We start from the raw sequence: 144179 nt of genomic DNA on the forward strand, positions 1-144179 counted from the left end.
ATTCATATTTGGGCTCCTAAACATTTCACTTGAAAGATATATACAGTAAGCACATTGTGCATTTGAAACATATGCTTCGACACAATAAAATGAATAAAATAAACTGCGTACGTAATAGAAATTCATTTTCTTATAATATTCACCAAATGGGCAGAAAGAATATGGATTGTATTGGAAATTGGGGGTTTCTGATGAACCGGTGTTATTTAATAGAAATGCAGAAGAGATCAGCAGTATCCTTTATCAGCCATTATTCCACTGCGAGATAAATAAAAAGAAACGTATGAGAAACTGCTTCAATAAGCAGCAACATTTTACAGCAGAATGTTTCGACCGCTTTACTTTTTTCCGGATCTCCCCGTGTTGAGAGAAACATACACAACTGAGTTTCATCCAACAGATCATGTTGTCCAACGAGACAATGGGCCGGATTAAATCAAAACTTTGACCCATCCGCTTATAGCAAACTATAAACTTGTACATCATAACGGTTACATTTCTGATTAGAAGAAAGTGTCTTCTTACTAAAAATGAAGCCGCAACTGAGTACAGTTCTGTAGTTTCTATTAGCAGGTGGGTCAAAGTTTTGATTTAATCCGGCCCAATCTTGAATATGACCACACGTGCCTATTCCACTTTTCATTAAACACATAGATGCACATCTACACATTTTTTTAATTCATTTTATTCATTAATCACACAGACAAATAATCTTGACAATAGGTATGACAAACAAGGTACTATGCTGGTTATTTTGTAGGATGGTTATTAGGTATTTGAATAAACACCACAATCTTGTCAACTGCCTAGTATTTCATTAGAAGAAAGTCTAGATTTGCAACTGGAATATTTAGACTGAAAAAGATGACTGCTGACAAAATCACAGGATCTGCAAATGCTGTGCAATTAATGTAAATAGTTGGGAACAAAAGGATGCGTTATTCTATCTTCAGGCTACCAAATGCGATGCTGCAAGCACAAATTGACATATAAATATTAATTAATTGCACGTGTACTACTTAAAAAACTGGTTTCGAGGAAAGAATACATAAAGAGATTAAAACTAAAATTAAAGTACAGCTCTCTTACAAATTATTACCTCAGTCATGTTTTGTAAATACTATTCTCACAATAAAATGACTCCAAATATATCCCAGCCCAATTGGTGTATTTTATTCCAGTTGATCAAAACTCAACCATTATCTGTAGGGAGTTAACTTTTAGACTTGCTGTTTACTGGCTGAAAGGGAATGGTATGCATCTGAAGCCACACAGGGAAGATAATGTATCCCAGGCCACAAAAGCAGACGAATCACTGTGCATTAAGACTAACCGAACAAAAGGCAACAATAGCTTGCATAAACACTATTTAAAACTATTCACATGGCATTGAAGAGAGGGGCGTTGACTCAGTATTGCAGCAAAGCCAACACATTGTGTCGAGGTGAAAGGAGGTCTAATGAACAGGAAGCCTTATTTGAGCGGGCTGACAGTAACCATACAACGGCGGCATTGTGGGACTGCCATCAACTCTGTGGGTCTCTACATTAAGAAAAATGATGAGAAACTAACCTCCAAAGATGTACTGGCTCTTTTGGGGGGATTTCAAACCGGCCTCGATAATAAACAGGACATAAACTCTCTGTACCTTTACTCATTACTCCACTTTTACATGCAGAGTACAGAGCACATTCCCAAATGCTGCCATTCTCATGGAAATGCTCGAGTTCTCCCCGAACTTTGAAGTAACGCTTTTGAGTTGTTGTGGGGTGTTTTTTACATTTCGAAAATTAGTTCCTCGGCGTGCTAAATTAAGGATTGATATTGGAAGTCAAATATGTTAATCATCTCACTGATTCTGTATGCAAAAACATCCTGAAAATAAACCAGACATGGATTCAAATATCTTGATTCAGTAAATCTTCTCTTCCACTCCGGCCTTGCAATATTTAGCTTTTGACACTTGTAGCATTATAATATTTCTGGAATTTCACTGATTTAGCCTGTAGTTCTTAGTTTTTCCAACTACAAATAACCGAATTAACAGTGCACATTTTAAAAGTAAATATTGCATGCAAAAAACAACACAAAAAAACGAAAACAAAAAAAGCTTATCTTATTTAAATCTGTTATTAACACAATCCCTAATGGACACACACAAGCACAACTCCTGTCCTAAGCTTCGTCAATCTCTTACAAAGGGATGACATCATCAATAACCATTTTCTCCTTAAGCTTTAGGCAATAAGTTACCTTATTTACTGATGAGATAAGCCCTTCGCTATTGTTTAGCCTTTCATTCCAATCCTTTCTCTTGTATCTGAAGAATCGCATGGCATTTTGTGAAGGTGATGGTGCATGCACAGGCTTCAGAGAGTTGAAGCAAGCAAATTGGCTTCCTATTTTTTTGTTTCTTGCTTTTACTTGGCCGCAGGCACAGTGGTCTCAAAGGAGCAAGCTCAGGTAAAGCTCAACTGCTTTTGTTTGGCCACTGTTGTTGTTTTTGTTTTTGCCAACGCATTATTGGAAACAGGTTTCAGTAACTCCGGAGCTTAATCCCCCCTCTACAGATATGGTAAAAGCTACATTAACGAAAGTCCTTCATATTGGAAATACTCTTTAAACATTAAGGTTTATTTTATATGCACCTTTAAATTCTGTATGTGTAAAATAACACATGCAAGAAACTTATCAACCTTTTTTATACAAATATCAGTTTGAAAGACAGCAAACAAAAAAAAAGTTAGATATTTTTATGTTACAATTACAAAAGGAGAAAGTAGTTTCGGCAAATGGGTTTACAAATGAAAGCTGTCTGACAACAATAGGTGCTATAAGATTAAAAGGAGCATTTCACAGGAATTATTTTGTTACTGCGTCAGTCAGAAATATTTTAAGGACTTTTAATGTTATTATAAAGTCATTATGCTGTAACCAAGAGGCGAATGTTAAAATGAAGTGTCAATGCCTAGAGGCCAAAGATTGGTCATACTTGAAGTACAGTAGAGGTGGTGTCATGAATAAAGTGCTTCACTAAAGGAAGAGAATGGTCTGGAGTATACTCAATAAATAATTTGTCTATAACAATACTGTAAAAGCAATTATTTTGTGTTTATAGCTTGTACACCATTCTTAGGATTATTCTCATTAGACTCTAAGAGTAGCCTTTGAACTCATAGTAAGTTCCCATGAGGAACATTCAATGCAATTTAACCATGTCAGTGGTTTTAGATATATAACATATGCACAGTTCTAACTTATCAATAACCAACAAGCAATTTATAGCTCAACAAATATAACTTCACTTACCACAGACAAGTTTCAGCTGATTTTATTTAATCAATATCATCATTCCAGCCCAAGGGAAATGATGACACATGCTGCTTACAAATTGTTCCTTTTCTATATGATTAAAATAAAAAAAATCCTATGTTAAAATACATGTATCCTGACTGCATTTGCATAATATCACATTTTCAGACCTTTAAAACCATGTCTAATATGATAAGAGTGCAGAAAAGACACACACACACAATTAAGTTATACCTTTGGGGGTTTAACTTGACATATCTATGTCTCTTATTAAATATTAATTATATTTGCTTACAATTAAACAATTTATTAACCTTAAAATGTGAATATTATGCCATTTTAAAAATAAACATAAATGATATAGAGATACATACATCCAAAACATACAAGAAACATAACATTTGTTAGCCTATATTACAAATAGGGCCTTACAAAATTGTTACTATAGAAGGATGACATATACATATTCAGTATATTTTAGTAATGTCATCAACATTTAAAATTAAATAACATGAAAAGAATAATGATAAGAAATTACACCACTGCAGCAGAAATGTGAAAGAATTTAAAAGAATTTCAAGCATAACACCTACTCAACACCCTAGCAATCACATCTTTATGTCCTTTGATTTACATTTTTTTTAGGACATTATTCCTATTATACATGTTTATAGAGATTGAGATGAACAAAAATACATACTAACATAAGTTGCTGGATTCTGGTAATCATAGGTATGTCTTCAGCACTGGAAAGCACTTCTAATATTACATAAAGTTACAATATGGATTGTTTCCCCTTATTTTCTTTGAGGAAAGCTTATTTTTTTAATACGTGACGGTTGAATCACCTGTTGATTCCAGGATGTTAACCGACATAATCTTCCCTCACGCATAATTGGAAAACGGACAAAGAGTAAATATTTTAGTGCAAGCCGCACATTTGGTCATTTATTTATCTTATAAAAACATGACAGCAAGGAAAACTGGCCTTGTATTACACATAGGTATACCTCAAATCCATATAATTAGACATGGCAACACCCAGGCTTTTGTCAGGTCAGTCACAGTTGATTACTAAACTGCTGAGCCAGCATGACTCTCACCCATACGTTACTGAACAAATAACTCCAGTTGTTAATACTGTTCATCATGTAACTTTCTGTTACACAATAGAGCAACCCCTTTTCACTTGTAGAAATAGTCATCTCAATAAACAAAAACATTTTCTCATCCACTCTGGAGACTTTGTTAAATGATATTGTCAAAAACGGAATTTAAAGAAATTTCGAAGGCAGTGGTATCAAGTTTAAGGGATGCCCCGTAGCATGTATACAGCACAGCAACAGAACTTAAATAATCCTAATATACCGACATTAAAATAAAATAAAAAAAAGATTCCTTAAAAAAATGTTGAGACAGATATAAGGAAGAGAGACATGCAAGTCAGTCAATACGAAGTCATTGATCTGAAGTTCATATGTTCACTTAAAAAAATAAATAAAAAAACAAATTTCACCAACTTTATTTTTGTCTTTTTATTATCACAGACTCTATAGAACACGGCTGGGCCACAGGATTTTTTTCTTCCCCCTTTTTTTTTCTGACAGGTCTCAGATAATCATGTCAGGCCTTGGGAACTTGTAAGATATTCTGTTTGCAGTGCTTGAGAAAGGCTGAAAACATTGTCTCTGGGGAATCCCTCAAGACTCTGAATATCTTCTCCGTGTCACCAACACAGAACAAAGCCGGCATAGTTGTTTCTCCTAATTCCACCACAGCCTGTCGAAGTTTCCCTTTTGCTTTTTTTTCCCCCTGCCTTCTTCGCCAAGTACTTTATACGAGGATCAGTCAGGTCTGAGCAACACACACAACCTGCAGCTCGTGCTTTTACATCTTTTAACACCACATTTGACATACCGCAATGCACTGCTATACAGTTTTATACGCCGTGCTCTGTGCAATTTGTTACCTTTTGTCAAAGCTGCAGTACACAAAAGACATTGCACATACAATAAATACATCCCAGGAAGCCAAAATGGCTCAAGTAAACCAGGAAAACCGGCACCTTTTCCAGCTTTACAGAGGCAAACTCCTTTCCAGATTCTTTAATAAGTACCATTAATATAAACACTTGTTACTGTATTATTATTTAAGTATATATCTTGCAGCATAAAGAATGCACTGTGCTTCCTTCCACTCAGCAACTAGATATCATATGTCTCTTAAAAATGCAGCAAGAGCGATTGCAATATACAAAAGCGGAGGCTGAATTCATCAGTCATTTTTATTCATTATCCCCCTTATTGTAAAGACTCATTTTTTTTCTATTTACTCTATTGTTCGGGCAGCACATGTTAGTCTGTTGCCAAATTGGCTATGTATTAAAGCTATATCAGCAGAGTGGTGACAGCGTTGCTATTACAAGGAGAATCAGATATACTGTTAAGGCTATTACTGTGTTAAAAATGGCACTATTATCCCGAACGTATAGGGTATCAGGTTAATAATACTTATTGTGCAAACTTTGTTGTGACTATTCTTGCCGGGGACGTTATCAGGACGAGAGGAGAGGATATGTGCGGACTAGGGTGTAGATTGCGCTGGCAGTATTCATATTGTGTTGACAGTATGCAGTGCTGTTGCAGAGATGTTTTGAATACTGTAATGCTGTATCAGGTATATTAGTACCCTGGAGACCCCCGATGCTACAGCTGCTCTGCAACTGTCCCTCCCTTGGTCCTGGCCAACAGGCCTGACATCCAAGCACAAAGTAATCACAGATCACAGCATTTAATCACTGAAACAAGCACTCCAGAGAACAGCCGTGTCAATATCCCACTCTCTCATTATCTGTTTGGATTTCACATCCATACTGTCAGATAAACAGAGTGGAAAATTAAGATTAAAAATATGGTAATTTCATTTCAGGCAGCAGGCTCCACTCACTGCCCCATTATGCTATTGATTACCTCTGAATTCAATTTTTCTTTCAATACAAACTTTAATCTGTTTGCAACCCAGCAATCCAACTCCCCAAGGGCTATTTGAGAGTAAGTAACCATTTAATATGATGCTAACTGAAAAATCACTATCTTTAATGAATTGTGTAAATCATTCAGCTTTAAAGGACCTCTGGCTTCCATTGCAGGTTTTTTTTCCTTCCTTGTTTACTTTCTGTCTAATGTGGGCTAAATATGGTAGTGAATAATTTCATTGTTGCAAGTGTATTTAATGGGAAAAATTGAATAAAACTATAATAGGAGAGCGTGTGTAATGAGGAGTATTTATTTGAACGGTGTCTGAAACAGCTGCTCGTTACAAATAAGAATCAAATAAAATGGATAATAGGAATATCAGCACCTCACTCTTCAGTTTGAAGTGTTAATTACTTGAAAGAAGCGTTGGCCATTTGGACAATTCCAGTAAACTCATTTTAGATGCTTGAATGGGTTATTAGCAAAATAATATTACAAATACATACACGTTAAGCAATGCAACTAATTGTCATTTTAATTTAAATTAATATTGTGTTTATTTTGGATGTGGTGTTAATTCCTGTATTCCACATCATATGATTATAAGAAATCATATTCTTAAAAGTAAATTAACAATCTGACCTATATGGGGAGCGGCTGTATTAATTAGTATTACTATTATTCAATCAGTTTATTTAAATATATGTACTTTATCGACTCTTATTCGTTTATCTAAAAAAAATGATCAAATAAACAGCTGGCTATCCTATAGTGTGCACATCTGCATCTCATTTAAATAATGCAAAACACCTACACATACTTAAATGAATTCTGATGAGTGCAATTAATTAATTAATAGACCATGTTGCTATACTGTTGAGATTAGTAGACTAAACACACTCTCGTTTTTTAATTGCTGTCCAACCCTAATGTTAGCAAATGCACAAGGATGGCTGGTATTTATGAACACAAAGCCCTGTGGGTTTTCTGAGCTCATACAGGGGACTTGGTTTTGTAATTTTCATCAGATTGCAAGGCTATCATTATGTGACGTTAAAACACCTCAATGCAACTCCAGATCTGCCACCTCTTACACATGACAGCAGTGCCTCTCCCCCCCCAAGCAAACGTGCTTGTTGTGTACACTGCACAGCCACCACAATTATTCAGCATTTTGCAGGAAAGTGCTCATTATTTGGATGGGCAGGGTGGCGATGTTTTCTGAGGTTTCGTCTCTGACTAATATGTTGTGTCTGCAGGCTGCATGCCCTTTTACTTCAACAATCAGATACAGCTCCTCATTGATGCGCTTTTTACAGTGTAATGACCCTGCACAGGTTTTATAGTTCAGCAGAATTAACTCAATTGCATGACCATGTATTTCCAAGGAGCATGCAACCTGCTGAAACACACAAACTGCAGATCGGTGTGCACAAATGAACGGTGCGTAGCCAGGTTTTAACAATGAAGCATGTTTTATAAAACTTACTGTAGGAAAAGCAGAGTTTGTTTCCATACGGGAACAGTCAAAGCGTCCTCTTCGGCTCTGATACTTTATCCCCTGTAAAGCACTCACTCATCGGGCAGTGTCCTGGTCCCAATTTCTCTTTTTTTTCACTTCTACATTTCCTTAGATCAGAAACATGTGGAAGAAAGTAAACCAGAATAAAATATGACAACTTTATGCTTATCAACTTGGTTTTACACTGTAAGAGTTACAGATTAACTCACCGTGAACATTTTGTGAAACTTTCTCATACAAAAGCAGTGGCGGAGGAAGAAGAAATTGCTGTTTAGTTGAATTATCTCACACCTGCTACTATGTATCCATATTATATATATATATATATATATATATATATATATATATATATATATATATATATATATATATATAGGCCTAAATTATGATTATGTTCATGTGGGTTTCAATAATAATAATACACAAAACTTTCAAGTATAATTTATTGTGCAATTGTACAATCTTTGGGAGAGACATGTTGTTAGTAAATAGATAAATTCAATAATAATAATAATAATAATAATAATAATAATAATACAGGATTTATAGGAGTATTATAACCAAACTATTTTTTATTTGGGGGGACTTTAAAGGGTTATTATATTTTATTAATTTCATATTCAACCAGCTGCATCTCAACACATCAAAAGTCAAACCCCGCTTATCACCTCCGCTCACTCCCAACTGCACCCGGTTACAATATTACAACTGTGTGACACTTACTCTTAACTATTTTATTTTGTTTCAGGCGACTGACTTTTGTGTCATTGTTTAAAAAGCCACAAATGTTAGGCTTGTGGGGAATCTTGGCACTTCGTGAGTATTAATTAGTATCTGTTTTGCTATACTGAGCACAAAATAATGTTTCTTTATCATGACTGGGAATCCTGAGAGCATGTGAGACCGTACCCTTTGCATTGCAATGTAACCAAATCACTTGTACACTGTTCAGCCAATGAAAAACAATACAGTCCTATATTAGACACCAGTTTAGACCAAAATGAATATTATATTACTCTAAGGTGGGTTTGCATTAGGTAGAAGGATGAACCCCTTATCCAATTAAATGATTGGACTTTCTTTTTTAATGGTATAAAATCAATGGTGAAATGATTTCTTTTGTGCAGGTTTCAGAAGTGGTTAAGCAGGCTTCACAGGTATACCTAAGAGCTTCAACTACACCATCGAACAACAACCCCAGTATGTGAAAAGAGCAGTTTGTACACCCTTGAATGTCTGCTGCTGTGATGTCACTATGACTAGCAATGTACACAATGCAATGTCTGTTAGACGGGCACTAAAAAAAAAAAAAAAAAAAGTGTGCTCTCAAGATACAATATTGTTTCCTCCCACCTCTGTGTTTAGGGACTCCAAAATGTATCCAAATTGTTTTTAAATGGTCATATTCAAACTTCTGATTTCGGATTGCTACAGTATATATTCTGCTTTGAGTGCAGATATTGCAGAGGTATCGTCAGGTCGAGAGCGTTCTTTGACTTCAGCAGTATCACAGTGGTCGGTATGATAATCTAATTCCAAACATGGCAGTCTAAGTACATTGAGGTTAACAGTGGTCAGTTATTTTTCATTATCACTGATTTACAAGCAATCAGCTGCTTAATCTAGTCCGTACATTTATAGCAAAAGCAGCTCACAGTCAAAATGATCAGTGGTCACACTCCCAGCCAAAAACTTTATTCCCAGCCAAAACAAATCTACACTGAGGACCTTATATATAAACTGCACCACTGAGCGAATGCATCAGACAAAGGAAGAATGAAAAAGAATGACACTTGGGTGCGCAGTTAACATGTTTATTTTTAACACTTTCAACTACAAAACTAAACCGTTCCAAAATGCAGGATGTTTGAAATTACATTTCAAGTTATACAACCCCTTTGGTCTTAAAGTCAAATTAAATAACATCTGTAGTGCAATAAAGAACAATGCAAAAGGTCCAAGCACTTATATTTCTGTGGTCTAAAATATTAAAGTCAATGGCATTTAACACCACAGCCATCATTACATTCATCGAGAACCAAGATTACAGAATAGTACAAATATTCAATACATTTAACAAAATTAAATTAAAAAGTTAACTCGGGAACTGTAGCTCTGGGACATATTTCAGGGAACGAGCTTCTGTCCACTATTGTGTCTCTATATCACAGTTGCTGTGACTAGATCATTTAGGGCATCATTGCAAAGGAAATATAAGATTAGTGTTCGATTTATTTTTAGCAGCTATTCTACACTATTATTTGTGACAATTGTACAGAAAGCCGTATAATATTTACAACAGTGCTTTTATAATAGAGAACCACATCCAACAATGTTTAACTGAGGAACGTTCGGAGTACTGAAGATGTGTATGAGATACACAGCCAGCTCATCTCAATTATTTCCTACAGTATCAGATACCAAGGGCAGCAATAAAAACTCCCTACATACAGGGAGAGCTGCTTTCAGGGCGTAAACGCAGTGATATTTGATAAAGCAGCATACAGTTTGTAAAAGGTTACACTTATTGGATATCTTCCAGCTCAGGCATTTCGACAGGGCCTTCCTATGGCTGCTTCACACTGATGTTATGATCTACTAGTAGATCTAACAGCGGTTTCTTATGACTCACTCTAATACACCCCTAAGAGATGTTCATCTATTTCTGTTTTGGAGATAATTATTCAATTATTTCCTGGGAAAAGCAAAGCACTTACTTTTATATTTTATATATTGCGTTTTGGTCAGCCATTTTATGGAAGAATATACAGAACAACCCATTTCCCTAAAATATTTGGAGTAATTAGTCTTACTTATAGAAAATTAAAATCTCAAATTTCACTGGTAGAAATACATTTGTTTCTACATACGTTCAGACAACCTACTTCTAATGAACTAATAACATTTCTTAACATTGTAATATAGACAATATATTATCTTTTTGCAGTGCTTTATGTGCAATTTACTTATGGATGTAAACATGCCACTATTATATATATATATATATATATATATATATATATATATATATAGCTCTGGAACAAATTAAGAAACCACTGCAAAATTATAATTTTCTCTGGTTTTACTATGTATACTATGTGTTTGGGTAAAATGAACATTTTAGTTTTATTCTATAAAACTACTGAGAAAATTTCTCATATAGAGATGCTGATTTAAGAAAAACTTGCAGTGGTCTCTTAATTTTTTCCAGAGCTGTGTGTGTGTGTGTGTATATATATATTATATATATATATATATATATATATATATATATATATATATATATATATATAACAAACTGGAGTTTAAATTAAATGTTTAATTACCATTAATATATGATTACAAAAATATTCTGCAGTATATCTTAAATATGTTTGGGTCAGCAGCAAAATATGTACCTAATACAAAACACACAAATATAAAAAGATGAATAAAACATTTATCAATATGCTGACTGATCGCTTTTCCTATAAATCTGGGTGCGGTTGTCTATTCACATAACATCAACAGCTTTTGCATCAAAACAAGTTTACAATTAACAAAAAGGTAAAAATAAAACAAAATATAAAAACAAACCTGTGTCATTCATTTGGCTAAATCTTTAAAACAAAATTTGCAGAACAATGGCTGTATCCTATTTGAACATCAGCATTAAAATACACTATCATGTTAAGGCACTGTTATATATACAATCTAATGAAGTTTTGCGTGTTAGCTTCCAGTAAACATTCATGAGAACACTTCCGCACAGCGTGGTGCTGACTGGCTCACCATGTTTCCAGACAGCCACTGCAGTAGGATTTACTCGGACAGGGAGACTCCGATGGGGAACGCATCATAAAATCATTCTGGACTCTCCTGTTTATGAAGTCCTGCAAAATGCCAAACCTTTAAAAATGCAGCGTTCAAACTCAGTATTTGTTTTCCTTTAAAAATGGCATCGCCAGAGATTCAGAGAACACAGAAGGAGGGCTGCGGTGTTATAGAGCAGTTTCAAAGATGATAAAAGGGGTGTGTGTTGCCGTGTTACCCGTCTGTCCGTTCGGCACTGCACTTGGATGGCTTCTGTTCATGTACGTCTAAAAATAAATGAATATACCCTTTAGTTAGCAGACAGATATTATTATTATTTCACTTTAAATGACCGCTTTTAATGAGAATTGAAAACAACCGGTTCAAACAGATGGAACCCCCGAAAAGCATTCACTTTATCCGCAGGAGTTGTATTAGGAGGTGAAATGGAGAGACGGGGAGAATAAAAAAGAAAAACAGTTAACCATGATCGCAGATATACTCCTAACATAGGGTTTCTCATTCAGTTCACACAAAAGGGCTGGGGCTTCATATCAGATTGTTCAATGTATTTAGACCTTGACTGACAGCTATAGAAACTTCACACTCTATTTATGAAATGTCTCAGTATTTAATAAGTGGTGCTACACGGTTATGGGAGTTATAGTAATCTGATCTGAGGAGAGCACCCTACAATAAGGGAAGGAGACGCAAGGGTTCGAACAATGTCTCAACCAGGCAACTACTGTGCGGTGTAAGGTGATACTAAATAATAGGACACTGTGCTGAGTCTTTGAAATCTAGTATTTTACCAATTTCTGCCTGTAGTAGAAGAGATACAGCTTTTCTGATAAATGTGTAAGAGGGACAGAAAGGAAATGAAATGATGCCGGGTTTTTCTTATTTCACAAAGCCCAGTTTTAAGTTGCTATATCATATCTGGAGTTCCTGACAGATGCACATAAAAATGGAATTGAATGATGAATACCCCAGTGTTATCTAAAATGTGCTTGAAGAAAAAAATACATCACAAATGAATTTTAAAGAAAAAGATGGGCACTATTATAGTAATCCCCATAGAAACTTTATCCCCAATCCAGCCAAACTTACACAGACTATTTCTTCATAGAATAAACTGCCACGAAGGAGACAAACCCACAAAAACCTCTTCCTTGATTTACTTTGGAATTACACTTTTGAGTTAGATAAGATAAGACTACTTCTCTGTCTGTGTGAGTGTTTCACAGAAGCAACTCGCTTTTCTATAAGGATTGTAAACAAAGTCTTAAATCAAATAAACAAATTTAAAGCCTTTTAAAAATACCTGAAAACTTGAACCATTTCTGACCATACTTATAAAATACATTGGCCTCCCAGCAGTATATTTTATGATGCTTTACATTGCTTGTTTTATCTTTTTAAAGTGCCATGTCCCTACATTTGAGCTTGTTATGAAAAAATAATTAACAGATGAGGCGAACCTTGGCAAAAGCGTGATAAATTCAGAATATATACAGAGATTGGTGGTCTGTGCCCATCATGCTAGTCTCTTGAAGTGACCGTTAAATTTTACACAACACTTTCAATTTGAGACTATTATATAAACGTATAAATCCGCTATAAATGGACAACTCTCCTTTCGAACGTGAGCCTCCCCATGCTATTCAGGGCTAGGCTACATAATACCTTAAACAGCTATCTTAAATATGATGTTGTGCAACTTTCTCGATAACTGGGGTATTGAAAGCTGCAGAGAGAACGCTGTGTAATGAAAAGTGAGATGTTAAGGCAGGTTTAATTACAGCTTGGGGGACGTTTTACCTGTTTAGCTGTCTCGAGCAGGGCTGCAGCCTCGGCCTTGCCCGTCTGTTGCACCATCTTATAGAATATGCTGTCATTATTTTGCAGAAGAACATAGGGCTCATCATATTCATTTATTCTTCCTGCCTCCAGAACCTGTAATCAGGACAAACACGTATAAACAATGCTGGAGTACACACAAGTTTCTGTTGCCCTCACCTCTTTTACCTTCATTACTGTAACAGGTACTTCAGACGTCTGTGGGGTTCTTTGAAAGAAAAGACGCGCACACAAAAAAAAAAAAAAATGCAGTTCTGCAAGCTTTAACCGTCTATTTACCGTGACTCACCTGCTAACATACAGCAAGCAGGACTATTTACCAAACTCAATAATAAACATACCCACTGTAATGCAATATGAAAGTGTAAGCTAACAACCTTATACAGCATAATACAATAAGCGCCTGTAAATACAGGGATTAAGCTTCATTAACTTGTGGCTCTTCGAGAGGTGCTACGACCCTCTTTTGTGCACCACACAGGTAGTAGTCAGAGGCAGTCAATTGCACCTTACACACAATCTAACAAAAACATGTCATTTCTTTGTCAGCAGGGGTATCACTTCTATAGATGGCAACCAGAGAGCCTAGAGGAGACCTGATGTCTGGAAAAGCGAAGGCCCGCAGATCCTTGCAGAAAACACACTTGACTCTTGCTTAGATGATTCTCATGTCCTGACACTGAAATTCCAGTAAAATAATAACATGGACAGTTATTTTACATAGCTCTCAAAGGCACAGGGTCCTTAAGATAAACCTTTGACTATGTGCCTGGAAACACACACACCAACAGAAATACTTGGAACTGAAATCTGTGAAATGTATTGCCACCAAAAAAACCTTAAAAGCCTCAAGTGCTGTCCATCAGATTAAAAAAGAACCAAGGATACCAACAAACAAAATAAGTAGGCCATTGAAATATACACAGAACAGAACATGAATAGGCCTTAAAAGAAATAATATTTTCACAGGTAAACACATTTTACATAAGTGTAGATACATATCCACTAGTATTTGCACACATCGATGGAAACTGCGTGTCAATGCCAGTGGCTGATCAAGAACTTACAATCTCACATATTGTGCATCACTCAAACTTTCAGGCATCAACCATGATGTAAAGCCAAAATAAAAACAAGCTTATTTGGCGCTTATTTGAACCATTAGGAGCTCTATAAACTGAAGACATTAGCTAACAGTAACTCCAATTCCATCAGTAACACAAAGGCATCTTACTCTAAATCAGTGCTGACCTTTAACTGCCCTTTCTTCAACCATTTGCATAACTGAGCATTCGAGATCTATATTAATCCAACATCTTTTTCATCAGAATGCAATCTGGGGGCATTTTACACCAGCCTGGGTGAGCAACGACAGCGACTGCATGTCACTGGAGTTTTGTGCTGACGATGCTCTGTGTGGGACATATATTAGTGTCAGTCCGGGGTCCTCATGGACAGATGCCACCACAAATGGCACTAATTGGCACCTCCGCAGGCAGCCAAATAGAAAGGCCAAAGATCAGGTGGGAGTGAGGAATGAACTAGCCCTTGCCCTCTTGTGTCCTCCCTCCAGTACAGGGCTGGGATACAAGCTTATCCAGCTGCCACCTGCACTTTGCACTCAGCACTTTAAGGAGACCTGACATTCACAAGAAAAAAGTATGCATATGCGTTTATTACGAGATTCCTCTTTGGAGGTATGAAGGAACACTATCATACAAAACGTTTTGACGAAACCAGATGCCTCTGAGGAAATCGGTGGCCTGTTTTCATGACCGCAAGACAGCACCATGTACAGTAGAAGGGCATGTCTCACCATGTTTTGCTCACTCATTAAAACGCTTAAGCCTTTACATCATAAAAAGGAGTCTGAAAAATGTAAGCAAGTTGCACAGGCAGGTAGGTCTTGTGTACCTGATGACTAAGATACTTTTAACTTTCTGTTGACGTTTTGTCTTTATTGTGATCATTACTAAAGATAAGTTGAGATTCTACAGTCCGTTTAAAAGGTTTGGTCATGCTGTACGCTTAGTATGCACGACAGACAGGGATCTTGTTTAAAGGTAAAAGTATGCCAAAGCTGGTATTCACACATCTGGTTAGTTTGTGTCCAAATAGGTGTTGAAATCTTCGGAGACGTTAAGGCCTGATGTGTACAAACTGATACCAAAAAATGCCATCACTGTTGACTTAGAAAAGTAGAACGAATTAACATAATTCAACTGTTACTAAATTGATATTTCTGCATAATCACTGTGCAGGACCTGATTATACAGTCTTCTATGAAATTGACCCTATAAAAGGCATGTTGAATATTTTCATTTTAACTTGAGCAATTGCAGTTATTAAATCCAGTTGCAATTTATCTTGCTTTGATGAATACATAACCCTAATTTGCATGGTCTACCAACAGTGTGAACAGCTGATTTGATCAGCGGTCAGTGCAAATTAGGACAATACTGTTTAGACAAAGTAAAGAGCAACTCTAAAGCATGGGTGGCAAATGACTGATAGATTCAAATGAAAAACATAATAAAAATAAATTGGTGAAATATTAGAGAATTTAAACAAAGGTTTATATGTTCATTGATTTCAGTTTCAGGGCAGAATTAAAAACCAGTTTGGTCTCAAAGTGTCCCAGGGTAAAGGACCAGGTGGCGACTCTGATGACTGTGAAATGTAACAGAATGGATAAATAAACTCCGTCAGAAATCCTTACAAATATCATGGTAAATCCCTTATGTTTGCCATTGAATTCATTGGATAGCCAAGGAATGGTATGTGGCTCATTCCAATTTATCTTAAATATAACCAAACAAAAATACACCAAACAACCTTCTTTATAACACTTTTCATAAGTGATCGTCATAGCAGAGATGAGAGGAAAAAAAAAAAAAAAACGAGATGCTGTTGCACAGTTATATTAATTGCGGCAGAGAAAGGCAAACAAACTGAATTAAATCCAAACAGTACCTGCTTTTATCTAATCTTATCTCTTCATCTTGACAGTTACCTAAATCAGTAGATCAATAGTGATTAAAATACATGCAAAGAATTTTATTGCAAACTAGAGGTGAACATTATACTGAAACAGTTTATCTGAATTGTAGAACTAAATAGAATAAAGGCATGAGTTTATTAACATTGCTGTTTTAACAAGATTCAAACTGTGTTCAAGTGGGTTGTCTAAGCACATGCTTCTGCAATAAGGGCAATTTATGATACTTTGAAGTCATATACTTAGCTAGAACATAATATGTGCATTTGAGAAGATCAACCTAATGACTCATTTAATGTTTACTTACCAGTATTCGGTCACTGTCGATGATAGTGTTGAGTCTATGTGCAATCGTGAGCACAGTGCAATCCTTAAACTTCTCTCGGATTGTCTTCTGAATCAACTCATCTGTTCTGTAATGGCATGGATGAAGAAACATCAAAGCATGGACTTTATTATCAACCTTATTTATGTCTGTCAAGTAAAAATATTATTTTCTTCTTGCCAATCTTGAATGTGTAAATGTTTTAGATCAATATTCAAAGAATATACTGGAATAGTGTCATTTTACCATTAAAATCCTCCAATAGTAAATATCCTGCCACAAACCGTTCTGAACAATACTGATGACTGATTATTCCAGTTGATAATTCTTGTCTATGTATAATTACTGCTTTCTTAACTTCACTTCCTTACATTTTAATTTCATAGCATGCATCATTTGTGTTTGGTTAATCACCATTATTAGGATAGCTAGACGAATGCAGATGTTCATTGGTTTCTTACTCTTCTACTGTTCAATATTGTCTACTGTGACAAGAAGCCCTGGCATTCTCCCACTGGGCACTGAAGTGCACTGATGTACTTCTAAGCACACGTCGACTGCTTAAACTTATTTTTCATGGTAACTTTGTCACTGTAGGACACAGAACGTGCTTGTGTGTGAAAACTATGCATTACCTGGGATCCACATTTGCCGTGGCTTCGTCAATAATGAGAATACAGTTCTTCCTGAGGATCGCCCTGGCCAGGCACACCAGCTGCCTCTGGCCCACACTGAAATTGGACCCTGCTTCGGCCAACTCCGTCTCTATCTTACATGGCAGTTCCTCCACCACTCCCTTCAGCTGCACCTGGACAGGGAATAGAATGACTATTTATGCTGAGGTATAATGCCACAGTCAATGTTTGCTTGTGTGGTTATTGATTGCTTTCTTTTGTGTACGGTTGTGTTTTTGAAATGGAGTGACAAAAATGTTATTTCACCAGCCTTGCTAAATAAATAAGAAAGTGTGATGCCCCTGATCATTCAATTAAGATGTTTTTTTTTGTGGTGGTTTTGTCTTTAAATTGAGAATCTCCAATTATTTCCCCACCTTTTGGCCTAATGTGGAATGGCTGATTACTAAAGATGGCTCACTGCTCCCTCCACCCACACGCCATCAAAGCTATCCATCAACAAAACCCAGAATGCCTTCTACCCATCTCTCAACCTAATCTGAGGGTTGGGTGCAGATAGTACAGCCAACATCCTGAATCTGCAGGTATCTGAGAAGCCACAGCAGTTGCTTGAAAACAGAGAACCACATTTTTACCACCTGGCTTTCACCCACCCTCCCTCACAGGCAAATCAGCCAATGCTGGGAACTCCCTGGCGAAAGCCAGCACAGCATGCACGCCAGGCGGCACAGATTTGCATGGAGATTGAGTTTTCAGGGAGTTGCTTCACCACTAAATACATTTACAAAGCAAAATCTACAACTAATCATTAAAAAAAGAAAATAGTCCATCTTCTCTGAATACAACCCTGAATGTGTATTGCTTCAGCGGCTTCATTATTGTATCCACAAAGTCAGAAACAGATTTCAACACAACCAAACTAAACAACAAGACCCAGAACCCCACTCGTATGGGTTACGTCTCCCGTCACCACATCATAGATGGCAAATGTACCTCCTGAGCAATTTAAAATGCATCCCTTTTACAAGGAACGTATTCAGCTCGGCAAGCGCTGCTAATAGGATTTCTGTAACTTGTTGAGGATACAAGGACTGAATCATAGTATTGTGCTAGTGAAGTGAGATCCCTTGGACCAATATGCCAGTCTGTAGCTCCAGAAGACATAATGTAAAGTAAAGACTGCAATCTAAAGTACCTCTTGGAGTGCATTCCACAGGTCCTCATCAGTGTGTTGGTTAAAAGGGTCAAGGTTCTTCCTCATGGTGCCAGTGAACAGCACTGGGTCCTGGTAAGAAAGAATGTAAAAAAAAAAAAAAAAAAAAAAAAAAAAAAAAAAGCTGTTAAAAGTCTGAAAGACAATGGCATGCAATACACGGTCTGAAATTGGAATGAGAGGTATGAGAAAATACACAAAGATATTTAAGAGGGAATGAACTCACTACACAACACTAAAACAATGATCTAATATGATTGGGTATATGTAATTAATTTTAAAAATGATTGCTCTTTATTTACAATAAACATGTTAGCTACATATAATACATGTTATATATACACAAATGATTACTATCATTATTTGTTCTTATTTTGTGTGGGGGGGGATTTATTACAATTTATTTTTAAATCAGTATATTAACAAGTATCAAGACACTGCATTCACTCTTGGACTACCTTTCAAAGAAGAGTAATATTTTGTGAGATCTGATCATTAAGGATTTATATTTGTGCTGTTGAAAACCTCCACGTGTTGGCTTCTCCAGTGTGAGTGAAAAGGCTTTTGATGTTTGAAATGATTTTTAAATGTTTTTCACTGTTTGCTGTTCTTTACCAATCTTTAAAATCACTAGTGTGAAGAGATTTTCAATGACGGACGTAAAGGCAAGTATACACCATGACCAACTTCCAGCAGTTCCTATGACAGTGTCTTGAAATTGACTTATTCTGTATATGGATGCAGAAGAAAAGTTCACATAATTTGCTGTCCCACAGTGTAACATTCAATGCACTTCATCTGTGTAAAGATGAGAAGTCCAGGACTAGAGCAAAGTTATGGTCTATAAAATACACTGGCCACAATGAGAGTGACTACAAAAGTAAACTGACATCTAGATTTTCCTTGCATTCTTTGTCATCTCTCAGTAAAAAAGAATGTCAAGAGTGAGGCAGCGGTCACTAAAGAAATAAACTTTCCAAACGTCTTTTCCAAGAGTACAAAGTGATCTGTATCTGGAAACTAAACTGCTGCCCTTTTAAAGGGCAGTCAATGAAGCTCAATCCTGGATAGTGAAACAAAAGAAGGCATCATTCCTCTAGTTACTGATTCTTGACAATGTATATAGTTTGATCAAGGTCCAGGGATAGGACTGTGCTTATGAAGTGTACATGAAATGTTTTATTACAGTGCAGTCTAAACATGCACTTTACATCTGTACTTTAAACTGATAGTAACTGTTCCAACATGCCACAGTGACCGCTGTAAATCTAGTCAACAGGTGATTGACACATCAGCTTGATTGTGGGTTTAATGCAATTTAACACATAACTGCTGTAACACCTAATTCTGTATTCATATAAATATACAGAAAATATAAAATTATATAAAGAACATATTCAGCCACTTTGTGCAACATAGTAACAAAAAAAACGAACAAAGCATAAACATGCATGGAATTAATGCAACAATATAGATTATGATAGCAGGCCTTTCACTCTATTATTTCCTTATTGTTTTACCATTGTTACAGCATAAGCAAACAGATCTGTATCTTGATACCTTGACAAACTTGTTGTATTTACGACACTTTAATGATTGTAATTGCCATTTGAAAAAACATTAACAAGTGTGTATTGGTCTTTTGGAGCAATATAGATTAAGAAAAAAGATGGCAAGATCGACAGCAGAGTCAGGCAATTGGTTTTTATTTAACTGGAAGAATCACTAACAAAGCACTAAAGATAACATTTCCAGTTTTTCTGTGCACACTGAGGGAAGAAGTCTGTATAAAGTACAAAATACACAACAAAAGTCTTGTAATGTCCTGTTAGCAATTGAAAATGTGTGTGTGTGTGTGTACAATGCATCCGGAATGTGAGTGTGCCTTTCCAAATCATGTCCAATCAACTGAATTTACCACAGGTGGACTCAGAAACATCTCAAGGATGATCAGTGGAAACGGGATGCACCTAAGCTCAATTTTGAGTGACATGGCAAAGGCTGTGAATACTTATGTACATGTGCTTTTTTTGTTTTTTATTTTTAATAAATTTGCAAAGATTTCAAACAAACTTCTTTCACGTAGTCATTATGGGGTATTGTTTGTAGAAATAGCCATGGAAGGCAATTGCACATAATCACAAACACAATCTATAAAGTAATCTCCGGCAGCTATATCATTACTTAGCTCTTTAGTTAAAAACACTTAAAAACATTACAGTATACCTTTACCATTAAGGATGATTTTTGCAAAACCATTTGAAGACACAAAGATTTAATTCTTCAAATGTTTAAGGTTTCCCTCCCATTGCCCTGGTGTCTGTCATTAAGCCAGCTCAAGACCAAATTTAAAATAGTTTTTTGTGACAGTTTTAATGAGGATTCAAGGTAAAGTTCAAAACAGAGCTTTTGAACACAGCTTTCCACAGAGCGATTATGTGCTCGAACAATTCTAAGCCAGCTTTTTGCTGCTGAATTCATTTATACTTTGAAGTAATTTCTCCACTTTCAATAGAACGTGAAATGGATTCAGTTTTAATACCATATACTAATAAAAGTTTATCATAATAAAATCTCCAGGAATGTGCAGAATAATAAGTCTGCAATGTACAGAATGTATATCATATCTGTAGATTGTGGGCAACTATTCTACCTGTATTCATCTACAGGCACTTACACAAAATAATGAATTGGGCATCTTATGTAAATTTATTTTCCACTTCAAAAGATAGAAAATATTTTTTAAACAATGAGTTAAGATGTGATGAATATACATAAAGAATATAAGATATATACTTCTAAGATGGATGAACTCATTATTCCCGAGATTCTTTTACAAAGCAACTAAAAAAAGAACAGTATGAGACTGACAATGTAATAAAGCAATATTCCCAGGGTACAGACAATATTCTTGGTTCCTAGTACTTCCTCCACATCCAAACTGTTTGACACGAAGTATTAATCTCAAAGAACCTCAAACACACCTGCTAGATTTAAATTCCCAGGAACAAAATGATCTGACCTGCTTTCTCAAACCTTCACATCAGACTTCAAGAAAATGGTCTGCTGTGCTTTTAAATCAGGTTCTCGCCATTCTTAATCTTTACAAAGGTGTGGTCCTCTCTTTAACAGCCTGGGTCTTTCCCTGAATCTTTACTGTTCTGAGTGTTGCTTAACTGTTTCTATTAACGATTTCTGTGTTGATATAGATCACAACAACTTTAGCGACTTTCTTGTTTTATAGTAAATGGCTCTACCCTCATCAATTAAGTACTATCCCTGATAGCAGTGAACTCGCCGATGACCTGGCTTAGTGTACGTACAAAAAACACTGAGTGTACAAGCTTTCTGAATCACTGAGGTAGTTGAAAACAAGAACTTCTTTCTTTAGTAGAGAAACTTTATCTGGAAAACTGCTGATACCAGAAACCCATCAAGGCCATGACAAAGACCTTAATGAACTTGTTTTCAAATCCCTCAAGTCTTCTGAAATGCTCACAATTTCAACTCGACAATCTATATGGAAAAAAAAAAATCTTAAGCAGCTTTTAAATGTTTACGATGTACGGGAATTATCTCCTGTCACATACTGCAGCTCTTTCACACAGGGTGCGGTGTGGGAGTCTATCCACTACACTTTCCAATAATAACCCCTCAGGGTGGTATTTTCTTAATACAGTATCTCGGTTTCAAAAGGCGGAAACAAACTTAAACCGTCTTAAGACGTTTGTCTAACTTTTCAAATCCGTAACTCAGAAATGAACTTGTCGTTAAAAGTTAAAAACCCAAACTTAAAAAAAAAAAAAGTACAGGTAAAGTTCTTCTCACAGATTCAAAGGTCACCAGCTGGAGTGACTGTTACACTGTGTCTTGATGAAGTGCTCTGTGTCTAGAAACAAAGGCAGGATTGATCTGGGCTTCAGTCCAGCGATGTTGCTTTGTTAGAAACACTGTACCCAACTCGTTTTACTGCACATTCCTCTTTCTCTCAGGTAAGTCCCTTTTGCTAGCATTATGCGTGTCTATTGCTCGTTTTACTGCTATACGTTGTTAATTGTCTTACCATTATACAAGTGATTGATTGTAGTTTAACTATACTGTATATCAGGTATCATACCCCAAACATCAACTATAATTTACGACAGGATTCTGTCATCCTCCTGGCTATAGCGCTGTATTGTTTGTTAAACAACCAAGAGATAGGAACATACAAGGCAGGCAATTAATAATAAAACAAATTCTGTGTCTCGGCTCATCCCATCTGTCATGTCATTCTCAAAGCCAAACCCAGAAAATACTAATAAAAAAGTTGAAAGATCTATGTAATAGCATCTATTATACATATTTTAGAAATGTTTGTTATAGCATGGTCGTACCTGAGGAATTATGGACATCTTCTGACGTAAATCATGCAGCCCAATTTCAGACGTCAAAACGCCATCAATGAAGATGTTTCCTTCGGGTTCAGTCAGCCGGAAGAGGGCAGAGATTAGGGAACTTTTCCCAGCGCCAGTTCTTCCTACAATACCAACCTTAAAAATACATTGAAAAAGAGAAATAGATTATATTGCATAATCTGTCAAATGTTTTGCTATTACTATCCATTAACAAGTCTCATCATACCCTAATACATCCGGACTTTGAATTAAATACATAGGTCCAGTTTTACAGTCAATAGTATTGTCTAAGTTTTTAAAGCAAAATTAATACACAAATGTTGATTTTGTATATATTATACACATATTGACCTGAAAGGATATATTTTACATTCAGATTTTAATAGAGTAATTGACTGAATGAGAATTGAGCATCTCTCATTGCCACTTCAAATTCCATCTTCCCTCTTCTACCAAGGGCAAGGTTAACCATGCGGACGTCCTACAGTCATGTTGATTATATCTCTGCCATTTCCATTTTGTTATTGTTTATTCCTTCTGATATCTCAATTACATAATGAATGTAAACAGCCATTATCAGTGACGTTACACACCGGATGGGGAGATTTAATGTTCTGTGAGGTTCAATTTCAGTATGGATGTTATATAGACTTCTCTTCTGCATTATACATTAAAATTGGTCTTAGGTATTCAAGCATTTTTGGGAATATTAAGAACCATTTCAGGATTTCTTTCTTCCTTTATTACCACACCATCCATATGGATTAATGGACAATTCTAGTTTCCAAAATTCCAAACCTTCCCACGCAAAGTTACTCATAAAATCTCAGTTCCTGGGATAACTTGTTTACACAACAACTGTTGTATTTTATTTATTTTCAATCTGTTTTCAACACCTTTAAAGACAGCTCAGATTTATTTTACAACTACGAGACGCAGATCCAATTATTTAAAAAATACTTAAAGTTAAGTAAAAGAAGAATTTGTAATGACACCCTTCAATATTATTACAAAGGTCAACGTATTATGTAATACATAATACAAAAGTAACAGTTCTAAATAAATCGCACAAAATACAACCATTATAAAATATATTCTGAGGAAGAAACTTCTTAACTATCAAACTATCTTACAGATAGAAAAGAGGTTTCACTGCTTTATTATGATCATCCCTCACACAGATTGAAACACTGCTCAGGGATGAATACGTAAGGGACAAATGCAATTTTACTGTGGAGAAGGTTGTTTGTCGCCAGTGGGGACGTGGTTTTCAAAAGCCAAACCACTGCATTATCGGTGACCACATGCCAAATGAGCTGGACACTTACAACGGTGAAAGCATACATCACTAAAGACAAAACAGAATATGAGTTCACAACTGGGACTTAGAACCCAGAATCCATTGGGCATAAAAACCTATAATCAAAAGATTCAAAACATTCTGAATCATAATGTAGAAATAGCCACTGTGCGCACCTCTTGTACTATGTGGTCTATATAACAAAGCACTCCTATATTATTAAGTATATTTTAATATAATTTCTCTGACAGTGCAATAGTGAATTCTACACAATATTTTATAATAAGTGATAATACGCTTACTGACAGATTAATTAGAGGGGTATTGTGACAGCAACACACAGGCCAACCCTTATAATCTCTTACTGGCAGCCAGGGATGGTCGATGGCATTGTCCAAATGTTTTTACTTGTTCATAGGTATGTGTATTTTACTCAGTCAGAAAGACAGCTGAGTGGCAGGTGCTTGTTCCACTTAAAGTGCCGGCGAAGACCTGTCAAGACAGACAATACCTCCAAGCTTATTGCTTCAAATTAGGTATCTTCCCATAGGCTATGCAAGTCTTCCAGGCCACCGCAGGTCTTTTCATTTATCAGACCATCCATTGTGAAATCACTAGCACCAGTGGACCGTGGCCATGCTAAATACACAGCATGCATTATACAGAGGAGGTTTCTCAGTTTTGCATCATCCCAGATCCTTTTTGTAATTGTGAACATATCTGCTAGTTAACCAAATATTCAAATCGGACCAAATGGATGCACTTGAACAGTCTTAATTAATCACATTTATTCTAGTTGCATATTGTGTATCCTCACAGGATAAATCGTATTATTAGAAAGGTGCTTTCATAATGAAGTAGAAACATACCCTATTTGCTATGTGTAGTTTTTCTTTTCTTTTTTTTTAATAAAATTGTGCGGTTTTCTTTTTTTTTTCTTTGAATAACTAAAACACAGAAATAAACACTCAGCCTTAACAAAAGCTTCCAGAGTGTATCCAATTTGCTTATGATACCGCTGCTCATTCTAAATGTATACTGTATACATTATTAATTTCCTTATATGAGGCGTTTAAAGACTGTCTTCCATTTGCGTGATTTAAAAGATTAAGATGTACCGATACCATGTTTGCTTCCCTACTAACCTACACTTGTTTTTAAATATATTTGTATTATTGGTACTGGATTCATTTCCCAAAATAGATGTGCTTTTGTTGGTTCTTTTTTATTATTTTTGGGCATAACAGGCTCATGATGTGTGGTTTATAAAAGCATTTTAGAGAGGAGTACAAAACAGTTTAAAATCACACAGAATAAAGAGATTGACTTCTGTTTTACACGTGATGTACAAATATGCCAATATCAAAGACTATATATGGATCTGCATGTTATTGAGCATGTAGGAACCCTTATATCTAGTGAAGATCATAACACTTGTCTATTAAATCCCTTTTTCACTGGATTATAAATCACATCTTACTGCCAAAAAGACCATATTTTAAATATCGAAATGTATAACAATTGGGAAATTGGATACTAACCTTTTCTTTCGCTCTAAAAACAGCTCTCATATTCTTGAGAACAACAGGTCCATTGGTGCTGTAGGCAAAATTGACTCCCTCAAAGGTGACCTGGCCATGGGTTGGCCATTCTTGAGGTGGCCGTTTCTGTGTTACCCATGGAGCTTCACTGTCTAGATCAGTGTATTCCAAGACTCTCTCCACCGACGTCATCTGAGGATTAGCAAAATGGTTACTGTAATTGCTACGTTCATGCCCACAAGCTCAAGACAATTCTGCTAAACAACCATTCGTATCTTGGACAAAGCAGCCCACATTTCTTAACTAACAATAGCATCTTACTCTAAAAACAAATAACAGTGAGAATAAAGAGGAACACTATAGCACCTTATTCCCCTAGTTTGGGGATTTGAGACTGTTAATTGCCCCTTTTAAGTCTCAGAGATGGTAACTATAATGTAGATGCAGGAATTCTCCAGAAGACTGACTTTACTCCTTGCTGTTCGAGTGCAGAAATCAATAAGAGGTCGTCCTTGGTGCATTACATTAGACACACATTGGTTTATAAGATTCCACAAACGGAATTTAATAAAGGTCCCCAGTTTATAGTAACCTTCGGTGAGTCACAAGAAATTACTCCACATTTTGGAAACATTAGGCCAGCGCTCTAAATCAAGTAATAAAAAACACTAGTATCCTTCAAGGGGTGATATTTCTACATGTAAGAGGCAGACCAACAAACTGCAGCACTTGTCAATAACATTACTGATCTATAAGAACAGGCTGAGAGGTGGACATTAATTTAGACTTAATATATAGCTAAACGAGAAGGACTTAATTAAAAAAAAAAAATACTAAGAAAGCAAATAACATACGACTGCATAATTTAAATACAACCGTACTTCATTTGATTATCTTTTCATCTTACCAGGTTTTCAACTTCAGCACTTTGACGGACGCCCCACTGAAACATCCCCATCAGAGTGACGGCATAGGACAGGGCTAGTCCAACTTCCCCAGCCTGCATGCCTGAAGAATGCAGAAAAAACATGCACATTAATTCAGAAAAAAATAAACAAAATATGTCCACAATGGTATTTGTTATATCAGAATCGCTAATATAAGAACTTTAGAACTATTTGCCAATAATAAAAAGTGCTTAACATATTTGACCAATACTTGCTGCTCAATCAGTGCATATATTGTGTATAATCTTACCACGGTCATGTGCCACAAAGGCATTGCCCATAAATATGATGTTTTCTTCAAACCATGTTTTCCAAAAAATAAAAACCCTATTCTTAGAGTCCTTAGACTTATAATGACAGTATCTTCATGGTTTAAGGACAAAGAAAAATACACTGCTTTGTCAGTTTCTTCACTCTTCATATATGCTTAAGCTGTAATGTATATAGGTATAGACATGTGACTCTTACTGTCTTTAAGAAGAATTGATCCAAAGGCAATAATTGTAACAAAAACTGCACAAATGCCATCCAGTCGCACAGCAAACCACCGGGATGTGGTCAGGAATAGAAACCAGGCCTCTGCAAGAAAAATGAAGTCCAGATGAAAATCAGGAACATCTGTGGCTGTGGTGGTCAGACTAACTGCTTTCATAACTTTCACAAAATCTAAGATTTGCAATTGACTAATAAGAATATTATTGGTGGCTGGTAGTTAATAATAACATTCAGTTATTTACGACATACAAAGATATGAATGCCTTTATCTGTAGTTATAATATTAACACTCCATCCACAGTTTTACACAAATAGTTAATGAGCTGAAATAGTTTTCCAATTCAAGGTTAATTTATGCATTCATTTATTCAGAGATCGCTATGGCTTGCAGGGATCTGGCACATTGGGATCCCAAATGGGGAATCCCAGTCACTAAGAAATAGCCAGTGGTTTGAACCATCAATGTGCAGGATTTAGGTGTGTGTTTGTGTGGAGGTTTTTACTGGTTGAGCCACCATATATTAACTTTGGATTGTATTCCTCTGTTTACTTAGAAATTGCTTTTTGTGTTGTGTGTATATAGGCTTGTGTATATGGTTTCAAATTTCAAGTCAGAATAATACAAGCTGACCGCTGAGGAGGTCTATGTTCTAGATACTCAGGTATCCTCATTTATTGCCCAGTATTATTTAGCTGAAGCTAAGGTTTTAGATGCTTTTTAAAATGGGGCAGTTTTTTTTATATGCTAACCTGAATGGAGATCCTGATGGTCATCAAATATTTTCTGAAATCGATTTTCTGCTTTAAAGGCACGAATGGTCCATAGTCCTTGAAGAGAGGAGGACAGAAGGGAAAAGACGGGACTCCGAGCTACAGCACACAAAAAAGAAAAACATTCACTGAATAGTCACACATCTATACATTGTTTTCCAAAGCCCCCCACAATCAGTTCTTGAATGCCTGTCCTTACGAAAATATATTCATAATTGTAAAATTATCTAAAATGGGCACAAAGAAAATGTAGACAAAAAAATCAAGACTTTTCTATGCAAACAGCTGTTTCAACATTTTTTTTTCCAGTGAAGCTAAAAGGTATATTGGTACACCTGTTTCTGCAGTGAGTTTATTGGATGGCACAGTTTGCTTTTAGCTGTTTAGATAAAAAGCATGTGAAGTCTTAGAGATTAGAAGTAAAATATACAAAACTGAGTAAACTCCTTCCTGTCACATACTGTATATGGAATTAACTTCACAATGCTGGGTTTATAAGTCACTAAATGGTTGAATAGTTGTGTGGCTCTAGTAACACCTTTTAGAAACAATACAACCAAAAACAGGATGTCTTTGAGTCCTACAAGGTCAAATTATTCCCCAGAAAGAAGTTTTGCCCCTGTTTTGCTTGAACAAGATATCAGTAAATAATAAGGTTGATCCACAGCTTTTATAATCTTAAAGATTTAAAATTAAATAAATACATGAATTACAGAAAATATCTGGATTGAGTTGACGTGAGTGTTATACTTTAGTATAACTGTTACAAAGTAATCACATCCTCATCTGCTCTTCAAAATACTATTAATATTTCCTTGAGCTTAACACTTGTATCTAATACTGTACTGAGAGTATTTTATATGATGTGAACATTTGGAAAAATCCACTTGATGTAATCATTCATAAGTAATCAAAAATAATTGTTCGTATTTAATAATTTTTCCTTTACATTATAACCAAACTGTGTCTTGAATGAAATAGGTAGGGCTTGCTGGGAGGCCGTGGTAAATGTCTAAGTTATAAATGACAGCTTGATAATATCTTGCAACATTTGTGCTCTTTATCCAAAACAATAGCACTACGTGGAGAAAATAATACCTTGGCCAATTGTATTCCTGTTTATACTTCTTAATCGTATGAAATGTATTATCAGGAAGAGAAAGGGCTGGGTTTCAGAGAGAGAGGAACCGATTGACACTATTGTTTTTATTCCATTGGCCTTTTTGCATTGTTTCCTGGTTCCAATGGGCGGCTGGCCTGAACTCCCAGGAAGGTGGCTCCACTTGCCCCTTCTCTGCCTAGTGGCATTTACGGCTTTGTTTCTGATCCATTTACTCTTCATGAACTTGCAAAGCTTTATGAATCAGCGCTGTGCACGTCTATGGACAAAACCGTGGGGCACACATACACTTGCTTCGCTTTGTGTTTGGGATCACTGCATTTGACAATGAACCGTTTGCATTTCTGGGTTCTTTTCTCTTGATTATTATTGAGCATATCCATTCTGATGTTAAAACCTACTGGTCGATTCCAGGCGCTTAATATCCCTGGAGGTCTGCAGGAAATATCGCCGCAGAAATATGAAGACGATCAACAGCGGAGCCACCGGAATTATAACCCATGGGATCACCCCCACAGCCACGGCCACCACGCCCACAATCTGCAGGAACGTCTGTCAGGAAAAACACAAAGAAAATTGCATCAATTACATATTAGGTGGGTCTATGACAAACACTTTAACAACAAGGCTCACAAAACTGAGATGCAAAGTCAGATAAACCTGAACCTGCCAGTCCCTTCTTCTCAAAATAAGTTTCATAATCGGAAGTGAATATTCAGAACCTTATAATTATCTTATAAATATCAACTGATTAGACTGTGTATCTTTCAAATCAAATCAATGTCAACATTAACATTGCAACTCACACTTTTCCTAATTCCTACTTATTACACTAAAGAAAGAAATGAGGTGGAAAAAGTACATAGGTTCATGACGTTTGAAGATACCTGCAAAAAACTGAAAGGATGATATGTCTGTATTTAATGTAGTTAAGGGTACACATAAATACATTGTACAAGGAATCTATTATCCACCAAAATGTCAGATGACCTTTTCCAGTTACATAGTAGAAGGCTAATCATTTATTATCCAAAAACTCTACTTCAGTATTATCAACAAAGATGGGTAGGTAATAGCCACAAAAGCATGGACAGAGAGTGTAGTTATTAGGTCAACGTTTTAAGTGGACGATGTGTCACACACACTGTAGTGGCCAAGTGTTTCCTTCTTTTCTCGACTGGATTGCATCAAGCCACTGTAAGCCTTTTCTTCAGGTTATAGCTTTCCCCAAGGCCACTTATATTCTCCCAGTACAAGGCCCGCAGGTATTGGCCATCATCACTCTGACCAGCAATCACTGTTTGACATGCTGTGACAGATAGAGATTTATTACAACATTAGAAAACCACAAGTACTCCAACTGCATAACAAAATGCCTCGTCACTCTTGTTAATGGGCACCTGACACAGCCTAACCAGTGCCAATGCAGAATGTGATCCCCAAACTTAACTGACAGAGCGCCATGCTTTAACCATTCACAGCAAAAATGAACACGATGACCCATCTATCCCTCGACCACTAGAATGTATACCCTAGCTCAAAGTGAAGAAATTGCTTTTCACTAACCACTGACCACCGACTATGTGCGGGAACCTTTTCAGGTCTTTCCATCATTGTCTGCATATTCTCTAATGAGAGAAATGTCAATAACAGTTGATTGGTAAACAACTAATATTGAAATCAGGGAAGAACAATCTAATTTGTATACAGCCAGGACGCAGCCATGGTGATGGTTTTGTAATAGCAGAGACCGCTTTCTAACAACCAAGAAAGGCTGCACTGTACACAATGTTTCAGCACTGAAGACTCAACAAGTAGATGTTAGAATCTCTTATTGAACCCATATGGCAATAATATTGTTTTATTTTAAACAGCAATTCTTATCACTAAAAAAAACAAAGGTGACAGATGTCAAAACACTTGGTACCACACTAGTACCCACCCTGTCCATCACGTACCTAGCTTTAACTTCATAGATATAATAAAATACATTCCATATTCACTGAATTACAGATATAACACAAACTCAAGACCTTGAGATCAAAGACAACTCAACTCTGCCACCCAATCCCCTTGTAAGGTAATAAAGAATCAGATGTATCAGCCATGTAACTCTCACTGGTTTCAGTGCAGGCTTCAGAAATAAAATTTAATTTAGCACCTTAATTACTGATTTTATCAAGTCTTTAACCACATGTTTAAGCATGATCACTTTCAATATCATTTCAAATGAAAACCAACTCAATTTCATTTACAGTACAGATAAGCGGGTATTACCAGTTACACAACTGCTGCTGTGTAGCACACACCACCGACCATCAAGTGGAAATTACACAGCACAACTGATCCAAAGGTACAGGATTTTCAGAGTGCACAAAATTATTAGTTTGTTTATAGAAGGCAGGCAGGTTCCTAAACTGCACACTGAGGGCTCAAATGTGAGAGAAGCAAAAGTCTAACTGAACTTAAACATCAAAACAAAAACATACTAACTAATGCAGGATACTACATCACATTAACAGTATTTGATATCAAATGTAGATACATACATACACATATACATATACATTATATATATACACACACACACACACACACACACACACACACACACACTCACCTAAAGGATTATTAGGAACACCATACTAATACTGTGTTTGACCCCCTTTCGCGTTCAGAACTGCCTTAATTCTACGTGGCATTGATTCAACAAGGTGCTGAAAGCATTCTTTAGAAATGTTGGCCCATATTGATAGGATAGCATCTTGCAGTTGATGGAGATTTGTGGGATGCACATCCAGGGCACGAAGCTCCCGTTCCACCACATCCCAAAGATGCTCTATTGGGTTGAGATCTGGTGACTGTGGGGCCAGTTTACTACAGTGAACTCATTGTCATGTTCAAGAAACCAATTTGAAATGATTCGACCTTTGTGACATGGTGCATTATCCTGCTGGAAGTAGCCATCAGAGGATGGGTACATGGTGGTCATAAAGGGATGGACATGGTCAGAAACAATGCTCAGGTAGGCCGTGGCATTTAAACGATGCCCAATTGGCACTAAGGGGCCTAAAGTGTGCCAAGAAAACTTCCCCCCACACCATTACACCACCACCACCAGCCTGCACAGTGGTGACAAGGCATGATGGATCCATGTTCTCATTCTGTTTACGCCAAATTCTGACTCTACCATCTGAATGTCTCAACAGAAATCGAGACTCATCAGACCAGGCAACATTTTTCCAGTCTTCAACTGTCCAATTTTGGTGAGCTTGTGCAAATTGTAGCCTCTTTTTCCTATTTGTAGTGGAGATGAGTGGTACCTGGTGGGGTCTTCTGCTGTTGTAGCCCATCCGCCTCAAGGTTGTACGTGTTGTGGCTTCACAAATGCTTTGCTGCATACCTCGGTTGTAACGAGTGGTTATTTCAGTCAAAGTTGCTCTTCTATCAGCTTGAATCAGTCGGCCCATTCTCCTCCGACCTCTAGCATCAACAAGGCATTTTCGCCCACAGGACTGCCGCATACTGGATGTTTTTCCCTTTTCACACCATTCTTTGTAAACCCTAGAAATGGTTGTGCGTGAAAATCCCAGTAACTGAGCAGATTGTGAAATACTCAGACCGGCCCGTCTGGCACCAACAACCATGCCACGCTCAAAATTGCTTAAATCACCTTTCTTTCCCATTCAGACATTCAGTTTGGAGTTCAGGAGATTGTCTTGACCAGGACCACACCCCTAAATGCATTGAAGCAACTGCCATGTGATTGGTTGGTTAGATAATTGCATTAATGAGAAATTGAACGGGTGTTCCTAATAATCCTTTAGGTGAGTGTATATATATATATATACATATACACACACACACACACACACACACACACACACTGAACAAAATCAAGAATTTGGTAAATAAATCACACTTACAACAAAGCCTTATAAGTAAGGTTATTAATACAATTAACTAAAATACTAACACTTTAAATAAATAGAATTACAGAATCAAAACTCTTCAGTACGGCACCTGAAAGATAGCAACACATACGATTATATGGATAAGGATAAAGAAAAATATGGAGCTAGGAGATCTGTGGGTGGTTCATGTGAAGGAAACACAAATTACCTTAAAGTGTAAAAATATATGTCCCAATGAGCCAGTGTGCACTTCACTGTATAACAGTCTAGTCAGGGCTTTGTCTTTTTATTCAAAATGACAGATAGAGCATCAGTCAAATAAAAACACCCACTTCCATCTCTGCCACTATGCGTCTCTAGAGTTGGTGTAACAGTGATCCTTATGTGATGAGCCTGCTATAGGTACATCATTCCTACCAATTCTTGAGCGCATACAAGTCCATTGCACTGGTGATGGTGACCCAGCTTTGAGCAAAGCAGTCTACGCACTTGCAGATCAGTTAAGGTTAAATATGAAATAGATCTTCTCCAAAAACATGAACATACAGTAGGAAGTATTTATGTGTCAAATATACACAACCGTTTAAGGTTTCTCACTTTTTCTTTTTTACAGCAATACTGTAATTTAGAAAATCTATATACGGTCAATACTTTCCATGGGTACAGCCATGTTGCTAAACCGAGCGTCGCCAATTTGCACATATATTTTGATGACATTCCTTTACATGCTTCATATGTTTACAACTACCAAAAGTTCTAATAAGATTCCAGGTTTTGACAATATAGGTCATCTGAGGCAAATGAGCCAAGCAGGATTAATTATATTTAAACCAAGCCTTCCTCGGTCCCCAGAGGGTTGCTGTCGCCATGCTCTTGTTTGATGTGATCAATTTGCCTGGTCTGCCAGTTATCAAGTCAGAATCATAGAAAACCTTGACCCACCCACACTACATAGAGATCAGGTTGATTACAAATAAACAAATCACCAAGCCTCAACAAACCCGCACGCCCCCACCTACAAAAAAATCTGAAGAAAAAACTCCCAAATCTAAAGCCTGCTGCACATGAAAGTGAAAAAAAGCTTTTGTATATAAACAGTTTAAATAAAGCATTACCTCTAATTGCTTTCTAGCAAGAATAGAAAGCTACAGTAGGCATGCGAATCGGTGGTTTAGCCAAATAGAGCACACACTGTGCCCGTACACCATTCAGATCTCAGCTACCTAATTGCTTTATTTTGTAAGCGATACTATCTGGACTTTGATGTCCAAATAAAATTAGAAAATTGAAGAAAATTGCAATATTTGCCGATAACAAACTGTTGTTCCACAATCCAACATAAACAGATCTTTGACAATTAAACATCCTCCGAGACGAGTATCGGCAGACTATTCCTTTTCCCCTCAATTTAGTGACTTTGCGCAGGGTTTGTGATGGAAGAAAGCCTGCTGAAAGTAACAAAAAAAGCAAAACAAAGATGCTGAAGAACATAATCGCCCCGAGTTTTTTTTCTACACACTTTTCCTGACAGAGCAGTACAATACAATGCAAGGGTCAGTGGTACTGAAATGAGGAAAGGCAGTTCCACTTTTTAGCAGGCAAGAATGCAAGTGACCCACGCTATTATCTCTGCCTTAAGGCTTTCTTGTTCTAAAATACCCAGATGCAGCAACTATTCTTTCAGAGAAATGACTGTGGACACCTCCTTCACATTTTCCCTTTCTTCGGCATTTTCACTTCATAAAGCTGCAGTCAATGTGTTTTGTGTGTGGTGAGGAGGGTCTGACACATTCCGAGGTGGTCTCAGTCACTGTCTACATTGGTGGCTCAAGTAGTCTCAGGATTAAGCTTTTGTGTCCAAAGAAAAGGTAAGAAAAGTCAGTTATTTGAGTTCAGTCAAGCTGTTGATTTTTTTCCCCCCTTAAAAAAAAAAAAAAAAAGGAGAGAAAGGCTTTGAAATGCACTCTCTCCTCTATAAATCACTACTCCCTCTCCATAGAGCAGCTGCAGGGACGTTCACATGCCTTCACTTCGAAGCTCACAATCGGCCTCACACTCACATGAGCACACAGACAAAAAGAGTTCCGCTTAAGGCTTAAGACACGAGAAGAAGAGGGCAGACTGAGTGAGATCAGTCAAATCTGATACAGAAGTCACAGAACAATAATGGACAACAGTTATTCAAATAAAAGTGATTGCACACATTTCTTTGCTTAATTTCCCCCCAAGGAAACTTTATATTGATCTATTTATGTTTTAACAGAAGATATTGCTGCAGTCTCCGGTCAGACAAGGCACCTGTGAAGAAGACACCAGAGAGAAAGGCCGGGGCTAGCTGTCCGCGAAGGCCGAGACCAGCGATGTGAAATAGTTATGAGACCACAATGCCCCGAGACCACACAGGCTTTTGAAGGTTTTCACACGGGGCTCGTAAGCACATGACTGCTACCGCCCGTTCTCAGCAACTTAGTCAGCCCACTTCCCCTTTTCTCCTCATTCACTCAAAAACATTCTCAACTACTGAACAACTTCGCCTGCATGTCTTCAGACAGACCAGGAAGCTTTGTGAGTCACACACAAAAAAAAGAAAATCAAGATTAAAACAGATAAAAAAAAATAAAAATAATCACACTTCCCTCATCACCACTCTTGGTTCAGAAACATTTGTTCTGCACAAATGTATCAAATATATATATATATATAGATATATATATATATGTTACAGCTATATTCAATTAAACTGTACTATGATATTGTATGATATATTATAAGTCTGTCTGTAATTTTCATCTTCACTTGAGTTGACCATTTCCACAATGCACTGATTTTTTTTTAAGAATAAAACTAAACAAAACCGATTTTTTGAGGTAAAGCAAAGAGCAACACTAGAGAGAGAATTGAAGAGGCTTTATACGTCACTCTCATCTGTCCATCAAAACCCTTCAATTCTGCTTCTGCTGTTTTCACATCCTAAAATGCTCAATTTCTGAAAGAAAAAGCAACCTAGGATTTAAAGGTCAACTCTCCACAAAAGCAAACCATTCCCTTTATCTTAGGTGGTTTTAATTGACATTTCTTTCTTTGTCAATATGAATAAAAGAGAGGAAAAAAAAAATGCAGTCTTTCAATGTCTTAAATTGTTGATTAATTCCCCCTAAATCACAGTGAACAAAAATATGGCTTGGGAGAAACTGCATTCTGCCACTTGAGAGAAGCACCTTATTAAGAATATTTGGTGCTCTTCAGAACTGCAAAGTGCTAACCCCAACATAAAGACTACTACTTAAATGCAAATCCCACCACAGAAAAGCCTTTTCCCCACAGAGTGAGATAAACCAGTTACGGCATTGTTTATTAAGTTTCACTTTATTCCCCTTGACAACCATTTAAACAATGACTGTTGGGAAATGTCCCTCAGAGAATGAACAACAATGGCAAGGATCAGTGGCTTTTCTGTCTGGCTAATACTTTAAAAAAAGAGGAAAAATAGTCCTTCCTGAAAGAATTAAAGAATGTTCTATGAAAGGCACCTGCAAACAAAAATATAATGGGCAACAAACAAAAGCACTTTGTCAAAATGATGCCACCTTTGTGCCCCACATAATAAACCTGCATTTTCTTTTACAGGAAAAGACTACATTGTATATAAACAATGCACAGTCTTACATATAGTACACGTTGAAGTAATTAGCTTTATTCACCGCTTTGTTTTGACAAGCGGGCTTAAAGCAGCAAATGCCAAGCAGTATGCCATAGGTAAAGTATAGTTTTCCGTCAGTCAGCAAACAGTACAGCTACTGTATCTACATACTGAGTATCAGTTCAGTCTAAACTGTGATACATCGATGAATCATGCAGTGATGGCGATTCTGGGGACATTACAATAAGAGCCAAAGTCCAAATAAGTACCTCATGAATTCATGCTGGAAACTTCTTTGTGTAGATCTGTTTTTGCTACAACTATTTTGGAGTATAAGTAGTGGTTCAAAATAGGCTTTTACCAGCTTGTTTTTAAAACTTTGCAATGATGTTAGTCCACTGGAAGTGGATAGGAATTTGTGTTGGTGTCTTTTAAAAAATCCAGACTAACCTCTTCCAAAATATTGCACATTGTGATGAACAAAATAAACTTAACGAATGACTTCTAAAAACAAACACACAAGTAGACATGAAATTAAAAATAAAATAATTTAAATATTTAGAATTTTGAAGTCTTGGGATACTGAGAATCTGAAGAAACATCATTATTTGTGAAAGTTGATTTTAGTTTAAAAGCAAGTTTATTATATATACACAACTGCTTTAGCTTCATTTTAGTCCAATTTGAGAATCTCCTTATTAATAAAACTCAAAATAAGTGGAAATTAGTTGAATTAGTAACACTTCTAGCTTTGAAAGTAATGCAACTTGGTTTAGCTGAAACATATCGACTCTTATTGATAGTAATAGTACTAGCCTAGATTATTTTATCTGTTCTACAGTGCACAATGTAATTTAGGATTTGATCCGGTGACCTCCTCAATCTCGTGTAAGGATGCTCTCTAGTGGGTAAACACAGCAATTTGGAAAAACAAATCTACAGCTGCTAAGTTACAGAAGAAATAGTACCTGTAGCCTACAACATGATGCAAGTAAACATATGTCAAATCTAAACCACATTATCAATCAAAGGTTTATAGACGTTTACACTGCAAATGTAAAATGGAACAATATCTCCAAACTACATGAAGAAAACTGGACTTGGATTGTATTAGGTGACTTTATACAGGCTGGATAAATCAATGGAAACTTTAGTAAATCAGAAAACTGATACAACTACTTTTTAAAGTGGCCTTCCGTAACATTTTTTTCTGTCTCTCTCTACCTATTACCTAGCATATTATTAAAATGGAGAGCCTACACCGCACAAAAAGCTTTTGTGAATATGATCTTTTGTGCTTCCACCATTTAAGATGGCTTTTGTTCCCCATGAGATTTGTATCTGCCACAAACATCACTCGCTTATTGTCAAGAAGGTATTAATTTTCATCCCGGCTTTGTTCTTTTCTTTTGCCCTAACCAAGGAGCCACGCCTGCTTCTATACTTCTGATTGTGCTGCAAACATTCCCTCCTTTGTGGTAATAGGTGCATGAGCTGGCTCATCTTCACCGTCTTTCGTGAGAGATGATTGTTTCTGTATTGTAATGGCATTTCGTAACGTTACCTGGACGTGTGCCAGAGTGCCCCAGGGCAACCGAACAAGGAGCAGAGTAAAGAGCTGCTGGAGGGAGGAACCAAGACTCAGGACATGACAGCAAAGCTCTGCGACTCTCCCTCGCTAGGTAGTATTGCTCCCATTAACTTTTTCCCTGCGTGCTTTACTGCGATATTGAATTGCGGCCACACCCTCGCCTGATGTGCAGACACTTATTAAACCAGTGCTGCCGCTCTGGCAGGCAAGCTGGTAATCCCAAAGTAATTGTTTCAAGATTACAGGGCCATGGCCACAAAGCAGACCCAGCCGACCATGAAATGGCCTCACAATGCACAGATAATATTTGAGTGGCGGAGGTGCTGCCTTACCTGGATGAAGTCCACAAACGTGAAGGGCAGCTGGCTGTCCAAATGGCCAATGTCCTTGGAGAACCTGTTCAGGATTCTTCCTAGGAGACAGAAAATAGAAGAATGACATCCCGGGTTCTTTTGTCAACATACCAAACAACTGAAGTTATGCCTGTTATGAAGAATGAATGCACATGTCAAGGCTACAACAAACTGCATTTGGATATTTACTTACTTTTATATATATATATATATACACACACACACACACACACACACACACACACACACACACACACACACACACTTATACATATACATACATTCAAACTGGTAAAATTTAACTTCTGTATGGCTATTCAGGTTATCACAGTAAAGAATTTCCTTTTTTCAGGGTGTGCTTTTATTTCTTCTATATTTGCATTTACATTAATGTATATTTACATAGTTTCTTCAGTCTTGTTTTTTCTTTTTTTAGCTGCATGTAATAGTAGTGAACAATCTCTTAAATGTGTCATTTGTAGTTTTTTTTAAATAATTTATCAATCCAATAGAAATGAATCACAGTTGCTTAAGTGGCTGTCAGGTGAATACCATGTACACATTCAAAACTATCAGATGGTCAAATAGTGAGCCATATCTAAATTAAACAATGATTCATAAAACTCATTTTATTGTACAAAGCCTGCCCTACTGTGAACTGAATACATCTGAAACCCTTTTGTCTGAAGACAAAAAGGGACGCAAACCTCAATACCTGCCATTCTTATAACTGGCTGTGTCAATGACTTTAATTGGGTGCAAATGTGTTCAGGTGTTCATTATCCACTTTTGGTTTTGCAAGGTGTTCCACCGGCACTTTATTGTGGGTCCCTTTAGAAACTTTGTTTAAATCTAGATCCAAAAGCACATAAGATTATACCACACCTGCGCCAAAATGTTTACTGCTTGGGTCCTAATCACTGTGCCCGAAGCCACAGGGTGAGAAGTATGCACGCAAGAAAGCTCCAGATACATTTCAGTCTGTAATATTGTTTTCGATTGTAGACTGGGTGTATTTATGGTTTTCAGTATCTTTGAGGGCGAGGAAATGTTAAGGCTTTGAAGGAAAACAAAAACAGCCCTGATCTGTGGTTTAGTAAATGACATGATCAACCAAAAAGGCAGGCTGATACATGAAAGTAACAAAACTAAACCTTCACTTCTTAAAGGTGGCTAGAAGTGACATCAGTTGGGTAGATCACTTTAGTCTCAAGTGCTTTTCAAAACACATCACACACCTCCAATGCAGATAAGTATACTTTACTGTCCATCACTGTCAGGAAGTTAGTTTTTGGTTAAGGAGTGCTTCAGTCATGAATAAAACTCTTCTGGTGTCCGATGAAACCGTTTCTGAGAACTGACAGAACCCTTCTTTTATAGGTTGAGAAAACGAATCTCGAAATTAAAGTAACAGTCCACATAATGGCATTACAACAGCATGGTATTTTGTTATACTACTTTACATGCTGACATAGCTATACACCATTCAGTGAAAGATCTGTTTAACATAAGATAACTAAACTAGCGATTTTGACAAAGGTTTGGAGCCATTTTCCAAAATTTGACGTGAAGGGTTCATTTTCCTAGTTTCATTTTGAGGGAAAAACTAGAATCTATATATATATATATATATATATATATATATATATATATATATATATATAAATGAATGGGTAATGTGCAAATGTGCATTTCAAATTTCAAAAAGTTACCAAAAAGTGTCCGATAACACAGAGAACTGCATTGTATATTAATAATATAACCCCGCTCAATCATGTGTCAAAGAAGGCCACTACAGGTGAGAATATTATTTTCATAGAGCAGAATTCTAGGAGATAAAAAGGGCATATTATCAGTATTACTTTGGCACATTCTTTCAGTTAAAAGCACACTGTATAAAAAGATAAAGGTATGCTAACATCATACTGAAATGGCCTTTCTGCATTATTTTATTGCTTTTAGGACATTGCCTTATCAGGATAGCGTCATGAGGTTTACAGCGTGTTTCCTTATCACAAAGCAAAAAGAGAGATCACATACAAATATAATAAATACTTAAACAGATAATACACCGATAACAAGGCCAGGGATTGACTGCCTTTTCCTGCAAGACACTTCTGTTGCCTTGAAAATCATATGAACAGATGCTCTCGTTCTGAGGCAGTGACGTCAGCAGTGAGTGTGACATACTGGGTACGAGATACGGATTGGGTAAGGCTACAAATCCATTGATAAGTTAACTGACATTGTAATGGGCATAAAGAGAAGCCTGTTTATTGCTATTCCGTGTTGTCAAGGCAGTGACCTGAATGTTTATTAGTGAGTTGGCACTGGATCCACCTCGAAGATCACAGATCATCACGCAGTGGTGGCCCCTGTAGTCACAACCTACTGTGTAAGCAGCTTAGTGCTTAAGGACTCTTCAAAACGTACACCAAAAAGTAGGCCCAAAACATAGGACAATCAAGACCTTCTCCAACCAGTGTGAATGTTCTTAACTTATTCAACAATTTGAATATAACCAAATTCAGTGGAATCATGTATTATTCTGTGTAGTATTTTGTAAATATGTATCCCAGGTCTCTGGAATATGTTATCAAAAATAAAATCAATAGAAATAAAATCAAGTCAGTCAAAGCAGTGCATGAGTTTACATGAGTTTAGAAAAGACGAAATAAAACAAATCAGTGCTTATTGTGACAGTTAGTAGTTGTTACTTCCAGGTTAAATACTTGCAATAAGTGACCCCAGGAAAATGTGGAAAAGTAACCGTTTTTTTTTTTAATGTTATGTTGCACCAAGCATGGGATTTTTCATCAGTCTGTCAGTGACTGTTCATTCATGTAGTTTATGAGACTTCTGTTACTTCGATTTTTCAGGCTGGACAGTCATAATATAATGTTAGTTGGTTAAGAGAAGATTAATTTGACCTGCACAAGGCGCTGCAATGTTTTATTGCCATCTATAAAACAAATAATTCATTCTGTGGCCTGACTAACACCTAAAAATGTCCTAGGTTTCAAATTAAGAGGTTCTATACAATACACACACTTAACTGTTGAACATTTTGACTTGCTAAATGTGTTATACAGATGTTCATGGGCAGACTCTTATGTTGGGTTACTTGGAGTAGTTTTACATTATAGCACAGTAGTAGTACCTTTTTTATTCTTACTTTGTAGTCTACAGCTAAGGTACACATTCATGACGAATTCCAGCAAGCAAAAGTTCTTTGTTCACCTGTCTGACACAATGTGCCCATGCTATACATTACAGATATGCTGTTACACAAAGGGTAAAGCATGAAAATGCCTGCAAGGTAAAATTCTTATGAAAATAGTTTCAATCACTGCCGATCAGCAACGATATATTACCCATTGTATAGGTCCTTTATAGACATTTGAGAAACTCCAGTGCTTTAGTATTTAAGGATTTATCATGGATGTGGCATCCAAGTGTGAATTGCACCATTTTTTGTAAAACTCTGACTTAGCCAACCCTTTCAGTTGTCACATTAACCACCCATGTTACTTGATATAAGGTTTATAACATTAACAGTGGGGTCTTCCTTTAACAAAATCTGTTGCAAACTGCATCTCTCTCCAAACATCTTGATAAATGTGGAACTCAGAGGTGCACGGTATGATGCCAATTCTGATTTCTTGCACTGGTCACCGCTGGGGTGCAGTTTTGCTGATACCCCCTTGTAGAACATCTCCCCGAATTTGGATTCTGGTTTAATTCTGAAGGCCGATTGCGAAGTGACGTGGACAGTGGGAGTGAGTGGAGCTCACCTGCTTTTCCCCGGATCCTGACAGCCGATGCTCTAATTCCCCACAGAGTACTCCTTGCTGCCAATACTAATACATTATAAATCGATTATTTATGGTGCCGAGTTGAGGTCCCTGCAATCTTTTTTTTTTCTTTCATGCAATTAAACTGCCTAACTGCAGAGCAGTGGGGAGTCATATCACCCACACTCCACACACGCAGTCCGCATTTTTCATATTTTGAATCTTACCATTATAGATGACATCTTTCATGCGGCTTATGTTTCATACAGATGATAAATGGGAAGTGAAAACCTAAAAAAAAAAAAAAGGCTATTTCTGAAAACGAAAACACCCCAAACCTATAGAACGTCTTAAATGTTTTAAAATAATAACTGAAATTGCCTAAATGTTGATCATGCTTTCGAGTATGTAAAATATGCTGTCTAAAACTATTGATGTTGATGAAAACTGAAAAAAAAAAATATTACAAAAACATCGAAGGTTCTAAAGTATAACGATTCTGGATCCATAGCAACCACTCAGAGATCAAATGTCACTGTGATCTATAATGTGTAAATTTACCAATGACAGGATATAGCTTTGACAACGCTTATTCACAGAACTCAGGCTAAAGCCCAATAGGGTTTACCGTAAAAAGTAAAAATATAAAATCTCAACCAAGGAAATCCACTGCAATTAACTGGGATACGGTATTGACACACAAAAAATAACAGCCCTTTGCACAAGAAGTTGGAGCTTACGACTGGGTAGTCAGAAACCATTAAAAAAAAGAATGACTCTTGAGTAGAAGTGATATCAGATATGTATTTGTTAAGAAAAGAAAAACAACCTTACAGGTATGTACCGAGGAAAAGACAACTTTATTCAGGTGCTTCGGTCTTTTATTGAAAACAGACTGGAAACCACGTCTGCTGAAGACAGTTACATTGGCAATCCCATTGTTAATGACCACAAAACACACCGAGGCCTTAATACAACCAATCCTCCTGTTTCAAGAAGCTATTCTCTGTAAAAGCCTTTAGTAAGTCCAAGCATAAAGCTTCTGCAATGTTTGCCTGCCAAGGGCTGTTCCTCATATAATTGGTCCTACTGTACAATGGTAACTGATAGCAACACAACAGCAATCAGATAGCAGTAACTGTTAAGCTTCTTTTTTTTTTCTTTTCTTTCTCTTTTTTTTATTTTACAACCGCATAAAACTAACTATTGCATTATTAAAAGTGTACGAGCTCCTCCTATGAACCTCTTATTATGTGTCACACCCAGATAAGCGATCAGGTACACATACCTAGCAGAATAAAGGAGTAAAACAACCGTAATGTTTTCTCTAAACACTGTGAACCAAAACAAGCCTTAAATCACTCCACCTACTCTAAATATCAAGCATAGCCACAATGTTTGAACACCCTCAAATCATATTTAGTGGGTTATTATGAGTCATTATGGTTAATACTACCTGTCTTCATGCCTTCAGCTCTAAATAGCACATGATTAACAATAGCACATGTATGTAATTATCAACAGATTAAGTAATTATCGAGTCAAACGTTCAAAACAGAAGCCCAATCCTCCCAACATAAAAATAAAACAAATAAGGGGGAGGGAAACAATCTTAACATTTTTTTTTCCATGTGACTTCTCAATAATTATTTAAATCAATTAAATCATGCAAAGGCAAAACTAATTCACAGTTGTCATGAGATTATTGTTAAACTGGGAATTGCAGGAGGTTTCGATGCTTCAGAGTCTACCGTTCTAGAGGAAATATTGTGAAAAGATTAGAAGGAAAATCGCCTATTGAATTTCAAATCTTGGTTTTACTGTTTATTCTGTTTTAAGATTATGTCCACCTGCCTACTCAACTCTGTCCAAACAGCTACAGCCTACTAAGCTAATGAAACAATCAAAGGTTTCAGATATGATTCCCAGGGCAAATTACATTGTATTTGCTCAGCCCTACAGTACAAATATCTTACAGTGTCCAAGATCTATAGCAAACAGTTTTTAAACAATATCATTGTTTGCTTTCTTATTTAGGTTCACTATTAGTAAATATAGCCTTCATTTACGTCAACCTGCTATTTACGCATTTAAAAGAAAAAAAAAAAACATTTCAGGTGGTTTCTGAAATAGCTTGTTACTATAACACAGCTATTAAAGTTTGAACTGGGTTGTTTCTATTAATAGACATGTATTTTATAATTGGGCTTTTATGGATGCATTTATGTTTGGTTTCAGAATTCAGGCAAAGGTACCTATTTAATTTCAGTTAATATATTCTTCAGAATCTGCGGCAGCAAAGATTGAGAGTCTTTATACCTTTCTAAATTCACTCAAGGAGAAGTAAAGACTTCAACTGGCTAACCTGTTGTGACCAATGCAACTTTAAAGTCAGAAATATTGTAAAACAGTTTCTTAACCATTCAAAATTCCAATTAAAACTATTAAAACACTGCATTACAATGCCTTCATCAAAAATTATTTGATTAAAAAAATCAAAATCAAAAATATAAGCAGGCAAAATCTGTCTCTTCAGCAGACACGTAAAAACAGGAAACGTAGTCAAACCACTACAAGATCAATCCATACACATTTAAAAGTAAGAACGCTGTTTTAAAATGAAATGACTCGAGAACAACATAAGAACATAAGAAAGTTTACAAACGAGAGGATGCCATTTGACCCATCATGCTCGTCTGGTGTCCATTAATCACTTAGTGCTCAAAGGATCCTTAACAGTCTGTTTTTGAATGTTCCCAAATGTTCGCTTCAACCACATCGCTGGGGAGTTTGTCCAGACTGTGACGAGACTGACACTGGAGATTCAGGTTTTTGAATGATGAAATAACTCTAAAACAACTTTTTTAAATGCTGAAACTAAAAATACCAAGTCTTGTTTATGGCTCGAACAATCTATCAAATTAAAAAACAAAACAATACAACATTGTCGAACTTCTATAACCCTCCTCACAAACTCAGCTTTTGCAAAAGCCATACATCAATAGAAGGTGTCCCTCTAGTGGAGAATTCATGGAAACACCAAACCCCTGTATACATATAATGTAAATGAATGACAGATCTTGACTTTGACTGTCCTAGTTTCAGGGCCACTTTTGTGTCACTCCCATATTTTGTTTGTTTGTGACAAAATGAGTAAAATGTCATATACAATTTTGTGTTTTTATTATTACTATTGTATAAAAACCCACAATAAGTTACTAAAGATCTAAAACACAGCCTCTGATTGTAGTACTTTAGCTACTTTGTGCTAGGAAAAAGTGCCGCTACAGAACAGCTCTGGGGCAAAAGTAATGATTATCTAAAAGGGAAAGAAAAGAAAATGATTGAGAGATCTCATCTAGTCAGTTATCTCATCTACTCCACTCGAGCTGCTGCCAGGTGACAGTTCGTTGCTAACTGATAAAAAATAATAATTCTAGAGTGATTTTGATCCATTTGCTTTTCATAGCAGGTTAAGTATGGCTTCATATTTTCTCTTCTAAAGTGCAGGGTGCTGGCGTGCTTCTCCTTGCAATAAAGAGCCATTCCTTTGCCGACCACAGGACAAAGGCGAAATAAAACGGTAGTGGGAATAATATTCCCCCATAATGATTCTTTCCCCTCATAAATTATTCATCTCCCTTTCTCCCCAAACTGAACTCTGAACTTCTGTGCGCGGCCTCTTTTCTAAACATTTCATTTGGCACATGCAATCGAGGTTCGTTATTTCAGTTTTATATTCAGGCGGAGTTCCTTTCTGAATCCTTTAAGTGAAACTTCTCACAGGAAGGTTAGGGAGAGCAAAGAGGAATCATGAGAAAAAAATTAAATACCAGTAGAACGTCGACGGAGAAGAAAAGGGTTTACATGTAACAAGGGCGTAAAGTCAGGCAAACATGTTTGGCATGGGGGGGATTAAGCAGACTTAGAAAATACAGTCAATAATGATAATATTTGTTTAGTTGCCATGCCTCACAAATACGTTCTCATCATTTAAGTTACCGTATACATTTTGATATAAAAATGTTGACAATGCAGTTGTTTGGGGGGATGCAGAGGAATAAACTAAATTCTGGTTACTTCCACCGCTATATCATTTACTTTGTCCTTTCATTAGGTAATGCTGAGGAAAGGCAAGTCACATTTGTCCAATTAATGATATCACATTATAGCTAGATTGGAGTGATTGAAGACTTATGTAAAAAGATTTACACCCAGGAACAGCTTGGGCACGGGAGCCAACTTTACATATGGCTATTAACGGAAAGAAAGACAATAGAAAGAGTCACTTACCAATGGGATTTACGTCAAAGAATCTCACTGGGGCTCTGATTATGGACTGGAACATCCGGTTGTGCAGAGACTGAGCTGCATTAATGAAGACTTTAAAGAACAGCAGACTTCGAACAAATCCAAAGAGAATTGTGCCCACGGTTAAACCTGCAAACACGCCAAACACATTTAATGAAGTGTGTTAACAAAAGAATGGAAGAATTATGCAACGAGCGGCAGTAAGTTACACTAATTAATCTTCCATGTTACACCGCAAGGATCCATATTCTGTCTCTGAAGGAGCATTGCAGGGTAGCGGAGAATGAGACAATCATTCAATTGGAAGTTGCACAGTATTCACTAGCCCTTTCCATCCACAAAGTAAGAAAACTTCTCAGACCCCCCCATATTTATGTCAGTTTCAAATGGATATACTGTACATTTTCGCTTTTCTAATAACGCTGATGACTGGAGTAACATTTGCAAAACTCCATTGATCTGAAATGCCCTATCAAGTTTTCAAAACCGATAATTCCATAATCTGCCAAGGCCTTTCAATTCTAGGCAAGCAAACACAAATCCATGCCTGAAAGTGCTGGTTTTGTAGTTGTAAATACCTTTATATGTTCCTTTCTCACCCCATGCCCCTATGCTGTGTACAACACATTAGGAAAAGGTAAAGAAATACCCGAGTCAATGGATGTGGTTTGACTCGGGGAAATCAGATGACTGCCATGACACAGTAATAGATGGTGCACAGTCCACCAAAAACACTCAACACGATTCAGCGCTATTCAGGCCTCACAAAACAAGACACTGTTTTCACCACTTGCACAATGCGGAGGCACAGATTGAGATGGAACACAAAGGGGAAAAGGCTCGTCAGGTTTTCAGCCAAGAACTATAGATTCCTTTGCTAGAAAAATGAAAAAGCGATGTTTTCCAGCTACAGCTGAATAGAGGCACATTTGCTATAACTCACCTGCGTAAACTCCTAAATAAAGGTCAAGGTCCAACGACTGACTTTCATTGTGGCCATTCAGATTGTTCTCGGTAACATTTAGCCGCTCCTGTTCAGTCGCCCTGTCAATCACAGAAGAATCTAAAGTTAGAAGGTCAAATAAAAGTAGATTTTATTCAATTAATCTAAACAGAAAGCCTTGCAAACTATGCTGAAGTGTGCAGCAAAGTTTCTTAACTAGATTTGATCATAATAACAGTGTTGTTTTTTGGTTACATTTGTTATAGTGAGGCTTGGGGGGTGCAGGGTAATAAATATAAGAATATTATTCCTAATCTAGTTTCACATTTATCTGTTTTTTATTTATTTTTATTTTAAGAGGTTTTCTTCCATGTTCTATCAACTACATACCTGCTTATAACAGATGCAATGAACTAAGAGATTATAAAATGGTTTGGATTGGCCATTCCATTTTTTTTTTTTTTTTTAAATAAATTCTGCTCATTAAAATTTGAACTATCCCCTTGCAGCCTCTGCTAATTGATGTTTTTTAATATATAGCAGAAAACGTTTGTGATGAACAACTATTAAAATGGTTTCCCAATATCAGCAGGCTTGTTGATTTCCTGTTTCACAGTACGGAGCCATAAAAGTTAACTGAATATAGCTAAAGCAGGTTAAGGGGAGTAAACACTGAGTATGTGTGATGTTTCTGATAAAAAACAAACAATGTGGATTGAGAAGCTTCAGTAGAATTTTCAATTATGGTTGCCTTTACTATACATTACTAAAATCTCTTAATTATTAAATAATGAAGAACAGCCTATGCTACACGGGAAGTATAATAGCTGTAGTAAGATAATATTTAGAACTAAACATGTTTTTTTAACCCAAAACAGTTTCTTACCAATAAGACAGCCACCAGTCCTGGAGGACATATGATGCCTAAGATAATAAAAACAAAAATCAATAATATTTTCTCTGTTCTTAATCCATCTCTGTATCTGTGATATGAAACCACCACTCTGACATTGAAATTATACATTTATAATGCATTGTGTTTTTAATCACATTTAATGCACAGTTCACTACATATACAGCATTACTTTGATTTGAACTTTGTTTTATACATTGATGACCTGTGGCTTTATTTCTTTCCCATTTAAAGGATGCAAATTGCATTTCATTTCCAAACATATTAAGTTAAATTAAGATAAATAGACTCTTGGTCATGTTCTGTATTAAGATGTGCCAGAGAAGGTATTCCCAAGAACGTACCTGTGCTAAAATATTGAGTAAGAGGAGGAACAAAAGGACCAGGATGTTGGCTCCAGCTTTAAAGTACTTCCAATATACTTTGACACCAATGGTTCCTTCAGAGCGACTCTCTTCAGCCAGGACTGTTTGCACTTGCTCTGCCTAAAACATGAACAATCATTTATTTTTTACTATAACATGTTCAATATCTATAAATATCAATGTGATATGAAAATACTAAGGACAGGCAACCAATCGCAGTTTGAGGTTAAATAGCAGGTGCAGTTATTTCTAAAGTATCGCTTAAATAATAAGCAGAGGGTAGTCTCGTACTTCAAAACTTTTAATCATCTTGAATGCAACTACTGCCCTCTTGTGGCAGAAGGCAGAATGGCATAACAAATTCCATGCACTTTTCCAGCAAATGAAGCAAATAAGAAACGTATACATTAATAGATACATACTTTAGATAGATAGATTGATTAAAAAAGGTAAAAAGATGCCAGTTAACTCACTGGGAGCTGGTCGGCCCCATCCTTCCCAGACTGCACTGAGGAAGACTGGGACCAGACGGACGTTTGGGAGATGGTGCGACACCTCACCGAGCGGCTGTTGCTGGCGGCCATCTCTGCAGCCACCTGCGGGTCGTCCTCTGCCTCCTTCTTCAGCAGGGACGTGAAATCCACCCCCGACCTCTGCAGCTCTGTGTAAGTTCCTCTGGCAACCATGTGCCCCTGAACACAAATGCATATAAAAGAAAAACCTAGGTGTCAATTTATTCAGAATTCAGCATTTGCAAAAAGATAAAATGCAGGTAAGGTGCTCAGAAACAGAGGGGACTTACCTCTTTCAGTACGAGGATCTGGTCTGCGGATTGCAAATACTGCAGCTGGTGGGTCACTAGTATTCTGGGTTTATTCCGTAATATTCCACATATACACCTAGACATCCACAGAAAGGACAAAATGAATGTGCTGTACCGAGTTATTAATATTCTTTTATTTGTACTGGAAACAACAGATACAGGTGTTACAGGCAATTCCTTACTATAAAAGGCACAGACCACATTTGTTTTTACACCTTGAAAAAATAACTATTAGGGAACATAAATAAAACACTAAACCTGAAAATATGTATTATGTGAATTATATGTACAGAAAAGCCAAAATAAATATATATCTTTTTAAGGAAAGGAGCATTTCTTAAGGAAACTAAATAATTCCCTAGTGGCACAGCAAGTTTTTCATGTTGGTATCAACAGTCACTTCCACATTATGTGTGTCATGCCAGGGCCGGTCTTTTGCTTCATCCCCGAAACACTGCAATGCATAAATATCCCAAGCAGACACATTGAAAAGCAATTACAAACATTGACTGCATTGGTTTCACAATGCTTTGTTCTTATCCCTAACAACATGTTTCCTGCTAGTGTTTGATGATAAATAACAATGAAAATGTTACTCGTTTAGGAAACAATATCATTTCGTGTCCAATTGTGGGGATCTGAAGGCAGGAAGCAGTGAAACCGTTTATAACAGTACAGTGTGTTCAGGTCCGTTAACTATAAAGATGCACACAAAGCCTGCTGTATGTAGGAGAAGCCAGTTTTAATTCACTCTGCTGTGGGATTTAAAAAACATCTTTCAGGTTCTTCAAAGTCGCAAAAAAGGAAACTTACTGTTCAAACAAATGTCTTCCTACTTCGGCATCAACAGCACTGAGGGGATCATCGAGCAAGTAGATATCAGCATCTTGATAAACCGCTCTTAAAAAACACAACACACCAGATTAATATTCATAGTTTTCTGAAAACTTTAGTGGCATCTTACTTTTTAGCTTTGTTCTTGCTATGATACCTAAAATAAGATGAAAAGAAAAGATTAAATACCTGGCCAGGTTCACACGAGCTTTCTGACCCCCACTGAGTGTGGCCCCCCGATCTCCAATCACAGTCATGTCACCATCTGGCATAATATCCATGTCCTAAAGGCACAAGATATGTATATTAATTATACTGCAGCAACATAATTAGCCACAAACTATACACACATACACAAACAAAACCACACAAAGCCCTGCTGCTGGAATGGTAGGAATAGCTGGAAAACTTAAATCCCGCTAGAAATTTGATATTTTGGAAAATGTAATACTATTCTCAAAAGAAAATAGGACAGATTTTACTAGCTATACAGTACACCTGTTAATGGAAACAATGGAAATGGAAACTTTACAAAGAAAATACTTTTCATACGCATTATAAACATGTTATTGCTGCTTGTTAAACAGTATGTAATTCTTATTTTATATCTTTCGCTGTCCATTTTGTAGACACATTTTTTTCCTGCAGTTATGTTCACAGAATCTGTGTTGTGTTCACTGGAGCCATGGTGTTGAAGCAAACTTCTTTGTGGATATTTTCATTTTAATAAAACCAGCTGAGAAAGTGTTGAGTGTTGATCAGAAAGTTTATTCATACAAGCAGCTTGGGGAAGAAAGACACACGGAGGCGGTCTCCATGAGGTTTCTCTCCCAAGATACAGTTTCAAACAGGCACATTTATACAGACCAGACAGGAGAGAAAGATAACAGGCCCACATGTCTGTCCCGTGATGAGCGCAAGCCCGGTCCCTGCATGACAACTGCTCAGGAAGACCAATATATGGTTAAACCGGGGAAAATGTAATGTTTAATATAAGGGGGGTTTGTATGATATATCAAGCCCAAATTGCTGGTGAAAACTGGTTCTTATCAGACTCTGTTCTTCTAGGTATCAGGGTTGAACTATAGCACAGCAAGACAGTGAGACAGTGACCTTGCTCACACAGACACATAGGGAAAGAAATGCATTTCAACACATGGTACCCGACTTATCTATTTGATGGGCCTATTTCCTGTCACATTCTTCTCCAATACTACTGTAACCTTAAAACAGAGCAGCTTACTGACTCACTGACACCAAGAACCTGAGTTGTAACTAGCCAGCCACACTGAGGGGACTTAGTTCAATTGTTTGCCTGATCTCCGAATGAAGGACACGCTGCATTTCAGGTCTGTTCTAAACCTGGAGATGAAGGTGAAAATATATGGTGTTCGGGATCATTTTGGCACAGTGAAGACTTGTTAGTTTAGTGTGCCTCGCTAGAACATGTACCAACTTAGTAGAGATGTATGGAAAGCAGTGAGCCTAGTAAACTACACCCTTTTCAGAGTCCCTAGGCTGGGGGAACACTAAAGTGAAAAGTTCAGTTCCTGTACGTCAGCCAGACAGGAGACTTACAGCTGAATGTGAATAATGTCCTAATCCTTTGGCTCACAAGTTAAATAATCACTGTAATTACTGTAATTCAGTAACCAGGAATTCAAGTTATTGTATGAAATACAATACTTATTTTACCTTTCACTGTGCATGTTGTAGAAGTATTTTTCCTGCAGTTACATTCATAGAATGCCCTTCTGGGCACAATCTTTGTTGTCTGTTTCAGTGGAGCCATGGCAACTCCCTCATGCCTCTATTTCCAATTCCCTCTTATCAGAACAATGAGCAGCATTCATTTTCTTTTTTTTGTATATGGCTCTTGTCTCAATTATCTCTATTATATATTATATACACTGCTCAAAACAATTAAGGGAACAGATAATCATCACAGTATAACACCAAGTCAATTAAACTTCAGGGATATCAATCTGTCCAGTTAGGAAGCCTAAGCGATTGTGAATCAATGTCACCTGTTTTGGTGCAAATGAAAGTGACAACAGGTGCACTGGAGAGGCAACAGCAAGACAACCCCCAAAAAGGGAATGGTTTTGCAGGTGGTGGCCACAGACAATTGCTCTCTCCTTATCCTTCCTGACTGATTCTTCTCTAGTTTTGCATTTTGCTAGTGTCCTTGTCACTACTGGTAGTATGAGGCGGTACCTGCAGCCCATTCAAGTTGCACAGCTCCTCCAGGATGGCACATCTATACATGCCATCGCAAGAAGGTTTGCTGTGTCTCCCAGTACAGTCTCAAGAGCATGAAGGAGATATCAAGAGACAGGCTGTTAGAAGGGCATTACCCAGCAGCAGGACCAGTATCTGCTCCTTTGTGCAAGGAGGAACAGGAGGAGCACTGCCAGAGCCCTACAAAATGACCTCCAGCGGGCTACTGGTGTGCATGTTTCTCACCAAACTGTCAGAAACAGACTCCATGAGGGTGGCATGAGGGCCCGACGTCCTCTAGTGGGACCTGTGCTCACAGCCCAGCACCGTGCAGCTCGATAGGCATTCGCCAGAGAACACCAGAATTGGCAGGTCCGCTATTGGCGCCCCGTTCTCTTCACAGATGAGAGCAGGTTCACACTGAGCACATGTGACAGACGTGAAAGAGTGGTGAACGTTATGCTGCCTGCAACATCATCCAGCATGACCGGTTTGGCGGTGGGTCAGTGATGGTCTGGGGAGGCATATCCTTGGAGGGTCGCACAGACCTCCACATGCTAGCCACCAGTACCCTGACTGCTGTTAGGTACTGGGATGAAATCCTCAGACCCATCGTCAGACCTTACACTGGTGCAGTGGGCCCTGGTTACTCCTGGTGCAGTACAATGCCCGGCCTCATGTGGCCAGAGTGTGTAGGCAGTTCCTGGCCCTCACGTTCCCCAGACCTGAATCCAAATCGAGAACCTTTGGGACGTTATGTATCGGTGCATCTGACGCCGCCAAGTAGTGCCACAGACTGTCCAGGAGCTCACCGATGCCCTGATCCAGGTCTGGGAGGAGATCCCCCAGGACACCATCTGCCATCTCATCAGGAGCATGCGCAGATGTTGTCGGGAGTGCATACAGGCACGTGGGGGCCATACACACTACTGAGTCACATTATGAGTTGCCGTGATGAAATTCACGAAAGTTGGAACAGCCTGTGATTTCAATTGTTTACTTTGATTTTTGGTGTGAGTTTGAATCTGGCCTTCAGTCGGTTGGTGATTTTGGTTTCCATTGACTGTAGTTACGTCATTTGGTTCTCAACGAATTACACAACGTACAGTAAAGATTTTGATCTTTAACATATTTCATTCATCGAGATCCGATTTAAGTGTTCCCTTAATTTCTTTTGAGCAGTATATAAAATCAATATTCTTAGCCTTTATCAATCCTATGCTGGATTAAGGACTCCCCAAAATATTTCCACTTGTTTCCATGACCTAGACCTAGAAGACCATATAAAAGATGCAAATATGAAATAATAAACTTTGCAGGCATGACATGGAAAAGGAAAGCTATAGATCGAATCTCGGGGAGGCCTTCATCCAGCACTGGATCGATATAGGCTGAGAATGATGACATTTGTAAATTAATGTCTTACTTTCTTGAGGGCACATGCTTTGAGGACCCTCTCATATTTCTGTGGTTGGAACTCCATCCCAAAGAGAATGTTGCTGCGGATGGTCCCGGAGAAGACCCAGGGCTGCTGGGCGGCGTAGGTCAGGTCCCCCTTGACTTTAACGACCCCTTTGTCTGAGGGTAGCTCATCCAAAATGGCACTCAATAGAGAGGACTACAAAATAACAGAAATAAAGGACACAAGTTGTAGGTGTTTAGACATAAATCCATGTTCAAACTATATGATGCATCACACTAGCATGTAACAGAATATATTCTGTGTTGCCGTTTAAACAATGTACCTTCCCTGCTCCTACTGGTCCGATCACAGCGAGAAGCTCCCCGGGTTTCACAGTGAAGGACACGTTCTGCAGTGTGGGGGCATCCAGTGACTGCAGAACAACAAGGTTAGGAATTCACTGCATTAACAGGCAAGTTCAGAGATATAATGAAGAAATCCTAAGACAGTAGATGTCCCTGGAAAATAACAATACTCAGAACTGGGCCTGTGGGCACATGAGGTCAGGGCCTAGCTTGATTCAATGTTCCCTGATTTGACCATGTGGTTTCCCCTTTTACAAAGGTCTCCAATTATACCTACATTTTTGCATCCTTGAAGGCTATATATGACCATTTTGATGAAATGCACATATATTTTACAATCTAGAAAAAACAAACAAAATGCAAAAAAAACAACAACTTGGTTTTAGTGTAAAGTGCTTAAAAAAAAAAAAAAAATATATATATATATATACACTCACCTAAAGGATTATTAGGAACACCATACTAATACTGTGTTTGACCCCCTTTCGCCTTCAGAACTCCCTTAATTCTACGTGGCATTGATTCAACAAGGTGCTGAAAGCATTCCTTAGAAATGTTGGCCCATATTGATAGGACAGCATCTTGCAGTTGATGGAGATTTGTGGGATGCACATCCAGGGCACGAAGCTCCCGTTCCACCACATCCCAAAGATGCTCTATTGGGTTGAGATCTGGTGACTGTGGGGGCCAGTTTACTACAGTGAACTCATTGTCATGTTCAAGAAACCAATTTGAAATGATTCGACCTTTGTGACATGGTGCATTATCCTGCTGGAAGTAGCCATCAGAGGATGGGTACATGGTGGTCATAAAGGGATGGACATGGTCAGAAACAATGCTCAGGTAGGCCGTGGCATTTAAACGATGCCCAATTGGCACTAAGGGGCCTAAAGTGTGCCAAGAAAACATCCCCCACACCATTACACCACCACCACCAGCCTGCACAGTGGTAACAAGGCATGATGGATCCATGTTCTCATTCTGTTTACGCCAAATTCTGACTCTACCATCTGAATGTCTCAACAGAAATCGAGACTCATCAGACCAGGCAACATTTTTCCAGTCTTCAACTGTCCAATTTTGGTGAGCTTGTGCAAATTGTAGCCTCTTTTTCCTATTTGTAGTGGAGATGAGTGGTACCCGGTGGGGTCTTCTGCTGTTGTAGCCCATCCGCCTCAAGGTTGTACGTGTTGTGGCTTCACAAATGCTTTGCTGCATACCTCGGTTGTAACGAGTGCTTATTTCAGTCAAAGTTGCTCTTCTATCAGCTAGAATCAGTCGGCCCATTCTCCTCCGACCTCTAGCATCAACAAGGCATTTTCGCCCACAGGACTGCCGCATACTGGATGTTTTTCCCTTTTCACACCATTCTTTGTAAACCCTAGAAATGGTTGTGCGTGAAAATCCCAGTAACTGAGCAGATTGTGAAATACTCAGACCGGCCCGTCTGGCACCAACAACCATGCCACGCTCAAAATTGCTTAAATCACCTTTCTTTCCCATTCAGACATTCAGTTTGGAGTTCAGGAGATTGTCTAGACCAGGACCACACCCCTAAATGCATTGAAGCAACTGCCATGTGATTGGTTGGTTAGATAATTGCATTAATGAGAAATTGAACAGGTGTTCCTAATAATCCTTTAGGTGAGTGTATATATATATATATTTTATACAGGGCATTAGTCAAATGCCACAGATGATATTTAAAAAAAAAAAAAAAAAAAATGTATACATTACAAATGTAAGTGATTTTTATTTGATCCATCATTTGAATGGAAAACTTCACATGTTAGCTGTGCTTATGACTATCTGGAGCAGTGGACGTGTGAATGGAAAAAGGCTGGGTATTACACAACACATGCTTTAAGTGTGAAGGAAACACAATCAAGGTGTCAATCTGCCCTTTTGGTGGGTCAGCGTTTGATGGCAAGTTGAAGAGCAAACGGTTTTAAACTGCACGTGGTTTGTCATGTGTTCGTGTAAAGGACACCACACATGGTCCCTTTCCCTTTTTTATGACTGTGGTTTCAAATAACAGAACTAAAGCCACAGCCTTAACTGCAGGCAACCCAGCAGTGAAATTATGCAACACCGTCATCTGACTTATCTACTGGGTTGGGCCTGTCACATTGTCTCCAATATTGCTATACCCTTTAAACAGAGCAGCTTACTGACACCCTGACACCAAGAACCTGAGTTGTAACTAGCCAGCCACACTGAGGGGACTTAGTTCAATTGTTTGCCTGATCTCCGAGTGAAGGACACATTGCATTTCGGGTCCATTCTAAACCTGGAGATGAAGGTGAAAAGATATGGTGTTCGGGATAATTTTGGCACAATGAAGACTTGTTAGTTTAGTGTGCCTCGCTAGAACATGTACCAACTTAGTAGAGATGTATGGAAGCAGTGAGCCTAGTAAACTACACCCTTTTTAGAACACTAACGCCAACAGTTGAGTATCTGTAGGTCAGCCAGCCAAGAGACTTATAGCTGCGCTTTAACAGAATGTGAGTAAAGTCCTAATCCCGTGCCTCACCTGACCTATCACAGCATGTCCCGATTTAGCATGCTGCACAAACACAAAGCCATCCAAGTGAATGACAACTAATGCAGAGAGCTCTCGATGGAGTTGTTTTACCTCACCTTGTCCCAGTAACAGATGAGATCTTGGACCTGAATAAGCATTTCCTTCTTCTCATTCTTTGGAAGCCCAGTATTATGATTCACAACCTCATCCAGCAAAAGAAAATTCTACAAGAAACAAACAAAAATATATGAAGACATATTTAAGTGACTGATACAAAACAGTTCCAAATATAAATGTTTACAAAAATGAAAACAATGGGATTGGTATGTACAAGTGGAATAATGTTTTTGTGAATAACTATTGCTTAACTACTTATCTTCCTTTCCAATGCCCAGAGTATTTAAAATTTCACAAACATGTGAAGTCCCAAGAATACAGTTACAGAATTTCTACGAAGCTCATAACTAAGAATTATCACACAGATTTAAGTTACTTCCAGTTTTCTGCCTTTCTCCTCCTTAGCTCCTTAGCTGCAAAACAAATGTCAACCCTGATCCCAGGCTTCTGATAGTAGTGATTTAGCTGTATTTTGCTCATCTGTGCTCTAACATGAGCCCATTTTGCAACACTACCTAGATATCATAAATACGTTTATTTTTTGTCTCTGAAATGTATTACCAGTCAAATTAAACAATGTTAAGTACCTTCCCTAAACAACTTTCACATATGCTTAAAAAATGTACTGTGAACTGGAAGACTCCAAATAATTGGCATGTCTCGAACAGTTGATAAAGTCATGTGCACCACATTCGATGTTCCTGTATTTCAAAGTAACCAAGAGTACAAGTATACGATGTTTCATATATAGAAATTTTCGAAATCAATGTTTAAACTGCCTCGAAGAAATCAAGCACACTGCAATTTTCCGAATCATACGGTAAGACTCTGCCAGCAGTAGGATCATTGGAAAGTCAGCTGATATGCAATATGAATCACACTGTGCTTCAGCCCTTGCAGTGCTGTACAGACCTTCAGTCTGCGGTGTGTTACATCACTATGACATCAATAATTTGGATGAATTTGATTCAATTCTTCTACTTTACAAATGGCCTTGTACCATAAATTAAAAATAAAATTCCTAACAAAAACAAACGTGTTAACATTTTGGTTTCTAAAGAAGGACCTATGTTCTTCTGAGGATTTGTTGTTCCCTCAAGTGAATGTCAGACAGGGAGACACTCAGAGGGGTATACTCATACTCACCCCAGTGCAGTCCACTACATTCCAATGTATATTTCATGTGATCAGCAGTGATTCGTTCATCACTGATCAGGAATGATTAATTTTTGTGTGAATCTGTATAGAACTATGTGTTCTTTTCCCAGGAAATCAATGACAAGTGAGGCAGACTTACTAACCACAGACAGAAAAGTTCCAGTTCTCAGGGTAAAATGGTAATGTTAAATACACTGTGATCTTCATACATCTTCACTGAACAAGTTATAAAAAACAGTTTAACAATGACTCTAAAACTCTGTGTGATACACCGTGGTCACGTCATCATCTATCTGAACGCCCGTGTGCACTTCTAGCAGGACATTTATTTGAAACACACCCACTTTTAAATCACTTGAACAATGGGGTCCATTTTACAATTTTGTTAATTGGGTACGTCAATAACAACCACACAACAATGGATAGCAATCTTTAGTTAAATGATTACCAGTGTGTGATCGCTAGGGTGAAGGAGCATGATGTTCTCATTATGTATTTTTGTGTCAGTGTCAACATAATCTTTGCCACAACCAAGAAAAAGAACATTGCTTGGCTATAGGACACATTTTCAACACTATCTGCTTACCCTTACAGCAAAACAGTATGACCTTTGTTTCTAGTTTCTCATAAAAATGTACATAACCATTGATAGTGGTCTGAGATGAAGCATTTGTCCATTTGTTAAGTACAAAAGGAAGTACCAAAATCGATATTGGCAATTCTTCGGTGTACATTTCAGTGCAAACGTGTGTGTGGTCCAGTTCTTACAGCACCCAGTGTTTTGTACATTACTATACCTTTATTCTGCGAATGCTGATCATGGCTTCTGAAGCAGTCTGAATAGCTGCTGGGAAGAACAGGGTCACAGTGAGCCTTATGGCACTGTACAGGGACACGGCTACAAAGACACGACTGGCTGAAATGGTGTTCCCAAGCAACACATAGGTGGTGAAAGTGATGAACAAGATGATTTTGCTGGCAACAAAAAATGAAGCCATGTTCATGCCACGGAGGTAGGAGCTTAGGATCACCTTGGAAATCTCTTTCCTGAAACAACAGATAATGCTTTATTACACAGAGCAGAACATTCAGGTCAAAATGTAGTGTCGAGCACTTAAGTTTTTACCCTTTGTACTAGAAGGTCACCAGATTTGTCTTCCCAGTGGCAACTAGACTAATTATTTACTTGCACAAACAATCTCCAATGCATGTTAATCTCCTCTGTTGTTGGAAAGGAGAAACGAATAATGCTGTGTTTTTCAATAACACTGCATGTTGTCTATGGAAACTATAATAACAAATCAAGGAGTAAGAATAAGGAATAACAAACCCCAGCACTCTTAACTTGATAATAATGACCCGAGTTGCCACAGGAAAGACAAAACTGGAGATTTTGTGGATTTTCCACTATCCAGGAAGTTATGACAACACATCCTGAAAGCTGTTGACATTCTGCATTATTTGTTAAGTTTTACATTTCAATTTTAAAGTTTTCAAAGTTACTTGTATTACAGAATTGATCTTGAAGATTAGTATATTTTACTTAAACACTATAGCAATACAGTGAGGGAAAAAAGTATTTGATCCCCTGCTGATTTTGTACGTTTGCCCACTGACAAAGAAATTATCAGTCTATAATTTTAATGGTAGGTGTATTTTAACAGTGAGAGACAGAATAACAACAAAAAAATCCAGAAAAACGCATTTCAAAAAAGTTATAAATTGATTTGCATGTTAATGAGGGAAATAAGTATTTGATCCCCTATCAATCGGCAAGATTTCTGGCTCCCAGGTGTCTTTTATACAGGTAACGAGCTCTCTTAAAGGGAATTGCTCCTAATCTCAGCTTGTTACCTGTATAAAAGACACCTGTCCACAGAAGCAATCAATCAATCAATCAGATTCCAAACTCTCCACCATGGCCAAAGAGCCAAAGAGCTGTCCAAGGATGTCAGGGACAAGATTGTAGACCTACACAAGGCTGGAATGGGCTACAAGACCATCGCCAAGCAGCTTGGTGAGAAGGTGACAACAGTTGGTGCGATTATTCGCAAATGGAAGAAACACAAAATAACCGTCAGTCTCCCTCGGTCTGGGGCTCCATGCAAGATCTCACCTCGTGGAGTTTCAATGATCATGAGAACGGTGAGGAATCGGCCCAGAACTACACGGGAGGATCTTGTTAATGATCTCAAGGCAGCTGGGACCATAGTCACCAAAAAAACAATTGGTAACACACTACGCCGTGAAGGACTGAAATCCTGCAGCGCCCGCAAGGTCCCCCTGCTCAAGAAAGCACATGTACAGGCCCGTCTGAAGTTTGCCAATGAACATCTGAATGATTCAGAGGAGAACTGGGTGAAAGTGTTGTGGTCAGATGAGACCAAAAATCGAGCTCTTTGGCATCAACTCAACTCGCCGTGTTTGGAGGAGGAGGAATGACCCCAAGAACACCATCCCAACCGTCAAACATGGTGGTGGAAACATTATGCTTTGGGGGTGTTTTTCTGCTAAGGGGACAGGACAACTGCACCACATCAAAGGGACGATGGACGGGGCCATGTACCGTCAAATCTTGGGTGAGAACCTCCTTCCCTCAGCCAGGGCATTGAAAATGGGTCGTGGATGGGTATTCCAGCATGACAATGACCCAAAACACACAGCCAAGGCAACAAAGGAGTGGCTCAAGAAGAAGCACATTAAGGTCCTGGAGTGGCCTAGCCTGTCTCCAGACCTTAATCCCATAGAAAATCTGTGGAGGGGGCTGAAGGTTCGAGTTGCCAAACCTTAATGACTTGTAGAGGATCTGCAAAGAGGAGTGGGACAAAATCCCTCCTGAGATGTGTGCAAACCTGGTGGCCAGCTACAAGAAACGTCTGACCTCTGTGATTGCCAACAAGGGTTTTGCCACCAAGTACTAAGTCGAAGGGGTCAAATACTTATTTCCCTCATTAACATGCAAATCAATTAATAACTTTTTTGAAATGCGTTTTTCTGGATTTTTTTGTTGTTATTCTGTCTCTCACTGTTAAAATACACCTACCATTAAAATTATAGACTGATCATTTCTTTGTCAGTGGGCAAACGTACAAAATCAGCAGGGGATCAAATACTTTTTTCCCTCACTGTATGTAAAGACACATAAAACCATAATACTGTGTGTAAAACACTTTATTTGACAGCTTTATACACCATCTAGATAACTGTTCAACAAAATAGATCACAGTATATTGAAAAAGTGTATTCCAAAAATGGAATATATTTTTTTTTATGAGAAGGTTAAATTCCACACGAATAAAGTGCTGATATAATCTCACTAAGCAAAGTGTGGCACTCCTTCAATAATAGTTAACTATTTTCAGTTGCACAAGTGCACACATTCTACAGTTATAATTCTACAGTTTAAAAGGACAAATATTCTTAAACTTGAATAACAAAGATGATTTGTAGTTACACAAATAAACATGTCATGAACCCGTGTTTGTCAAATAATTAGCTGAAATGCATTGTTATATGCAAGTTGGTTATAGAACTATGTAGCCTATTATTTTATTCACTGAATTCAGCACTCAGGAAACAGGGCCTTTTTCATTTGCACACACTTCTTCATTCCAGTCATAGTTACTGGTGGTCAGCTCTGAGAGGGATTATACTATATATAGAGATTTAAATGTGTAGACAACTTTTATGCACTTTCAACAAGTTTCAAAACATGACAGCTGGAATCACAGAAAGCAAGCAAATCCTATGAAAAATGATTTGATGTTTTAATGCTCCATTAGTTCACATAAATTACATGATGTTTAATTATTTAGTTAAGTTGCTCACATAAAAGGTTATAAGGCAACAGTGCGCAACTAAAATTACATTGATATTAACGCCAACTGTGCTCTGGCTGAGAGCTGTCTATATTAATAGGTGGACTTATTTGACCCACTCTCAATAGAGAGCCAGACAGAGAAAGCCACACATCCTTTGCAATGAGACTGAGAAAAACAATTACAGTGAGGAATTTGTTTTAATTATGGTTTTAAACAATTGGTAACAAAATAGTTTTGGCTTGTGAATTATGCGTTAACTGCTCATCTTGGATTAATTAAATGGGCGGTTTGCCCAGGGAGGAAAATCAGTCATAATGACTTATTAAAAAAAAACTTCTGTTTGGAAAATACAAGAAGTAAAAGTTTGGCCCTTTTTCAGTCATAATCCCCAAGTGAATTTAACCTTTTACCTTCGGACGTCATTTACCAGCTCTGCAAAAGGCTTCTCCCAGGCGTACATCTTAATGATACGAATTCCAGACACAACCTCATTCATTGTGCGTATTCTGCTGTCTGTGAAAGCTGCCGTTTTACTCCTAGACAGAAACAAAACACAGGAGATAGATTTCATATAATGCAAGTCTCCCTGCTCCGGTGAGTAATTAATATAGTTCAGAACAGAACAATATGTTACATATAAGTACTAAGGGGTTCAGAGATTCTCAGAATTATAATTATATTGTAAGGAATATTTTCAAAAGAAGCCTTTTGTTTTGTAATGCTGGGGTCACACTACACGATTTCTACAATCCGACCTGATTTTGAGAACAGTGGGCAGCTCACACTTAATAACCCTCTTTCACTTAATTTATGTAATTTTGCATCGTGAAGGAGTGCACACTACACGATCGTTTAAGAACAGGGTCACACACTTAGCGACTGATCTGAAATCCTTTGTCATGGGGATCTCCAACACAGCCTCGAAACTCCCCAAATCTCAGGGAAACACGCGTGTTCCATCCAGAGAAAAAATAAACAAACGTGGACCTGGACACTCACGAGCTTGTTGCTGTTGCGGTTTGTGTTCATCTGTGCGGACAAACACAAAAAGCATAGTGAAACGAGGATAAGGGTGAAGACATGGCTGGGGAGGCGAGGGATAAAGCCTTTATCGATATTTTGTGCAGACCTTCGTCAATTACAGATAATAATTGGTATTTGTATTTGAAAATATTATTTGCCCTGTATTAGAGTATGTTTAAATAACCTGCCCCAAATCGGCCATTGTTATTTGAAGTATTTCAATAAATGCTTATGAAAATCAAATACTCGTCATGTTCATTCTTCCCATTTCCTTTTTTGTAAAATCAGCTCAACATCTCATTGGCTGCTGTGACACTGACTACGTCACCCTACACGATTGGTGCCGATCTATTCATAAACATTTACCATGTTTAATAAAATCGTAGGGGCTCCAACTAGCTTACGACTGGATCGGAGGGCAAGCGATTGCATTGCAGAATGTCTCGCACTACATCAATCACCAGAAGCTGCTTGTTGTCACGATTTGCCATTGTATAGTGTGACCTTAGCTTCAGTTTACAAGGCTGAGAGAGAAAAGAGCTGGTTCACCATTTTTTGCTTCAACTGTTTTAGCCAAGTGCCTGTAAATACTACTGATGTTGCAAACATCCTCACATTTTTTTTTTATTTTTTTTTTACTTAGAGGTGTAAACTTAATAATTTCCAAATGCCAGTTTGCACTGAACTGTAAAAGTTATGTTCTCAAGAAAGATATCGGACAACTCTCTCAGCTCTCAGCAACAGAGGTAGAACATGTATTGTGAAGTGTAAAAATATATTTTCAAATTATGTTTTGAGATGTGAAAAAATAAGTTTTCCCCAAAACACCATATCAATCTCAAAGGGGGGAATATTACAAAACAATCTGTAGGATGAACATTTTTAGCGGCCTATCTTGTGATCATAGTACAATGTACACTGTCTTCTGTATGCCAAACTTAAAACCGGACTTGATATTTACAAATTGGATAACTGACTTGCTTCTTGCCTCTACATAATATTGCAAACATATAAGTAATATCACATTATCCAAAAGATAGGTTACCTCAGAGAGGAGAACAAACGACCGAAAAATGTTTGTAAAGGCATCAAAAAAATGAGAACTGCCATCCCAGCCAGGCAAGATGGGCCAATCTCTTCCCAGAGCAGGGCTATCACAGCAGCGACCTGCAGAGGAGCCACCCACAAAAAGTGCAAGAAGATGGTCACCTGTCAGAGAGGGAGACAGTGTTATACAGTGACCCACCAATGAGGAGACAGAACACAACCCTTGTCCTAGGAGTGAAGAATCAACAAAATTGATAGTTAAAGCTAGTTTTATTATTCAATATAGAATGACAATTCATGGTAAAATATTGAAAGGTGGTGAAAATTTATATCCAAACTAGTAAGTGTGTTACTTCAATAGTTGCAGCAACCATTAAATAGGCCATATTTGTAAAGATCACTTTTTCTGTTTAACAGTTCAATACAGTAATCTAATGACAGAATGACATGGCACAGACTTTATTAAAATGAATAGTACACGAATGCGAGAGATTAAAACAAAGTACCTACCTCGTCAAACCTGATGACATCATTGGATAACAGGTTTACTATTTGACCGGTTGTAGTCTTCCCTAGTGCACTGCTATTGAGGCAAAGGGCCTGGAAATAATAATAATAAAAAAAAAAAAAAAAAAAATCACAGAGCAGCCAAGTAATAAAACATTCACCACCCACTCCTCCCCCCAAAAAACCCCAATCAGATTTGCCAAAAGGCCTGCGATCTAACTTCTTGTAAAAATGAGTTTCGTCACTAGCTGTTTATTTCATTCTTCATTCCTGTAAATGATGTGGTGAGGCCTGTTATAAAATTAACCAATTCCAACAATGCTGAACTCTTGACTTACCTTTTTAAAAATCATATGGCACAGAGCAACTCGGATTTTCATGCCTGCTCTTTGGACATGGTAAAAATACAGATGGTGAATCAGCGCCAATCCAAACGTCGAGAGAGCAACACCTGTGGCATATCCATAGGCTTGGTTTAGAGCGTCCGCATCATTTCGGTCCTTTCTCTCAAAATATTGGATCAGTTTCCCTAAAAACACTGGCTGAATTATTTTGATTGTCTCCTGCAAGAAAATTATGCAGAAACATATTTGGTTGGATTATGGCTCAAGAATATTGTCAGGGTGGACTTTCACACTTGCTTTAAAGTTGAAAACAAATGTGAAATTAAACTATAGTTTCAGTTACTTTTAATGGTATTGGAATTTTTGAGTATTTTTTCCCCAGGTAAAAAAAAAAAAAAAGCTTTTTCCATTCATCTAATCGTTTTGTCTGTACTAGATCCTTTTGTGTTTGAATGTCAAGTGTAAATGTTATTCAACTAGCAGCTATCATTAAAAAAAAGGGTAATACTATCTATAATTTAATTTCTGTCTACACTGCTCCCCTATATTTGAACTGAGAAGAAAACATTCAACACTTGATACATATGGAAACTACAAAAGCAAACAAAGACAAACAGATGGTATTCCTACCTCTACGAGAGTAAATATCCCTAATAATGAATAGGATTTCCAGTAACATTTCACTATAGCTTTAGTGAGCATAGGTTTACAAAGATCCTTCTTCGCCTGCAGCACTTCTTGGTCCCAATACCTGCAGAAAATGGGTCAGTTTCTCACAATATTGTATCAGATCATTCATTATCTTGCAGTCAGTCAAAATACTACATTCTAATGATTTCCAGTTCCACAAGAGATAACTACAGGAAAGGAAAGCTGCAGCTTTACAAAACTGACCTTTTCAGTCCAGCCTGGAAAAGAGCTTGCGTTTCAAGTTGCCATTAAATCACTAGCCCATTGTAAATAATAATAAGCGAGCAAGATTGCTTATCACCCATGACGTACAGAGCCGCTGGTCCAAAACAACAACATTGACCACCCGTAAGTAAGTTAATTATTGCAATGAAACAATTCCCCTTTAGTGTAATGAATCGCCACAGTTGTTAATTCTATGGATGCGTTACTTGCTAGTTTACGGCGTATGAAATACTGCAGAAACCTGAAAACTGAGGAGCAAGATTAAACACACCCTCGCAGTTTGCAATTTCACAGTTTACTCTGTATACATACCACTGTAGCTCCTCTCCGAGCCTGTCTGACCTGTCCTCTGGAAGCACTTTGTACATGTCATCTTCCTCCAGTTTTCTCTTGTATCCAATTCGAAACAAAGGGTTCAACCAACTTTAAGGTGAAAAAACAAGTACAAATAAGTTATTTTATTTGTAAAATCCATTTATTGTAGAAAAAGAAAAATCCTGTTTGCACACTGTTTTTTTTAAAAGGACACGAGAAATTTTAACTGAAAGCAAATTGAATTTCTTTTGGAATCAGGTCCAAAGTGCAAAAGTGCTCAAGTGAGCACTTATTATCATTGATTTCTAAATAATGAGAAACAAATTGATGTGACTGTGTATTTAAATCTCCAAACAAGGGAGTGAACACAGACAATAGGCAAATACTAAATATCTATTGAGCATGACAGATGTAAAATGTATCCTTGCTTTTTAATTTTTAATACTATTAATCCATAAGTTTGCATAATAGTATTCCATAATAAAGTCATAGAACTCATGTCACATATATCCATAAAGATACTCTTACATATATCCATGAAAACAAACAAAATAACTGTAAATAAAATAAATGCACTCCTCATAGCAGCATCTGTTTTGGTTTGTAAAACATTTTTCATCTTCTATTAATGCCTGTTAAACTATCTTCTAACAAGATCAATTTGAGCCATAAAATGCAGATTCAACGGCTCTTTTTACAGAAAATTAAATGGACCCGTTTATGTGCTATGAAATTTAAGTGCACAAACCATAACTAAGTTGACTAATTGTTTTGTTCCAACGCATCCCCCTTTTGATTGATCATTTGCACCTTAAACTAGGTTCACTAAAAAAGCATAATAATAACAATAATAATATTATTGTTAATAGACTGATGATGTGATTACTTTTCTTTCCAATTGAGGGGTCTGTAGGGGAGAGAACAGATTCTAAATGCTTTTTGTTTCCATATATATTTTTAATATAATTCTGAAATTAATTTGACAGTATTGTAAAAATAGGCCTACATGTTGCCATCTAGAATAAAAAACGAACTCTGTGAATTTGTTAAACCTTGCAAACATTTTGCTTCGCTGTTCTTGTATTTCTTCTCTGTAGAAAATAAATGACAGCTTGAAAACAGGGAGTTTACACAAAGCTGTCCCAAAACAAAAGCTGTTTGTATTAATAAGCTTATGAATACTAACAATCTGCTATTCCTGGGAGCATGATCTAGAATCGTGTTACAGGAATCAAGTGGAAAATTGCCAACTACTGTGTTAAAGTCAAGAAACAGCACAGCTGGAGGATAGAAAAAAAACTACTTTAAAACATTAAGATCACAAGTTTAAATCTTGGGAAAAATAAAAAAGAAACACACAACATCCACAATCTTATAAGGTGCAAGTAAAATGTAAAAGTATGCTCAAATGCTCTAAGAAAAGAGTGATTAAACCAAAGACAAATCAATGTTTCAACTGTGATACATCAACGATTCTGTCCTAGAAATGCAGATTTGTTGTCTTACAGTGGAAGTGCTCAGTCTTTAGAAATGGCAAATTCTACATTAATTAAACTTGAAATGTATCTTTGTGCATGTGCTTCTGTAACTAGTTGGCAACCGGGAAATACAATTCCCCAGACGTCTACAATCCTGTTTATTGTCCCTGCCTAAATCATGCATGAAAACACACACTTGAGTCATGCAGGTAATTTATAGAGAAGCACTAAAAGGTACAACTAACCCATTGCTTGACAACAATATCATGCCAATACAATTTAATTTCTTGGGATAGAAATCATCTCAGCTGCAGAGAGATCAAATTCATTTCATTTACATGTTGTATAGCCAAAAACAGAAGAGCAGTTCAAGTCAGTTTGGATACTGCCTTTGTAGTAATGTAAAGAGATATTGCATTTGGCCCAGTCATATAATTTATGTAACCTGGGGAAAAAGATAACCTTCATAGCATACTGGTAGTGCAAGTTGAAGGACACAAAGAAAGGCCACAGGCATTATCAGAGGCATTGCTAGGATTAAAATAAATTCAGGGCTTAGCCCAGAGTCCAGACCCAAAGTAGGGGGGTTGGGGGGTATTCTCCCCTGGAAGAAAAAAAAAAAGATTTTGAATGACTAAATGTATTAATCTGGTGCACTTTTTAATGAGTATTAATTTAAAAAAATGAACTAAGATTTTGAATGAAAAAGCTAAGAATCTCCAGCCAGCAGTAACGTTAGCTAGCTAGGCTTATGCATTGTCAATCAGACATCAACTCTTCAGCTGTACTTCTGATATTGTTCTTGGAATATTTTCATTAAATCATAAATATCTTAGCTAGCTTATATCTTAGCTATAAGCACTCACATTGTGTGGAAAAAATGACAATGTCTACCTTATGTCTCTTTGCTGGTTTCATCTTGATGCTTAGAAACAAATTGGCTAGCTAGCTGGCTACCTCGCCACATTCGCATAGGCAGTCTCACTACCACCGGCAGTGCTGAGGTAAACAGACCGCGACAGTTTTCTAGCAGCAAGCAACCTTAGAGCAGTGCCTCTGTTTGAGAGGACCCAAAACACACTAGAGTAAAATGAATATAAGATGCGAGACACTGTGCTCTACCAAAAGGTTCCAGTCAGGTGTGTAGGCTGGCTTTCACAACATGAAATCAAAATAAACAAAATGAGTGTTTCAATTGCCAAATCAGTTGCAGAGATGAGTCATACATATGCCTCAGGGGAAACTAATTATGGCTTGAAGACTTATCAGTTGGATTCTACAAAAGGCAATGTAAGGTCATCCCACTTTCTTTCTATGCTTAGCCCATGTTCCACATTATCACAGTGAGTGCAGGCTAGCTAGACCAGTGGTTCTCAAACTGTGTGCCGTTGCACACTGGCGTGCCTTAGGAGCTGACCAGGTGTGTCTTGAGATTAGTTTTATTTATGAAAATTTACATAGCTATAAATCATATGTAAAGGTGTGCCTTGGAACTACTTGTTTTCATAAATGGCGCTCGCTCTCTCTCTCTCTGTCTCTCTCTCTCTCTCTCTCATCTCAAACAAAATGCACGCGTGCCAAGTAATGCCAATTTTTTTGCGTTTTTGATCAACGATATCATATTATTTGAGGGCTTTAATGCATGATCGGAATGACAGATTAATAGATCCGGGGCTATTTTTTTTTTTATTATTATTTAAAAAAAATAAATAAAAAAAAACGGGGCTGTAGCCCCGGACACCCAGGCCTAATGATGCCGCTGGGCAATTGCTTTTGAAACCCTGCAGACTTGAAAGATGTTCAGGCACACTTGCAGATTTGAAGGAGCACTTGTTTACTCAAAAACCATGCTCAGCAGCAGTTGTAAAGGAATCTGTGGTGGACTAGGCCGTGGCACAGCTCCTATGATCTTTACCAACCCAGTGTTTCTGCAGTTAACTATAACCATAATAGAAATGTCTCCAAGCTTATAAACAAAACTGAAAGTGAAAATAAAAACAAAATCACATTAAAAACTAATATTGTTTCACAGAATTACACAGCACTGCACAATTGGCTATCATGACTGTCCATCAGCCGACCAATATTCCAGTCAGTTCTTTCAAAACAGTGTGGTGTGGTTGTTTTTGGATTGGGTATGGGGGCTAAAATGCCAGGGCTGAATTTTGGTCCCAGTCCACCACTGGTACGATCTTTAACTGAACAAGTCTTCTCAAATAAAAAGTGGCAGGTGAAGATACAGTGCATCCGGAAAGTATGCGCTTCACTTTTTCCACAATTCGTTATGTTGCAGCCTTATTCCAAATAATTTTTCTAACAATACCCCATAATGACAACGTGAAAGAAGTTTGTTTGAAATCTTCACAAATTTATAAAAAATAAAAAACAAAAAAAGCACATGTACATAAGTATTCACAGCCTTTGTTCAATACTTTGTTGAAGCACCTTTGGCACCAATTACAGCCTCATGTCTTTTTGAGTTTGATGCTACAAGCTTGGCACACCTTATTTTGGGCAGTTTCTCCCATTCATCGTTGCAGGACCTCTCAAGCTCCATCAGGTTGGATGGGGAGCTTCAGTGCACAGCCATTTTCAGATCTCTCCAGAGATGTTCAATCGGGTTCAAGTCTGGGCTCTGGCTGGGCCACTCAAGGACATTCACAGAGTTGTCCTGTAGCCACTCCGTTGTTATCTTGGCTGTGTGCTTAGGGTCGTTGTCCTGTTGGAAGATGAACCTTCGCCCCAGTTGGAGGTCCAGAGCGCTCTGGAGCAGGTTTTCATCAAGGATGTCTCTGTACATTGCTGCATTCATCTTTCCCACAATCCTGACTAGTCTCCCAGTTCCTGCCACTGAAAAACATCCCCACAGCATGATGCTGCCACCACCATGCTTCACTGTAGGGATGGTATTGGCCAGGTGATGAGCGGTGCCTGGTTTCTTCCAGACCTGACGCTTGCCATTCAGGCCAAAGAGTTCAATCTTTGTTTCTCATGGTCGGAGAGTCCTTCAGGTGCCTTTTGGCAAACTCCAGGCGGGCTGTCATGTGCCTTTTACTGAGGAGTGGCTTCCGTCTGGCCACTCTACCATACAGGCCTGATTGGTGGAGTGCTGCAGAGATGGTTGCTCTTCTGGAAGGTTCTCCTCTCTCCACAGGGACACACTGGAGCTCTGTCAGAGTGACCATCGGGTTCTTGGTCACCTCCCTGACTAAGGCCCTTCTCCCCCGATCACTCAGTTTGGCCAGGCGGCCGGCTCTAGGAAGAGTCCTGGTGGTTCCAAACTTCTTCCATTTACGGATAATGGAGGCCACTGTGATCATTGGGACCTTCAATGCTGCAGAAATGTTTCTGTACCCTTCCCCAGATCTGTGCCTAAATTCAGTCCTGTCTCAGAGGTCTACAGACCTACAGAGGTCTCATGGCTTGGTTTGTGCTCTGACATGCACTGTTAACTGTGGGATCTTATATAGACAGGTGTGTGCCTTTCCAAATCATGTCCAATCAACTGAATTTACCACAGGTGGACTCCAATCAAGTTGTAGAAACATCTCAAGGATGATCAGTGGAAACAGGATGCACGTGAGCTCAATTTTGAGTGTCATGGCAAAGGCTGTGAATACTTATGTACATGTGCTTTTCTTGTTGTTTATTTTTAATAAATTTACATAGATTTCAAACAAACTTCTTTCACGTAGTCATTATGGGGTATTGTTTGTAGAATTTTGAGGAAAATAATTAATTTAATCCATTTTGGAATAAGGCTGTAACATAACAAAATGTGGAAAAAGTGAAGCGCTGTGAATACTTTCCGGATGCACTGTAAGGCTCCGTTTGCCAGTTTAATCGAAAGCTATAAGCTATATTCAGGGGAAACAAAACAGTAAGTGATCGTGGAATGTCTGAAGAGAAGGAAGAAACAATATAAAAACTCACTTGTGATGTTTGCAGAAGGATTAGTTTACACAATGTGAGGAAAAGGTGTCAGAAAGGAGGGGGGTAAACAATACACACATACATAAATAAATAAATAAAACCCCAACAAGTTCATAACATTTCAACTACTTTATAACTAGGCTATAATTATAATTTAATTGCGATAAACTAAATATATTTTGAAATGGAAACTCAGTTAAAATTATAATTTTAAAATGAAATAGAAATGAAAACTAAAATTAAATGCTGGAACTGAAAAACCCTGTTCCCATAAAAAACAAACTGCTGCCCTCTTTCAACCGATAACCACAGACGTATTGATGTTATTCATTAGAACTACATTTAACAGTTTATTTAATACAAATTGGGAAAACATGAAAAGAGAAGTGTTTCAGACAGCAATCTTAAAAAATGTTCCTATGAGTGGAAATGTAGGACCATTGTTTCTGTTACCTATTTCTCTGTACAGCAATAACAACTACAGAATTCCTTTGAAGCATTGTACAACTTGCTTGTTATGTTTCCTACTGTTTGTAAAGTTTGTGTAATTGAAGTGTGTTTACAAGAACTTGTGTGCAAAACCGTAGTACAGAAAACAATCTGCATTCTGTGCTTTCCCAGTTTTAATCATACAGACAATGTATCGAGGTCACTGGCCATCAGCTGAAATTAATACATTGTAGCAAGAGAATAAATCATTTCAATGGTTTGTTTAATTTCAACACAGGCCTTTTCCTGCACTGCATTCCTAGCTGTTTAATCACCTTACTGTTGTTATTTTTATCATTCATATTTCAAAAGGGACAGGCACATATGTAAAACCAGTATATAAAAACAAGTTGACTAATCCTGCATACTATGATACATCAAGTAACTGGTAGCCACAGAACAGAAAAATTATGAAAACTAGCAATCTATATTATTGTATACCGTGAAACCAACAGAGCCTATGTCATAACATTCCCGTTTGTAAATTACCATTCAATCACCTACGGAAATGCATATTTTGTATATAAACACATTTTACATTTGGGATAAACCTATATATTAAGACAGTAGTGCTTAGGCTGCCAAATATGAAGGAGATTTTTGTGGTGTTTCCTGTTCAAATGTGCTTGTGTCAGGCCTGCACTTGCCAAACTCTCCAATTTCTCTGCCATTAATGAGATTAGAAGTTAGCTCCTCCAAAAAGGAAAATGTCCAGGAAATGGGCCTAAAAATCAGGGCTTTAGAGAGTGGAGCTGGGGGCAGGGCAAAAGTTTTACGTTTGATTTTAGTTTGACTGAATGCAGGGGCGACTGGTTAACAGTTTTGGCTTTTCCCCAAACCCCCAGTATTTTTATGAATCAATTGTGCTTGCCATGTTATTGGTAACATGGGTTTAATTCCCCCCACATCAACAATGCAGCTCCTCCCACAGAATTCTCCAATTAGTGTAGGCTGTGCGTGCTCAGAAATGCTAGCACCTCAACTCGTTATGCACATGTGCAGTAGCAACCAGCCGTCAGCCTTGACTGGTTAGGATTGGTTTAAAATGGTCTGGATAGAGCGAACACGGTGATCAGATAAGTGCACATGTGTCAATATAATCTATGCTTAATGCAAACTGGACAACTCTCACTCATGGCTGGATTCAAAGACTTCAATTATAAGTAGTCTCTGATTACCCTATATACAAAAAAATGTGGTTGTCCATGATTAGAGCTAACTGTGGTCTGTGAAACCAGCCCTCAGTCTTATTTTGCAAAACAGAACACTAAACATGTTTGCATATTTCAATTTTAATTCTAATCATATTTCTAATAATTCTAAAGTCAAAAATAATCCTTGTCTATCTTTAGTTTCACATTATTATTATTATTATTATTATTATTATTATTATTATTATTATTTCTTGGCAGACGCCCTTATCCAGGGCGACACAACATAACATTCCACATATATTGTGATTTTCATAGTTTTAATCTGGTTTTATTTCAAGCATTTATTTCAAGGCTGCTGCTCTGACTTAAGCTGCTTCTAGCCACATTCTGCAAGTTTGTTAATTTATTGACCACTACCTGTTTGCGGTAACCAGTTTTTAAATGTAGTATGCATGGGCAGTTTACCAGTTTTTTGGTCAACCACAATTATCGTAATTACGGTATACATTGTATATGACCTTTCTGTGACATGAGCTCTACTGGTCTTTCAATGCTTTAGAAATATAACTGGATTGATAACATAATCCTACACAGTAAAAAAAAAAAATCAGTGTTAATTTCACTCTTAAAGAGTACATTTTAACACTATTTCAGATAACATTTGTGCCCACCCTACAGAGTGTTAAAGTTACTCTTGCACCAGTGTTACATTTCCAGTGTTGTTTTCACTCTATTATGTGTGAAAAAATAACACTGCACTACTCTCACCAGTGTTAATAACATTTAACACTATGGGGTATTTAACAATCACAGTGTTAAGTCTACTCTAATATTTAACGCTCTCAGTGTTAAAACATTCTCATTGTGTTACTCCATTAGTGTTAAAACCCTGTTTACTCTGCAACTATCAATCAAACATGTTACTACAGGATTTGCTTCTATACACTCTGGATGATCAGAAATGTGCGCATGTATAGCACTGATACTGTGTAGTACAATTTCGAGCAGTCCTTTGTTGTTTATATATAAAAAACAAAAGACCCAACCAGACAGGCACACTGGTCATGCACATAGAGGTAAGCTATATATCTGTCTATATCTGTTTATAAGCACAGAAACAGACAGATTATGGTAGGTGTTGACTCAGAGACATGATTCTAGGTAGGGTAAAAAAATAAAAAAAATAAAACAATTGATAACACAAATATAAATATATTGGGAGGTAAAGACACATTTTACCCTCAAACAAAAAATTACAATAATTAACATGTATGCAATTAATAAGAAAAAATAAAACGATCAAACAATTATTCAGGAATCTACCACAATGCATTATGGGAATGGTAAGTTCTTTGGTTTTACACCAGTGAAGACTCTGTAGAGGAAAGTTGAAGAAAGTGTTTTGTGATAATTATATAATGTTTTATATTAATACTAGCATTAGAAGTAGCTTGTATACAGACTGAGCAGATTAGCTTTAGCAGGCTAAGCAAAAGGTCAACAAGGTTCATTTGTTAGAAACTCCTGTCAGTAATAAAACATCACACAGTGCCAAAATAGCCTACAGCTGTTTGTTGAAAATCTGTTTGTGACTTAATTGTTTCTCTAGATAGGTAGGAACCGTTTCTGTTAATGAGCGATTGACACTAGGTAAATGACGACCATGGGATCGCATCTTCCTAGTGCACATCAAAGACAGACATCTGGTTTTTGGATCCATCACTTCTTCATGGGAGGACAGATCGTAAACAGAATCGGACTTGTACCTTCTGATTGGATGAACAACCATAAGATTTCACGTCACTTTCCTATAAAGCTGAACTCATGTTTGTAAACATTAAGTCCTCACTGAAGGAATTTTCCTGACGTGGGGCTTCCGAGCGGCTCGATTAAAGTTCCGTTTGCTTTATCTCAACGACTTCTCCACTTATTTCCGAGACGGGTTCTACAACCAGTAGTGTAAAATCAACACTCTTTATTTTTGACACTCACTATTAACACTGACTCTCAAGATGGTTTAACTCTGAAAGTGTCAATTTAACCCAAAGAGTGTTGAAACACTTTATGAACACTATATTTTAACTCTATAGATTTTGCGGTGTACATAGTGTATATAATACTCGCTGAACGGTCTGCCTCATTTTGGAAGCAAACTGCCTGACAAAGATCATTTCCAACTTGCAAACGAGTAGTGTCTTAAGATAGAGCTCTTTTTATAGATGCTGCAGAACACTTGCTTGTTTGCTTGTTGTGGAAACAACTTTTGCACACACTGCACGGACCTTTACCTTGTAATTTATGCAGACATCTCAAAAGTAGCTTATCGGTACAAACACAGATGTTCCCTGCTATCCATGGATTCGTTATAGCATGAAGTCATTAATTTTAAAATAAAATTTTAAAAATGGTTACAATATCAAACATTAGCAAAACTAAAATAAAATATGTTGTTATTAACCAAGAACCCAGAGCCAAAGACAGCAAAATTCTGTACAAAAGTCATTAATACTATCTTCCAATAGACAAGTCTATGCATGTCTAAAACCAGATGATGAAAAGGATTAGCTTATTAAAACTGGCATGGTTAAAGGCTCTCTCAGGTCAAACTTTTTTTCTATTGTTTTTGCATTAAAGATTAAGCTACATCTTGACTTTTAAAATGAGCTAGCTGTAAAGGGATTTATATTAAACTAGTTAATGTGATACATTAACCTCTGTCCATCTAAAGGTTGGAAGATGGGAGTAATGGTATCAGGGTGCAAAACTAAATAATATGCATTAAAGTAAAAAGTTAACCATTTGACTGACATATGCCCCAAATGAAATGGTAAGAGATTCAAAATGTATATTACATTCACATTGTGAAAAAGGTTCCACACCAAAGACTCACTCACTTCACATACCTCCATATCTTTTCTCACACAATCTATCCAGCACTTTCTAGGCCTGCCTCTTCCTCCGTTACCTTCCACCTCAAATTCCATTACCCTCTTTGTTGCTTCCTCAGCGTCCCTCCTCATGATATGTCCATACCACCGTAACCTCGCCTCTCTCATCTTCTCAACCACATCCACCACCCTACATCGTCTACGGATTTCTTCATTTCTGATCTTATCCTTCATTGAAATCTGCAAGGTATTACATGCAGGTAACAAAAATGTCCACTATAATTACACTATGGGAGGAATAGAACTGGATCAAGTAAAGCATGAGAAAGACCTAGGAGTCTATGTGGACTCGTCACTTTCCCCATCCAAACAATGTGGGGAAGCAATAAAAAAGGAAAACAGGATGTTAGGGTATATTGTCAAAAGTGTAGAATTGAGCAGTGATGTTCAGACTGTACAATGCACTAGTTAGAGCTCATCTGGATACTGTGTACAGTTCAGGGCTCCACACTTCAAGAAAGATATCGCTGCTCTAGAGGCAGTTCAGAGGAGAGCAACCAGACTTATTCCAGGTCTGAAGGGAATGTCCTACTGAGAGACTGAGGGAACTGAACCTTTTCACCCTGGAACAGAGGAGACTACGTGGGGACTTGATTCAAGTCTTCAAAATCATGAAAGGCACATCAAACCAGAGGAGCTTTTCCAGATCAGCAGGGACACACGGACCCAGGAACACAAATGGAAATTGGGCTTCAAGGCATTCAAAACAGAAAACAGGAGACACTTCTTCACACAGAGAGTTGTCACAATCTGGAACAAACTCCCCAGTGATGTGGTTGAAGCTGAAAATTTGGAAACTTTTAAAATCAGACTGGATAGGATCCTTGGATCAGTTAGTTATTAATGGACACCAAATGAGCACGATGGGTCGAATGGCCTCCTCTCGTTTGTAAACTTTCTTATGTTTCTTACATTTCATACAACACCTCAGAGGTAAAAGTCTCAACGTCTCATTTTTTTAGGACTGTCACATGGTTAACAAAAATGTAGGTCTATATTACCTCTTATATTTAAACCTATATTCACTGCACTGTTAAAATAACCATTTATCAAGCTGGGAAATCAGAATGTACTGTGTAATAGACAGTCCTCTTAAACAATACCCCGAAAATATACAATTTTGTCCAAAGACAATGATCACAGCACTATATTCTGTAATTAGTAGGCTTCGATACATTTAGTAGCTCCAACAAATTCAGATGCAAGTTTTAAGATTTCAACATCACAGCATTACAAAATATTTCATACTGATCCCACCTGTCCTAAAGACACTGCTCACATGACAGAAAACAGAGCACTAGAGAAGAGCTTTGTTGACAAATGTCACAAAGCAGATCTGTTATGTACACAATTGCTACCACACAGTCAATAGATGTGATGCTGCCTTTTCAAAAGGGGACTTAATTAAAGAAGGGACCTATTATTTACAATATATAAAGGGCAGGTCTGGAAACAATAGATAATGGTTTAATAGATAACAGTTTGTCACCTTGATAATAACTGCTAAACGCTATAAACAGCCTAGGGCCCCCATGCACTAAATTGGCACAATAAATGCTGTTTGCAATAATAAAAAATCCTAACAGTATGAAGTTGTCCTTGCAATTCTGACCGATTTTGGAGGTCAGCACCCTGAAGATGAACTTCCTGGTGTCTAATTATTAAACCCACTTAATCCCTATTTAACATCATTTTGTGTGGGTATGTTTAACAATTGACTAAAGCACCTGGAGGGAACAATACTGCCTGAAGCAGAAGTTAATACAGGTTACTGCTCAGAGAAAACATTGTCATTGCTTCAAGTGCTAAGGAGAAGGAAAGGAAACTTAATCAGCTTAATCAGAATTGGCCAATGGACGTCTGGGTGGACCATGTGTGAGGAGGAAATGAGGTGATGCCCGCTTGCATGCTGAGCAGACCGTTGCATACAGTGTCAGTACCATATGTTACATATATGACAGTGTAAGGAAACACAATCAGTGCAGTCAGTATCCACACGGGCTATACTTGCATAACACAGGTATGTATCCAGTGACCTCGACCACATTGGAAGCATATCATGTTCAGGAACGGAAAGTGCAGACAATATTTTATTAAATCGTTGTTTTACGCATCATGTACACAGCTGACAGAAGCACTTGCACAATGCTTCAGTACTTCATTCAACTTTGTGCCTACATAAATCACCTGTAACTCATACCGTCACAGTGCAGATGAAACACAAAAACATGTATTCAGAACCAAAACTGAAAATAAACGCCTCCCACAGAAATAAGCAGGCTGAACCCAAATCAAGCTCGCACATCTACAGCTGCTGAATGTGATACGGAAATGGGAACCGCGATGCACTTTCCCCCTGTGGATCCATGCAGCTCTTACCAGAAAAACACCTTGGAGAACAGATTAGCTTTACCCGCCGGATTAGGTCTCTCATCTTTCGGCAGGGGCTCCATGCTGCTCTGTGCTCCGCCTCACCAGCACAACACAAAGATGAGGCTGTGATGTTGCTCGTCTCGGTTTTCCGGGTGTGCTTTGAAAGATTGTGTGAGCGCTGTTACACACATGGTCGCATATCTCAGCGCTTTCCTCGGCGGCGACGCGTATTTGCGCTTTATGTACCAGTGTCCTGCTCGGAGATGAGGATCGACCGGGGAGCCCCCGCGCCTGGCCCCGCCCCGGAGCTCCGCGATTGGCCCGCGGCGCGCAGCCTTCCTCTGCTCCGGCTGCCGCTCGTCACTCCTCCGCCGTCTTCCGCGTCAAGATCAGGTTCGCCTTCGTGTTGCGCAGATTTCCACCGTTGTGCGCAGATCTGCAGGATTCCAGCGCTCCCATTGGCGGAGAAGCGCAGATCCGCAGCGCTACACAAATGCGACTGCTTTTACACAGAGAAATGAATACAATACCGTGAGCATGACATTTGGTTGACGAGTGTGTGTGTGTGACAGTATATATATATATATAAAGAAGAACACGTGGCGAATGTATTGTTTCCTGTTTAGCTATTAACACCCCCACCTTTTTTGTAAAAAAATATTCTGCAGCTGCCAATGTTTAGTCATCCAAAACACCCTTAGGCATTGCATTTTTTTCCATTTAGATTAATACCTTATGTCTTTTTTTTAGAAGAAAAAATAAATCTATAGAAATGTAATACATATTTACAATAAATAAACTTGTGTAAATTGTAACTGGAATTTGTAAAATGTATTATTTTGAATTGCTATGTTTTAGCTAAGTTGAATTTGTAATGATTGATGCCTTGTCCTTCTCTGTATTTTTGCACTTATGTTGTAAGTCGCCCTGGATAAGGGCGTCTGCCAAGAAATAAAAATAATAATAATAATAATAAACCTTTTCAATATGACATTTATTCTTTGCGAACCTCCGACATTTGAATAAAAAGCAATATTAAATATCATAATAATTATATGAATTAATATAATAATAATAATAATAATAATAATAATAATAATAATAATAATAATAATCCACAACACTTTTTAAAGATTATGTAAATTACAAATAACGCATTGTCTCTATATTAACAAATGAATGTAATAAGGGGATGCCAAAGACAGTTCAACTCAAATACATAAGGTATGCAAAACCTGTTTAGCTGATCTAATCTGCTATAAACAAAGCATCGCTGAACAAAGACCTTCATCTGTTATTTGTTTTATTTTATAAAATATTATTTTGCAATAATGGTTACAAATATAACTTAACTAATCATAGGCAATTGTTATTCAAAATAATACAAAAAACAGTGCTCTGAATAAGGGATAATGACAACACTTTTACTTTTGCCTCTTAATAAATGTAGATAACCTCCAGTAAGGTTTATGGTCAGGATTAATTGTTGATCCAGAAGATTCATCTGACGATTTGGTTAGTGTGTGTGTTTTAACTATGTTTACAGATTTTCATACTGCCACCTACGCTTATTATCTCATGCAATTATACCAATCAGGACATGCCTTCTGTTCCCTTTGAGGTTTTCTTGGCTAGTTAAGCAATTAAGCAGCTCTATGCAAATTAGTATTGTGACATAAAGAGGTGCATGAAATAAGTCACTTATGACATGACCGATCAACACCACGTCATGCACTTAATCTCTTTACTACGTGCGTCATTGCAACGAGGAGCTGTCCAAAAGGCCTGAGCAGCAGCTGGGAGAAAAGTGCTTCTGGTAAAGCACACCTCTGATAAAAAGCTACGTACTCCTTTGTCTTGACTGCTCTTCACTTATTAAATAAAAGAGTAACCACCACATGATTCAAACAATAAACCACCACCTCTTTGTATTGGTAATGGATTTGTCAACTTCCGTGCTGTAATTGAGTTATATTTTGTACACATATTCAAGGTATTATGTTATATGACAGAGGTATATGAAAATAAGTTAAAACCTTGTTCATTTTAGTTGGAAATGTTCAGGTACTAGAAGAGATGGGATATGAATGATTATTGTTCTAAGGAGACTGGTTATAAACTTATTTTGACTGGTGCTAATTTGTTACAACAACATAATAAGTGGTTGGCTTTGACTTTATGGGCTACTGGGGTCATTAGCATGATCAAGGAACTACTTTTGAGGGATCATGTAGATCAGCAAGATCACTGCATTCAGTCAAGACTCCAAACAGTGAAATGTAAACAAAGTCAGTCTAACCCCTGCTGTTGGACTTCAGGTGTGGTCTAAGAGATAAGGACAATGGAGCAAGAGTGTCTATACTATACCTCATTATTAACGTACCAACCAAAAGGTATGCACCTAGGAGGAGAAATTGTAATACAATCAAATCCAATAGTATAAAAAGTACTAAACATCATGCACAATTTAAGAAACATTGATTGTTTATCCCTATACTGTTATCAAGCAGCAAAAAACAAGTGCTAAATACTTTACAGTCTTTCGGGAAAGTGGTTGCTGTCAGTGCCAGTTTGTGCTTCAGCAGGACGTTTCCTCTGGCTCAATTTATTGCTGCTTTCAATGCCTTTTGTTTCAACTCCAGTCAGGAACACCCCCAGTCCTAATCCCGGCAAGTCTCTTTGTTGTTGAACCTTCATTTAAAAGAGGATTCTTAATCAGGCAATGACATGTTTATTTAATTTATCATGGCAGAGAAGCTTTATAAAATGTCAGGAAATGGTTATAAAAATCTCTTCCCTCTGTTTTTATGCATGGTAACTTCTCTCATGCTAGAGGGCCTGAATATCCTCTATGGTAGATAAAGTTTAACACATTTTCTGTCCTAATTCCAGACTAGTTTGCTCTTTGCCTTTCCTCAAGAGCCAAGGTCTTTTTCATTAGGCTTCAAAGGAACTGAAAAGCCCTTTATCACCCCATAATACTATATAGTTTACCTCTCGACTTTTTAAAATAACCCTATGAATTAACCTGCCTTAAAAGTTCAATAATTAAACAAACTGCTATGGATTAATGGATTACCACAACAGGTAACAATCTCCCTGATATGCTAATTGTCACTGTTTGGGGGCTCTCTGTTTAGACTGTCAGTTATACTCTGGGCATCACAAGTGTCTGAACCGCATACTCCCACATACAGCTCTGGAAACAATTAAGAGACCACTGCAATTTTTTCTTAAATAAGCATCCCTACATGTATGGCAGCCATTCCATTGCAGTGTCTGTTGAATTCCAACACAGGCACACCTCATTCTACTGAATGAGGTAAGGATTAGATGATAACCTGAAACAAATCTTATTTAACAAGGAAAAGTATAAAAACCACTGCTGTGGTCATCACTATCCTCTTGCAATAGGACCAGCTGGATGCCAAATCAGTGCTAGTATTACCTCAAAAGTAATTGGAATCAAAAAATAACTATGCCAAAAGAGTTGAAAAGGAAAGTTTTGAGTGAGGAAAAGAAGGGTTCAATTCTGGCTGGGATACAGTGAGCGTTGCTTCCATCCTTAAAATTTCAAAGACGGCGGTTCATAAGAACAACGTCAAGCAGCAGACATTGGGGACAACAGAGCTACAGACCGGCAGAGGGTGAAAACGACTCTCCACTGACCGGGATGACCACCAACTCATTCAAATGTCACTCAACAACCGTAGGATGACATCAAGTGATCTACAAAAAGAATGGCAAACGGCAGCTGGGGTGAAGTGCATGGCGACGGTTCGAAACAGGCTCCTAGGGGCAGGGCTGAAGTCGTGCAAAGCTAGAAAAAAGCCCTTCATCAATGAGAAGCAAAGAAGAGCCAGGCTGAGGTTTGCAAAAGTCCATAAGGATATCTTCTCTGATGAGTCCAATTTTCAGCTTTGCCCAACACCTGGTTGACTAATGGTTAGACAAGACCTGGGCAAAATATGACCTACAAACTAAATCTTCACTTTGAATAATATACACTCGTGTAGCTGTGAAAACTTTAATAAAATAATGTAAGTGTAATGCAAGTCCTCTTAGTATTCATTAGTATGTAGTTTGAATGTGAACACACACAGTTCAGGGGGACTTTTAATGTACTTAGTTGACACAGGCCTCTGATCGGTTGCTATGATGTGTGGCTATGGTTCAGCACGAGTGCGGGAAGTAATGTCACATTCACCGGTACATCTACAACTGCAAAATGAGTTCATCTAAGAAGAGAAACATAGACACAGAACACAGAGTGTTTAAAAAAGAATGGACATCAAAATACTTCTTTACTGTTGTTGCAGGAAAAGCTGTGGTCTTAGTTTGCAAAGAAATTGTAGCACTATTCAAAGAGTACAACTTGAAAGACGAAACATGCAGCCAAATATGAGCGCATGTCTTCGGAAGAGAAAGGTAGACAATCACACGAGATGGTTTCACGAATGCAAAAGGAACAAAACTTTTTCACAAGACTTTATTCAGCTCAAGATGGAATTACCAGAACAAGCTATGTGGTTGCTCACAAAATTGCAAAAAGCAGCAAGCCATTCTCAGAAGGAGAATTCATCAAGGAATGTTTGGTTGAATCTGCTGCAATATTGTGCCCTGACAAGAAAGCGCTTTTTGAAAAATGTTCACTGTCAAGGCGTACTGTGACGCGACATGGTGAAGAAATCTCTGAGAACTTGGAACAACAGTTCACCATTTTTCTTATTTTTCTCTGGCCCTTGATGAGAGCTGTGACATTAAAGACAGAGCCCAGCTGTTGATTTTCATACGAGGCATTACTACAGATTTTACATTGACTGAAGAACTTGTGTCAGTGCAGTCAATGAGAAACACAACTACAGGCAAAGATTTATTGGACGAAGTTAATGAGTGTGTCTCAAAACTTGGACTGAGTTGGCAGAAATTGGCTGGTGTGACCACTGATGGGTGTCCAAACTTGACAGGTAAAAATGTTGGGTTATTAAAAAGGATACAAGACCAAGTAAAAGAAACTAATCCTGAAATTATTCACCAGGAGGTTCTCTGCAAATGTGGTCTGAAACTTCTGAAACCATGTTGTGGAGACAGTTACACAACTACTGAACTTTATTCGAGCAACAGCATTAAACCACAGGCAATTTGTCTCTCTATTGGAGGAGTCCGAGACAGAGCACATGGATATTCCCCATCAAACAAATGTCCGATGGCTCAGTTTGGGGAAGGTGCTGAAAAGAGTGTGGGACCTGAAATCAGAGATCGATTTGTTTTCGCAATTGAAAGGAAAAGACGCAGACTTCCCTCAACTGCATGACGTGGACTGGCAGAATGATTTTGCGTTTGTCGTTGATGTCATGGGTCTCCTGAATGAACTGAATTGTAAACTACAAGGAAGGGGGCTTTTTGATTATGACTTGTACCCCCTTGTCAAAGCCTTCATGGCAAAGTTGCTACTTTTTTCCCCGTCAAATTGAAGGCATAAACTTCACACACCTCCCAACATTGCAACAGATTATGATAACTGATTTGAACTGGAAAAGAGATGCATCTCTACTGCTTGCTTTGCACGCTGAATTTTCACACCGGTTCATTGATTTTAAAATGTTATGGCATTGATTTCCTCCCCTTTCACATTCAGTGTCGACAACACTCCTATTGATCTCCAGCTTGAGCTTATTGACTTACAGTCTGACGCAGTGCTTGCAGAACAATTCAAATCTGCGCCACTCCTGAGGTTTTATGCATCTCTCAATGAACAGAACTTTCAAAAGTTCAGGGCCCACACTCAAAAGATGCTTGTTCAACCTACGTATGCGAACATACATTTTCGGTGTATGACGTGGTGGTGGTGACGTGCTGCCAGGGGAGTTTGCGTAGGAGTTAGTTAATGGGAAAGTGACCTGTGTGCGGTTTATTTGGAACCTGTCAATGTACCTCTTTGAAACGGTTAATAAACGCCAGTTTGTTTTGGAAGACTTCTGTTTCTTTTGCTTTTTATTTCAACAGCAACCATCAAAAGGCAAGGTCGCTACAATATGTTAAAAATATTATTATTATTATTATTATTATTAATAATAATAATAATTCATGACAAAACAGATATGTGGCCTGTGATGCCATACTGACATTCATAGAGTGGCCCACTTATGAAAATTATTACCCACCACTGGGTTAGACGGAGACCTGGAGAGGCCTACAAGTCACAGTGTCTCGCACCCACTGTGAAATTTGGTGTAGGATCGGTGATGATCTGGGGGTGCTTCAGCAAGTCTTTGTGACAGACACATGAATCAAGCCACGTACAAGGTTGTCCTGGAATAAAACTTGCTTCCTTCTGCTCTGACAATGTTCCCCAACTCTGGTGACTGTTTTTTCCAGCAGGACAATGCTCCATGCCACACAGCCAGGTCAATCAAGGTGTGGATGGAGGACCACCAGATCAAGACCCTGTCATGGCCAGCCCAATCTCCAACCTGAACCCCATAGAAAACCTCTGGAATTTGATCAAGAAGAAGATGGATGGTCACAAGCCATCAAACAAAACTGAGCTGCTTGAATTTTTGCGCCCGGAGTGGCATAAAGTCACCCAACATCAATGTGAAAGCAATGTGAGAGCATGCCAAGATGCATGAAAGCTGTGATTGAAAATCAGGGTTATTCCACCAAATATTGATTCCTGAACTCTTCCTAAGTTAAAACCTTAGTATTGTGTTGAATGCAAATTAATATGAACTTATTTTCTTTGCATTATTTGAGGTCTGACAGCATTACATCTTTTTGTGATTTTGACAAGTTGTCATTTTCTGCAAATAAATGCTCTAAATGACAATATTTGTGTTTGGAATTTGGGAGAAATGTTGTCAGTAGTTTATAGAATAAAACAAAAATGTTCATTTTATCCAAACACATACTTATAAATAGTAAAACCAGAGAAACTGATAATTTTGCAGTGGTCTCTTAATTTTTTCCAGAGCTGTATACACCTCTACCAGATATAACGTGGTTTACGGGAGCCAGGAAATCTTACCACATTACAGGTGAAACCATGTTATGGCAAACCAGCTTTGGCCTCGAGCTTTTCCAGTACGAATTAGCATTATATTGGATTGTGTTATATTGGGGTAGAGGCGTCTACTCAAATTGGTACTCCAGCATGGGAGGCCCCTAATGGGATTAATTTGTCCAATATGTCAAAGGCTTTGAAATCAGTTATTTTAGCCAGATTATGTTGTTCAGAAGAAAGTGGGATTTTTTTTTTTATGTGATTGTGGTTTGGCCACCTGCACCAAGTTTGGCTCAAAATATCAGCTCCCACAGAACTTAGTCATAAGATAAAGTCATGAGATAAAAACTCCAGTGCAATTGGATTCACCTAAAAGGAATAACGTCAAACTTTAATTATCATGCAGACTGTCTATGTTGATCAGACTTTTTCAAACACAGGAATGTAAGCACATGTGCATGTTCAGCTCTGAATGGATTTGCACGGTTTTCTAATGCAGTAATCAGTTTGATGTTACATTACAATAAATTCCATAACAGGTTTCAAGCAATTCATCATAGATCCGAGAATGTGTTCCAATCCTTATGATTCAATACCTTACAGTTTATATAAACAAATGAAGTTGCCTTTATGTATGTATTTATCTACTAAGCCTAGTTATATCAAATTTGAGCACCATACTTCTATCTCACTACCAGTATTTTTCCATTCAAGATAACATTCTGCTAGTATCTGTTTTTTCATTTATCACAGGCATAAAAAAGACCTTTAACCTGGTTCTTTAAACTCACTTAAAGACATTGCTCTCTCTCCTTTTGATTTTATGAATATGTTCTATTATGTTAAAAACTTTTCACAGAAACACTTTAGCAAACAATAACTTAATTTAAGAACCTGCTCCACAATATAAGATATATAGATACTAGGTACAAAGTGAAATGTGAACTGAAGGTCAGAAATATAGCAAGTCATGCACTTTAATACATTATCCATTTAATTTGTTTATGTTTTTTTACTCTTGACACAGTCTTTATTAACTGACTAGAGGAGGAGGAGGTTTGGCAATTTTATGATGTATAAAAGTTTTTTTTTTTTTTTTAATTTAAATTAGGCTGCCAAATATTAACATGGAATTTATTTTATTCTCCCTTTCACTATCTAATGCAAAGAGCTTTTTTCAATACTACAACAGCAATAGGTCAATAAAGGAGGAAGTGAAACAGACAAAGGGCAAAAATGGAAGTATCCTGGAAAACAAACAAGATGTGTCAAATGTTCTAAATTAGTATTTCACAGAGGTTTTTACAGAAGAAAAAACAGATAACATGCCACAGGTTGACAATCAGTCCAGTCAAACCCTAAGAGAGATCAGGATAAATGAGGAGGTACTAAAGGGACTAGCAGAATTAAAAACAAACAAATCACAGTACTTAAAGAAATGAAGGAAATTATTTATAGGCCGCTAACTCAAATATTCCAAAAGACCCTTAGAACAGGGGATGTGCCAACTGACTGGAAGATGGCAAATGTCATACCAATCCACAAGAAAGGGGACAAAACTGAGCCAGGAAATTACAGACCAATCAGTCTCACCTGCATCACTTGTAAAATGTTGGAAAAAATTACAAAATAGAGGAGCATCTTAATGAAAACCATATTCTTGGAGATAGTCAACATGGGTTTAGACGAGGCAGATCATGTCTTATTAGAATTTTTTGAACATGCATCTGCAGCTGTGGATCATGTGAAAGCATATGATATGATATACTTAGATTTTCAGAAAGCTTTTGATAAGGTTCCACACCAAAGACTGATCCTCAAATTGGAAGCTGCAGGCATTCAGGGTAATGCAAGTAGATGGATTATGAACTGGTTGATGTATAGGAAACAGAGGCTGTCGATTAGAGGAGTCGCTTCCAACTGGAGTGAGGTTGTTGGTGGAGTTCCACAGGGATCAGTACTAGGGCCTTTGCTTTTTCAAATCTATATTAATGATCTGGACTCTGGGATAGTTAGCAAACTTGTCAAATTTGCAGATGATACTGAAATAGGTGGCTCAGCAGACAATCCCAGCAGCACAGGCTATTCAAAGGGAATTAGTTAATATTCAGTTGTGGGCCAATACCTGGCAGATGAAATTCAATGCAGGCAAGTGCAAGGTATTACATGCAGGTAACAAGTGTGGCACTGGCAGCGAGAGGCAACCACAACTATGCCACTCCATTTACTTTAAAGTGAGGGGGGAGGGAATCACTAAACCCCTCTCTCACTTCCCACGCAGGTCTGGCAGACAATCCCAGATACACACAACACCAGTCACAATTATAAAACAGTTTGTTATACAGTCAACAAATTAGAGGGATGGGGCAAGAAGTCTATGCCCTCCGCATAGTTACCGGTTTAAAACCCCCTTCAATATGGGCAATACTGTACAAAAATAAAAGGGAAAGATTATAGCTCCACACAACTTCTAAATCTAATAAAACCTAATTAAAACCCACTAAAATCTAAATCTAAACTAATCCCATCCCGTTCTCCCCCGCTCAGGCCGACAGAAGTCCTCAAGTTCCAAAAAGTCCCCCCGCGCCAGTGGAGTGGGTCCCTGCCACGATGCATGTCTGGAATAGAGACGCCACAACCCTCAAGAAAAAGGAGAGATGGAGGCTCAGAGGGACTGCTACACAGATTGGGCTGGGTAAGTAGAACTGCACACCGCTAGTTGAACCTATAAATGTACGTCCCCCTGCTCTCCTTTCTCCCAGCCTCCCAGCGTCTCCCTCCCGCAGGCACAATGTACCGGGCCCGGTCTCACCACCAGCGCTGCTCCACAGAACCCTCCCTTCTCCACTGACCCTGTAAAATGGGACAGACAGCAGCAGTCTCCACAATAACTCTCCTGTGTTAAGTTATTCCTTTGCAGGCGAGCAGGAAAAGACTCCAGCCCGGCAGCCAACAGAATCCACTCAATGTGTTCCGAATAAGTTGGAGAAAAGTATGAATACTCAACTTATATGCACTCCATCCATATCAATCTGATTCTGCCGATCACTTCAGTCACACCACTGATCCTGCACACTCAAGCTTGCTGCCAGTTCATGTCCTCCTGCTTGACCTATTCCTGGCTGCCTTTAAAGACAAGTTCATGGTCCGGAGCAGGGAGGTGATTGGTTGGAGAGGCTGATTGCTCAGGAGGAGATCGTCCAATGAGGAGAGGTGTGCTGGAAAGTGTGAATGCCACAGTGTGGAATGTGCACAGTGAATGCAAATGCAAGTGCTCAATGGAAGTAAAAGAAAGTGAAATACAAGAAATAAAAATACAATCATAGTGAAAACCACAATGTATTGAACAGTCATTTGAGCCTGCTTTTAAACTATGGTCTCCAAAAGCAACTTTGTTTTTGTTTTTGTTGCTTTCTAATGTGATGGAGTGTACATTGAATTATGAGGCTTTGGGACTCTGGGGGTTGAGGGAGGTGCACTCCATCTTAGGTAAGGAGGTTGAAGTCAAGGCAGACATTTTGGTACAGCCTCTTCAGGGTGTAATTGGTTGTTGTGGGATGGGCTTAATGGGATAATTGGAGGCACTTGGTTAGAAACACTTAAAGGCACATGGGGAAAGAGCAAAACACTGAAGAAAATGGGTTTTTCCTAGTGATGGGCAGAACAAGGCTTTCGGAAACAGAGACAATTGAAACATTTGAGTCGAGGCTTCATAAAACGCTCAAAACGTTGCCGGCAGCCACAGTCATAGCAGCTGATGATAGTCTTGGAAGTCTGTTCTTCGATTCCGAGTAGATTTCTGATGACATAATATCAAATCCAGGTTTTATCTTATCAATATTATGCCAAAACTGGTTGGATGATTTAGGATTCGTGTGAGACAATAAACAGAATGTAGAAATGGACATGTTTTCTTCCAATATTTCATGCAAGAATGGAGATTTGGTGTAGTTTAAAATGAATCAGAATTTAGTTGATTTCACTGATATGACTGGGAATCAAACTCTCAGGCCAAACGTGTAAACAAAAGTCTTTGTAAAGTGTGATAGGCCTATTGTGCATTTGGTAAAGACATGATCGAGTGAGTGGTTTCATATTGTTGGTTCACATAACAGTGCAATTGTAAATGATACATTGATACTGGGGGGGGGTTGTTTTTATGTACTTGTGCATTGGAACAGGTGAGAGATGTGTGGTGTTCTTTTATTTTTTATTTTCTTTGTATAGGATTGGCCAGCATTGGGTGCCTGGAGCACAGATGCCTCAACATTGAAGACATTATTACAATAAGCCAAATACTGAGGGCATCACAAACACTGATCTGGTCTCCACAAACAAGGTGCAAACTGTTCCCATACCAAGGATCTTGGTCTCTTGTTTGCTCCTCCTCCAGGTCCAATGGCTAACTATAAACTGTCTAAGAATAAGCAAACTAGGCTAACTATGAACTATTTCTGAATATAAACAAACTAGGCTAACTATAAACTAACTATAAACAATTTTCACACTGCTCAGTCTCACAATCTCTCAGTGATCTCACAAATCACTTGCAAAGTGACACCATGCGTTCAACGTTTTTGGTTTTGCCACCTCGTTTTTAAAACCTGAGACAGTTGGCTGTTTGTGACATGTAACGCAATAAGTTCTGTTCAATATCACATGACAGTATTTCGAAACCCAGTGTCACATGACCAGAAGTTTTTGGAACACGTCTCAGAATGTTGTTCCAATGCAGTAAGTGTTAAAAAGATTGGGACAGCATCGAGCGTGACTGCAAAGGAGCCCATCATTAGTTTTTCCCCAGGGTAAAGAGACCTAGCTGTCCCTGGTGAGTTTAGTTGATCTGTGTATAGTTGAGGACCCAGAGATGGGTTAGGTGTTGTTTGTTTTTGTTTCTAAACTGTATAATAAACACATGACACAGCGTTTCACCATATAGCTGGGTGTGTGTGTTTCTGTGTTAAGAGACAAGGGAGAAGCTAGAACAACAAGCAGCCAGAAGTTTAGGCAGTACAGGCTGATCCTTCATTATATATTTCCATGCTGTAAGCAAGACTTAGATTCTTCGTTAATACAAAACTTTGGTCAATTCAAGGGGTCCAGTTAAAAATAATAACAACAAGAAGCGACGAATAAGAATGAAAGATGTTGCATACATTTTAATGTCTAACTCTAAGCTTTTTCTATTTATGTTATTTCCCTTTATGGTACATTACTTTTTTGCTTCTCAAAGGTCTGTCTTCAATGGATTTGGTAGCAACCAAGCACTGAAGCGTGTCAAGATGGGCCCTGTGTAAATCATTTCTGTGCAACACAGGTTCGGCATGTAATTTGGTTGCTTTGAACGGTGAGCTCAGGGTGCTGGCCGAGTAACAGAAAAGATCAGACTGACCTGGGTTAGCTTTTGTAAAAATATATATATTTTATAAAGATGTCAGTATTGCAGATTTTGGCATTCCTAGGGTGCATTGCTGGATTGGGATCTAATCTTGGTGCCACAGTTTCAAATGAATGGAAAATCACTAGCAGGGCTTCCTCTGTTATAACGGCAACATGGGTTTTTCAAGGGCTTTGGATGAGCTGTGCAGGTAACGCCATCGGAGCCGTCCACTGCAGAGCACACCATACCATCTTCCAGCTGGAAAGTAAGTCAAGTTCACTTTGGCACGAAGTGTAGAGCTGGACATCAAGGTCATCAAGCTGATCAAAGAAAGCAGCAAATAATTTAGGGAAACTGTCCAGGAGATACAATTCTTAAGTATCTTAAAAATGTGTCTGTTTTAAGTGCATGAATAATAAATAAATAAAAAGAAAACATGCCACTACAGATGTTGATCCACTCTAAAACATGTACTGTTTTTCTTTATTTAATCTCAACTTCCCAGAATATAATATTCATGATTGTACGATTGCCAGTTTAAACCATTTCCAGTCTGAACATCCGCAATCTGAATAAAAGTAATCTGCTTGTCACTTTCAAAAACATTTAATAAATATATTCAAAATGATAATTTAATAATATGTATATAGTTGGTATTTAAGTAGTCTAATATTAATTCAATTTCTTGTTTTTATTTGAATGTTTTTATTTAATTTATTTTACAATTTAACACGTATATTTAAATGGGGAATATTGCACCTTTTATATAATTGATGTGATGGGGCATGTGGATCCATATTGAAGCCTTATTTAGAAACTTAAGTCATCTGCTTATGACACTCATATTCTTGTGATTCCTATTATTCAATTTAGAATTTAAAAAGTTTTTAGAAATAATTATTTCACAGGCCACATTGTTTTCATTTGACTTAATTGTATGCTTGCTGCAATCGTCTCAAACCAGAAAAGACCAGCCGGTGTTGTTAAATCCTAGAAAACAGACAAAGTTCTTTACATACAAGCAGTGTTCTGTGGTGGTTCTGTTTATAAATGACATAATCTGGCAGATGCCACTAAATTGTGGAGGTTTGCCATTATTGTTGGTCTTTATGGGAATAGATGCTGCTAGTTCTCTCTTGAGTCACTTCTGCTGGACTTCTGTTCTCTTCTGATCTGTAATCTGTCCAAAAATGATTAAGCCTCCTATGGCAATTAAAAACAGGAAGTGTCTGCTTGGAATTGATAAACCGCCAGGAGTGCTATGTATGTTTTTAATGTAGCAAAATATGAGAGCTTGACAGTAGTTCTGAGTAACAGCCAAGATCAACTGATATTAACTTTTGTTCATAATTATGAAAACTGTTTTTAGGCTGGATGCCATTCTCAGAATTGTAACATTGAAAGCACTTTGTCATTCATTCTCCTGTAAGGTTGCACTTTTTCATACTCTTGCCTTTGCATTACTTGCACTTGTATTGTTTATTTTGATATCCACTACGCTCCCTTTCCCTTAGCTCTTAACTTTGACTTAACATCTTGTCTGAACTTTTCAGCTTTTTCATTCTAGGATGTAAGACCTTATATATTGTTTACTGTACATTTCATATACACTTGTGTAAATTGTGAATTTGTAAAATGTATTATGCCTTGAATTGCACTGTATTATTGCACTTTGTATTGCTCTTATATTTTGTAAGTCACCCTGGACAAGGGTGTCTGCTAATAAATAAATAATAATAAAATAAAATAAAATAAAAATAATAATAGTGTCCAATGGAAATGGAAATACTTGATAATTGTAATTATCAATGTTTGATAAAAAAAAACTGGTTGTTATGCATTTTTCATGTACACATCTTCTTTTCCTAAGTAATTTCAGTAAAAATAAAATAAAAACAATACTCATATTTTATTATCTCTATCCTTAGAGGGCACTGTACTGCAGTAATCAGCTACGTAGGCTTGTACTCTTTGATGGCCCAATGCTACCTCTAGTGTCTGTACAACAGAACTGTGTGCATTTACCACATGTATCACTAGAGGGATATCTAACCTTTAAAATGGTTAGAGATGATATTGCTACTGAAAGCACCATTCTTCACTCCCCTCCTCTACTTCTCTAGTCTATGTCCTCCTGTCTTCACTAATACAGAGGGTTCTTATTCTTTCTGGCATTAGGTTTTCTGATGTAGTCTAGGCTGTTTAGAGATAAACAATATAATATGGCTTGTGATTTTAATCCAATTTTTTAAAAGTTATTATGCTTCATATGACACAAACAAGAACCCTGCATTTATCTTTGATGAGCCCTTAACATTGAGTGGTAGCAGTTTTTCAGACTACAGGTAGTTACCAATTTCTGTAGTTGACATTTAGAATCCTTCTATGTCAAAAAGACCTAGATGCCTCACATCTAGTGTTATGGGCAAAACAACATCGAGTGACACCATGGAAATCGGAAGAGAATCAGGATCACAAGAAGATAAAAAAAACAAGATCAATTATTATGAATAAAAGATAAATAAAATTGTCAAGACCCTAAATCAAATGTTATTGCATAGAGCTATGCAAAACCGTAAGGAAACATTACTGAGGATGTAAGAAAGTTTGACAGCAGCCTAATTAAAGAAACCATTGAAAATAATGGGAACATCAAAAATGCAAAATAATGCCCCCGAATAGATAAAAATCAAATTGACCTGAAAAATGATCATGGCACAACAAACAAAAACAGAGATGCAATTATCAGAAGAATGGACGAATTCTAGAAAAAACAATATAGTAGTGATGACGTCAGTAAAGAAGAAGAAAAAGAAGAAGAGGTCTCTGTGAAAACAATTGAAATACCAGATTTGATTCCAGAAGATGTAGGCTGTGCTATAAAGATGACAAACTGAAAAACACGTGGAGATGATGGAATCACAGTAGAGATCCTTTATGTTAACAAATTATGAAATATAATGGAACAATGCAACTGTCATTCTCCTTCTCAAGAGAGGAGAAAAAGATCTGAAAAACTATAGGCTTATTAGTCTACCTCCCAGTATTTACAAAGATATCAACATAATCGCCTTCAAGACGCATTGAACTTCACCCAACCAAGAGAACAAGCAGGATTCAGAAGGGAATATAATAATGATGGATCATATACAAGCTGTTTGAGAAATAGTGGAAAGATGCAGAGAAAATTACCTTCCTCTGTGCCTGGGCTTTGTTGACTATTATTTGATTCAATATATTGAAAAGCAGTCATCAGAGCTCTAAAAAATCAAAACACTGAGGGACACTATAGACCTCTTATTAAATATATCTACAATGGAGCTACATCAACAATCTGACAACACCAAGACACTGACAAGATCAGGATTAGTAAAAGTGTACGTGAAGGAGACACAATCGCTCCCAAAACTCTTCTCTGCAACTCTTGAAGAAGTGTTCAGACTTTGGACTGAAAAGAAAAAATAAGTAAAACAGAACTTATTTGCAGAAGACCTGCAGCTTCAGATTCAATAACTCTCAGATGCAAGCAAGTAAACTGAGTAAAACCAAACAGCTTTAACAAAACCGAAGAAGAATTGAATTTAACAGAATTGAAGAAGGGATCAGCGCAGATGGAAATATTATGGAAGAAATCAAAACTAGCATAAAAATGGGATTGAGTGCATTTGGAAAGACACAAAGAAGCATGGAAATATGTATGCTTGGAATAACAAGAAGAGATAGAGAAAGAAATGAAAACCTATTTGACATAATTGAAATTGTGAAAATATTAAAATGGCAATAGGCCGGACACATTGCAGGAACAGATCACAGATGGACAAAGGAAGCTAAGGAATGGATCCCATGAGATGCAAAAATGGAAAATTAAATAAACCTTGCAGGCTTGACATGGAAAAAAGAAGCTGTAGATCAAAGAAAGTGGAAACATCTCTAGGAGGCCTTCCTCCAGTGGATCCATATAGGTTATGGTGATAATGAACTATGGTGATTAGAGGGATTTCTCCCTTGGCTGCTAGCAGAATGCACAAAACTGAAACAAAGCAGGATGCAGCCAGTGTGTGACCACTTCTTTGTACAGTGTGCCCCAGTGGAATCTGAACAACTTGTCTCATTTATCCTTTCAAAGCATGCTCACAGTGTTACTGTTACACTTAGGTGAATTGTGCATTCACACATGTTATGCATGTCTTACTCTGTACCAATACCAGTTAATCCGTTGTCAAATTAAATTCCTGGAAATAAAAGGTAGTAGCATTTATATTTTAATGATCTACATTTAAAGTCAACATCAATTCTCTGATGCAAACCACGGGCCGGATTAAATCAAAACTTTGACCCACCCGCTAATAACAAACTACAAAGCTGTACATCATAGCAGTTACATTTATGATTAGAAGAAAGTGGCATCTAACTAAAAATGATGCCGCCACTGAGTACAGTTCTGTAGGTTTCTATTAGCGGGTGGATCAAAGTTTTGATTTAATCCCAGCCCACTTTCACATTTATAAGGCTGTGTGAAATGTGAGTCTGTAGGTTGCATTGGTGCCTTTGTTACTTCAGTCCTGTATAGTAGAAATAATGTCATTGGCAGAATGTCAAATAAAGTGTCTGTAAGAAAAGCCAAAGTTACCACAACAATTGGTAACTTGAAAGCCCTTCAAAATGATGTCTTACCAGCCAGACATAAAACTGTCAGAAACATCAACAAGCCATAGCTACTGGCAATAAGATCATCCAGGAATCAGCTAGAAATAGCACTTGGGACAGACAATTAGTGAGAATTCACAGTGAGCAAGTAGCCACATTACTGGCCTGATATTCTTGCTTGATATTATTTTACCTTATTTTTAACTTATTTATTTATTTCAATTTTTTTAAGAAATGTATGTGAAATGTATGTTTTTTTAATTTGTTTGAAAGTTCCGTACAATGGACAAAAAGAAAGTTAGATTAATATTTGCAAAACAATGGTCAACTCCTGTAACATGCTATGTCTTATCAGTAGAGATAATGTTCTGTGTGGATTGATCCTTTTGATTTCCCATTATTATTTCTAGGTTGATAGAAGCCGTAGTCGTGAGGTGGCTATGGTAAATTGCATTCCAACCTTTCATTTAGTTTATTAATTAAACCGTTAAATACTGAACTTTGAACCCCCGAGTCACAATTGACTTCACTATCATTATTGTTTAACTACTTTCTCTTTCCAGCCTTTGTGTGAAACAACGTTGTCAGGCTAAGTAGTTAATGACCAACATGCTTGGTAACCATCTACAAAGTTAGTTGACAGGGATGACAAGTCTCAATCTGAGAAGTAGCTGACGTATTCCCATTCAGGGTTTTTCAGACAGCTCAGGGTATTATTAACTGAAGAGAAGGCCAGGCCCAAGGAGTACAGGTCTACACAGCTCTGGATCACTTGGTACTTTAGTGGGTCATTCAATTACACTGAGAGAACTTTCTCATATAGAAAACTACACAATGTACACATATACACTACAGTATATTTAAATATATTTTTTAAAGCTTTTGAGGAGATACAAAATACATTTTGTTTTAACAGTAACAAGTAACCAGCATACAATCCAAGCATTTTTCAACTTTAATCCTCTGAAACCTCCAACCCCAAAGCAACAGCACTAAAATAATTTTAAATTAAAAATGACTGGCTTTTTATATTGGATTAAAAAATAAAGTGAATCTTCCACAGAGCATTAATTACTAGCATAAACTAAAATGTATTAATCTTTTAAAAAACATTACTATCTGTAAATGTATAAATCATTTTAATCTCAATTTTATTTTTGGTGGGTAATGTGTGACATAATATAGAGGTACTGGTAGACTCACCTCAAAAAGCTACACACAAGATTGCTTACCTTGATTTTTACAACACTCTAGTATCTCCCGTCCTTGGGAATGATATTGTGTAGCAAAGTATCCTTCACAGTGAAGTTCAAAGCTATTGGTCAGCAGCTGGTGATGCTGAGGGGCAAACCACTCCCAAATGAATATCAATCAGTCCAGGACATATTAACTTCAGAAAGTTAGACAGGCATTGCATTAACTTCTGCTAGATTCAGCTGTCCCAGCTTGGATTCTACCTGATATCACAAAAGAGCCCAGTAACCGGAAGGAATCCTCTTAAGGATCAGTAGGGAAAGCAAGAGGACTGTTTGCATCCCTATTGTGAAGAATCCCATCAACAAAGGACTGGTGTTCTGTCTGTTTTTTCTGTTGGTTTTAAAAATGACCAGTATGGGCACCGAGATCCTTGCCTTCATCTTAACAGTTTCAGGCTGGATCCTTGTTTCCTCCACTTTGGCCACTGACTACTGGAAGGTGTCTTCAATTGATGGGACAGTCATCACCACAGCCACGTTCTGGTCCAGCCTCTGGAAGACCTGTGTGACTGACTCCACTGGCGTCTACAACTGCAAGGATTTCCCATCCATGTTGGCACTGGATGGTCTGGAAAACATTTTTTTTCCAAATAATATTATATTATTCTTATGATGATTATAATGATTTGAATTATATTCTTATTATTGTTTGTAGTAGGAGAAGTACTAGTTGTTGTTGTATTGTGCATTAATTTAGTAAGACCGTGACTGAACACCACCTTCAGCCTCAGTAGCATCCAGTGCTAAACAAGATCTCATATATACATCTATATTCATCCCACCAGTCAGCATGTTATTTAAACGGAGCACTTTCAGAGATGGAACAATCTCAGATACATGTAATGCAGTTTTGGCTGAACCAAAAGAAACATCACAAATCCAATCTGTCAAGCTCTGAATACTACTATAATATGTAGAATAATAGCATTTGGCAGGGTTTGTTTGCAGCATCATATTATGATAATGATAAATATGTACATGTGTTTGATAGTTCAAAAACAATTAGAGAAATAGTTGGTAACACTTTGCAATAAGGTACTGTAATTCCTCATGAATTACTATATGAATACTACAGGATTTCAACATCAATACATCATGACCATCATCTGAGTTCTGATGTTGAGCACATGAACCTGCACGTACCCTAACCCTGTTATACATGTGATTAACATAAGAACTCAGATGAAGTGCATGACATATTCATGTGTTTATCCTGTGGCATTCATATATTCATTCATGAGGAATTATGGTACCTTATTGTAAAGTATGACCAAATCGTTATTATAACAAACTGTAGACAAAGAACAAAGAAATATAAGTACAAGGAAAAGCATGAAAACGGGCCAGGGTACTTTTATGTATAACCGTTATTTAACTGTTAAGAATCCAGGGTCACACATATGTGCCAACCGTTAAACTGGCTTCACCAAAATCCAAATTTACAAGGCCTCTGCATGTGACATGTCTTTCACACTGGTATCCTAAGGGTTAATATAATAATATGCAGTATACAGAGAACTATTTACCCAGCCGTATTGGGCTCTTACATGGATCGCTGAATTAATCACCACTCTCCAACTCTCAGCCATGTTTCAATTCCAAGGCTATTACTCTAGAAAACTTTGGGTGACCTGAGAGGGAATTATGTACCTTGAGATGCAGTGCCAGTGTTATTTCTAGAAGTCATTTGTTTTTCTAAATGTCAATGGTTAGCATTTTCTCCTGAAAGATCGGGCTATAAATCACCGCTTTATGGGCCCATGAAGCCGTTTTGTTCATGCCCCATTTGCTTTAGGGGTTATATGCTAAAAAGTCAAAATAAATCAAGTGTTGATGGCAAGTGTTATTCCTGGAGAAAAGTGTGACTGTGCCAGCATGTGGCCTGTCATTTCTATTGCCTTGGCGTGCTAACTTGGGCACATTTATTGCAAGGTTTTGGTTTATGTTTTCTTGCCCCGAAGCAGATTCAGGTCGCATGAGTGAGTTTTAGAGGAGATGGGGATGAATTTACTGATCTTTTATCAAACCATATGGAGGTAACATAAGCATATTCACCTCTGTTAGTAAAAGGTAATCAATTAACTGAAGAATGGACAGGAAACTATATATATATATATATATTACAGTTATCAGTCAGGTTCTAAGCTCAACAAAAGCATGAAGAGAGAACAAATCTGAATCTTTATAATGTATTTATCCTGAAATGTACAACATCTCCTACAGCACTGTCCTGACACACTGGTCTTAGTCTATCAGTCTTAATACCAGTTCAATATCAAAAGTAACTTGTTTGTGATTACACAAAAATCCAAACTAGTTAACCACTTGTAGAGTTCTCAATGGTATCAGAATGTTCCCAACAAACATTTCAGGAAGACCAAAACAAAAAAGAAGACTGCCAAGAAGAAAATTATATAGATTATCCATATCTAGGTTAAAACAAATTAAATTTCCTTATTTTTCTTGGCCATGGGATTTCCCCTACATGAATACTGTCATCAAGCAGGTCAGTTAATTACACTGAAGATCATTTACAGACTGAAAGGACTGAGAGCAGCAGACGTTCCAGAAGAGTCATTTGCTACTCCATTTGACCATAATTAAGCTTGTCATTATATGAAATAGGTGCCATCAGTTGGCGGGACTAACATAAATTAAAGTTCTAATTTAGGAATCTAGAAGTGTTTTCCTTTGAGACTACAGTGTATTCTTTTATAATTTAGTCTAGTTAATATGCCAGAAAACTTTTATTTAAAGAAAAGTGACAGCAAGTCCTAATGCAAATGAAAATGTATAGATTTACTACTACAGAATCTGCTGCAAGAGATACACACACACACACACACACACACACTTTTTCAAGGTCAAAATAATAGTTTTCAGACAGTGACTTCTCCATGACTCCATGACTCCATGACTTCTGAAATGTTTAACAAGACTTTTGGAGTCCTTTATGGTACTATTACCATGTATTCAGCTAAATCTGAGTATATTTATGTATTTTAAACCTACACCTCAGCTTTATTGTAATGTTGTCTCTAACTCTAAACCCAAAAATTAACTGCACTGCTAATTTATCTTTAAGGTAAAGCATTTGTTGTAGTTCATGTCCCGACAGTGGCTGAATTCCATGGGTTAGATTGGGGAAATATCACTCAACACACTTGGCTATAATCCTTCTGTGTGGTTCACTGTATGGTGTCCAGATATTGCCTGCAGCGGAAAGTATATATAAGTATTAAAAATTAAAAAACATGACTGAAAACATTTGAATGTTTTTTGCTGTTGCTGTATGTATATGCTTCATAATATGTGTGTAATAGTGGGAGTCTGAGTCTTTCAGTTTAAAAAGTCACACTACGAGAACACGATGACAGGTCTGAATGAAACACCTCCAGGAACCTGTGGGGTTGAGCAGAAGATTGTCTGTAACATTGTTACAGACCTGTAACATTGTCTACTGGGTGCATTCGTCCTCCTAGCTTTTAATTTTGTTTTAATTTTGAATGTTAATTTTTGTATTACTATTTGATATTACTGCTGCTTCTTTCATCCACAGTTCAAAATGACACTTCTAAGTAACCTGGCAGGATAGTTACAAAGGTCTTGAGTAAATTAGAATCGTAATATATAATAGTTATGTGGTCTCACTTTTGTTAAAGCAAATTTGTATTATTATTATTTACCGATCTATTGATTTTTCAAAAGTTTACACTTCCTGGTCCAATTAGAAACATGGGCCACCAGGGGCCAGAACAATGACACAATGTGCTAGATGTCACTTTCACTTTAAATTGCATTTTTGATATCAAAATAATTTGCTTGAATATCTGCCAGAAGTACTACATCCTCTGTGTTTCAAATTGTGTGGGAATTGACTATTAATTATTACTGTTTTGCAATACAGGCTATATCCAAGTGTGCAGAGGTCTCATGATTGCATCTGTCTGCTTGGGTTTTTTTGGAGTGATTCTTGCAATGATTGGTATGAAATGTACCAAGATTGGAGGAACCGATAAGACCAAATCTAGAATTGCTGGTTTGGCAGGTGGAACTTTCATAATTGCTGGTAAATATTGCCGTTCTGTCAACACTGCTTTTGCTATGGTATCTGTATCTGTCTTGACAGTGAAAGTAGATAATATTTAATGCCACTGACACATAATGAAGTACACTGTAACCAGATTTAGGTACAAACTTATTTTCATAGGTAGCCCCTAGTCATTTATTTATATTTTTTTAAAGAATCCTGAAAAAAGGCATTCAAGTGATATGGCTAAATGTAATTTGATATAATCTATGTCCTAAAAAACACTGTTAATTAAAGTCTTGTTTTAACAGGTCTCTCATCTTTAACTGCCTGTTCTCTGTATGCGCACAGAATCACATCAGAATTTTTTGACCCTACATATGTAGCACAAAAGTAAGTGGAACAAATGTTATACAGAAAAAGTTTGATTGTTTTAAATATTTTTAGTAATAAGTTTTCTATAAAGAAGACTGATGAATTTCAGTTTGATTTTGTGTTACTGTTTGATTTTATCCAGATATGAATTGGGCGCAGCACTGTTTATTGGCTGGGCAGGTTCTGTACTTTTAATTCTTGGAGGTGTGGGCTTCTGCTTCTCATTTGCAGAAGAGGGGGAGCAAAAAAGGTAGGATATGTGTTTGCTGGAAACTGAAATGTATTTAAATGACTAACACATTTTCTTTCAATAAAAACTATTTTCTCTGAATATATTTTCAAACTAAATGCTTTCCGCTAAAAGAATAATCACTTTGGTTATAATACAGCTCTGCCCCCTGAACAATATTTTGCAAATCAAGAGGGAGTAAATGTACCATAATATCTCCTTCTTGTGGTGTTTTGGGAGATGTTTCTTTCACGGTTTACTACTTATTATATTCACATCAGATGGTTTGATTCTTCCAGAGATTAAAATAATCGCTGAAGTGATCAAGCACAGACATCTCTGAGACCCATAGGCCATATCTGTCCAAACAGCTATCTAATCCTCTATTCAGAGCCAAAGTTAGACTTTTTGGAGAATATTAATTCACACATTCTCTTGCCGCAGTTAAAAGGACATGTAAACATACTTTCTAATTATTAAAGTGCTGATTTGTATGTACATTTTAATTAAAAAACTCAACAGATCATTTTCAGAATTGCTCCTTGAAAATCCATGAACAGGCATCACTGTATCACCATTATTGTAACTCGCTCAGGTGTGGGGCATACTTAAAATTCAAGCACATTATGAGCCAAAACATACTTATTAATGAAGGACTTTGTAAGAGGAAATAAACTAATTTAACTGCAGTATGAAGATATTAATGATTTATATGGCTAAAAACAAAGTGGTGTACTTTTTTCTGGGCGGGATATATACAGATTAACTTCAATTAGAAAGTTGCTAAACAGAATTCAAGATATCCATGTTCATTATTTAGCATCTGAACTTAAATTGAATTTGAAATTAACTATATAGCACTCCTAATGAAATTTTGAAATGTGACAACATAGCAGTTTCTCTCTGCATGAAAGTGTGCAACATCTGGCTGGATATAATCAAAACTAATTAGATGTACATATGACTATCAATATATGATGAAGATAATTATCATTATACTATAAAGCTAAAGCTCTATGACCTTATCAAATTCATTTAACCTTGAAAAGCATACTTGTTCTCTTTTGCAGGAGAGCATACACTTACAGTGGTGCAGCTTCATTCATTTCTTCTCGCACTAAGGTCCACAGCAGACCTGGAGATATTAAAACTGGTGGGGAAAATGGCCAATCTTCAAAGCAGTTTGGAAAAAACGCCTACGTGTGACACAATCATTGAAGGGACTTATTTTTTTCACAGTATTGTTCATCCATAGGTGTGGACCTTTGCAACACAAACTAAAATTGAATCCTTGATTGGGCAGAACAGTTCACAACGAATCATTGTGCCTGTATTCACACCACAGTATTGAAGGATGATCCCTTTCCTTTGTGTGTATTAAAATAAGTGCTGGAAGGGTGCGATTAGTCTGTTGGCCTGAAAATACCTACCCTTAAAGTCCTACCATTACCCTAGCTGCCATTCATAGTAGTGGTCTTCAATTCAGTGGGTCTTCATGTGAAACATCATGAGTTTGAAGTTAATTAATGTGTAGTTGTTCAATAATTTCATTTGTAATAATAAGAAGAAAGGAAAAACAAGAGAAAACAAGGAAAACAAGTTTTTTTGTAATTGTCTGCTGTCCCTTTCCAACAAATATACGTTGAAATGGTCTTCAGTAAAGAGAATTGCCTTTTTTTCCTGGAAATTCTATCGTTCATTTTGGCTCCGTACACAACCTCTAGATCACCTTGATGTTACAAATTAACGTATTTCCTGCACCATTAAACACTAGTCTGCTAAAAAAAGGTATTGAAATTGATGTCAGGTTCTCTAGATAACCCAAGGTCCCAAGTGCAGTGACAGAGCATTGTACATGTGAGACCCACTCACCTATGGTGTCACCTAGATTTCTAATCACACTTTCTATCTGCCAGGTTGTAAAAGCAAAGTAAGATTATTTTAGTTTAGAACAGCAGCACCTGAAATGCATTTCATGGAGCGCTAAATCCCAAATAGATCATTTTAATGCTGCATCTGAAGGCCTTGGGAAAGATGGTTCAGGTTAACAATCCAAATTATAATTTAGACAGGACACAAAGTTAAGCAAGTTACAGTGCCATGAGATCTTACATGACCCCAAGCAATAAGGACCTTAGTGTACCATCTCATCCAAAAAGCATAGTCACCATCTGGGGTATTGGTTTGGGATTTCTGATGTATTTCAAAATAACCAAATTAAGCCATTTAGGAATGATTAGAATCCTCAGGTAATACAGATAAAGTTAAAAGGTGCAGGACATTTTAAGGAAAGTCAAAAAAGGAAAAAGAAACATTTTTAGGAAAATACAAAATGTTGTAATCTCAAATTAAGGAACAATCAATGTAGTTTCAGAAGACTCAATTTCATGGCAAAACTTTAACTATGATAAACAACTTGAGATGTTCCATTGTATGATTTATAAAAACACAATGCCTAAGCTTACATTTTCCCAAAAACCCTTTTTCAGATATATTGAGTAATATCAACATTCAGTGCCAAGCTTGTACAAAGAAAATTCTGTACTGCTTTGCAGTCGTGCCTTTGACCTAATGCAGTGACTCAGCCATTCCCTCAACTGGGATCAAGAAGTGGTTTAGAATCGTTGTGTTACAGCAGTGGAGGTTTTCTGTTGTTGCACAACCTTGACATTTTTCAATTTAATTATTTATTTTTAAATAACATTTTATCCTGGAGAATTATAAACTGATAAGCCTAGTGCCCTACATCATTAGTTTTTTGTAAGATTAAATTGGACATAATACATACTCTATCTGGTATAATTAAAATTTAATAAGTAATGCTCAGCATTATGTCCACCTTCCTTGTAACATTAAGAGCATGTTAATGGGAATTAAATCTATGCAGAATATATTATTTTCAAATATATTACTAGAAATTTAAAATATTTTATAATATGTTATATAAATGTATATAGGTCATATTGTTGATAAATATATTATAATATACTGGAATACAGTGGAATATACTTTATAATAGGTCACTCATAAACTATATAGGTCACACTTTGACCCACCTGATAATTACAAATTACAAATCTGGTAATGATGTTAGGTTCCATCTGGCATAGAGGCAATAAGCCTATAGCCAGCAAAAGATCTGGCATCAATACCTGGCTTGTAAATTCAAAATAAAGGTGGGAAATTGTCTTTGAAAATATGATATATCTGGCCAAATTCAAGTTGTATATTCAGAAATATATTATGTACATTTTCAAAACAAACATTCTAAAACATTTATGTATTGTCTATTCTTACTGGCAAATTGAAAACATATTTAAATTAATGTTTCTGTTTTCCTTTTGGTATTCACAACTATAGGTAAGCATTGGTTTGCAGAGGAGTAAAAATCTGTTCACCAGTCCAAAATCTGCTTTTATGATATTAAATGCTTGTACATCTTTTCCAGACCTGTTTGTTAAATGTTAGCATTGAAGTGTAGACAATAATCAACAACTTTCACAAATCACTATGTTGAAGCAGTGTATGTTTTCTGAAAATGACCATAGATTCCATCAAAACAGACAGTGTCAACATCAATGTGTAATTGCTCTTCGGACAGGACAAGAGGTTTCTTTTAAAAGATCATCAATTTGCCTTTATCAGAATTGCATCTACTGTATTTAAACTATAGACATGTAGCATGGTTGTATACAGTATGTTCTACCTGTGAGTTCATGTTCTCAACAGGTTCTACAATAAGCAGGGAAGGAGTTATAGTCAGGGCACTCTCAATATAGTTATGAGCTAAACTTGAAAGTAATTACAATACACTTATAAGGTTAAATTACATGTTATTGAGGAATATATGCAAAAAATATAAATATACAGTATAAACAGTGAAATGTATGTGTGTTGATACATTTATTGACTACACTAAAATGTTTTATATACCTCATTCAAAGCTGTAATGTTAATACAATGTAAATTTGCATGATAATAAAATACAAACTATAATGTAAATGTGTCTGTTTATATTTATGTAGGTATTCAGAACTCCATATATAATCCAAAGATTAAGTGTATTCTATTCCTCCAAATTCAGCTGAATTATTTTTAAAAATCGTGTAGAATTATTTAATTTAACTATGGGGTGAAATTGAGTGAATTTATTTTGTGATTGATGAAAACAGAAGAAATATTCGGATAGAAATCTGGCTTCATTCAGAAATAAATGGATAAGATCCACAAAGAAAATACAACTGGTACTCTAGGTTAGAGCTAACAGATCAAGTAACCTCCCAAATGTATCACATATCATAAAATGTTGATTAAACATGAACATTCATTCAGTAGCACACTCCATCTTTTTGATATTAATCAATCAAAGTAAAACTGTATGACAGATCGAACAGTATTTTTCAATATCATATCTGTCAAAAAATACATTACTAAGCACTGTCATTACTAATTACCACAATCAACATACCATATTTTATAATTAGTTTTATAACTTTAATATTACTTTATACAAGTAAAGATATTTTGAGCTATTTTTCCATTATTTGATTATCTTCTTAACAGACGTGTAGTGGATTTGGTGACTTGGACACGGACTCGAGCCACAAGGTCAAAGACTCGGACTCGGACTCGACTTTTTCAACCATTCTTCATGAGTCATTATCATTACTACTTAATTTAGCATAATCTATTATTCATTTCTAAAGTAGTATAGTATAGTGCTGAATAAATATCAAACACTGCCAAGATCAGAACGATGTTGTTGTGCAAACACTCCATGCTTTGCTTCTAAGCTGTTCACAAGCAGCAGCAGTAAGACTGGCCCTGCCTCTGACTGAAACTGAACTGCAGTTATTATTTATTTATTTATTTAATTATTTATTTCTTAGCAGATGCCCTTGTCCAGAGCGACTTACAAAATATAAGAGCAATACAAAGTGCAATAATACAGTGCAATTCAAGGCATAATACATTTTACAAATTCACAATTTACACAAGTGTATATGAGATGTACAGTAAACAATATATAAGGTCTTACATCCTAGAATGAAAAAGCTGAAAAGTTCAGACAAGATGTTAAGTCAAAGTTAAGAGCTAAGGGAAAGGGAGCGTAGTGGATATCAAAATAAACAATACAAGTGCAAGTAATGCAAAGGCAGGAGTATGACGTTGTATAAGTGCAATATTACAGGAGAATTAATGACTAAATTACAAGTACAGTCTGAAAAGCACCGGAAGGAGGTCAGGGACTCTGCTGTTTTGACTTCAGTGGGCAGGTCGTTCCACCACTTAGGGGCCAGGGATGAGAAGGAGCAGCTCGGGAGGAAGGGGAGTGGAGAGGAGGCAGGGTTAGTCTTCTGGCACCGGAAGACCGCAGCATTCTGGAGGGGATGTACTGTATGAGGAGACGAGGGTCTGAAGGTAACTTGGTGCAGTCTGTTCAAGACAGCGGTAGGTGAGGGTCAGTGTCTTGAACTGATGGTAGTTCTGAGGAGAGGTGGGGTCGAGGGTTGGTTTCTTGAGGAGTGGGATGACAGCAGCTTGTTTAAATGCAGAGGGGAAACAGCCAGAGAGAGTGAGGAGTTGAGGAGGGAGGAGATGAAGGGGAGAAGATCAGGAGCAGTTCCATGGAGGAGGCAGGTAGGGAGAGGGTCCAGGGCACACATTGTTGGTTGGTGGCCTAGAAGGAGAGAGGAAATTTCATAGTACGAGAGAGGTGAGAATGAAGAAAAGGAAGCTTGGTTGGTGGGAGACATGGGCGGGATGGGAGAGGAGGGAAGACTGTTGAAGAGCTTGCGGATGTCTGTGATCTTGGAGGAGAAGAAGGAGGCAAAATCATCTGCAGAGAGAGAGGAAGGGGGGGGCGATGAGGGAGGAGAAGGTGGAGTAGAGTTTGCGGGGGTTGTTGACAGAGGATTCGAAGAGTGATTGGAAGTAAGACTTCTTGGCTGAGGTGAGTGAGGCGGAGAATGTGGACAGTAGAGAGCGGTAGAGTTCGAGGGCAGCTGGGAGTTTGGACCTCTTCCACTTGTGTTCAGCGGCGTGCAGAGTGGTTCGTCTTGAGCAGAGAATGGAAGAGATCCAAGGCTGAGGAGGGGAGGTACGGACAGGACGAGACGTGAGAGGACAGAGAGAGTCAAGGGAGGAGGTGAGGGAGGAGAACAAAGAGGAGTAGCACAGTTGATAGATAGATGGAAAAAACTGTCAATGGAAGGTAAGAGAGTGAGAGCAGTGGAGGCAAGGGTGGAGGGGGAGATGGAGCGTAGATTATGGTGGAGGGTGACAGAGGGAGTGGGTGGGGTGGGGAGGGAGGGGAGAGAAATGGAGAAGGAGATTAAGTGGTGGTCTGAGATGTCCAGGGGCTGTCACGGAGAGCGACGAAGGGGAGCAGCCTCTAGAGAAGATGAGGTCTAGATGGCAGTTCCACAGGCCTCCAGAGAGTGGATCAGAGGGGAGGGAGGAGGAGGGGAGAGGCAGAGAGATGAGGTTAGAGGGATTAGGGAGGCAACAACGTGAGAGGAAGGAGAGAGTAGGACTGGGATCGGAGAGATTGTCATGGTTGCCTGTTGTTGCTGTGTGGCGTCTCCTGGCAGTCTCCTCGCTGGAGTCCCACAGCTAGAATCCCTGCTCTTTGTAAGCGTGGCCCTTTTGAAGGGGGCACTGAGGCTCCTGGCGCTGACTGCTGGTGTGGAGGACCTGGGGGGCTGTTAAATACCCGACCTACAACTAATTAGCAGAGAGCACACCTGAATTGCATTGGATTACACTGTTCTGTCAATATTTTAAACAGGCAGAGAGACGGATTGGTGGTAAAAGAAACTCGAGAAGTGAATTCGGATGTGTGTGCTTTTTTACATAATGATTTGTATTTTATATACCAAAGCAGGAAAGAAAAAAAAAAAAACTGACATAGATATTGAATATTTCAATATTGAAACATTGAATATGATATGTCTAGTAAATCTAGACTGAGATCAATAATCTAGACCCCCAACCGCCATTTAAAATGCATACAGAATCAGAGATTTTACAGTGTGTGCAAGAAACAAAACGACTATCATACTAAAATTGAACTGATTGATACTTTAGAAAACCAAACCGGTTTGTCAGGGACGGCACCGCCCCTAAGTAATTGAGCAGCGCTTACGTCATTTTCTTAATGTTAATGTTTCAGTTTGTGTTCATGGTGCGCAGATTTGCACAGTTCTGCAGAAATCCACCGATCCTATTGGTGGAGCTGCACAGATCTGCGCAGAACTCTGGAAGTCTGCACTGCAGAAACTCAACTTTAATGTTATGATGTCTGATTTATGCTGCTGTGCTGCACTCTGGGAGCAGGAGGAAGTAGACAAAACAGTCTGTCCTGTTGTGATGAATTGTGGTCAGCAACTCCTGTATTAAATGGCCACAATCATTCATATTTAACACTCCACTCCAGTGGAAGCAAAAAAATCTCTAAAATATCAATAAATAAATACATTATGCATTTGATTTGTAGAGTACATTATGCATTTTTGATAACACCATTTTTCTTCTTTAAAAAAACAATGCCACTAGTTTATCTACTACCAGTCTTTTTAACAAAATGTAAAAGCAGTAGATATTTTTAAGTAGCTAAATATAAGCTGAAGAAACGAAGGTACACAGTGCAAGTGCAAACAAAAATCTAAACATAGAAAGGTTACTAATGGGCCAAATGAACAAACTTCTACTTATTGTATTGTAACGGCAGGGAAATGGGGAATGTGTGAGACTTTGTGTTGGACTTGCAGGGGTGTGTATGCTGTGTGATAGAAAGCAAGTCAGCAGTGTACGTGTGGCGTCACCAACCATGAGTCCCTCTGCAGCAGTGTAATGCTCTATGATTGTTTATTTGTAATGCACTTTAGCACTTTAATCCAGTAATTCCACAATGTCTCGAATGGCCTCCTCTCATTTGTAAACAAACGTAATTGGTGATGAAATGTAATCCAGCATTTTACTGCACTGTAGCCATACTACAACATTCAAATTATGTATTATGTATCAAGTCTGCTTCTAAATAATTTCATGTATATGTAGAGAACAATCCCACCATCTTAATTCAAAGAGAACGAGTGGTAGGCTGCATATAAAGCTCTCACCTTAAATGCATTCTTTATACAAAGACATTTCATCAAAGTTCTTCAATCCACAGTGCCCTGATACAGGTAAAAGTATCAGCATTTTTTTAACGGGTTATTCAGTTTGCCATCAGCATTGCCATATTTTTCACCTCCAAATGGCATGGTGATAGTTATCTATGCATACCTTATCAATGTAAAAAGTTTATATTCTTAAATCATGAGAGCATGTGTCTGAGACATTCAAGTTCACGCTGGATCGGTGTCAGAGTTAGCAGAAATAAAAACATGATTTTGAAAAAAGCACACGCAGCTATTCTATAAACAATAAATAAAGTAATGTGAAGAAAAGAAAAGAAAAGGAGAGAAGATACAAAGAATTTCATGGTTATCCATCCTGTTCTATAGTTCCAACTCATGGTGACTTCAATAAGTATTCACAAGAATAATAAGTCATTTAAACGGAACCTGATGATGCTTTGCAATATACCATATAATGAAAGATTGGGAATGATGGTATCCAATCTTTTTGAAGCTGGCTGTTTTATACCAACTTCTAGTGCTCAACAGTGCTCCAGTGAGTAAGATCCTTACTAAACAAGGAAACTGATATGTTGTTATTCACGTTTGCACCCCCAGTCCCCGCACCCCATCCCCCAAACCCATCCCATGTAAGAAAAAAACTAAATGGAAATCTTTGTGAATACATTTGAACAGGTGTGTATTCATGTTTGGTAATATCTTATATAATGAAAGATGGGGTCAAAGAAATATGTCTGAGTATGGAGCTGAAGTCAAGGTGAATTAATGTTCATCATATAGGTTCTGAACCTGAACTGAACTTGAATGAAAATAATGAAAATGAAAAAAAGCAAATCTTAGTTTTGTCTTGAGGTCTGCATAAAGGTGTGCAACACCTGTTTGGATCTGATTAGTCCATTGGCTTGAAAATGCCTACCCTATTTAATCCCTTACCTTTACACAGCTGCAGTTTATAGTATTGTTGTTCAATTCAGTGGGTTGCTTCACTGCTGAGATGTTAATTTATAAATGTTAAATAACTCCATTTGTAATATTAAGAATGAAAAACAAGAGAAAAGAAGGAATAACAAATATACAATGTTTTTAGTTTTTTGATATTGTCTGCTGACCCTTTCCTTTTTGGGGGGCCAACAAATATATACTTTGAGATGGTCTTAGGGAAATTGAATTGCTGGCTCTGCACACCACAACCTCTAGGTCACCTTGATGTTGCAAATTAACGTATTTCCTGCACCATTAAACACTAGTCTGCTATGGTGTCACCTAGATTTCTAATCACACTTTCTATCTGCCAGGTTGTAAAATCAGAGTATGATTATTTTAGTTTAGAACAGCGGCACCTGAAATGCATTTCACACAGCACTAAATCCCATAGGGTTTATAGATCATTTTAATCCATCATCTGAATGCCTTGGGAAAGATGGCACAGGTTAACTATTGAGAAAATCCAAATTGTAATTTAGACAGGACATAAAGTTAAGCATCCCAGTCTTTGTCTACAGTGCCATGAGATCTTACATGACCCCAAGAAATTGGGACCTTAGTCATCTCATCCAAAAAACAGTCACCATCCTGTGGTATTGGTTTGGGATTTCTGATGTCTGATTTCTGTTTGGTCTCCAAACAAATTTGCATACTTAACAATGTTCCATTGTATGATTTATAAAAACACAATGCCTAAGCTTACGTTTTCCCAAAAAACCTTTTTCAGATATATTGAGTAATATCAACATTCAGTGCCAAGCTTGTACAAAGAAAATTCTGTACTGCTTTGCAGTCGTGCCTTTGACCTAATGCAGTGACTCAGCCATTCCCTCAACTGGGATCAAGAAGTGGTTTAGAATCGTTGTGTTACAGCAGTGGAGGTTTTCTGTTGTTGCACAACCTTGACATTTTTCAATTTAATTATTTATTTTAAAATAACATTTTATCCTGGAGAATTATAAACTGGTAAGCTTAGTGCCTTACTTAGTGCCACATTAGGAGCATTCATACTTTTAATAATATGTTTAATAAAAAGGTACTCTGTATATTTCAGGATTTAAAATAAACTAATTTACTCTATGCATATTCCTATATATATTTTTAACCTACAGCTTAGGTCAACACCAAGTGTATGGTGCTCTGTCCTTTCTCTCACTCAGTGCTGCTGGTAGCTTGGATTATCCCTTTCTCCAAATGAAATAATGGCAGTTATCTATGCACAACTTATCTCTATAAAACACTCTTAAACCATGCGATCATGAGTGAGGAACATTAGGGTTAACACTTGATTGGAAATCTGTATGGTTGAAAACATTAAAAGGCTTCGAAAATCAACTCATTTACACCGATCAGCCATAACATTATGACCACCATTATGACAGTTGAAGTGAATAACACTGATAATCTCGTTATCATGGCACCTGTCAGTGGGTGGGATATATTAGGCAGCAAGTGAACATTTTGTCCTCAAAGTTGATGTGTTGGAAGCAGGAAAAATGGGCAAGCGTAAGGATCTGAGCGACTTTGACAAGGTCCAAATTGTGATGGCTAGACGACTGGGTCAGAGCATCTCCAAAACTGCAGCTCTTGTGGGGTGTTCCCGGTCTGCAGTGGTCAGTACCTATCAAAAGTGGTCCAAGGAAGGAAAAGCGGTGAACCGACGACAGGGTCATGGGTGGCCAAGGCTTATTGATGCACATGGGGAGAGAAGGCTGGCCTGTGTGGTCCGATCCAACAGACGAGCTACTGTAGCTCAAATTGCTGAAAACGTTAATGCTGGTTCTGATAGAAAGGTGTCAGAACACACAGTGCATCGCAGTTTGTTGCGTATGGGGCTGCGTAGCCGCAGACCAGTCAGGGTGCCCATGCTGACCCCTGTCCACTGCTGAAAGCGCCTACAATGGGCACGTGAGCATCAGAACTGGACCATGGAGCAATGGAAGAAGGTGGTCTGGTCTGATGAATCACGAGTTCAAGGTGTTGACTTGGCCTCCAAATTCCCCAGATCTCAATCCAATCGAGCATCTGTGGGATGTGCTGGACAAACAAGTCCGATCCATGGAGGCCCCACCTCGCAACTTACAGGACTTAAAGGATCTGCTGCTAACGTCTTGGTGCCAGATACCACAGCACACCTTCAGAGGTCTAGTGGAGTCCATGCCTCGACGGGTCAGGGCTGTTTTGGCGGCAAAAGGGGGACCTACACAATATTAGGCAGGTGGTCATAATGTTATGGCTAATCGGTGTACATTGAGACAATTCCATAGCTGTATGCAACACTTTATATGTACTTTCCCAGTCTTAAATGTGCTCACTGAAATCTCATATTTTCTGGTACAAACCTACATATATCCCTGGAATGTGCACAAATTCATAGGGTTTTGGACTAATTCTCCTCATTATTGTCACATATTCTATTGGATTTTCCAGTTTGATGACTCTTCATCCTCTCTTACTCTGACATAAAATGACTAACAGCACTAATAGCAGCAATAAAAAAGCCACACTGCAAACCTGGATAGCTCTGACTCCAGTTCTGCATCAGACTTGGTTGTACATGTCCAACTAGAACAATCTACAGATAGACTTAGTTGTGCCCATGCTACCAAAATACACAGTTGGAGTCTGGCCTATATGCTACCCTCTGTAATATTTCAATGACATGGCCTCCCTGCCTTCCATCCCCTTTTCCTCTGGTTTACAAATCTAAAGTGTTACTATGTGCCTGTTTGTTTTCACATGTGCATTCATTTGCACCCTCCTATGAGAATTCAAATAAGAAAAACAAAGAACTAAAAAAGAAATGATAAAAAAGATTCACCCCCAGCCAGCATGGACAGGTTTCAGAGTTAGCAGAAGTAAAAACAGGATTTACAAAAATATGTTTTTTATGGTAAATGCGGCATTTCTAAAACTAATCATATTTTGAAAATGAAAAGGAGAGAAGATGATTATCTGTCCTGTTCTTTAAGGCCAACTCAGGGTGGCTTCAATAACTATACACTCCAATAACAAGTCATTTAGAAGGAACGTCCCGATGACTTGCAATATACTATATAATGAAAGATTGAGGGTGACGGTATGCAATTTTTTTGAAGCTGCCTGTTTTCCTGTTTTATATCAACATCTATTGATATGTACTGCATAACTGACTAATACTAATAAAGGAAACTGATATGTTTTTATTCACTTTTGCACCCCTGATCCATCTCCCCCTCGCCCACCCCATCTCATGCACGAAAAAAAAAAAATCAATGGAAATCTTTGTGAATACATTTTAACAGCTGTGTATTAATGTTTGGTAATATCTTATATAATGAAAGATGGGTACAAAGAACATGTTCTGGGGCGGCTTATTTTGAACAGTTTGAAAGTAAACAGGTATCACGGTGGCCAAAATAAGTTGACCACAACCCTTTCCTCATTTGGAAACTTGATAGGTTTTATTCATAGCTACCTAATGTCTATCCCCACCTCATGATCAATGGAAACCTGAACCGGTTCTCAAATGCTTTCAACTCACAGGAGATATCCCAGGGCCATTGATAGTTGGCATGAACTTAAGCCCTGTTCTTCCATGCTGCTCAAGTAAACAAGTTTCAGGTTTCCCAGTCAATGACTGGGAAACTTGTGTTTAAACTCCATTAATTGCTGCTTGGTTCAAGCCTTAATTATTTCAAATACATTTCATTAAGTTTCTTATTAAATATGTCCAGCCTCATCCTCCATTGTTTACCTTCTGAAAAGACTAAGGCGTTAGGACAAGAGGAGTTACATTGGAAGTCAATGGCAATGACCCTTTAAATGAATTAATTTGTTTCGTGTTATGAGTGTATTAGGTTTATTTGTACATGTGTAGGAATGAAAGTTAATATTATGAAGTGAGTTTAAAGACATAAACTGTAGCTTAATAATGTAAGGCTCATTACAATGTTTTGTAAGGTTGCAAGGTTCCTAGACTAGAAAAACATTATCTTTTTAGCTACATTTCATATCTTCAGTTCTTACACATTAACAGTTCTGTAAAACTGGATAGAAATGTAATATATCTAATATAATATAAGTATTTCACTTATGTATATATGTCGTTATTACAGTTTATATGGTTTACATTTAGACAAGAGTGTTATCTGAGTAATATTTGCAACCCTTATTATCTAGTAGTGCAATACTTTTTCTGCATGGTTACTGTAGAGGGCAGCAATGTTGAGAATTGTTTCTTTGAACCTGATGCTTTTTCACAATGTGAGAAGTGACTGATTTTACATATTTGTACTCAGATGCTTTTAAATGATCTGGTGAAGTGTATATTAGTATGTGATGAATGGTAAATAACAGTCCCAGTTTGAACTGTTGAATGAAAGCAGTACCAAGAATGTAAATGTAAAAATCCCAAATGTTCTATTAATGCACAAACAGAACAGTGGAAAATGGCGCTTGGAAAAAGGCAGTTGTATTTTGGGATTGAGTTTACAATAAGGTCCTTTGTTTCTTCAGAATTATTTTCTTTCTTTTCAATCGCTATAAAAGACTAGTGTGGCCCTCTCAGCTATGCCCTGTCAATATGCAGATCTAAAATGACTGACCAATTACTAGGAGAGTAATTTAGTCCCCTAAGCTGTTCAGACATTGAAACAAGTGTACGAAGCTCTATCAATCTATCTATCTCTATTTTCTCGTTTGCCTCTTGCTGTGTGTGAGAACATAATTCTGATAATCAGTACTAGACAGCTCTGTCTGGTGAGAGCCTTACATGTGAACTTTCATTGAAGTTATGTTATGCAACTGGCCAAAGACATTTTCTAGTTGAAATTTGAACCTAAAACTTTAACATTGTGATGAGATTCGCACAGCATAGGCATGTGCTAACACACTCCTTCAGATTAATTTATTAGGCACTGCAGTGGCTCTGTGTGATTGTCGTCAACGTTGTAGGAGAGAAGGTGGCTGTATTAAGTCTCTATGAAAAGGGCAATAGACCGAGTGTCTATATCATGCTGGACATTGCTGCCCCCTGCTGCCCCGGCACTGGTTTGTTGTCTTTCAGCTCAGTGTGGGCAGTCTGTGTGCTGCTAGTGATATGGGCAAACAAAACACTTTTTAACAAAGTTATTTGAAGAGTTTTGAGGGAATCACCATGAGAGTTGATTGAACAATTTATAAGTTGCTAAAGCAATCAATGTTGCTGTGGAATAAATATATACCCTCTTGCAAATTATACATATCTATAATTATCAGTATATTTCAGTATAGCGTAAAGACCTGGAGATACTGAATACAAGAAATACTCACCCGTAACAATACGAGTTTCTGGTTGTGCAAAACTACAAAGCTACCAACCACGCCCCTTGAAATAATCACCACTTCAGGTAGGTTTGTCTTTATTTTTATAAGGCTTTACTTTGTCTGAGTTTAAATTAGTAAGAACAAACTACTTTATACCTTGTTACCACCATTCCAGATTTTCTTTATAATTCAATCAGCTGAGTTACTTTCTATCTCAGTCAATATTGGTATCCATCTCCTGCATAACTACCACAGGATCCAGTGACGTTCTGGGAAAACACATGGTAGGCCTACTCAGCAAAAAACAACCCAGGGAAAATATCCCTTTCTGGTCACAAACAGAGATCAACCAATCCCAATTAAGGGAGGAAATCAGAACTATATCTTTGGAGAGATTAAAAGGTTTAGAGAAGATCACAACTTTTAGTTTTCCTGGTGTCTGAGATTGAGATCTCTTGTCAGTTAGGAAAACTCTTCAGAGAGGCTTTCTCTTCAATGTTCTGGGCTGGATCTTTGTGGCGTGCACCATGGCAATGGAGTATTGGAAGATCTCTAAGATGGGAGGCCTAGGCGGCAGGAACATCATTAAAATATCCTGGTACTGATCAAGCCTGTAACCAACTGCATTGACTTCCCAATGTCGTGGTGTGTGGAGAGTATGTCTTTTGTCTTCTTCTATCGTCCGATACCAATGATTAATCATCTTAATTTGTTTATGTGTGTTTACTTGAAATTAAACGTCTTTATTTATTCTTTATGAATAACCAAACTGAAAGGCAAGTGTGTTTAAGGGGCTGTGCAAACCCTATGAACCCTATTTATCAACATATTAATATTTGTCTGGTTTGTGTGGATTCATTATATTGAGATTTGAGAGGGGAGTAGTTCTTAATTTGATTATATTAAGAAGGGTTGGTTTTAGTTATGTCCTGGTGGTGATTGTGTGCTGTTTGTATTCCTTTGGAAATATATATCAGTTAAGGCACACCACTAATAAATATCAAAATACTGATGATAAAACATTGGTTGATTATTTAGAATTATAGAATGAATGTGATATTTATTTATTTGAAACAGGTCATATCCAATGGGTACGTGGCCTCCTGATTTCTGGTCCCACTACTGGACTAATAGGCATTTTACTTGTATTGATTGGGATGAATGTACATACATTGGAGGGAAGGACAACATCAAACACAAAATGACTCTTGTCGGAGCATCAAGTGGAAAATGTTTACGATTTAATTACATCACATATGTTATTCTAGTGATGTGGCATAGTAAACTGATAGCAATATTTCCCTTTCCCCCACTACAGGTATGCTGTTGTTTGCTGGATACATACAGTGGGGGAAAAAAGTATTTGATCCCCTGCTGATTTTGTATGTTTTCCCACTGACAAAGAAATGATCAGTCTATAATTTTAATGGTAGGTGTATTTTAACAGTGAGAGACAGAATAACAACAAAAAATCCAGAAAAATGCATTTCAAAAAAGTTATACATTGATTTGCATGTTAATGAGGGAAATAAGTATTTGACCCCTTCGACTTAGTACTTGGTGGCAAAACCCTTGTTGGCAATCACAGAGGTCAGACGTTTCTTGTAGTTGGCCACCAGGTTTGCACACATCTCAGGAGGGATTTTGTCCCACTCCTCTTTGCAGATCCTCTCCAAGTCATTAAGGGTTCGAGGCTGACGTTTGGCAACTCGAACCTTCAGCTCCATCCACAGATTTTCTATGGGATTAAGGTCTGGAGACTGGCTAGGCCACTCCAGGACCTTAATGTGCTTCTTCTTGAGCCTCTCCTTTGTTGCCTTGGCTGTGTGTTTTGGGTCATTGTCATGCTGGAATACCCATCCACGACCCATTTTCAATGCCCTGGCTGAGGGAAGGAGGTTCTCACCCAAGATTTGACGGTACATGGCCCCGTCCATCGTCCCTTTGATGTGGTACAGTTGTCCTGTCCCCGTAGCAGAAAAACACCCCCAAAGCATAATGTTTCCACCTCCATGTTTGACGGTGGGGATGGTGTTCTTGGGGTCATTCCTCCTCCTCCAAACACGGCGAGTTGAGTTGATGCCAAAGAGCTTGATTTTGGTCTCATCTGACCACAACACTTTCACCCAGTTCTCCTCTAAATCATTCAGATGTTGGCAAACTTCAGACAGGCCTGTACATGTGCTTTCTTGAGCAGGGGGGCCTTGCGGTCGCTGCAGGATTTCAGTCCTTCACGGCATAGTGTGTTACCAATTGTTTTCTTGGTGACTATGGTCCCAGCTGCCTTGAGATCATTAACAAGATCCTCCCGTGTAGTTCTGCACTGATTCCTCACCGTTCTCATGATCATTGAAACTCCACGAGGTGAGATCTTGCATGGAGCCCCAGACCGAGGGAGACTGACAGTTATTTTGTGTTTCTTCCATTTGCGAATAATCGCACAAACTGTTGTCACCTTCTCACCAAGCTGCTTGGCGATGGTCTTGTAGCCCATTCCTGCCTTGTGTAGGTCTACAATCTTGTCCCTGACATCCTTGGACAGCTCTTTGGTCTTGGCCATGGTGGAGAGTTTGGAATCTGATTGATTGATTGCTTCTGTGGACAGGTGTCTTTTATACAGGTAACGAGCTGAGATTAGGAGAGTCCCTTTAAGAGAGTGCTCCTAATCTCAGCTCGTTACCTGTATAAAAGACACCTGGGAGCCAGCAATCTTGCTGATTGATAGGGGATCAAATACTTATTTCACTCATTAACATGCAAATCAATTTATAACTTTTTTGAAATGCATTTTTCTGGATTTTTTTGCTGTTGTTCTGTCTCTCACTGTTAAAATACACCTACCATTAAAATTACAGACTGATCATTTCTTTGTCAGTGGGCAAATGTACAAAATCAGCAGGGGATCAAATACTTTTTTCCCTCACTGTATTCTATGCATACAACATTTCAGCTGAATATTTTTATTCCAATTTTGAAGGATTAAGGTAACTATGAAACAAAATATGACATTTGTTTCTTCAGTTAACCGGTGAGTTGATATTTCCAGTGCCTGATCAGGGATGTTCTATTTATGATTAAAAAATTAAACATGTACCACAGAGCAGAGTACCAGTATAGTGAGTTAAGCAGGTGATTTATAGTCAATGTATCCTGAGTAACCATTGTGGACAAGCTTGTCTAAATGTCGTGTGTCTGTAGGAGACTTATGACACAGGGTACATAAATACACAAACAGTCACTGGAGGATAGCAAAAGGAATATTTAGGAATGACTGTTGATAAATGTAATATATTATGTTAATTTTTACATGTTTACATGTTTACATGTTATGTGTTCAACATTGTAAGGGACAGGAACCTAAATGCTTGATTTGAAGCACACTGAGGTGAAGATTTGTACACAACTAATGAAGAAAATATAACAAATATTTAATAACGTGTTTTGTTATGGAGCACCTCAGATATCTACATATTGTTCGCTTAAAAATAAAATAAAAAAATCAGACAGCTTTGTTTTGCTTTTCAAGGTACTGGTATGTTTAATATGTGGCTTTTGCTTGAAACGCACCTGTCTGTCTCTTGGCCATTATCCGGATTGATCTCTATCAGTGTGTTTATTGCAAAGCTTGTTGATGGACGACTGTATTTTAATGGATTTTGATCTTGTGCTCTTTTACAGATTTGATTTAGGCACTCCCTCTGTGGGAAAACTGGTGTGTCAGCCTGGGTGAGTGGAAAACGTGACCATTAAAAAAGTAACCTTTGTTGTGATCTCTGATACTCATCAGGCTGTAGTTCTGTAGAGCAGTGGTCCTGAACCCTGGTCCAGAAGAAGCCCCTACCCTGCTGGTTTTTGTTCCATCTGAGCTCTCAATTACATAATTGAATCTTAATGGTCCTTAAAAATGGGGAAAAATACTATAGGAACAATCAAATATTATTGCAACTGAGCTTTTTACAGTCCCACTTGAAAGTATTAGTATCTTGATTAACAAATCCCATTTTACTGGGTCTCCCTTAACAGCTCCCATTGAAATCAGATTTTTTTTTTCGATGACTTTTCCATGATCATTTGCTGATTTTCCATGACTAAATTATTTATTCAACAAAAATGCTGGAAAGGTGGAAATGTACACAGAAAATAATGAGGTTATTGATAAACACAATAGGAAAAAAACACAGAATCAGCTTTTGTCATAATGGCCTCTTCCTCCCCTTACAGCCATCCAATTCCCCCACTTTAATAAAACATGCTACCATCAACTAATGAAGAGTACACAGAGATGTAAATGCAAAATTAAGTGTAGTATTATCTCATCAATGTATATGTAGTATAAATGTTAATTACAGTAGAAACTATACAAAACATTAACAATCTGTATTTTAAGGATTTTAGCAGTAATTCTGAATTGCCTTGACTATAAACTACTATAAATCAACTAAATGAATTAATAAAAACATACATTCAAACATTACGATATACAAGTGGTTAGTTCACTGCTTTGTTTTAAACTTGAAAGCTTTTGATTATTATTTTTTCTTTTGTTCAAAAAAATAATAAATAATGATTTTCACCAATAAATTACCAGATTTTTGTATTTGAAGAGTTTGGATTTTACTGATTCATACCCATTTTAAAACTCAATATTATTTTCAGTTTCTTATTGGTAATTATTTTTTATGAAACACTACTTCACGAGCTTGTTTGATATTACGACATTATCTTGTCAGCACTCACATCGAAGCTGTTCTGCAGTGTACAGCTCGCACAGGTGCTTGCTGATTAATATCGCGCTATATGATTGGCTCACACACAGAGGTTGGTCAGCACTGTGGCATTGAGGACAGTGCTGGCACTGACAGAATAAATCAGCATGTAGAAAGCAAACAGCACAAGAAACTCAGTAAAAGTTAGCTTTGGGAAAAACTAAGGAGTAAATGGAAAATAATAATATTAAAACACACCACAGAAGTAGACTACAGCGGCTACATGGGGACTTTTGGCAGCATTGGAGAATTTGATGAGAGTACTGACTGGACAGAGTATGTGGAGAGTCTGGAACACTACTTCGCAGCGCATGATATTACTGACGAAGGTGAACAGCGATCCATATTTCTAAGAGTTTGCGGTGCGAAAACATTCAGTCTCATCAAGAACTTAGTATCACCATTGAAACCGACTGCTAAGAGTTTTTCTGAGCTATGTGACATAGAGCAACAGCATACAAACTTTGATTGTCCAACAAGATTGTACAAACTTTTACATTTCACGGTAGGTTTCGGCAGCTCGGGGAATCTGTAGCGACGTATGTAGCCAAAATGAGACGTTTGAATGTGAGCCAGGCCTTCAAGCTGGATACGTACCCCATTCCACGAGTGGAAGATTTGCTAATCTTGCAGGTGGACAAGCTTTTACGAAGCTGGACTTGAGTCATGCCTACCAGCAGCTGCTCCTTGAGGACAGTTCTAAGCAAGTGTTGACCATAAATGCACACAAAGGCTTGTTTCGCTACACTAGGTTGCCCTTTGGGATGTTGATGTTGGACAGTGCCCGAATACCAAATATATTATATTCCCACCATTGTTGCAGCAAGATTGTGTAACCCCTGTATGAATTTCAGCTCCGGAGTGGACAGGTGCAGTAGTTCTGTGTAGCTGACTTTTAGAAAAACATTTTCATCCAAGGCCATAGAGAGAACAGAAGACACAGGAGACGTGTGATCAAGTCTGGGGTACCGCATTGACATCATCTAGTTGCCCAGCAATCAAAGGGAGTCGTCCTGTTTATGATCGTGTGTTCTTTAGAGAGACCGTAGACGTGTCTTGCCGACTGGCCATCTCCGGAGCGCTTCGTTGTAGCTGAATAAACTATTTTGGTATTAATTTGGTTAATAGTCCTTGTCCGCCTGTTTATTGAAGGAGTACATATCTCCCTATCATTTGGTGCCGAAACCCGGTAGCCAACATACTGTCTGTGCATATATCAACAAAGCAAGGTACTGTACTTGTGTCAATTGTAAATTGGAATCTGTAAAATCTTGAATTGCTATGTTTTAGTTACATTGAATTTGTAATGATTGATGCCTTGTACTTACTGTATTTTTGCACTTAAGTTGTAAGTCGCCCTGGATAAGGGCGTCTGCAAAGAAATACAAATAATAATAATAATAAAATAATAAGGTAAGAAGCACTATTTTTCTGCCTTTTAGGGATAGTGAAATAGTGATTTGTGTTCAGACAGTTCATGGCTATCAGGAGTAAAATGAGTTGGATTGAGCAGACCAGGGATAACGGGAGGGTGTCGCCTGGCAGAGTCAATTGTCCTCTGTCAGAGAAACATTTGTATTGTCTTCGAATTGTCCGTCTCCCTGGTAAAGTTCAAGTGTCCTTTCTAGGGAGACACTTGCGTTGTTTGTGTGTGTGTGTGTGTGTGTGTGTGTGACCGGTCGTTTTTGTGTGAGAGTGTTCTGACAGAGTTTTGGGCTACATTGTAACCGTTTAATACTCTCTTTTGTGTGTGTCTGGAATTTGGAGGGAGTGCAGCTAGTGATCATCGGTCACTGAAACAGTCTGCTGAGTCCGAGCTGCGCAGAGGAGTGCCTCTGTATATGGCAGCCAGCGTCAGTGGTTGTGATCAGGTGATTTCTGATGTACATAGAAGTCCGTTCGGTAAGGCTGGCTGGACGGCACATTTTGTAGCTTGGAAGCTGTGATAAGTGAAATAATGGGGACCGTGCAACAGAAACTGTACAGAGTTATGCGACTCAAACCAGGAAGTGTGAGTGAGGGGAATGAGGAAGGTAGAGACTGGGAGAAAGGATGGGATGACATCAGAGCTGAAGCAGAGAGGCAGTACCAAGATGATAATGGATTTGATCCACTTCTAGGTAAAGGGGGGCCAACCGTCCCCATCAACTGTTTGCCTGTCAGACAGCACAGTATCAAATGGGGAGCTGAGATTGGAGTGAGAGAAAGAAAGAGAGCAGCAACTTTGTGATTGGAGTTGTAAGTGAACAGTTTAAAAGCTACCCCACTGGCCGCACAACTGTGTCAACAAATGGTAATATATTTGGGATGTTAATTGGAGGGAATTAGAAAGGGCCACAATTTTGACCACAGTGCACAACTACATAGTGTGTTAGGCTTCTTAAATTAAATGTTTTTAGCCACATTCTGAAATAGTTGCGGTTTGATAAAAAAAAAAATAACAAATGCTACCAGAGACTGAAAGCCTGGTTATGTTACAACTTTTCATACATACAGGGCTCCCAGCGCCAACATTTACATGTCCATTTGAACACTATTATTAGTTTGACAGTTTAAAGAAAGGGGAGATACAATGGTTACATTGGACACAAATAATACTGATATGGATGTTGATATAGAAGAATTGAAATCTAACTGTTTTTTCTAATGGTCTTCTCAGGGGGCAGAAACAACAACTCTCATATTCATCCAACAGGCCCCCTTTGAAACCTCATCCAGTCCTAATGTCTATGTCTTGAATAACTACTTTATACATTACAGGTCTGACTGGGAAAATCCAACAACGGAAACCTCTGAAAACCATATCCAGTGCATCCGGAAAGTATTCACAGCGCTTCACTTTTTCCACATTTTGTTAAGTTACAGCCTTATTCCAAAATGGATGAAATTCATTATTTTCCTCAAAATTCTACAAACAATACCCCATAATGACAACGTGAAAGAAGTTTGTTTGAAATCTTTGCAAATGTATTAAAAATAAAAAACAAAAAAAGCACATGTACATAAGTATAGAGACTGGTATACATATCTAAAAACTAAATGTGAATGTAAGAAGGACCATTGGCACATGAATTCCAGTAAGGTTGTATTAAATCGGGGATGGCTGCATTTTAAGCCCTTTATGTGGTCTAGAAATATGGATGGACAGTATTTTCAATCTCATACCGTGATGGTTTTAACAGGTCACACTGTTAACAGAATGTCTGTTATAATTTCATTACTAGTGGGAAAGGATTATGATGCAGTCATGATATGGGCTACTGAATAGGAGAACAAAATGAACACAGAAAAGCATGAAAAGGAGAAAAATGAACAAGATAAAGTTTAAAATACAAGTCTGTGTGTGTAGGGAATACATCTGGAGAGAAGTGGAAGCATTGGACTCAGGTGAAACCATACATGGTCAATTAAAGGGATTAAATGTATTGTGCGCACTAATACTAACCTGGGTGTGAGTGTGTCTTTTCTTTTACAGATTATAGGCCCACATCGAGAAGATCAAGGAGAAGACTTCAATACAGCAGTGCACTATAAGTCAAATTTATATTGAAAATGGGGATAAGCCAGTTTTGGACCCCGCTTGTATGTTTCTTGTTGTATCTTGTCGTCTTGTATGTTTTATGTTGTGTCCTGTCTTGTCTGTCTTGGAACCTTCGGAGAGAGTTCATATAATATAATTCAACATGTTTCAAGATCGGTCAGTATGCAAGACTGACCCATTGGACAGTGCTTTACACTAACATGTGTCAATCGGAGCACAGGGTGTTCCTAAATAAATAAACAAAAGCAGAAAACTTTAAAAAGACTTTATATCTCTAAATTTATGTAATTCATAATTATTATTTTTTGTCCAACTTTGCACAAGATGTGCTAAAATGGAGAACATATTTCTCATTGACATCAAATAATGAATAAGCAATCCAATTAAATTAGCAAAGCAGCATTTAAGTAAACAAAAAATGTTGGCCTAACTTAAATTAAATAGAACGAATCTGTATTAGAGACAATTCATGCTTATTTTATACTGTTATTTCCTATTTTTAAATAATAATTTTTAAGAGATCTAAGAGATAGCCATTGTTTCTAGTTTGTTTTCCTTGATTACTTGAAGGAGGACAACCACTATTTGCCCAATTGGTGGCTGATATGATTTAAAATAATAATAATCTCAAAATGCTTGCAGTCATATACTGTATTATTTTTAAATGAAAACCTTTTCATCTGATTTGTTGTTGAAAAAATAAAATCTACTCCCAACCCCAATGCTAAGTGTTTTCAGGTAAGTATTTAATGGATAGTTAACATGTATACGGTATGTGAATTTGTTTTTGTTTTTAAAAAACATGTTACTTTCAAATGTATTAAACTAGAGTTGCTTTAGAGCATAGGAACCCATGAACACTATCCTACAGAACTGCTGCAATTAGAATAATGCTTTAAATCTAGTGAAATTCTAGTAGTGTATTAAAAAGTACTGCCCTTGGTGAAAATGCAATGTAGCTAGGAATAGTATCCTGTCTGTTACTGTTTACTGTGGAGTAACCTGGTCTCACGTGGAACAGTTGATATGCAGGATTGTTATATATGAGGATACAGAATTAGGTAGTTTTGTATGTATGTTTACACATTGTATGCAGGAGTCCACCTTCTTCGAATTTGGACAGATAGTTAATGTCACAACAGGGTGGAACACGTGTCATCAATCTTATGGGAAAATGTCATGCCAGGACAATAGTCAAGAGTATTGATAAATTAATGAATGCTGTTTTAACTTAATTACTATAGAGCAAGCATGACTCGTTCATATAGGCAGGTGGGGCAGAGCCCCACTAAAAAATACATCCACCCAAAAACATAGTTGTTCCTCATGAACAAATGATTCACCATCAATACGTTGTAATAGATATTACCCGGTTTCTGTACAATCAAATTAATCAAATTGGACAAGTATCGATATTTCAGATTAAAAAGCACTATTTCAGCAATTCTGTCTCAATCCAGCCATTGCGCAATATTGGGGCAGGAGATCTCTGCACCCAACTCCAGCAGGCAGGCTTATTATGGTGCCTTATGGTCAAATATGGGAATTGCAGTCTCATAGGGGCAGGTGAGTGTCTGCCCCTCACACTCCACAGCTCTGAGCCCTGTACAGGTCTCTTATCATGTCTGTCCGCACGGTTAGGCAGCAGTAAAGATCAATGCGGCTGCGCCTGCTGTGTGTAACTAGAGTTTCAAATAGGAATAAAAAATAAAAGACTACGGTTAGTCAGTTGGTAATTAAGCAGTTTGGCCCCGACAGACCAGACATTAACATTACTCAGCAAACAAAGAACAAAGGGAAAATGTACAACGGGACATTTTCAAGAACATGGTACAATGAGAAAACGTGGCTGTTACTCTACGCGGAATACACTATCCTGTTTTCCCTGCATATTGTTCAGGTCATCGTTAACAGGAGATTTAAGAACTAACTTAGGGATGAGAGATTTTAAACACTTTTCAGAATGGGATGAGAAACGCGAAACAAGAATAAACCGAAAAGAGGACGTAACCCTCTTTCTCTTGAAGGCTGATCTTATTTCATGTCAATTGAAAAACAAACGTATCCTTCTCATTGTTGTTAAAATATGTATACATTGGAGTAGGCTATTTTTAGACTCTAAGTGACCTGCCAAAAAGGTAAAAGGATAAACTAAAGTAAATCCATCTTTTAAAGTGTGCAACCACTGCGTTTTGCTTGATTGGTGTGATCACAATCCTCACTACATCTCAGTCTAAAGATTGTGATGTTTTAACCAGAGACCTTTTAGATATGTTAAAGGATGATATGCTAGATGTGAGAATGGGAGTGCCACCTTCTTATACTACAGCAGACGCCCCTCTTGCATTTATTTATGCAAATATTTTGACTCAACTGATTGTAGCTGTACCTCAGATTTCCTCTACTTCAACTTTTCGTTTCCTTTTAGTCTATCCTGCAGTTACAGCTTCCCAGACCTTCTCTACCTCTTCTTGCTTTAGATGTATAGGTAACCCTTCTAACGGCACTGTATATCGCCTGGGGACCTCTGGATACATGTCTCCATCTTCTGCAGGGTTGCTTATGACTACTGCTGACTGCTGCACAGAAACAGTCTTTATAATTTGCTCCTGTTCTACCCTTTGGGATTTTAGTAATACTTCAGCAGCCGTTATCACAGTAACCCCACTGTCTGTTTCTCAGACTGAGTTTCAGTTACTCAGTGGTGCTTTATTACCCCCCTGCCATCCCCATGACATGCCCCACTCAACCTGCTATGTGTCTACAGATCTCGGACTCATTTGTTTGGGGGATTTTCATCTCCCAGGCAGGGTGTTTACTAGCATGATTGCTCTGCCTTGGTGGCACGGGCATCTCATTGAAGACAGTACTCCTGTTGCTATAGCCCGCTGGTTGCTCTGTGTCGCTCTACAGGATGTGCGGAGGGCAGTATCACTGGTCAAGGGAGTGGTGGCCCATGGAAGGTACCAGGTAAAATTGGGAAATAGTGTGGTCTCTGCCTTATCTTTGTCATCTAGTGCTGAGGGGAACCGAACATATATTACTTAGTGGGATATTGGCCGTACATTAGTGGCTGCCGCTAGCGGCTGTTATTTTCGCTGTTTGCTTAGTCACGCTAATAAGTTTACTCCACATTCAGAGCATAGCTATACTTCTGCTACTACCAGGGATCTGCCCCTTAAACACCAATATGCTCAAATAGTGTAGTTTTCTTTTACAGCTGCCGACACGCCGCCATACATATTCACATAATTGCACACACGGGTACAATTCTATACACTACATACACACCCTAGGGAAAGTCAGTGGGCAGAGGAGCTGCACACGCAGCACTGCTCGCTGTTGATCCCCCTTCCCTGTGTAATATTCTTCTTCCCTCTTCTCTTTCTCTTTGGGGATTATAATCTTTCTCTTTGTTTACTTTGACAGAGCAGTGTTTCCGTGACCTGGTGTCCCTGTCCAGCAACGTGTGGCAAGGCCAAAGGGGGGTCTGATGCAGGACAGTGTCCTATCTGAATGCCAAATATATTATATTCCCACCATTGTTGCAGCAAGATTGTGTAACCCATGTATGAATTTCAGCTTTGTGTATTGCTCCGGAGTGGACAGGTGCAGTAGTTCTGTGTAGCTGATTTTTAGAAAAACATTTTCATCCAAGGCCATAGAGAGAACAGAAGACACAGGAGACGTGTGATCAAGTCTGGGGTACCGCATTGACATCATCTAGTTGCCCAGCAACCAAAGGGAGTCGTCCTGTTTATGATCGTGTGTTCTTTAGAGAGACCGTAGACGTGTCTTGCCGACTGGCCATCTCCGGAGCGCTTTGTTGTAGCTGAATAAACTATTTTTGGTATTATTTCTGTTAAATCGGGTCCTGAGTATTCCTTGTCCGCCTTTTTATTGAGGGAGTAAAATTTCTCCCTATCAAGTGTTGTCCACTCCAGGTATTTTGCAACCAGTCCACACACATACAAATGTTGGAAGAATTGTTGAGACGGCTTACTGATGTAGGATTGAGATTAAAAAAGTGTTTTCCTGGCTTCAGAGTGCCGCAGAGGGCATACACCCAGCAGAGGAGAGGGTTAGGTCAGTAGCAGATGCTCCAGCACCCAAGAATACCACCAAGTTTAAAGTCATTTTTAGGAATGGTAAACTAGTACCATCGCTATCTGCCAAACTTATCCACACTGTTGGCGCCATTGCATCAATTACTACAGAAAAAGATGCTGTGGTTTTGGAAAACGGCAGGAAAACGCCTTCAAGTCATCAAAGGAGCTTTTGCTAACATCACAATTGTTAGTGCATTTTGACACCAGGAAACCATTGCACTTGGTATGTGATGCGTCACCTTATGGAGTGGGAGCAGTGCTATCACACATCCTGCCTGATGGAAGTGAAAGACCAATAAGTTTTGCTTCCTGCACCTTGGTTCCAGCTGAAAAAAAGTATTCTCCACTGAATAAAGAAACTTTGACCGTTGTGTTTGGTGTGGAATAAGTTTCATCGGTACGCATACGGACAACGCTCCACAATTTGCTCTGACCACAAGCCTTTGATGAGCCTTTTCAGTGAGAATAAGTTGATTCCACCAATGGCTTCAGGAAGAATTCAACACTGGGCATTGTTGTTGGCTGGTTATGAGTATGAAATTCACTACAAGAGTGGAGAAATGCACAGTAATGTGGATGGACTCAGTCGTTTACCAGTGCAGGAAACACCCATCCATGTGTCAACACTAGGGGAGGTGGTTTTGTTCCTGGAAAACCTCTCCTTTTTCCTTTTTCAGGGTAATGTAAGTAGATTATGAATGGGTTTGATGTATAGGAAACAGAGGGTGTTGATTAGAGGAGTTGCTTCTAACTGGAGTGAGGTTGTTAGTGCAGTTCCACAGGGATCAGTACTAGGGCCTTTGCTTTTTCTAATCTATATTAATGATCTGGACTCTGGGATAGTTAGCAAACATGTCAAATTTGTAGATGATACTAAAATAGGTGGCTCAGCAGATACAATCTTCTATTCAAAGGGACTTAGATAATATTCAGCTGGCGGCCGACACCTATATTGTCAAAAGTGTAGAATTGAGAACAAGGGCAGTGATGTTCAGACTGTACAATGCACTAGTTAGAGCTCATCTGGATACTGTGTACAGTTCTGGGCTCCACACTTCAAGAAAGATATCGCTGCTCTAGAGGCAGTTCAGAGGAGAGCAACCCGACTTATTCCAGGTCTGAAGTTATTAATGGACACCAAATGAGCACGATGGGTCGAATGGCCTCTTCTCATTTGTAAACTTTCTTATGTTCTTCTTATGTTCTAGAAACATATTCTGTGGAGTGAGTTTTTCATGTCTAGCTCATTCTATGTACCAGAAAACAAAGATTGAGAAATATGCCCTCACATCACACAGGTGCAAACTCTGGAGCTTCTTTGCTGTAAGTCAATGGGGAAATTCAATGGTATGCACGTTTGATGGCCCCATCACCCTATATTTTCGAAAGAACCATTGGTTTGTAGTCGCTAAAGGGACTGTGTGTAGGCTACGGGCGAGTGTGAATTGTGCTCATGTGTTCTCCAAAGGGGAATCCCTGCGTATGCACAGTTCGCACTCTGCTGTATCCTACACGCCAGTCCCTTGAATAAAATGATCATAGAACGAGCTGGGCATGATGAGCACACTGCACAGAGTGTTTCTACTTATAGAATAACCTGAGAAATTATGCATTTTCAGTGGAGTTCCCCTTTAAACAGAAAACTAAACTTTTAATAAATACCATTTGCAAGTACTGTTAACCAAGTGTAAGTTGTTGCCACATGAAACTAAGTTTGCCACAGTGGAAAAGGAGTGTCTGGCGATTAAACGGGCCCTGGACTCACTTAAGTATTGTGTACTGGGCTGTGAATTCATCTTGATGACCGCCCATGCGCCACTCATCTGGATGAAACAACACCAGGATGCTAATGCCCGGGTTACCCCATGGTTTTTGGGCCTGCAGGCTGAATTTGACTGGGCTACATATTTACCCTATGAAGAGAATTACTGCTGAAAACATCATTTTAATGTTTAAAATGTCTTTCTGATGTGCATTTCCTTAAGCCCGTATGTATTGTGAAAGCAGCTGATTTGTTGTGTAATGTAACTGGACCTCACAAGCACAACAGGTCCCAAATAAAAAAAAAAACTGCAACTGGTTGATTAAGAAATAAGTGCTTTGTCCCACTGGACATGCAATAATATATGTATTTTTAAAGTTTAATTATGTCCGGCCTGTAAACAAAAAAGTGTCCTAGATCAAAACATTGAGTATGAAATTGGAATATGATCACCAGTCCTGAAACAGGTCCCACGTCCTCTCAGCTGTGTTTTCACCCGAGACAGGCTCTCCTCAAACGCAACGCATTTCAGTAGCTGGACACTGTGCTTTGAATTCGCTCCGCTCCTTTGCTTCTAATGGGGACACATCTGTACATTTGTCATGATGGTCACCTTTATCAGAAACTCGATTTTAAAAGTACATACACACATGCATCTTCATCATTTGCTTTCGGCACAATTCTTTCAAGACTTTTGTTCAATTGTTTACAAATGGGATTGGATCCGTGTTTTGAGATTTTCTTATAGGAGAGATTTGGTGATTTTAGGAATTTGCTTTGAAAGTAGTAAGTCCGAAATATTAAAAGTAAAATATGCAATGAAAATGGTCACGTTTCAGATTTCAGGTCAGGTATTGCATGATACAAGAGCAAAGTAATGTTTTGAGCTACTAACATGTGCTTTTGTGAAATAAATTAATGTGATCCCCCCTCTCATATAAGAGTATGTATATTGATATCTCCAGTTAATCATTACTCACTCACCCCAGGGAAGCAATGCTCTGTTTGTAACACGGTGACTGAAACTGAATACAATATTGTAAATCAGACTATAATGGCATCTTGGTTTTTTTTTTATATGATCATTCATTTAAATTATTACCCAGTTTAACTGTTGTCCATCACATTGTTACAATGTGTATTTGGACAGATAATTGTACTTTCCATTCCAAATTGTAAAAGCCCACATCTGATCACATGCTTTGAAATTAGTCTGAAAGTCTAAAAAATTGTATGTAAAAAAATATAAAAAAAAAAAGCTAAAGAATACTTGATGTTGAAGATACAAGTTTCACAGAGTCAGGAATTTCATTATACAACAACAAAGTCATGTTTATTGACTTAACTACTATCAGATGCCTTACTAATTACTAACTTATGCATTTCTTAAGTAAATGAATGTGACACTCCTCCTAACATTGTTACTGGCACTTAATTATTAAAACTCGGTATTAGATTAGACTAACGTTAAAAATGTGATGTTATTAAAATTAAGCTAAACATGAGCTAAGTAAACACTGTTCCTTCATCCACTGCCACAGGTGAATATAGTCAGCAGTCACAGGCTGTTACACGTTGGCGACGCAGCGAGCGGAGCTCTTGCTTCAGGGTGTCGATAGCCTTGTTCTTGGCCTTCACTGCGGCCTGTGCCTCCTGCAGATCGCGCCCCCTCCAGGCGCTGGGAGGTGCTGCGCTCCGCCGCCAGCCTTTCATCAAGCAGCTCCCTGCTGAACTGCTCCTCCTGCAGCTTCTGCTCCAGCTGGACAATACGGGCCTGCAGCCTGCGTTTCTCCTGCAGGGCCAGGGTACTGCGACACACACAGCACACAGCATTAACACACACACTGCGACACACACAGCACACAGCATTAACACACACACTGCGACACACACAGCACACAGCATTAACACACACAGCACACAGCATTGACACACACACTGCGACACACACAGCACACAGCATTGACACACACACTGCGACACACACAGCACACAGCATTAACACACACAGCACACAGCATTGACACACACACTGCGACACACACAGCACACAGCATTAACACACACACTGCGACACACACAGCACACAGCATTGACACACACTCTGTGACACACACACACACTGCAGTTCCCTCTCTCACCCCTTGTGGCTGATTTCATCCTGCAGGGCCTCACTGTCCTGCTCGGCCCAGCGCTTTGCCCTCTTTGCTAATGCCAGGTCCTGCAGAGGGAGAGTCACTGTTAGCGACACCCACACAGAGGGGACACAAGCCCACACATGGGGGGACACACCCACACAGGAGGGGGACGGACACACACTTACCTCCTGCAGCTGGATTATCTCAGCCTCCAGGCTCTTGATCTTCCTCTGATAGTCTTTGGCCTGGGCCAGCGTCTCCTCATGGGACAGGCGCGTCTCCTCTAGCTCCTGCTGCACGACCTTCATATGTGCCTGGGGGGGTCAGGGGATGGGAGGGGCGTTAATCTGCTGTTCACAGTCCAGACTGGAGCCAGTGCTGAATGCCCTGTGGAGCCCATTCTGCGCAGCCCTGCGTCTGTGAGTGGTACAGTAGCTGCAGTCTGCGCAGCCCTGCGTCTGTGTGTGAGGTGTTACCTGCAATTTGCACAACTGCTTCAGTGCCTTCTCCCGGCTCTTGTTGGCCAAGTTGAGCTGCTCCTCGAGATCTTTCATACCCAGCTCCAGCTTTCTCTTTGCCGCCAATGCAACAGAGCGCTGCTTCCACTCGCCCTCCAGATCTCTCTCTCTCTCCTGCGCCTGGGGGGCAGAGAAACACAGGCGCACAGATGAATGAACTGCATGACCTGTAGTGTGTGCACAGTGAGGTGTCAAGTGGACAGTGTCCAGTGTGTGTAGTGTACTATACAGTGCGAGTAGCATGTCTGGAGTAAGGTACAGTGTGTAGCGCATGTGTAGAGTATGGTACAGTGTGAGCAGTGAGTGTGTGGAGTAAGGTACAGTGCGAATAGTACGTCTGGAGTAAGGTACAGTGTGTAGCACATGTGTAGAGTATGGTACAGTGTGAGTAGTGAGTGTGTGGAGTTAGGTACAGTGCAAATAGCATGTCTGGAGTAATTTACAGTGTGTAGCGCATGTGTGGAGAATGGTACAGTGTGAGTAGCGAGTGAGCAGCACCTGTTTGAGCAGCTGGTCCTTGCTCTGCACCGTGCGGTCGAACTGGGCCTTCAGCACCCGCATGTCCGCCTCCAGCTGCAGCTTGGCCTTCTTAGAGGCCTGCAGCTCCTTCTGCAGCTCCTCCACCTGCGGCTTTATCACCTCCAGCTGCTCCTCCATCACCTGACTCTCCATCTGCAGCTCACGCACCTGAGGGGGAGAGGGAGTCGGTGCTGTAGCCAGGGACCCCCCACCCCCAGCGCTGTGCCAGCCCAAGAATAACCACTGGACCCCTCTGCCCCCGTTTCACATTGTCTAGAAATGCCACTGGCTATAGCTGTGTGACAGGCAGGGCTCTGTGTCGGAGCTGCAGCTCCGTCAGTCAGTGTCTGTGTCACAGTGTTGTTTCTGTCAGTATCAGGATTTCAGTCGGTACAGGATCCGTATAACAGTATAATAATGTATGAAATGTGTTGCAATAACTATTACACTCTGGCCCACGCTGTCCTGGGATGAGACCAGGTCCAATTTCAGTGTCAGTAACAGTGTAAATCAGAATAATGAGTGTAATGGTGTAGTAGCACTAATAAGTAGCACTTACGTGTTTGTCAGAGCTGTCCTTGGCCGAGACCAAGTCCTGCATCTCGTCCTGCAGTGCCTTGGTGGCCCGGTCGTGCTTCTTCTGCAGGTAAACCATGTTCTCCAGCTCAAGGGTCAGCGCCAGTACCTGGGCCGCTTTCTCCCGAGCCTCCGCCAAGGCCCGGTCGCGCTCCTCTGCATAGAGACTTGAGATCTGACACTTCTCCTCCACTGTTTGCTGTGAGAAGGGAGGAGAATCCAGAGTGAAATCAGTGTATACAGGTGTGTGTTTACCTGCACAAACTGCTCTGCTTGGTCTCCAGGCTGTGTCAGTGTATATATGCAGGTGCATACAGGTGTATACCCAGCGCCAATCTTTACCTGATCTGAACTCTTGTGCTTGGGCATTTACCTGACGAAACTTCCTGTGCTTCTTCTGCAGGTTGAAGACTGTCTGCTGCAGGTGGTCCTGGTGCCCTAGGCTGGCGTCCAGCTCTTTCTGTAGCCGTGACCGGCGCTGGCCCAGCTTGTCATAGGCAGTGCTTTTCTCCTCCAGCTGCAGGAACGCCCCCTCCAGCTCCTTCTGCACTCGCCGCTGGGCCTGCTCTGCAGCGCGCAGAGAGTCAGCGCCCTCCTTCAGCTTCTTCTGCATCTCTGCCAGCTGGATGGAGGGGATAGAGAGGCGAGAGGTAATCAACAGCAAAGCCTTCACTGGACAGGGAGGAAGAGGAAGAGCCTCACGGGGTGATGGGGCAAGCAGGACATCTCTGTCACTGTAGACAGAAGGGGGGACAGGGACACACACCTGTGACTGCAGGGTGACCACCTGCTTCTCCACTCTCCCCTTGGCCCCCTGCTCATCCTCCAGCTGCTCTCTCAGGCTGTGCTGCTCAATCTCCAGCTGACGCAGACGAGTGGAGACTTTCAGTTTCTGGCGCATCTCCACATTCAGCAGCTCCTGTAAGAGGGGTTTTTGTACAGATCCAACAGTGTCAGAGTACACACACTCATTTACATACAGATGTGCAGTGTTTTACAGTACTGTGCTGTGATGGTACCTGGACATCCAGCACAGCGTTCACAGTGTCCAGCTGCGACTGAGAGGGAGAGAGGCGGGACAGACCAGTCATCCAGACGCCCCACGTAGACAGTGCCACGCAGACAGCCTTCAGACAGCGCACCCCTCAGACAGCCCTCCCCCCCACTCACCTGCAGTTTGATGTTGCGGTCCGCCAGCTCGGCCCCGTGCCTCTCACTCTCACTGTGTTTGAGCTGCAGCTCGCTCAGCTGGGTCTGGGCCTTCTTTCTTCGCGCCTCCAAGTCGCCTCTCCCTTGCAGCAGCGCTTGCAGCTCAATCGCCAGCTCATTGAGCTTGGCCTCCAGGGTCTGCTTTGCTTGCTCCAACGACACTGTGTTCTGGGGGGAGAGAGTCAGAGGCCGCGTCACGGGCCGCCAGCGCCGCACAGACTGTCGGTGATACACGGCGCCCGCCCACTGCGCCCACACTGCGGTACAGCACGCTGTCACATGCGCTGCACAGACTACAGCACTGATGCTCTGGACACACCATGTATAGCACGGGTCACAGCTGTAATGACTCGAGGCAATGCTCATAATACCTGACTCAGCACACCACATACTCCCAGACATGCACTGTCAGACCGGACCGCTCAGAAACACACTTTACACATGACGGACACACTGGAAAACAAAAAAACACCCCCTTCCCCATGTCCCCTGACCTTCATAAGGGTGTTGTTCTGATCCTCCAGCACCCCAACACCCTCCTCCACTTTCTTCAGCTTGACCTCCATGGCCACCATCTCCAGCTGCAGATTCTGCCGTGCAGCTTTCTCCTCATCCAGCTGCTGCTCCAGGTCCTGTGAGAGAGAGAGAGAGAGAGAGAGAGACAAGTCAGAGAGAGACAGCAGGGACGCACAGAGACGCACACAGTCAGTGAGGGTTTCAGTGGCACCTCACCGAAATTGTCTGCTGCATCTTCTTGTTCTCACTGTGCAGCTGGGCGGCGCACTTCCACTCCTCGTCCTTCATGGCCGCGTGCTGCTGCCGCCGCCGAGCGAACACCCTACAAGAGACCGCGTCAATGTGTCATCATGGTGGAAGTAGTAATGACATGCAGCGTTACTCCAGTGCTACTACACCGTTACTGCTGTGCGTACCTGCGGGCTAAGTGTCCGCAGCACCGGGCCTGGAAGCCAATGATGATGTCTGTGATCTTCTCGTCGCGCTTCTCCTCCAGGTTGGCCAGGAGCCCAGCCCGGAAGAACACCTTAGTGTGCCCGATCTGGAACTGACTGGGGTCTAGCTTTAGTTCCTGAAGCTGGGAGAGAGTGGGAGTTATCATCGGGGACACAGGTCAGGGAACAACAGGGAACAGGTGAGCAGACAAGGAGAGAGACACGGGGAGTTGCAACCTCACCATGAGCACACAGGCCTGCTTCTCATCCATGAAGTCCTTGGCGACGGTGCTGGGAGTGAGGATCTGGTACCTGAGAGAGGGAGGGAGTGTTAGTGTCGGTCAGCATGCGTCGGACAGCATGTCAAGTGTCTGTCAGCATGCGTCGGATAACACGTTACCTCTGTCTGAACTCCTGGAAGACGATCCGGTTGGGGAAGCCCTCCCTGCAGATCCGGATGCCCTCCAGTACCCCGTTACAGCCCAGCTGGTGCAGCACCAGGTGGGGATCCAGCTTGCCGGCCTGGGGGGGCAGAGCGCTTGGTCAGACTGCGCATGGGTTGTCTACAGCATCCATCAGTGTGTGCAGCAGTGTTCAGTGCGAGACATGTGCCTGTAGACCCGACTCAGGGGCCCTGGCTCGGGTTGGTGATGCAGTGTTCTAGGCTAGTGACAGGTGAGTGTGTGAGCGTTGTGTGTGCGTACCTGCTTCTCGTGGTTGGGGATGATGCAACGCACGTAGTGGGGCTTGGTGTCGCTCAGTGTGGCCAAGAGTTTTGCCAGTTGCTCCTTGTAGAGCTGCCCCACCGTGCGGAACATGCCCTTGCGGTTCTTAAATGCGCCGGCAACCATATCCAGCCCCACGGTCGGGTCCACTGAGAGAGAGAGAGAGTGGGGGGGATAAACACACTGTCATTCTTGGTTCTACTGCAAGCGATACATTGAACTGCAGAAACTCTACAGACACTCGTCTCTGGGACTCAGTGTCCGTGTGGCTGTGTAGCTGTCAGTGTCAGTGTGTCACAAATACATTCAGACAAAACTTTCAGATTATTGTGACTCCATATCAGGAGCACAGAGGAGGCAGAACAAGGGAGACGGCGAGAGCAGAAACCGAAAACTAGTATCCGAGTCAGGAATGAAGAATGGGGAAAAGAGAGAGAAAGAAAAAGAGAGAGAGAGACCAACAGATTTCAAGAGGAGGAGAGGGGAGGAGAAATTAACAGAGGAGGGACAGAGGGATAGTGACAGGCACAGAGAGGGAAGAAGAGACCACAACAGCAGGGGGAGAAAAATGCAGAGTGAAAAACAGATAACAAAACAACAAGATAGAGAGGAGAGCATGTAGTGGGAATCTCTGACCTATAGCTGAAACCTGAAACCAGAAGTGCCTGGACAATAGCAGCACAGAAAACCTGTGAGACACACACTCACACACACACACAGGACCTGTGACATGAACACACACACACACACACCACTCTCTCCACTCCCTTCTCTCACCATCTCTCCAGAGCTCAGAGACGAACTTGGCTGAAGACTGCTGGAGCAGCGTGGCCACATTGCCGTTCAAAGGGTTCATATTCTTCTTCAACCACTCGTCTGCCTTGTAGTCAACCTGCGAGAGAGAAGGAGGGGGTGGAGAGTCAGCGTGTACACAGGTTACTGCAGTACATGCATCACACTGCCTGCAAAGTGCATGTGTGTTTGTGTGTGTGTGTGTGTGTGTGTGGGCGTGCTCGCCAGTGTGTCACCTTGCCAGCATAGTGGCTGATACTGAAGTCAGCCTTGTCCTTCAGTTTCTTGGGCTTGAGGAACTTGGGGTGGCTGCCCTGCTGCTGGATGACTTTGTCCACGAAGGAGCGGTCAGTGGTCTTGGGCAGTAAGCACTCATCGTCCAACAATGCCAGGATGCCCGGGGGATTGGCCTGGGGGGGCAGGGTTAATAGTAAGTAATGAGAGAGAGAGAGAGAGAAAGAGGGAGAGAGAGAGAGACAGGCACACACACAGGGGACACACACACACACGGGGACAGTCTGGTTGTTCTCACTGGCTTCTCGATGAGGTCGATGCAGGGCTGCAGGTCCAGACCAAAGTCGATGAAGCTCCACTCAATGCCCTCACGCTCGTACTCCTCCTGCTCCTGGACGAACGTGGTGTGATTGAAGAGCTGCTGCAGCTTCTCATTGCTGAAATTGATGCAAAGCTGCTCGAAGGAGTTCAGCTGCAGAGGGAGAGAGAGTTAACACTCGCTCGCCTTCACCCGCCATCAGTAAGTAACAATAAGTCGAGTAGTATGAGAATAATGACAGGGCTGCCTTGCCCACTGTCCATCTGTCCCCCATCACTGCTTCCCCACCTCCTTCAAATCTTTGACTCCACTCCACACTTTCAAGTCTCTATACCGCTCCCACCCCACCCCACCCCCCTACCTCGAAGATCTCGAAGCCGGCGATGTCCAGGATGCCGATGAAGGAGGCGCCCTGTCGCTTGGTCATGTCCAGCATCTTGTTGATGTGCGTGACCAGCCAGTGGATCACATGCTTGTATGTGGCTGTAGCCAGCACCTCCACCGCAAATTCTGCCTGCTCCTTGGTCTGTGTCTTCAGGATGTACTGCTGGCCCACCTTGATGCGGGGGCACAGGATGGCATGGGTGAAGTCCGTCACATTCATGCCCATCAGGTGGCACACCTTCTGAGTGGCTGAAGGGAGAGGGAGAATAATGGAGAGACGCACTGCAGGAAACACACACGCTGCACTGGGAGAAGGAAGGGGGACACAACGCAGGGCTGTAACACTTAATATAAAAATACCAACTGCGGGAAATGGAGAGGGCAATGCGAGTGTCGGGTACCTGTGTCGTCAGGCATGTAGGCCTGGTCAGAGTCACGCCTCTTCATGAACTTAATGTTGCCCAGCTGGAGCACAGCGGACAACACTTTCAACAGCCCTGAGAGAGAGGGAGGGAGAGAGAGAGAGAGAGAGAGAGGGGGAGAGAATCACTATACATTCAACACAAAACCAACAGAATGGAAACAAATACAGACAAGCAGCTGTTCATAGGGACGGAGGGCTACAGAGACCCGAGAGGCAAGGACAGACAAGACAGACTCACCGATCTGGTCATCCTCTGAGATACCCATGATTTTCATGGCATCCATGGTCTCCAGGAACAGCTCCCCGTCCTGCTGGCCCGGGATCATCACGCTGCCACTGGACAGGAAGCGGTAGTCACTGTAATGTTCCAGGAACAGCTCCGCTGGAGAGAGAGAGAGAGACAGAGAGGTTAATACACATTGACAGAAAGAGGGGATGAAAACACACTGACAGACCAGCTCCACAGAAGGGGCTCCCAGAGACAGACACTCACAGCGCAGTTCGTCCTCGGCTCCAGCCAGCATGTAGTAGAAAATGTGGAACGTGCGCTCATCCTTTGCCTGGCGGATCACTCGTGACTTTTCCAGCAGGTCTGCGCAGGAGTCAGGGACACAACGACACCGTCAACAGAACCGCACCCCTCCGCACGACCTACCCAACCCATACCGCACCCCACCACAACAATCACACACCCCCACCCAATCCACATACTAGCGACACACTCTACCCACATCAGACAGTTATTACTATGTTATTACTGTGCTGTGACAGAAAGGATACAGGTCTCGATGTTGGCTCCCACGATGTAGCCGTTCACATCAAAGTTGATCCTGATGAACTTCCCCTGCAGAGAAAGGGCATTTACTGAGCAGCACTGAACACACAGACGCTGGAGGGGCACTAATTAGTCAGAGAAGCTGCAGGACTCACGAAGCGGGAAGAGTTGTCGTTCTTCCCAGTCTTGGCATTGCCGAACGCCTCCAGGATGGGGTTGGCCTGCAGCAGCTGCCTCTCCAGCTCCCCTTGGTCTTTCTTGGTCTTGGGAGAGGAGGCGATGTGAGTCAGGTACTGTATCACTTTCTTGGTGTTCTCTGTCTTCCCCGCGCCAGACTCCCCTCTGAGGGAAGGAGAAGGAGATGGAGAGAGAGAAAAGAGCAAGACCACATTAACACATCATCACACTGTTTAGAAGTTGACATTGTCAGTCTGTGAGTCGGTCAGTGCATCCGTCTGTCTGTCAGTGTCCAGATCAAAGAGGAAGTCAGACTTACGTGCACAGGATGGACTGGTTCTTGCGATCTGAGGGAGAGAGAGGGGGAGAGAGTTAATACACAGTGTCAGTGTGCATGCAAGGCTGTGAGTGTGTCTCTCCTCTATTCTGAAACAGGAAGTCCAGACACCACAGGCAGGAAGTTCATACCCAGTGATTTGGGCTGTGAGGAATTAAGCCCGCATTTAGACAAGCTAACGAGGATTAGGAGCCCTAACGAGCAGAGAGCATGACTCTGCCAGGTACAGCTGCCCTCCCTGCTCCACCAGGGGCACAGTGACAACACAGTGTGCAGTGTAGTGACATTGTGTAGCACAGACATTGTGCAGTCTGACAGTGTTAACCTATATCAGACAGCGGATGGACGGTGACTGTGTAGTACAGTAAGTGTGCAGCGTGTAGCAGTGTGCAGCAGTGTGCACTAGTGTGTTACCCTGCACCATGCTGCAGTAGGCCGTGTCGGTGATGGCATAGATGTGGGGGGGCACATCGTGTCTCTTCTTGCCCTTATACATCTCCACCATGTCCGCAGAATAGATCGGCAGGGTCTTATAGGGGTTGATCACCACACAGAACAGTCCAGAGTACGTCTGCAGAGAGAGAGATACATTCATTCATTAACACACAGGGGAGAGTGAGAGAGCATCATCTAACTTCCTGTTAATTCCTAATGGACACACAACTCCAAGTGTGTTTGTGCATGTGTCCCTGTGTGTGTCCCGTCAGCACGCTGCCCCCCCCCACCGCAACGCCCCCTGCCCGACTCACATAGATGAGGCCAGAGTTGTAGCGCTCCTTCAGGTTGTGCAGGACAGAGGCCTCGTTCAGACAGGGCAGCTCGGCCATGTCTTCCACCTTGGTGAACTTGGGCGGGTTCATCTTCTGGATGCTGTCCTTGTTGACGCACACCTTCCTGCCGCTCGCCACCAACACCACCACGGCCTCCTCGCCCCGCTCCTCCAGCACTCTCCCCGCCTCGAACCCATTGTGTTGTGATGCCACCCACACCAGCTTCTTGGCGGCCCAGCTGGCCTGCACCAGCGGGCAGCTGATCAGGTTGTGGTCCACTTTCAGGAACTTGTCCTCGTCTCGCTGTACCATGGCAACTGGTAAAAGCTGAGGGAGAGAGGAGGGGTTAATACTGCACTTGGGGGGTGGGTTGATGGTGCACTGAGAGACAGGGAGCAGGAGAGACACACTGCCTGTACTGAAAAGTTGCAGATTAACACAGCCAGGGAGAGGGGTGTTAGTGATGTTTGGTTCTGAACACAGATTTTGTCTTTCAATCTCATGTTACTGAATTACAAATGGAACACTGAAATTGCGTTCTGTTGATGTTTTATTTTAAAACACTGAAACTCAGAATCAGTGATTGTAAGGTGACATTGGTTTTATGTTGGGAAATATTTGTAATTAAAATAAACATAACAGATATGATGTACATTTTTAAGAGATGGAATTCCCAGAATCCCAATAAATTGTAAAAAAAAAAGAAATTACAGTAAAAGTAAAAATATTTTTTTATGAAGTGGTATGACATTTTCAACATTTTCCCAAGCATACATAGAGTACTCTTTCAATGATCCTCATTATTGCACACGGTGAGCTCAGATCTAATATGTAGGCCTGGATGTCTCTACATCAGGGGTTTGATCATAGTACATTTTATTATGATTATAATTATTATTATTGCCAGAATACATTTAGTGAATGTTTTACTGTTGTTTTTTCATGTACAATCAGATGTCAACTACTTGTTCAGGGATGGCTAAACACATTTCAGATTAGGCTACCTACACTCGTACAATAAATGGTGCAATACAGAACCAAAAAGGGATCCGTGGCTCCCTTCATAAATGGCCCTAAAAAAGGTTCCATATTGAACCATTTTCTGAAGCTCTGGGGTAGAAACCCTAGAGGTTCCACAGCATGGAACCAGGTTTGGTGCTGTTTGTGAAACACCCTCTTCACCCATAAAAGCTGAAGTATAAAATACATTTGCTTAATTTGAACCCACTTTTAATGAAAAATAAAATGTGATATTGTTATTATTATTGTTGTATACACAACAGTATAAGATTGAACTCTACTGAACTACTGAAATTAGTGACTTTAAAATGGAAATTGACAAACACACAACTACAGTACACACAACAGCATATGGAAAGTTGTATTATACCCAATTTGAGGTATTTGAATTTCAATAATAACATGTAGTGAAAGTGATGAGTTGTAACAATTGTACATATTGCACTGTGCACAACAGCTGTTGTACACACAAACACAAGAGTGCATTGAGCCACTGAAATAATACTACTACTAATAATACTAGCAATAGTAAGTATAGCCTACTACAACTTCTTATACATTTAGACATCAATAGTATCCAGTAAAGTTGTGCTGGAATGAACGGCTCCCCAATTGAGGTGATGTTGACACTTGTTTGTCTGATGAAATGCACAGAGATCCGCCACTGCAGCTGGTACTATGTCACCTTACTGCTCAGAAGTCGCTTTTCAGTTTGATTTGATTTGTAATCGTTGTTGATCAACAGTTTTTACAAAAATGAAGCGCCGAGAGTCGTCGCTTTTAATATCATGAGAGCATACATTGTAGATCGACATACCCCTCTAGTGGACGTTTTGTACGCTTGGGAAAATGTTGAAAATATTGAACCACCGCTAATGTATCTGCTGTCGCTTCCCTTCAGCAGAGAGACGGGTATTGAGCAGCAATTGATTTTTAGTTTATTCCTGTACGGACAGAAGACAGTGCTCAGCTCACAGAAAGACAATACAAAACCTAGTATATCACTCGAAAACAGATTTTTTTTAAACCAAGCTATTAGACATCTTACAGTCTTTGTATCATATTTCCATATACTGAAATACCGGAGAACACTAACCTCAATCTCAGTTGAAATAACAGTAAAAAGCTCTGGAAACACCTACGCTTTCAACAAATTATTGGAATGTCAGATTTCCCTTTGATACGTATACGTAGGACTTTACGTCATAATGTAGTGCAGTGTTCTGGAACCTCCTTCGCAGGGCTTATTATCTCCCACTAGGATTTTTCACAACGTGAAAACTTTTTGATTTCTCTTCTAATTCTGATGATCGATTATAAAAGTGCATCGTCGCTAATGGCAAAGTTACATTTTTTTCCCTCTTATATAGCCTTTTGTCAGTCTAGCCCGTCCATTTAGACCCTACCATCAGCCCACAGGTGCAACAAAAGAAACATTCAAAACATACATCAATATCCCCAAACATAACTACTCCCAAAAATATATTCTTTACATGAACATAACGAATCTATGATCCTACATCACCTTTATATGAAAAAGATAGAAAGTATCAATTACAAAATAAACTACCACAAACAGAATGGAAAATCAATTATTCTTTTTCCTGAATAAAAACGGCCACTAGGTAACATATAACAGCAAATATTCTGCTTCATTACATTTGTGTGCCAGGCAAAGATCTGTGTATAAATCAAGAAAATAATCTGCAGTGTCCCTTTTCTATTTTAATGTACAATGCAATGTTGAATCACTACTGCGTCTGTTGTGATTCAAACTCCAATTTTTATTAAGTCAGGGGAGAAAAAAAACATTTTGTAGGAACAATTGTAATGGTTTTAGATATGTACTAGTTTTCTTAAACGAGGAAAAGTATGTCCAGGTTGTTTTTACAGGCAAGCTGTAAAATTGCTGCAAATACATTGTGTAATGCATGCAAATTGGGTTTCACTTGCTCTCGGCAGCTTCCATATTCTAGTAGC

At 38.9% G+C, this 144179-nt stretch overlaps 3 protein-coding genes, 1 long non-coding RNA gene and 1 pseudogene across 5 annotated transcripts; 2 read left to right on the forward strand and 3 right to left on the reverse strand.

Moving 5' to 3' along the window:
- Nucleotides 1-9607: 9607 nt before the first annotated feature.
- Nucleotides 9608-79106, reverse strand: abcc4 (ATP binding cassette subfamily C member 4 (PEL blood group)). The gene is made up of 31 exons (XM_066706702.1): nucleotides 78827-79106; nucleotides 66443-66553; nucleotides 65846-65966; nucleotides 65210-65434; nucleotides 64875-64964; nucleotides 64363-64526; nucleotides 62705-62830; nucleotides 59271-59520; nucleotides 57315-57422; nucleotides 54650-54739; nucleotides 54331-54522; nucleotides 50874-50968; nucleotides 50664-50750; nucleotides 49830-49926; nucleotides 49501-49719; nucleotides 49007-49147; nucleotides 48636-48673; nucleotides 47750-47850; nucleotides 46789-46935; nucleotides 38681-38760; nucleotides 29605-29755; nucleotides 28063-28182; nucleotides 27286-27396; nucleotides 26778-26878; nucleotides 25871-26062; nucleotides 23009-23164; nucleotides 18615-18704; nucleotides 17420-17592; nucleotides 16767-16872; nucleotides 13423-13557; nucleotides 9608-11888 (listed from the first exon to the last, which is right to left on the reverse strand). Exons 1-31 carry the CDS (start codon nucleotides 78898-78900, stop codon nucleotides 11790-11792), a joined length of 3990 nt encoding a protein of 1329 aa, XP_066562799.1. The 5' UTR covers nucleotides 78901-79106; the 3' UTR covers nucleotides 9608-11789.
- A 4560-nt stretch (nucleotides 79107-83666) lies between these two features.
- LOC136751852 (general transcription factor II-I repeat domain-containing protein 2A-like) lies at nucleotides 83667-88714 on the forward strand (annotated as a pseudogene).
- A 2495-nt stretch (nucleotides 88715-91209) lies between these two features.
- On the forward strand, nucleotides 91210-105742 carry cldn10a (claudin 10a). 2 transcript variants are annotated; one of them, XM_066706703.1, is made up of 6 exons: nucleotides 91210-91468; nucleotides 97496-97672; nucleotides 101014-101175; nucleotides 101448-101529; nucleotides 101654-101761; nucleotides 102811-105742. In XM_066706703.1, exons 1-6 carry the CDS (start codon nucleotides 91255-91257, stop codon nucleotides 102944-102946), a joined length of 879 nt encoding a protein of 292 aa, XP_066562800.1. In that variant the 5' UTR covers nucleotides 91210-91254; the 3' UTR covers nucleotides 102947-105742. The 2 variants fall into 2 exon arrangements, with proteins under 2 accessions (XP_066562800.1, XP_066562801.1); XM_066706704.1 differs by lacking the exon at nucleotides 91210-91468 and having other exon boundaries at nucleotides 97264-97672.
- LOC136751257 (uncharacterized) lies at nucleotides 91345-97119 on the reverse strand. The gene is made up of 3 exons (XR_010816985.1): nucleotides 97083-97119; nucleotides 94585-94651; nucleotides 91345-91523 (listed from the first exon to the last, which is right to left on the reverse strand). It is a non-coding gene; the product is annotated as an uncharacterized LOC136751257 (long non-coding RNA).
- Nucleotides 105743-131577: 25835 nt separating the features above from the next.
- Nucleotides 131578-141491, reverse strand: LOC136751258 (myosin-9-like). Its single transcript, XM_066706705.1, is given in 29 exon segments — nucleotides 131578-131992; nucleotides 131994-132140; nucleotides 132474-132553; nucleotides 132656-132784; nucleotides 132947-133108; nucleotides 133487-133675; nucleotides 134067-134282; nucleotides 134457-134705; nucleotides 134850-135050; nucleotides 135103-135141; nucleotides 135254-135460; nucleotides 135787-135924; nucleotides 136025-136130; nucleotides 136225-136385; nucleotides 136485-136554; nucleotides 136643-136764; nucleotides 136947-137116; nucleotides 137745-137859; nucleotides 137996-138169; nucleotides 138292-138465; nucleotides 138674-138945; nucleotides 139098-139193; nucleotides 139359-139502; nucleotides 139614-139712; nucleotides 139901-139964; nucleotides 140051-140237; nucleotides 140392-140419; nucleotides 140824-140980; nucleotides 141159-141491. Coding segments are annotated over 29 exon segments (4338 nt in total). The 3' UTR covers nucleotides 131578-131883.
- Nucleotides 141492-144179: the final 2688 nt, after the last annotated feature.

The sequence above is a fragment of the Amia ocellicauda genome, chromosome 6 (genome assembly GCF_036373705.1).
Source record: "Amia ocellicauda isolate fAmiCal2 chromosome 6, fAmiCal2.hap1, whole genome shotgun sequence".
Classification (NCBI taxonomy): Eukaryota; Metazoa; Chordata; class Actinopteri; order Amiiformes; family Amiidae; genus Amia; species Amia ocellicauda.

Coding starts and splice junctions, on each gene's coding strand:
- cldn10a (XM_066706703.1), top strand. CDS start 91,255: ATGTCAGTATTGCAGATTTTGGCATTCCTAGGGTGCATTGCTGGATTG. Junction 91,469..97,495: donor TACCATCTTCCAGCTGGAAA/GTAAGTCAAGTT, acceptor TCATCTTAACAG/TTTCAGGCTGGATCCTTGTT. Junction 101,530..101,653: donor CCTACATATGTAGCACAAAA/GTAAGTGGAACA, acceptor GATTTTATCCAG/ATATGAATTGGGCGCAGCAC.
- abcc4 (XM_066706702.1), bottom strand. CDS start 78,900: ATGGAGCCCCTGCCGAAAGATGAGAGACCTAATCCGGCGGGTAAAGCT. Junction 29,756..38,680: donor CGTTTGTGGACTTCATCCAG/GTAAGGCAGCAC, acceptor TTTTCCTGACAG/ACGTTCCTGCAGATTGTGGG. Junction 16,873..17,419: donor ACGGCAAATGTGGATCCCAG/GTAATGCATAGT, acceptor ATGCCATTACAG/AACAGATGAGTTGATTCAGA.